Source organism: Gorilla gorilla, chromosome 1 (genome assembly GCF_029281585.2).
Source record: "Gorilla gorilla gorilla isolate KB3781 chromosome 1, NHGRI_mGorGor1-v2.1_pri, whole genome shotgun sequence".
Taxonomy (NCBI): domain Eukaryota; kingdom Metazoa; phylum Chordata; class Mammalia; order Primates; family Hominidae; genus Gorilla; species Gorilla gorilla.
In genome coordinates this window covers 76,978,782-77,107,758 of record NC_073224.2, presented here as the reverse complement: position 1 = coordinate 77,107,758, position 128,977 = coordinate 76,978,782, and the positions used below count along the sequence as shown (strand labels likewise).

The 128,977-nt window shown below is 45.2% G+C and overlaps 1 protein-coding gene across 1 annotated transcript; it reads left to right on the top strand.

The window, feature by feature from the left end:
- Positions 1-42,199: 42,199 nt before the first annotated feature.
- On the top strand, positions 42,200-115,150 carry LOC101142070 (protein FAM163A). The gene is made up of 5 exons (XM_004027986.5): positions 42,200-42,390; positions 106,756-106,847; positions 111,051-111,072; positions 112,017-112,131; positions 112,720-115,150. The coding sequence occupies exons 4-5, from the start codon at positions 112,039-112,041 to the stop codon at positions 113,128-113,130; spliced, it is 504 nt and encodes a 167-aa protein (XP_004028035.1). The 5' UTR covers positions 42,200-42,390; positions 106,756-106,847; positions 111,051-111,072; positions 112,017-112,038; the 3' UTR covers positions 113,131-115,150.
- The last annotated feature ends 13,827 nt before the right edge of the window (positions 115,151-128,977 follow it).

Here is a 128,977-nt window from a genome sequence, read left to right as displayed (position 1 = left end):
GTTGGAATCAAGAAATGATTAGCTTCATCTTTAATCTTTGGTTAAAGATTACCATTTGGTTTGATTTAAATACGTATGTAACAGCATTTTGTTTGATTTAAATACTTATGAAGTTGGAATTTGTGTTTTCAAAAATGTCTCGGTGTTTCTTTGTAAATTAGTGTTGTTGATTCTATAGGAATGAACATTTCATTTAAATATGTAAAGCACTTGAGTAAAATGCAAAATTTATGTAGTTAGAAAACAGATTTGACTCTTGACTAAACCATTTGTCTTCATTTTTGGCATGACATCTTTATTTTCAAAGTACTGGCCTAGTCAGCCTTTCTTATATTTTAGATAATTCCATGAAATTGGAAATTCATTAATGTTGGAGCCACTTCTTAAGTACCTGACAGCTACATTTCAAAGAATTATTTATCTTTTGTATAGCAATGTGTCAAACCCTAAGTCATCATCTAGGTTCTTAAATTCTCTTTTGAATATGTTCCACACACCAAATACCAAACCTAATTCTGTCTTGCAACTATAACTCAGTGCTCATTCAGCTGCCTCCTTGATTTATTGATTCCACATTCAGAGCCTTTGCTGCAGTCCAGCTCTTCTGCCTAGAGCAGAACATTTCCAGATGGTTCTGAAATTCCAAACTTTTCCTTCATCTGTCATTCCACTGGACCATAAGTAGAAGCTGTAAACAAGTTCAATTCATTACTTACTAGAGCAAATGGTTCCCTGACAAAAGCATGCATTACTGCAGTGTTACTCTGACAGAGAATCTCTTCTGATACCATATATATGAAAACACCTTTCAGTTAAATAAGATGGTATGTACCACTTAGGATACTGACTGTTAGACAAAGAATATCCCCATGTATTTCCTCTTCATGATACCCTGTTTGACATGAGTATAATGTCTAAGACTTTTCAAGTTTCTATATGCTAGGGACAAGTGATCTCCAACTTTTATGGAGTCATTAACTTTCTTTTTAGAGACAGGGTCTTGGTCTGTTACCCAGGCTGGAGTGCAGTGGTGCACTCATAGCTCACTGCAGCCTCAAACTCCTGGGCTCAAATAATCCTCCCACCTCAGCCTTAGAGTAGCTGGGACTTCAGGTGCATGCTACCATGCCTGGCTAATTTTCTGTTTTTTTAATTTTTATTAGGAACAGGGTCTTGCTATGTTGCCCAGGCTGGTCTTGAACTTCTGACCTCAAGCAATCCTCCCACCTCGGCCTCCCAAAGTCCTGGGATTACAGGCATGAGCCACTGTGGCTGGCCCAGACTTTCTTGAATAGAAGTTCAGAAAAATCTCCCTCTTGCTCAAGCCCCACCTCTGCCCTGTGTTCCTCACCTAGATATGAGCTAGGAATAGACTCCTCCTGGCTACTCCCAGCCCTCCATCCTGTGATCTGAGAGACAAAAAATAAAAAAATAATAAATAATAAAAATAAAAATGCCCCTTTATCAACTAAGACAGACACTAAGGTTAAAAAAACAAAAGTTACCTACGGGTCAAGGGTTCAGGGCTCAGTTGACATGATACCTTCCTGAATGCCTAGGTGACAAGGAAAACTACACTCTTGCTAAACCCTCTAACAATAGGAGCTATCAGACTCCTCCTGATTTCCAGCCCTACAAACATTCTTTTCTGATAAGCACACTTGCGGACTCTAAGCCAGTTTCAGCCAGCTGATAGAGGCTGTACACAAACTCTGTGTTCTGTAGTTCACCTTTTAATGTAAAGAGCCAAATTCTACCGCATTTTAATGTTAAAAGCCCACTCTAGAGTGAACATGAGGTGTGTGTTACACGTATGTCTATCCACTGGGCATGTGCTCGGCCCCTCCCCTTCATAAATATGTATAGCTTTTCTGCCAGTCCTGCTGAATGTGTATGACTATTATGTGTTACAGCCCAGTGAGCTATCAAACTCAACCTCTCTTCCCCTCTTAGAAGAGGGAGAACCTTCATCCATGCTGGAGACTATCTCTTCCCTGTTTGCAAACTGATACCACCAATAAAGCTCTCCTTTTTACTATTTAGCCATCCTGGTGGTTTTGGATGACATGCCTCACATTCAAGGCCTGTCAAATTCTACCTCCTCATTATCTCATTAGTCCCTGTTTCTCTGTAGACCTGCTGCCACCCTAGGCTAAGCCACTTCCATGTCTTTCCTGGCACGTGGTAGATGCTCGGTAAATTTTACTGAGTGATAGAATGAGTAGATAGGACAGGGAATAGGATATAAATTAAGGCCATTGAAATCTTGATCTTTTTTCTGCAATGCTGTGTTCTGAATATCTATAAAACAGAAGACTTATTGGGAAGAGCCTAATCAAACATGAGCAAACATCCCATTTAAACTTTGCATTTAGAATTGGATGAAAAGCACGTCCTCCAGATAAGAGTTCTGAGTAGAAAGGCAGGAAGTGTTTTGTTAAGGTTACTCTTCTGCAGAAACCATATTTGATCATTTTTCTGGTTGGGTTTGTGAAGGAAACTGTCCCCCCAGAAAAGCAATTTGACATTTTCTGCTTTTCAGCAACAGCCTCTTACTCTCCCCAGAAAACACTGATTTACCAAATTGGCTCCTGTTAATTTATTGTTCCTCATTCTCTGAGGCTTACCTCTGACTTCATGGTTTATTTTCCAGAAAATTTTTCTAACACCACAAACCCCAGTGCAACAGGTAAACACAAGTCAACAGAAATTCATTTAAAGCTGCCCTTTAGAGTTAATATTTATCTTGAACTTTAACTTCATTCTGTGGACCTTCTGGTGGTCTTAAAGTTTGTAGCTAAATCAAGGGACGTGTGTGTGTGTCAGAGAGAGAGAGTGTGTGTGTGCTGGTGTGAGCACTGGCTATGTGTTGTGCCAAATAATGAACTCCAGGGACAAAAGAAAAATGAAAGAAACCAAAGAATTTGCTCTACTTACCAAGAAATGTCTTTGTGTTTTGTGGTGGCTTTTCTTCCATTAATTGTTTTTAAGTATATATTGACTTTGAATATTAAAATCATGAGATTTTTGTTTTGTTTTGAATGTGGCATAGTGTGAGAAAATGTGATTTTAAAAAATAATATTACAACTAAAGAAATGAGCAAGGAAAGTACCACCAACTTTGTTTCTATTAGATAACAAAGATTAAATCATGGATTCACACTGAAGAATAAAATGCATTAAAATAAGCATTGCCAATGCAGCAGGCACAGCAGCAGTTTGCAAGCTTGGCCTTGCACTTTCATCCCCTGGAGGAGCTTTCAAAAACTTCCTCTGCTTGGAACACATCTCCTAAAGACTGATTTAGTGGCTCCTACATGATTGATTCTAATGAGCAACAAGAGCTGAGAACTACCATGAGGGAGGGTAACACCAACTACATACAAGAAACAAACACAAACACATATGTCCTGACCTTTCTTACTAAAACTTTAAAGTGGTGATTCTCAAGGGAAGGAGTTGGAGGAGCACACTGCCTGGATGAAGAGAGAACTTCATCAATCTATTCACACTGCCCCTCCTCCCCGCCCCATTTCTTCAGTCCTTCTGTGAAAGCTGATCATATGAATTGGGCCATTCTTGTCACACCCACATGAAACAGTTGAGAAGCCATGAGGGAAAAGAACTCAGGACCCAAAACGTTGCTCCAAAAATGTAATTCTCTGCACACCTGGCTGCTGAAACTGCGTGCTGTAATCTGAAACCCATTTCATCAAATAGTTGCTAAAATGATTTGCTGCAATTTTATGACTAATTTTATCTACTGCCATCACTCACTAATCAAAACTTGCAGCTCCCTAGAACCTTATTAGTGCCAAAGAACTTTCTCAAAGAGCAGTATGTAGCGTTTCTCTTATTTATTTATTTTTATTTGTTTATTTATTTATTTTTGAGACGGAGTCTAGCTCTGTCACCAGGCTGGAGTGCAGTGGCACAATCTCGGCTCACTGCAACCTCTGCCTCCCGGGTTCAAGCGATTCTCCTGCCTCAGCCTCCCGAGTAGCTGGGATTACAGGCGCCCGCCACCATGCCCAGCTAATTTTTGTATTTTTAGTAGAGACGGGGTTTCACCATGTTGACCAGGATGGTCTCGATCTCTTGATCCGCCCGCCTCGGCCTCCCAAAGTGCTGAGATTACAGGCGTGAGCCACTGCACCTGGCCACATTTCTCTTTTTTATAAAACCCCCAACCTTCTCTTTGTTCTTCAGACATACCAAAGACCGCCCTGTATGCCATGAATTGCAATTCTTTCTTCCCAAATGAAAGTGACAGCCACTGTGACATATCCAAGGGTTTTATCCCTCAGACATGCGAGCATGGGCATAAGAAGCTGAGAACTCCTATGTTAGAAAGTAATTTTATTTTTAATAAGTGAAATAGAGTAGCAATAGGTTACTGTAACTCATCTGAATTTGATTATCCACTATCTAAGTTCTATATTCTTTTATCTCCCATAGTGGTATTTTCCTACCAAATATTGTAAAAAATGTAATGTGGGCCATATCATGAACAATACTTGAATTGTGATGGCTTTTTTCCCCTCTCACAATACTGGCCAAACGGATGGCAACGTGGGGAGAGTCGAAACAACCTTCCCAACAGTGAAGCCGGTGGCAACTCTTCTTTTGTTTGTTCATGCCATGACATTGATTGGGCAAGATAAACTGATATCATTGGAACCTTTGTGAAATCTTAACAAAATTGAATTTGCTGTTGTCTTTGAAATGAGTCTTTAGGAGTGTCAGGGTGTCATAAGGAGTGTTTGGTGTCATAAGGGCATTGGCCGAGGGTTAGTTGGTAATACTGCCCGGATAGCTGAGCTTTCAGCAGCAGCTGCTAAAACGGAGAGCCAGGGGAAAGTAGTGTGTGAAAACCTCATTCGAGTTTTCAACTTGGAGATGATAAGCCCAGGATTTCTCTACCTGAATTATTCCTCAGAGTAGACTTGGTGAGGGGACTACTTCACCAAAGCTGGATTTATAAAAAATTGTTTTGTTCTAAAGTCAAATTAATTATTCTTTAGAGGGTTTTGCTTTTTCCTTGCTGCTAGGTGGCGCTCTAGGACAGGAGTTCTGTTGCCAGGCCAGCTGCTAAAAATCCTTCCCTTGTGTGTTTCATCGCAGGTTTTAGAGTTAAAAATGGAGCTAGGAGCTAACTTCATCCAACCCCTCTTTTTACTTGGAAGAAAAAAAAAACAAGTTAAGTGACCTAGAACATGAATTCATTGGAAATAGGTTCTTAATGTGTGATCTTCCCACAGATTAAAATTTCCCTTTCTAATTTTACCCTCCAGGAAATGGTCACAGAGCACTCCCTTTTTACAGAACTTAAACTTTAATACTGTATAGTTATCTATTCTTTGAAGGTGGTGGGGAAACACCAACAACCCCTAATCTCTTTCAGAAGCTGCAAGTACTGATTCTATCTTGCTCCATTGAAAAAGTTTAAAAAAAAAATCACTTTGCCATCTTTATTTTGGCCTTTCCATGCAGATGTGTTTTCACCTCCTTTATAAATTACTGCTATAGGAAAAAATACAAAATTATTACAATTTAGGCATATTTTTTAGTCTTTAAAATGATTTTTTAAATTCCAGGGCATTAAGTTTTGTGTTTGTCTGCCTTTCTGGGGGAAGGTTCTTGGCTTGCTCAGATTCTCAAAAATGATTAAGAATGCCTGCAGGAGGCCGGGCGCAGTGGCTCATGCCTGTAATCCCAGCATTCTGGGAGGCCGAGGCGGGCAGATCACCTGAGGTTGGGAGTTCAAGACCAGCCTGACCAACCTGGAGAAACCCCATCTCTACTAAAAATACAAAATTAGCCAGGTGTGGAGGTGCATGCCTGTAATCCCAGGTACTTGGGAGGCTGAGGCAGGAGAACCACTTCAACCTGGGAGGCAGAGGTTGCGGTGAGCCGAGATCGCGCCATTGCACTCCAGCATGGGCAACAAGAGTGAAACTCCATCTCAAAAAACAAAAACAAGAATGCCTGCAGGAATTCTGCATCCTGTAATATGACTATTTGCTCACCAGATTCTCGGTGAGATGGAAAACTGATTAACCCTTGTGACTTCACTCTCAAATGAAGACAAGCAAATTCTGTGGTCAGAGCCTGGTTTTTTTTTTGTTTTGTTTTGTTTTGTTTTGTTTTGTTTTGTTTTTGAGACGGAGTCTCGCTCTGTCGCCCAGGCTGGAGTGCAGTGGTGCAATCTCGGCTCACTGCAAGCTCCGCCTCCCGGGTTCACGCCATTCTCCTGCCTCAGCCTCCCGAGTAGCTGGGACTACAGGCGCCCGCCACTGCGCCCGGCTAATTTTTTGTTTTTAGTAGAGATGGGGTTTCACCGTGGTCTCGATCTCCTGACCTCGTGATCCGCCCACCTCGGCCTCCCAAAGTGCTGGGATTACAGGCGTGAGCCACTGCGCCCGGCCCAGAGCCTGGTTTTAACTCACATCAGGAGTCAGCTCTAATAACCATCACTTACAGAGGACTTTACAAATTGCAAAACAGCAGAGGCTGCTGCCAACTAAAGTTTAAATCACATTAACACAAGGATAGTATACAAGACAAGGGAGTAATTTGATAAGTTCTACACCTCTGTTGGCTTCTAGGAAGCAAAACGTTTACAAAGAAGATAGACCAGCATTCACAAGAGAACTGATCAGATAATAAGAGTTTTATGGAGTTCATATGTGCCACAAGCTGTTTATTCTGTGTGCTTTTATATAGATCACATCATGTAATCCTTGCAACACCACCATGGGGTAGGTGGTGTTATTACTCCCATTTTACAGACAAGGAAATCGAGGTGCAGAAATGTATTTTGCCAACATCATGTCAGAAATTAATATTGTATTACAATAATCTTAATATCCAGTTACTAAATGCTCATTATATGCCAAAACTTTTACATATTTAATATTTACAGCATCCTTGTTACTATTCTTTTTTTACAAGAGGAAAAACTTGAGGATCAGAAAATTATTTACCAAGAATCACGCTAGTAAGTGGTAGGACCTTAAATAAGTCAGATTTCGCCAAAGAGTTGCCCATATTATCTTCTTATACTTCTCCGATTACCTATTAAACCAATTCCAGTTCCACCTACACCACTCCACCAAAACTGCTCCTGTCAAGGTCTCCAGCAACTCCATGCTGAATCCACTAGTCAGCCCTCAGTCATCCCATCTGACTTATCAGTAGCATTTGATACACTTGACAATCCTCCTCCCTGACACTTTCTCTCCTCCCAGCACATCTCATTCTCTAGGGTTTCCTCGTACTCATCGGTCAAAGCCTTAGCATCTTTTGTGCCTCCTCCTCTTTTTCCTGACCTCTTAATGCTGCAGGGCACCAGGCCTCATTCTCTTGGGAATTCCCTCAGTCTCCTGGCTTTAACTACCATCTACATCTATAGGAAATCCTGTTGGCTATGCTTCCAAAATGTGTCTGGAATCTGCCAGCTTCTCACCAACCCTACCTCCACCACCAGGTCAGAGTTACTGTACTGAGCCTGGACCACTTCGCAGCCTTGTCTGGCTTCCCTGCTGTCCACAGTGCTCTCTCACTCTGCTCTCCACAAAGCAGCCAGAGGGGCCCTTTCAAGCTCCAAGGCAGCTGGCATCCCTCCTCTGCCCAAGGCCCCCTGAGGGCTCCCAGTCTTACTCAGAGTCCTTACAGTGGTCCACAGTGGTGTTGCCAAAGACAATGCAGGATGCCCAGTTAAATATGGATTTCAGGTAAACAGCTAATAACTTTCTAGTTTAAGTATGGTTTCATGCAATATTTGAGGCATATTTGTATTTTTAAAATTATTATCTGAAATTCAAATTTAGCTGAGATTGCAAATTTTTATCTGCTAAATCTGCCAGGCATATCCACCAGCTCTACATATGCCCCCCCGTTACCTCCTTGACCTCATCTCCCATGATCTCCCCCTTATTCACTGCACTCCCCCACACTGGCCTCCTCACTTTCTTCCAGTGCATAGCTCCTCACTTTGGGCTCTTGCCTTGGCTGTTCTTCCTCCAGCATCTGCATCTTCTCAAAGAGGTAATTTCTAAAATGACTTCTCAGCGCTGTGCTCCCAATGCCCCTAATCCTGCTCCACTTTTTTCCATAGCACCTGACTTATAACACGACTCATTCTTTTTATTGTGAACTGTAGGTCTCCACCAACCAGAATCTAAACTCCACCGGGCAGGTATTTTTGTCCATTTCATGCATTATCATATCCCAAGAGGCTAGAACAATAGCACCTCTGTACACAATAATTGTTTGTTTATTGTGAATGAATGATTTCAAAGGCTTTTGCTCCTTTCCATTGCATTATATATTCCCTCTGTTTCAACTTATGATAAATATCTGAACAAACTGAGAGTGCACAGCCTGGAGAGGAGATTATGGGCAGAGGTGGAGAATGTGCTCACACCTCAGCTGGAGTGGTCCTTTTGTTGTGGGACGGTCTGGTTCAAGGCACAGAACTGTCCACAGCTCTCTGCCCAGGCAATTGCCACATTCTCCACACCCTCAGTATTGCCCTCTATTTAACAACAAAAAAGTGTGTATTTTCTATGTGCCAGGTCCTGTGCTGACCTCCAAGAATACAAGGATAAACAAGATAATGCTACCTAGGAGGACCAGGCAATGAGCTTGAGGTTCTTGCCTGATTGATAAAATGAAAAAGAATTGGGCCTGACTGGCCAGAATCACTGCAAGGGCCACAAGCCCTTATATCCTATCATCTCCCCCCAGGTTATTTCCTACTTTGGTAACCCCCAAGAGAAAACCAAAGTGAATGTTAAGCAGGAGCAGTGAGAAGAACATCTGCTGTAACCTCTCTATGACCCCAATGCAGTAGCTCAGCAGAGATGAATTAAAGCGCAGGAAGCTTGTTGGCGTCAGTCTCCATTGACGCCAACAGGAAGGTGGAGCAGAGAAGCAGATTTGCTGCTGAAAATCATTTCCCCTGGAAAGTCCCAGGAGAAAAAAAAAAAAAATCATTACAGCTGGGATAATGATGTTTACTCAACAGCCTTGTGTAAATTTTTGACCCACCTTATTTCTGCACTATTAGGGTCTGGAATTACTGATTAAAGATATTATTATGTTGGTGCAAAAGTAATTGTGGTTTTTGCTATTACTTTCAATGACAAAAACCTCAATTACTTTTGCACCAGCCTAATACCATCTTAATACGCAATTGCTAGTTGGAAAAGTCTAGGGCAGGTTACAGAGGTGTAGTATTAACATGGCTAAAACACACACAATAGAAAATGGAGAAAGAAGTATCTTGAGGGGAGGATGGTTTGCAATGCCCTTTTCTCTTCTCCCTTTCCCCTTTCATTCCAGGTGGGCCTCCAGCATGTCCCTAGTCACCAAATTACAGAGCTGTCATTTTCTAATTCAATGAAAATTTACTGGGGGCCTGTTTGACACAGGCTGTGTCACCTCCTGTCTCCAGGGTATTAAATTAACTAAAAGAGCTCATCCTTTACTAAAGAGGGTAGCTCCCTAGTGCAACTGTGACCAGGCATAGAGGGGTAAAAAGTCGGCCCTGGCATTAACTAAATGCCCACAGCAAGAGCTTGTTCTTTCTTCTTGTAAAAAATGACCAGATGCTAGAACTCAGGACACCTTGGATGACACCCAACATTCTAGAGGAAAATCATAGATAGACCTGGCAGATCTCGTCAGGCAGAGCTGGCCTGGCAAAACTGGGAAGTGAGCCATACTGATCCTCAACATTCTCCAATTTTCATTTTCAGCTCTTTTCCCTCTGACCATTATTTGGTTCTGCCCCATGAGTGGCCACAAAGTCCCCCTGCCCTGCCCTCCCCTATCACAACCCACCCAAGGACCTTGCTAGGTGACACTGACCCATTCCACATTTTAGAGTCTGAAATTATTCCTCCGTCTTCCCAGCACTTTGGGAGGCTAAGGCAGGCGGATCACGAGGTCGGGAGTTCGAAACCAGCCTAGCCAATATGGTAAAACCGTGTCTCTACTAAAAAACACAAAAATTAGCTGGGTGTGGTGGCGCGTGCCTGTAGTCCCAGCTACTCAGGAGGCTGAGGCAGGAGAACCACTTGAACTCAGGAGGCGGAGGTTGCAGTGAGCTGAGATCACGCCACTGCACTCCAGCCTGGAGTGCAGTGCAGTAAACATTATTATCCCAGCTGTAAGCGAGTGAGACTCCGTCTCAAAAAACAAAACAAATACCCAAAAAATATTGCTATCTAGCAAGGGAATGTGACAAAACCAATTGAAAAGGAATAAACTAGTGACTATAATAGTTCAGATAACTTCCTGGAGTGCTTGCCTTTTGGAGAGGCAAAAAATAAGAAAATGAGGCTCCGAATGACCAGAACCAAATAGAACCTTCTTAGATTCTATTCTATTTCTCAAAGTGATATGAGAATTAACTAAAATCTTGAGATTTTTGCCAAGGAGAAAACATTACATTGACCCTTCTAGTAAATGAGACAACTGCACTTCTTAATCCTCCCTTTTCCAGACAAATACCAGTCAGTAGGTCCCTCATTTCTAACTCCTCATATATGGCAATAGGACATAGCATTTTTAAACTATGAAAAGATGTTAAATTTCATCACTTTAACAATGTATAATTTAATCACATATAAAACGAAAGATGGTTGTTAGAGTTCTTCCAAGATAAGTCTCTAGCTCCTCACAAATTTAAAGGATCCATTTTAAACTTATGAAGAGGCTGTAAGAAGAGACACTAGAACCAAATGTGAACAGACATCTAGACAATTGATTCTGGATGGCTAAAGCTCAACTTCTTCATTTAATTAACAAATACTTGTTGAGGACTTACCGTGTGCCAGGCATCAGGCTCGATGCTGAAGATGAAAGATTGTTCCTGTCTTCAGGGATCTCACAGTTTGGTGGGACAGGGCAGAAGAAACTTAAAATAAGCAACTACGACAGGCTGTGATAAGTGCCATTATGGAGCACGTACAGGAAACATTGGGAGCACAGAACACTTCACTCACTCTAGGTTTGGAGAGAAGGGTATATTGGATGAAGATTTCTCAAAAAAAACCTGTGCTGGATTTTAAAGGTCATATACCTGTCTCTAGTTTTAGTGTATGGAAGGTATTTCCAAAGCACATAAATGGTATTTCAAAAGCACAAAAGAAAAAAAGGAAATGTGGGAGATATTATTCCAGTTGGTTGGGGAAAAAAGTAAAAAATAAGTTAAAGGGGCCAGGCGCAGTGGCTCATGCCTGTAATCCCAACACATTGGGAGGCTGAAGCAGGCAGATCACTTGAGGTCAGGAGTTCAAGACCAGCCTGGCCAACATGGTAAAACCCCATCTCTACTAAAAATACAAAAATTAGCTGGGTGTAGTGGTGCATGCCTGTAATCCCAGCTATGCCAGTGGCTGAGGCATGAGAATCGCTTGAACCTGTGAGGCAGAGGTTGAAGTGAACCAAAATCTTGCCACTGCATTCCAGCCTTGGTGACAGAGTGAGACTCTGTCTTAAAAAATAAAATAAAATAAAATAAGTTAAAGGAAAATTACCTAAAACTTGTAGATAAAAGATGATTATATGACTTTTTATGTCATGCTAACAACATTTTCTAATGAACCTACTTTATTTACACAACTGATCATGACTCAAACATTTTACAAGTCTGTAAAATTTATAAGGTGATTTTTGTTTCTACCAGTGTAAAGAAGACCCATGGATCATCTTCTTTATATTGGTAGAAAAGGTTCTTTACATTGGTTAAGAAAAAGGGGGGGTGGGTGGGTATAATTTTCCCATACGACAATTTGTAACTAGCAAATTTATTGCAGAATTCCTTTTTTCCCCCTCATTATAAAAATCTCAGTTTCTCAAACTCTCTTTGGAACCTACTTGGCCATCCTACTGGTTTCATCATTAAAGAGTTCATTATTAAAGAGTTAAATAAAACTTTGAAATTAGCTCACCATTTTTTTGTATAAGGATTAGGTTTTTAAATTCACATGGAAACTTGAGGGGCTCTGAACAACCAAAAATAACTTGAAAAAGAAAGACAAAGTTGGAAGTCTCATTTCCAAATTTTAAACCCACTACAGAGCTACAGTAATCAAAATAGTGTGGGACTAGTGTAAAGAAATACATATAGACCAATGAATAGAATAGAGATGGCAGAAATAAACGTCCAATTATATGGTGATTGAATCTTCAACAAGGGTGCCAAGACCATCTAATGGGGAAAGGACAGTCTTTTCAACTTATGGTGCTGGGAAAACTGAATATCCACATGCAAAAATATGGAGTTGGTCCCTTGCCTTATACCATATACAAATACACCTCAAAATAGATCAAAGGCCTAAAGATAACACCTAAAATTATAAAACTGTTAGGAAAAAAATGTAGTGGGAAAGCTTCATGACATTCAGTTTGATAATGGTTTTTGGATATGACACCAAATGCACAGGCAACAAATGTAAACAGATAAATTGGACTACCCCCAAATTTGAAACTCTATCAAAGGACACAACCAATAGAATGAAAAGGCAACCTACAGAATGGGAAAAATATTTGGATCTTGCAAAAGATTAGTAACCACACACATACATACACAAACACATAGCCAGCTAGCTATCTGCCACAATTTTTTACCTATTCATCTGTTGATGGACACTTAGGTTGTCTCCATATCTTTGTATTTTTGTCTTTTAGTCTTCATACTTAAGATATAAGTGGCTTATTTACCCCAATTACAGTATTAAAGTATTCTGAATTTATCTGTTTGCTTTCTTTTACCAGGAGTTTAATACCTTCAGGGTTTTTTTTAATCTCAAAAAAAGGTACTTTATTGATGGTGGCTTGTGTTATCATCATTATTATCACCCTTTTCTTATATATATGTATATTTTATTATTATTATACTTTAAGTTCTAGGGTACATGTGCATAATGTGCAGGTTTGTTACATATGTATACATGTGCCATGTTAGTGTGCTGCACCCATTAACCCATCATTTACATTAGGTGTTTTCTCATTTCACATTTGCATCTATTTCTTTCAGGTTGAGGAACTCCCTTTAGCATTTCTTGTAAGGCAGGTCCTATGTAGATTAATTCCCTCAGTTTTTGTTTGTCTGGAAAAGTCTCTCTCCATCCTATTTGAAGGATAGCTTTACTGGGTACAGTATTCTTGGTTGGCAGTATTTTCCCTTCAGCACTTTGAATATAGTATCCCATGTCTCCTGGCTTGCAGAGTTTCTGTGGAGAAATCTGCTGAAAGCTGTATTGGGACTCTATGGAATGTGATATGTTTCCTTTTTCTAAATGTCTTGAGTGTTCTTTTTTTGTCTTTGATTTTTACTAATTTGATTATGATGTGCCTTGAGGAATTCCTGTTTTGAATTTGATTGGTGACCTCTGAGATTCCTATACCTGGATGCTGTTGTCTTTCTCCAGATTTGGAACATTTTCAGCCATTATTTCCCTAAAGATGCCTTCTAGGCCTTTTTCCTCTCTCATCTCCTTTGGGAATTTCTATTATGTGAAGGTTAGTTCTCTTGACAGTGTCCCATAATTCCCCTAGGCCTTCTTCACTCTTTTTTAAAATTCTTTTTGCTCTTCTAATTGGATAATTTCATGTGTTCTGTATTCATGCTTGCTAATTCTTTCCTCTGTTGGATGAAGCCTGCTGTTGAAGCTTTCTAATGAGTTTTTCAGTTTAGCTATTGTATTATTTATTTCCAGTATTTCCATTTGATATTTAAAAATTGTTTCTATTTATCTGTAAAATATCTCATTTTGTTCTTGGATTGTTTTCCAAATTTCATTTAGTTTTCTGTCTTTTCTTGTATTTCTTATGATTCCCTGAACTTTTTAAAGAGGATTATTCTGACTCTCTGTGAGACATTTCACAGATCCACAATTCTTCTGGGTCTATTGCTGGAGCTTTGTTCATTTCTCTTGGTGGTGTCATATTTCCCTGAATTTTCACAGTCTTTGCAGCTTTATATCAACACCTGTGCATTTGAAGAGATAGCCACTTTTTTCAGGTTTTGCAGGTATTCTTAGGTGGTATTAGAGTTTTACTACTTAGTATCAGAACTTAAGCACTGGTCAACATTGCTTCCTGTTCTGGGGAGGACTTAAAGTGAGCACCAGAATGAAAACACTGCAATGGAACTAACTCACTGCTCTTTCATTATTTCTTCATCTGGGGAATACTAACAGCAAACATCAGAACTTAAACATTGCCCTGAAACTATATTGCTACCCTATTATTTCCTAGTCTGGAGAAGGCTTACTTAAATAGGCACTGGAACTTAATCCTGATCTTTTAGTTGTTTCCAAGCCAGAGAAAGGCTCCACATAAGCACTTGGGCTTTGTAAAAAATTCAGCCAGGAATTTGGGCCTTCTCATGAATTGTGCCCCTTGCAGTGCTATGGGGCAAGCCAGTCTCTTGAATGTGGTGTCCCTGCTGTCCAGAGCACAGAATAACCTCTAAGATCCATGGATCAGTCATTGTCATCAATGCCTTCTTCTTTGGCTCCAATTCACCCCGGTGGTTCAACTCTCCTATTACCCCTAGTGGTTCCTGCAGGGTGAGACCACAGTCAACTTCCTGTGAAAATTCCCAGACTGGTGAGGAGATCCATTGTCCACCTCCAATTCCCTCCTCTCACTTCAGAAACTGTAAGTCTAGTGAAATTCTCTGTGAGTGGCCTTATGCCAGCTTGGGGAGTGGCTAGCTCATTCTGAAATGACCATTTCTCTTACCAATTGCAGCTTCTCTCAACTCTGTGGGCCCAGGAGGTTTCTCTACTTCTCCCCTGAGTTCTGGTGAATTCATAGTGGTATTCTTCTTTAGATGGTTTCTCTTTATATTGTTGTGGGGGAAGTTATGCCAGGAGATCTATTCCACCATCTTGCTAACATCACCAACCTGTTTCCACATCTTGGCTCTTGTGAATAATGCTGCAAATATGGGCATGCACATATTTCTACATGATACTGATTTCATCTCCTTTGGATATACATCCAGAAGTGGGATTGCTGGATCATATGGTAGTTCTATTTTTAATTTTTTGAGGAATCTCCATATTGTTTTCTATTTTACATTTGACTGCACCATTTTACATTTCTACAACAGTGTACCAGGGTCCCTTTTTCTCCACATCCTCATCAACATTAACCATTTGTCTTTTGTCTTTCTGATAATTTGATATTTGTCTTTTTGACAAATAATGGCCATCCTAACAAGTATAAGGTGATAATGGTTTTGTTTTGCATTTGCTTGATGATTAGTGATGTTGAGCATCTTTTCACATATTGTTGGCCATTTGTATGTCTTCTTAGGAAAAATGTCTATTGTGGTCTTTTGCTCATTTTTTAATTTTTATTTTTTATTTTTTTGCTATTATGTTAATTCCTATATATTTTGGATATTGCCCCTATCAAATATATGGCTTGCAAATATTTTCTCTCTTTCCAAAAGTTGCCTTTTCATGCCACTGATTGTTTCCTTTAATGTGCAGAAGCTTTTTAGTTTAATGTAGTTGCACTTGTCTATTTTTACTTTTGTGACCTGTGCTTTTGGTGTCACATCCAATAAATCACTGCCAAGATCAGTGTCAAGATTTTTCCCTATGTCTTCTTCTAGGAGTTTTACAGTTTCAAGTCTTACGTTTAAGTCTTTAATCCATTTTGTGTTGACTCTTGTGTATAGTGTAAGATAAGGCTCCAATTTTATTCTTTTGCACTTAGCTATTCAGTTTTCCCAACACCATTTATTGAAAAGGCTATCCTTTTCTCATTGTGTATCCTTGGCACCTTTGTCAAAGATTAGTTGACTGTATATGTATGGCTTTATTTTTGGGCTGTCTATTCTGTTCCACTGATCTATGTGTTTGTTTTTGTGCCAATTCCATACTGTTTTGATTCCTGTAGCTTTGTAATATAATTCAAAATCAGGAACTGTGACGCTTCCAGCTTTGCTCTTCTTTATCTAGATTTCTTTAGCTATTTGGGGTCTTTTGTGGTTCCATATACATTTTAGAATTTATTTTCTATTTTTGTGAAAAATGTCATTGGAATTTTGATGAAGATTATGTTAAATCTGTAGATCACTTTGGGTAGTATGGACATTTTTGCAGTATTAAGTCTTCCAATCCATAACATGGGATATCTTTCCATTTATTTGTGTTTTCAATTCCTTTCATCAATGTTTTACAGTTTTCAGTATACGGATCTTCCACCTCCTGATTAAATTTGTTCCTACCTTATTCTTTTTGATGCTATTATAAACGCGATTGTTTTCATTATTTCTTTTTCAGATAATTCATTATTTTTATGTTGATTTTGTATTTTTTGACTTTAATGAATTTGTTTATTAGTTCTAAAAGTTTTTTGGTGAATAAAAGTTACTAATTTACTGATATTACCCAACCCCCTTCAACCACATTACCCTCTGTTTTTCCATAGTAAGAAAAAGAATGATTTGCAATTATGTTCTAGACTCAGCACTCTCTTCTAGGCAGTGATCTCAACTATTGTTCTGCCACCCATGTACACTAACTGGGATAGTTTTTCTCTGCTTCATCTGGAGGCTTTATGGTGGTGTTAGTTTATGTTTTTCTTTGTGATTTAAAAATTCTCTCAGAAAGCATATACATTTGCAAAGATTAATTTGAGAACACCAGAACCATGTAGCATCATGTGACAATTTAGAAAGTGTGATGCTTGCAGCTTTGCTCTTCTTTATCTAGATTGCTTTAGCTATACCTGACAGGGAATCATCTTCCATCCTGCTGGAAGTAGTGCAACACTGTGATTAGGGCACATTCTACTGAATTTGACCACCACAATATCCAAAATTTTTGATGTGTGTTTAAACTGAGTAATTTTTAATTAGTGTATAAATATTTAAAAGGAGTTCATTTCTTCTTCATTCATTGCACATAAATTGACAGACGAGTGCATAGATTAAACAAGATGGATAGTGGATATGTACCAAGAAAAGAGGACCCACATGTGCAGAGGCATAGAGATGTGGGGACCAGGAACACAATGTTCCAAATAGGTAAATATGATTGGATCATTGGGTGCAAATAAGATGATAGAGAAATAAGGCTACCCAAGCATGCAGAAGCCAAGTGAAAATGGGCCTTGCAGGCCATACAAAGGAGTTGAGATTTTTTAGTTTAATAGGGAGCCATTGAAGGATTTTAAATGCACTTTATAAAGATGTATTTTGACAGCAAATATGAAGTATAGACTTGAAGGAGGCAAGATTGGAAACAGGAAGACTAGTTAAGAGGTTATTGCAATAGTCCATAATCCATGCAGAAGTAATGAAGGCCTAAAGTAAGACATAGGGGATAGAGAGAATCAGAGTATCTCCCCTTGAAAAGGAAAGAGTCCAAAGGTCTCACTCAGAACATGCAACTCTTTTCCATGTCCTGTCTCCACAATATATTTGTATGAAAACAAATAAATAATACTAAAATTCTAAACAGCAATTTTATATGTGTATCTTGGGTCTATTCAGAGAACAGTATCCATTGGCATTTGGCCTCTCCAGCAATATCTTACTTTCCTTTTCTATTTTAGATTGGGGGGTACATGTACAGGTTTGTTACATGAATATGTTACGTGATGCTAAAGTCTGGACTTCAACTGAACCTGTCTCCCAGATAGTGAACATAGTAACCAACAGGTAGTTTTTCAAGCTTTCCCTCTTCCCTCCCCTTTTGGAGTCTCCAGTGTCTATTTTTCCCATCTTTATGTCCATATGTACCCAATGTTTCAGCTATATCTTATTCTGTACATACATTTAAGTGTGCAGAGTTCATGAAAATTTCCCCACATTCCTAGGAAAGCTGTTCATGTGGGATAAATATTGAACTACAGTTATCTCCTTTTGATCTTTTGGAAACAGAAGATTTCCATTTTCACAATTCCAATTAATCACTTACAATGAATTGAAACTCCTTTTCTTAACAGATACATCATTTTCCTTTGCTAAAGTTGGTATTTTCTTAGGCATGCAGTGGAAAGACAAATCAGTTGATCTCTTAAGGAAGCATCAGTCACAACTGGTTATTTAAGATTGAGAAGGAAACAACTGAGCAGCCCAGGACCTAAAGCCATCTGGGAAATTGGCAGAGTAAAGATCTTCAAAAATCCTTTCCTCCATAAAGGCAATAAAAACAGCAGCAAAATTGACAGAATCAACTTTTTCAGAACTCTGAAACTTAGCCAAAGACTTGCCGCAATCCAAAGAATGTTTAGTCAAGAAAAATAGCTGAAACCTGGTAAGAAGAGCAAGCTTTGTAGCATGTTAAGATGCCAATACTTTTCAAATTGATCTACACATTCAATGCAATCCTTATCAAAATCCCAGCTGGCTTTTTGTGGAAATTGACAAGCTGATCCTAAATTTCATATATAAATACAAGGGACACTAAATAGCCAAAACCATCTTGGAAAGAACAAAAAAGGAACAAAGTTAGAGGACTCATACTTTCAGATTTCAAAATTCTCTATAAATCTACTGTAATCAAGATTGTGTGGTACTTGTATAAAGATAGACGTATAAAACAATGGAATAGAATTGATGGTCTAGAAGTAAACCCATACATTTACAATTAATTTTTGACAAGCGTATCAAGATTATTCATGGGGAAAGGGTCATCTTTTCAACAAATGGTTCTGAAACAAATGGATAGACACATGCAAAAGAAGGAAATTGGACCCTATCACACACTATATGTAAAATTAACTAAAAATTGATCAATAACTTAAGAGCTGAAACTATACAACTCTTAGGGAAAAAAGTGAGCATAAATCTTTGTGATTTTGGATTTGACAATTATTTCTTGGTTATGACACCAAAAACACAGGCAACAAAAGAAAAATTAGGACTTCAAAAGAAAAAATACATAAATTGGACTTCACCTAAATTAGTAACTTTCATGCTTCAAAAAGACACCTTCAAGAAAGTGAAAAGACAGCCCACAGAATGGGAGAGAATTTTTGCAAGTCATATATATGATAAGGAACTTGCATATAAAATATATAAAGAATGCTTATAACTCAATAAAAAGGCAAATAGCTCCATTAAAATGGACAAATAATATGAGTAGACATTTCTCCAAAAGAGATAAACAAATGTCCCACAAACACATGAAAAGGTGCTGAACATTATTAGTCATCAGGCAAATACAAAGCAAAACCACAACCTAATACTTTACCCCACACTCACTAGCCTGGCTACAATAGACAGATAATAAGTGTTGGTGAGGATGTGGAGAAACTGGAACCCTCATACACTGCTGGTGAGAATGTAAAATGATATAGTCACTTTGGAAAACAGTCTAACTAAATATGGAATTACCATATGACCCAGAAATTTCACTCCTAGCTATATACCAAGAGAAATGAAAAGTTATCTTCTTACAAAAACTTGTAAATGATTGCTCATAAAAGCATTATTTGTAATAGCCAAAAAGTGGAAACAACCCAAATTACTGACTCATAACAACTGATCGATGGATAAACAAAATAGGGTATATCCATACAATGGAATATTGTTTAGCCATAAAAAGGAATAAAGTACAGATTCATGCTACAACATGGATGAACCTTGCAATTATGGTAAGTGAAAGAAGCCAGACACAAAAGGCTACATATTGGATGATTGCATTCATATGAAATATACAGAATGGGCAAATGCATACAGACAGAAAGTCAATTAGTGATTTTCAGCAGCTGGTGGGAGAGGTGAACAGGGAGAGGCTACTAATTTGTATGGAGTTTCTTTCTGTGGTGATGAAAATGGTATATATCTCTGGTTTAGATGTTTAGGACTTTCTAGTTGTTAGAATATAACATTAGATACCAGAATTAGGAAATCCAGATGCCTTTCATTGTAAGTCATTTGATTCTATACCAAGATTGATCTGCCATATTCTAAGAATAATTGCTGTCTACCTCTCATATTTCATGGAGAATATTTACAAAGTATATTGGTCACTGATGCTTCTTTTCCCAAATTCATGCCAAAATCTCAAATGTGTCAGGCATGTAGGAGGTAGTCGATAAACATTATTTACTTTCCCATCACTATATCAATTTATGTCTGAACCCCTAAGCCTTTAGAAATTACTAGTTTTCCCTAACGGTAGCCATGGAATATGTAAAAAATAAAAAGAATTTAAATAAGGATTAATATTGGGTAATCTGAAAGGAAATGTGAATTCTAGTGAAAATCAGATATCTCCTTAATCACTCAATAGCATTATGTAACTCTCTTGCTCACAACCTCAGTCTTGGCAAGTATTAGGACACGAACTCTCCAGAGTTGTCCCAAGAACAGTAGGTCCCAGAAAAAGAAGAATGACTTGTGACAAGAACCCTGAGGAGTGCCTCAATCTGTTTCCATGATTTATGATCTTCTTACCTCAGTAATGACTCCCACCATTTGGTTCAGACCTACAAGAGGCCATGTCTGACATTTTAGCAGAGAGACAGGCATATACCATCCTAAATCTGTCTTGGGCTCACGAATCACATTGAGCTCACAAATCACCTTTCTTCCCTGCGAAGTTATCAGCTGCTTAATTATAGATAAATTTGCATCTGTGGCCAAGAACCCAGGCCAGGTTTTATAAAACCTGAACTGTCTCCCAGTTTCCAAGGACAATCAACATCAAGGAATCTCACTGCATGACTGTAGGGTTGATGAAAGATCCCATTTTTCACAAGTAAAACATTTTCTTAGATTCATGAATAGCTACTGACAATGTCTAATGAAATAACTGATAATACATCTGGGTTTGGGTGAGATGGGAAGAAAACCAAAGCCAAAGGGGACCTATAAAAATCACTTCCTGGCTGGGTGTGGTGGCTCATGCCTATAATCCTGGCAGTTTGGGAGGCCGAGGTGAGCAGATCAGTTGAAGCCAGGAGTCCAAGACCAGTCTGGGCAATGTGGTGAAACGCTGTCTCTACTAAAAATACAAAAAAAATTAGCTGGGCCTGGTGGCACACACCCGTAGTCCCAGCTACTTGGAAGGCTGAGGCAGGATAATCGCTTGTACTGGGCGGTGGAGGTTGCAGTGAGCCAAAACCCTGCCACTGCACTCCAGCCTGAGTTACAGAGTGAGACTTTTTTGGTATGGCCCTGTAAAGGTAGAGAAGAGGACTGAATGACTCTCAAGATTCTTCAACTTCCCATATTGTAAAATTCAATGTTTGAGGAATTGTGTGTAATTATTATTTTTATAGCTAATATGTACAAGTTGTACAAAACATAAAAGATTCAAAGGGGTCCTATAGAAAAAAGTCTCCATCCATTTTCTTTAATTATCGAATTTTTTTTTTTTTTGACACAGAGTTTCACTCTTGTTGCCCAGGCTGGCATGCAATGGCGTGATCTCAGCTCACCACAACCTCCACCTCACAGGTTCAAGCGATTCTCCTCCCTCAGCCTCCCAAGTAGCTGGGATTACAGGCATGCCCCACCACCACTGGCTAATTTTGTATTTTTAGTAGAGACAGGGTTTCTCCATGTTGGTCAGGCTGGTCTTGAACTCCCAACCTCAGGTGATGTGCCCATCTTGGCCTCCTAAAGTGCTGGGACTGTAGATGTGAGCCACTGGGCCCGGCCTAGTCATCAAATTTCTTATCCCAGGGGGAATGTTGCCAGGCACTGTTCTAGGTCCTGAGGATAAAGCCATGAACAAAATAGAGTCCCTGTCCTCAATAAGCTTACATTCTAGCGTGAAGAGAAACAAAATAGCTTTCGGTATGACAAAAATAAAATAGCCTGAGAAGGAGCAGCTTTGAGGTAGGAGAAAAACCAGATGAGTATGGTTTCATAAAACTTAGAAAAGATGAGGATTTCAAGAATGAGGGAGTTGTCAGCCACATCAAATGCTGTAGAAAGGTCAAGTGAGATAGCAACAAAGTGTTGAATATTGGCCCGCCAAGTAATGGTGATTGGTGACCTTGCCAATTGTTTCAGTGAACTGGTACAATCAAAAGCTCAATTGAAATGGGCTGAGGAGGGGATATAAAAATTACAACTAATCCACTGGAGGAATATTGATTTAAAAATATGTGAGAGAAGCAGCAGAGTCCAGGTAATGGGAAATGTGCATCAAGGGGAGTTTTTCTTAAAATGTATTATATTAAGGCATGTTTATATGCACATGAAATAATGTAAAAGAAAAAGAAATTAATTCAGGAAAGAAAGAAGATCATTTCAAAAATAAAGTCCTTGAGAAAGTAAGAGGGGATAGGAACAGGGCACAAGAGGAGGGCTTGGCCTTAGGTAGAAGCAGGGATACTCCTTCCATTTTAACATCCTTTCAGAGGATCTACACACACACACCCACACACACACACACACACACACATATAGATATGAATGGGTATATATACATTTTTTTAAATTTTTTTTTTTTGAGACAGAGTCTCGCTCTGTCGCCCAGGCTGGAGTGCAGTGGCGCTATCTCATCTCGTTGCAACCTCCACCTCCTGGGTACAAGTGATTCTCCTGCCTCAGCCTCCTGAGTAGCTGAGATTACAGGCATGTGCCACAATGCTCGCTAATTTTTGTATTTTTAGTAGAGACAGGGTTTCACCATGTTGGCCAGGCTGGTCTCGAATACCTGACCTCAGGCGATTCATCCGCCTCAGCCTCCCAAAGTGCTGAGATTACAGGCGTGAGCCACCACATCTGGCATATATATATCTATATAGCTGTCTATATAGATATATATATATAGAGAGATTTTTTTCTGAGACAGAGTCTTACTTTGCCACCAGGCTGGAGCACAGTGGCATCTTCTCAGCTCACTGCAACCTCCGCCTCCTGGGTTCAAGTGATTTCCCTGCTTCAGCCTCCCGAGTAGCTGAGATTACAGGCACCCGCCACCACCCCTGGCTAACTTTTTTGTATTTTAGTAGAGATGGGGTTTCACCATGTTGACCAGCATGGTCTTGATCTCCTGACCTCATGATCTGCCCACCTTGGCTTCCCAAAGTGCTGGGATTACAGGCGTGAGCCACTGCACCTGGCCCTATTTATGTATTTATATATATAGCAAATAACAACATGCTCTATGTAGTGTTTTGCATCTTGTTTAAAAAAAAAACTTAACAGTATGTCTAAGTACACATTTACAGACTTTCTCATTTTGACTGCTGTATAGTGTTGTCTTTTATTGCTACACCATAATTTACTTCTAATCCTCTACTAGTAAACATTGTCTGTTTCCAGTGTTTTTCTATTGCAAACAATGCTTTAATGAACATCTTTGTACAGAGGTGCTAGTGTGTCTGCAGAATAAATTACTAGAAATGGACTTGTTAGCTCAAATAGTATAAACATTTTTAATTTTGAAAGCTATTACCAAATTGTTCCTAATTTATACCAGTTTATAACCCCAAACATATATTAGAGTCCCTGTTTCTGCCTCATCCACTCAGTGTTAATCAGACTTTAATATTTCTCAGTCTGACAGGTGAAAAATTGTGTCTCAGGGCCTTAATTTGCATTTATCTTGTTACAAATGAGGTTTGGCATTATTTTATGTTTAAAATTCATTCGTGTTTCCTTTTCTGTGTACTTTCTGTACATCTGCCTATTTTTCTATTGTTATTGGTCTTTTTCTTTAATATGTATAAGCTCTATACATTAATAATTTAGAGTTTTGTTATATATGTTGTAAATATTTTCCAAATTTGTTGCATGTGTTTGTACTTTTACATGTATCAAATTTTATAAACTTATGCAGCATATGTAGTTTTGTTGTCTATTGTGTAGTTTGTATATTTTCGGAGTCTATTATGTGAGTCCACGTAGTCTATTGACCTCTTCCTATATGGCTTCTGAGTTTGGAGTTATGCTTAAAAGTCCTACTGAACTCTAAAATTATAAGAAAAAGATATTTATTTTTAAGTCTAAATCTTTGATCTATGTGAGATTTATTCTTACTAAGAAATAAGTTAGGAATCCAACCTTTTTTTTTTGTTTTTTTTGAGATGCAGTTTCGCTTTTGTTGCCCAGGCTGGAGAGCAATGGCCCTATCTCAGCTCACTGCAGCCTCCATCTCCCAGGTTCAAGCAATTCTCCTGCTTCAGCCTCCCGGGTAGCTGGAATTACAGGTATGCATCGCCATACCTGGCTAATTTTGTATTTTTAGTACAGACGGGGTTTCACCATGTTGGCCAGGCTGCTCTTGAACTCCTGACCTCAGGTGATCCACCTACCTCAGCCTCCCAAAGTACTGGGATCACAGGCATGAGCCACTGCACCCAGCCCCAACTTAATATTTTTTATGTATCCAGATTCCCAATGCCATTTATATAATGCCGTCTTAATCGCTGACTAAGTTCCTGACCATGCCAAGGGAGAGGTGGTTAAAGAAAAAGAATATGCATTCAAATATTTGTTAAATGAGAACAGAAAAATTCATGAGCAATGGAACATCGGGAATGGGAAATTTATAAAAAATTAGTTGGCAAAGACTTTGCTCCTGACTTGTAGTCTTTCTTTCTGACCCAATTTACACTGTTGTCTTGGATGACTAAACTGTTCATGTTGAAGACCCATCCAGTGACTTAGCTTTGCAGTGTCTTCACCTTGATTCCAGTGATTTTCATCTTCACTCCATCCCCTTGTGCCCCCGGCTACATTCTGGTTTTCATTGCCATCAGGAGCTATTCAATTTCTGAAATATGAAACTCAAGCATCCTGCTTTCTAACAACAACCTCCCATTCTTCTGGCTCTTTAGCTCCCTTATCACCACCACACGTCTTCACCCATCCATACATGGGTCCTTTCACCTTTCTGACTTCTCTCAGCAGCTTTTCCTGCATTTCCCTTCATTTTCTCTCCAGCCATTCTAACCACTCTGGTCAGCTCTGAATTCCTTATTCTTTTTGTCTTTTTCTCTACCCATGGGTCAAAACATAATCCTGGATTGATGTGAATCTGCCTTCACCATTCATACAGGCAAGATACCACATACTACTACTGGGGAAAAATCATACTCTATGCAAACTGTTGCCACTACAAGTTAATGATTCCATTGCTTTCAAGAGTAAGTCCAAGTTCCTCTGCAAAATATACAGGGAAGGCCCTTCACAATCCAGCTCCAAGTCCCATTTGTTCTACTTCTCTTTCCACTCACCCTCACAACCTATCCTCTGAGAACAACCCGCCTTGCTTTTGAATAAGCTGCTCCCTTTGCCTAAAGTGGCTTTCCTCTTCCCCTTCCTCTGGCTAATTCAGCTTAGGGCATCATCTCCAGGAAACTGCTACCAACTCTACCTCATCTGTCTGGATTTTGTGTTCTTTTTGGTTCCATCAGATTCCATGCTACCCTTTTTGAAAACTGATCATGCTTTATTGGAGAAGGCTGTTTAAATGACTGCCTCCCTAGAGAGGAGTGGATCTCAAAGCTCAGAATGCATAAGCATCAGGCAGAAAGCTGATTTTTATTAGGCCTTAGGTTGAATCCAGGAAATCTGAATTTCAGCAAGCACACCAAGTGGTACTGATGCTGGTGGTTCTGGGACTACTCTTTGAGAAACAGCAAATATGAGCTCTTGGATGCCAGGGGAATATTCTCAAACAGGTTTTTCTCTCCTGTGCTAAGCAGAATGCCTGATAAATGTGAATAAATGTTTTCTTCAATAAATAATTATTAAAAGGGTTATCATGTGCCAGGAACACACCCAGAGTCTAGGGTACAGACACAGTATTCACTTTCATGGAGCCTACAGGGGCCACGTTTGTTGACTGAATGAAGGAGATTCAGATATCAAACAGATACTATCACAAACCTTAAAAGTCACTTCTGTCAAACCTTATAAAACCCTATAAAATAAAGAAATGTGATTTTTTTTCCTCTGAAGCTGTAACGAAGTCCTAGTAGCAAGACTGCCCTGGAATACTACTAAGTAATGGTTTTAAGAGTGTGGACTCTGAAAACTTGGGATTAAATCCCACTTAAAAGTCACTTCTGTCAAACCTTATAAAACCCTATAAAATAAAGAAATGTGATTTTTTTTCCTCTGAAGCTGTAACGAAGTCCTAGTAGCAAGACTGCCCTGGAATACTACTAAGTAATGGTTTTAAGAGTGTGGACTCTGAAAACTTGGGATTAAATCTTAGCTCAAAAACTTAGAAATGTGCAATCTCTGAACCTCAGCTTTCTCAGCATAATGTGGGGTTAAAGTAACATGCATTAATTTAACTGGTAATTATTGAACTCCTCCTATGTGCTAACTCACTATTAGGCACTGGAGACATGCAATAAATCTAGACAAACTCCCATGGCTGTGCAGCTTACAGCCTAGTAAGGGAGACAGACAAACAAACAAACAGGTGGCACAGATATTTAAAGTTAATAAGTGCTCTGAAAGAAACATGCGGGTGGAGAGCATAACTGTAGGTAGGGGTGGTAAGGGGACACTTTGGATGGTGTGGTCAAGAAAGGCCACTCTAGGGAAGTGACATTAACTTGAAGTCTGAAGATTAAGAAGAACCCACTCTACAAGGGTGGCATGGAAGAAGAGCTTTCCAGGCAGCGTGAACAGCAGGTGCAAAGGTCCTGAGATTGGATTGTCTGAGGAACAGAAAGGAGGCTTACATGGCCACCATGAAGTGATCAACAGAGATGGTGGCCGGGGACGAGAAGGTGGTGGTAGCAGACAGAAGCTACATCACATCAGGCTTCTAGGTCACAATGGGGAGTTAGGATATTATTCTAGAAGCACCATGAGAACACTGACATAATCTTGAAGTGAGTAACTGTGTGGTGTTTTGGAAGCATAGAGAAGAGAAGCTCCCAAGAAAAATACAGTGAGTGGTGTCAAACACTGACAAAATATTAAGGATGGAGTAAGATGTAGGGATGTGTCTACTATTAATAGATTTGCCAACATAAGAAAGTTGGTGACTTTAAGAATGGAGGCTAAAGATATGAGCTTGATTATAATGGGTGGAATAATCAATGGGAAATGAGATGATGTTAGACAACTCCAGAGATTTTGCTGTGAGTGGGCAGAAAAAGGAGACAGTAGCTGGAATATTGTTGCACAGGTTAAATGAAATAGCCCCTCTGACATGCTAAGCCCAGTGCCTGTCACATAGTAAGCACATCCCTATTCTTAATATTATGTTTCCTATCCTTAGTCCCTTGTATGTCTATTCAAAGTTCATTTTTTCCTAAAAATGTTTTCAAACTGTGATTATCTTATTTGAGTCCTGGGAATGTACATGGTGACTCAGAGGGTCATCCACAGTTATGAATGACTGTATCTTTGGCCACTGCAGACAAAAGTTACTTTTTCAGGAATTGTAAATGGAAGGGTTTTGTGTTTTAAGTGGCCTGTCGGAGTGCATTTGGTGCTGGCAGGATGCGGTGAGATGACAGCTCATTTCAGCCTGAAAGAGTGCTTTGGGGGTGCTGCCAGGCACATAACATCAGGCAGTAAGTGATCTTTCTCCTTTTTCTCTCTGCAGCTTCAGTCGCAGCTTCATTTTGATTATAGCACAGATGTAAGAGCACCCAGTGAATTCGTGGTCTCCAGATGGGTTTTCTGGCATCTCCATATCTCCCTGTGATAATTTGGGAGGGTTGATGTTTGTGGGTTTGTGATTTGTTTGTTTTTGGTCTTTCGTTTGCTCAGTGTCTGCCAAATAGACACATTTCCCCAGTTTTCACTATTTAGGAGCACTTAAACCACCAAAGATTAGCCACAGTGGCAAAATAATAAAGCTATTGGTTTAATCTACAATCAAGGTAAACTAGCGGAAGGCAAAGAGGACTAAATGGTTTTTGTCCTGAAGTCACTGTAGTGCCTTTCCTCAGAGTGCCAGCTCACTCCCCAAGACATCGATACATGTTTGTGTCAAGACCTGGGCATATGTGCAGCATATAAGCCCTGTTAAAGCGTCAGTTAACCCCAGCTTCTCAGTACGTGCATCTGTTTGTAGCTGGTTGATTAGCTATTGGTCTGGAAAGACAACATTTCTCTCATCTTCAAGGACACAGGATCAGAACGGACCCTTTTGTTTTTCTTCCTGCCAGCTGTAAGGGAGCATACTGAGGCTTCTCTTCTTGGACTTCTTGCCTCTCAAAGTCCTCCCTTGTTGTTTCTTTAGAATAGTCTCTCTTTCTAAAGAAACTTGGTGTATAGTGATAATATATCCTATGTATTTGTGACTTCAACAGTCATTGCCTTGCATTGCCATATAGGTGGTTCTATGTATGTGTTTTATTTTGCCAAGTGTAATTGTGAGCCCCTTACACTTATTTGAATTCCCTCCAGTTAGGTAGATAATATAGACACTCTGTAAATATTTTTAAATTAGTTTTAATACATTGTTCTACCATCAAGGATCTTAGAGTTTCACTGGGGAAGCAAGGGATACCCAGGTGAAACAGTTCAATAACAGAGCAAAGCAACAATAATTCAGTGCCAAATGTGGAAATGTAGACCCAAGAGGTACAATGCTAAGGATGTCAGAGGAAAGTCACCTAGCTGGGCCATTCTGAGAAGGCTCCTAGTTGCCTGTAACAGTTGTTACTTGTTCTAAGAGAATAAGTCAGTAGCTGCTTTCAGAGTTGGCCTGGTTTTACAAATGAATCTAGCTATCAGAGTAGCATTACTGCAATTGTCATTTTGTCCTTTGCATACTGATATCTCTGCTTCCCCAAAGGGATTTATTCTACAGACAAGACCAGCTCCTGGCCCCTAGAAATACCACAGCGAAGTTTACTTCTGTCCTCTTTTCCCACTCTCCAAAGCCCTTTCATCATTTGTATTTTTTTTAAACTTCTGTTTCTATGAAAAGATTTATCTTTATGGTTCAGCTCTCTAAAAGAAAGAGCTGATAGCATGAGAATGGGCATAGCGAGGATGCATATGCCTTCCTGCACTGCTTTCTGGGTGCTGCACTTGTGCTTTTAATCCTGCTGCTGTCAAGCTCCATTAGGAGATTTGAGCATCAGCCTCCTGCCTTTGGGATCTGGCCTTCCATCAGTCCTGGCCAAAATCAGGACAGTGTTTGAGATAGGTAATCAAAAAGAAAGACAGGTTAGGTATCACAAAGAGCCCCATCCTAATTCACTATCCTGATGTCACAGTCACCTTACACATCACACAGGGGCATTTATCCTCCCACTTACAAGCACTGAGTGCCATTAGGGGAAGCCATCCGAATGCCACGTGCTGGCATCCATACAGTGATTTAAAACAGCGGAAGATGAAGGCTAAGAAATGATTTCCTCTTTCTGGTAACGTAGAACAGTGCAGAAGGAGGAGAACCCCCGATCCCCATCCAAGGAAGCAAAGTTATTCAGACCAATCCTGGTGATCATGGGGTGACAGATGTTACAGCCTTCACATCTGGCCTCTTTTGTAGCTTTGGTGAGTCAGAAGCAACACTTAGACTCTTGCCTTAGAGGACTGGCAGTAAGTTTCTTGGAAAGTAAAGGCCCCCTAAGTGACACCCCCTTTCTCTGCATTTGATATAAAGTAGAAACTAGTGCCATGGGAAGACTCAGAAGGAGGTGTTTATGTCTCTATAGCTGAAATTAATGCCTTTGTTGTCATCGGTAGAAAATACTAACTGCTCGGCTATGCAAGTTATTGTGCTGGATCTAAAACCAGAATCTATATATTTTTTGTGAGCTCTTAAAGCTCTTTTCTTAAAACTATTTTTATATGCAAAAAAGCACTCTTTTATGTACAAAATAGCTTTTTTCTTAAGGTTCTTTTGGTGAAAAAAGGCACTAATTTGCATTCAGCAAATCTTGAAAACTACATGAGCAACAACAATAAATAGATGGCATACAAAGCTCAAAATCAGTGTTGGTAGGGAAAACAACAGGAAAGAATATGAGTGCCAATTCTATCTGGTGCCCACAGCTAATTGTTAGAGTAAACGCTTTTTCTTTTAGGAAAGCCCAAGGTTTACACAGAGGTTTCTCTGCTGAGCCAGGTACTTACTTTGGAATTTTTATTTATTTTTTATTTAATACTTTGTATTTAATTTGGAATTAAAATGAATTTGCAAAAGAGAAAGTTATATAACAGCACCTACAATTAGTTTTTGGTGATACAAACCTGATACATTTTTTGAAAAGGTTAATTGTGCTTTCTTCGTTAGGTTTAAGCAAAGATTTTTCTAGTATTGCGTATACAGTCAGGGGACAAATATATTTTATATTGGAGGGTTAAAACAAATTGAGACAGGATGACCTGGGAAGAGAGAAGGTATATAGATTTATGAGGTAATATACCATGAAAAGCTACAAATGTGAGTTTGGATGTGGAGTGACAGAGGAAGAAGTGAAGTAGCTATAAATGGCCGGATGACAGCGAACAAACCGTTTCTGATGTGACAGCCTCAGAGAGCAATACTGAATTCAGTACAAGGATTTAGGGTTCTTCTCTAGATAGCGATCATAACAGTACTGAAAGCAACTGGAATGAAATTTCCACAGGAAATATAGCAGTTTGCTCTATAAGGCATGAAATATGAATCAACAAGTAAATTTATGTGATAGATTTTTAATGATAACTTCCAGTATAGGAAGAAAATATTGACTTGTGATGCCCACCTTGAGCTAAATAAACAATGCTCGGGACTGAGGCCGTCCCAGCAAGACTAAGCATTGCCAAACTGCAGGGTTTGGAATAACCCCTCATAACTCCCTTGTGTCTTCATGTAGCCTGTTTATTACTAGAATACCATTTTTCTCCCTTGTGCCCATTTACCTGTTTATAAATACACTAAAGTCATATTTGCAAAAGGCAAATATTACATCATTGTAAAAGGCAAATATTACATCATTGTAGAGGGCAAATATTACATCCTTGAAAGCGAAGTGAGACCACAGTGCCAACAACCAAGTTCTAGGTCTATTCAGATATTTTTGCATAATCTTGAGTCAGCCACCTATATACTCTATCCCCAGGTGTAAAATGGGCTAATAATCCCAGGTCTCATAAACCCACAGAAGGTCCCAACCATGTGAATTAATTGTCAAATATGGTATTGTGCTGAGAAAGATAAATATGGAAGCTTGCCTATTTCCGGTAGCTAAAAACAGACCAAAGGCCAACAAATTCTATTTTGTTAAATCATTCTTCTTTGCACCTAAGGTTTTACAGTAATTGCAGGAATCACTTACAGAGGTTTCAAATCTGAATAACAAATTGCTCCTTTCTCATTTACTAAATTACCCCATAGCTGTTTTGTGACTTTTTGTTCAAGAACAGATTCATCCTTAAATATCTTCTGGTGACCCATGCCAAAACGGAAATTGGATGTGAACTTTGTTTTATATGGAAACGTAGATGCGCGAAGCTTTTTTCAGTGTGGGCACTGTTACTATGTCCCCACAGAACCACACATGTTTTTTGACCCTCAGTTTGCTGTACCAATTACTTTAACTCAGTCATGACAAAGTACACCATGCCCGGCCAGCACATTGTTTTTTAATGAGTAATATTCATACCCTCCCAAGATAAGAGACTGACCACGCTGGATCTTGAGAGCAGCTGTGCTGGTTATAAATGATTGTTTAGGCAGGATGCGGTGGCTCACACCTGCAATTCCAGCACTTTAGGAGGATGAGGCGGGTGAATCACTTGAGCTCAGGAGGGGAGACCAACCTGGGCAACATGGCGAAACCCTGTCTCTACTAAAAATACAAAAATTAGCCAGGTGTGGTGGTGCATGCCTGTAGTCCCAGCTACATAGGAGGCTGAGGCAGGAGAATCGCTTGAACCCGGGAGGTGGAGGTTGCAGTGAGCTGAGATCGCATCACTACACTCCAGCCTGGGCAACAGAGTGAGACTCTGCCTCAAAAAAAAAAAAGATTGTTTACATGATTGTTAGTGTCATGCATCAGCGGTTCTGGAGATGAGGGCAGGTGACAGGAGCCATAAGAGAGGATGTGGACAGAGACCTGCTCAGAAAGGCCACCTACAGAGTGAAATTAAAACGGGATTCTTGGCTGGTAATGTGAATATGAAGCACATACCGAGGAGGCAGGGACCCGGACAACTCTCAATATTTTTTAAAGCTATCATGTATTGCATTCTCACTGTGCTTAGGGCATGGGGCCTAGCATCCTCCACATGTACAACCTTAATACGTAGGGAGTATTTATTTCCCTTTTTGCAACTGAGGTACTAAGGCTTAGAAAGATTAACTTCCCTGAGAAAGGATCCAAACCCAGTTTGTCTGATTATAAGGTTCAAGCTGTTAATCATTTTAATCATTTGCCTATTGACCATATTATCTGTTTTTGCAGTATGATTATTTGAAATGCAAATTAAATAATTCCTGGTTCCCAAGAAATGACTATAAAACACAAAATCTTGTCTCAAGAGAGGATAGATGCTTCACTTGTATTAGGGAGACCAGGAAAGGGAGGAAATTATGAAAAACATGTAAAGGTAAATAAATACAAGATAAAATTGAGACCTTCACAGAGGTAGCATGCTCTGTTCCTTATATAATCGATGATAACTTAACAGAATCCTAATTCCAAGGCCTTGTGAGACAGTGACGCTCCCCTCATCCCCCATAATTTATGGGAGTTCTCAGAACTCAGCACTCAAATTTCTGTCTCTGTGCTCCTGTATCCACACGTGCTACCTCTCTTCTGACCCACTTCAAAACAGGCACAAAGACAACTCTCTCCACCTGGTCCCACACATCCACAAATTCACTCACCAGAATACATGCTGTTAGTAGACAAACTTTGCTGAAGGCTTGGGAGAAGGTCACAGGAAGGGGTGACGTGATGATGCTCAAAGTCTTCTCCCCAAATCCCTGTATCCACTGTCGTCTTCTCTTCCTCCTTTTTCCTCCTATCCCAGGAATAACAGTCTTCCTCTTGCCTCATGGAGAACGATTTTTTGAAAATCAATTTACCCCTAATTTTGGAAAGGTAAATCGGTGTGTTCCTGTTTATTAGCACAACACACCCCAATAGCGTCTGGAGCAGCAAACACATCAATGTTTTTGCAGCAAAATGAATAAATATTGACACCAAGTGAGGTGAATAAAGGCTTAGATAGCCTCGCTTTAGTTTCAGATTGGCCACAAAATCAGATCAACTCAGCTCAAATGTTGCACTCAACAGATCTTTTTTAAACTTTGACTGTCAGAAATTTTTGAAATTCAAGTTGTAAATAAGAGATTGTAGACCTATATAGGAGAACACCACTGAGCCAGGCTTAATAATCTGGCTCCTGACTAGAGAAAGCTGTCATCTTAATCATTGACTAAACAGTACTTGACATCTTTAAGAAGAAAAACTTGAATGCCAGATGGCAGACTTGGCCAAATGGAAGAAATTAAACGAATACTCCTTTCTTTATATCTGTCTTAGTCTGTTCAGGCTGCCATAATAATACCAATCAATAAAAACATAGAAATTTATTTCTCACCGTTCCGTAAGCTGGGAAGTCCTAAATCAAGGTAGCAGCAGGTTCCGTTTCTGGTGGAGGCCCACTTCCTGATTCATGGACGATTCCTTCTTGCTGTGTCCTCACGTGCTGGATGGGACTAATGAGCTCCTCAGGGGTCTCTATTTTAAGGGTGCTAATCCCAATCACCTGCCAAAGGCCCCACCTCCAAATACCATCACCTTGGGGGTTAGAATTTCAACATAGAATTTAGGTAGGGGGTACATAAACATAAATATTCAGTCCATTGCAGTATTTCAGGAAGCTTCCACCAGATGAACCTGTCTTCAAGTAAAAAGAATCCCACCCCCACCAATTATACTGCCAACATAAAATACATTGGAAGAAAGGACTGGCCTCATCAGGTAAGAGAGGAAGAGCTGTTTCAATTGGCCAGGGAGACTAGGTTGACATTTGAGTTTTAGCCCTTTCCTGTTAGTGATATGGCCTCTGTCTGAATGGTCCTTTGAGTTTATATTAAAAGTTAAAACAAAAAAAGTTTATATTAGAACTTACTTTACTAGAATGCACCTGACAAAGCAAGGGGTGGGTAATTACATTTTTCCTTGATGTAGCTCTGTAAATCTTTAGCAAAAAGGCAGTTTTCACTCAAAATAAGTCCCCCCAGATTAAACAATAATAATAACAACAGACAAGCAACTGATCTTGTTTCTGAAAAAGGTAGATTAAATAATTCAGACCCGTACTCCTGAAGGGCAAGCTAAAGATAACTAAAAAGATTGGATAAAATATGTTTAAAATCTTCTTAAAAGCATCAAAGAGCTAATACGTTAATAAGAAGTTACTAGCTCTAAGCCCCAAGAAAAGGCAGAAATCAGAAGAAATGAGCCTTGTATTCAGTGTCACCGGGATTATTTGGCAATCCTGGTTAGAGGTCAAAAGTTGGAGTTCATGGCTCACCAAAGGTATGGATGTTGCTAAACCACCTCCTGCCTTGAGTTGGAACCCTAAAGGAGTTACGTTCTTTTTTTTTTTTTTGAGACGGAGTCTCGCTGTGTCGCCCAGGCTGGAGTGCAGTGGTGTGATCTCCACTCACCGCAAGCTCTGCCTCCCGGGTTCACGCCATTCTCCTGTCTCAGCCTCCTGAGTAGCTGGGACTACAGGCGCCCGCCACCAAGCCCGGCTAATTTTTTGTATTTATAGTAGAGACGGGGTTTCACCGTGTTAGCCAGGATGATCTCCATCTCCTGACCTCGTGATCGGCCCGCCTCGGCCTCCCAAAGTGCTGGGATAACAGGCGTGAGCCACCGCCCCCAGCCGAAAGAGCTACATTCTAAGACAGGATGGATGGGAAGTGGAGCAGCACTCGCACTTGCGTCGGCTGGATTTGGTGACTCGCTGTCAACTGATCTTTAGCGAAAGTACCAAGTCTACACAATGGGAAAAGGAGAGTCTCTTCAATAAATGGGGCCGGGAAAAGTGGATAGCCACATGTAAAATAATGAAATTGAACCCATTATCTTACACCATACACAGAATGTTAACTCAAAATGAATTAAAGGCTGAAGTGTAAGACCTGAAACTATAAAACTCCTAGAAGAAAACGTAGAGAAAAATCTTCTTGATACTGGTTTTGGCAACGATTTCTTGGATGTGACACCAAAAGCAAAGGTCACAAAAGCAAGAACAGACAAGTAGGACTACATTAAACGAAAAAGCTTCTACACAGCAAAGAAAACAATCAGTGGCATGAAAAGGTAACCTTGGAAAGAGAAAATATTTACAAACCATATATTTGATAAGCGTTAATATCTGAACTATATAAGAAATTAACACAACTCAGTGACAAAAAAAACACCCAACTAAAAATGGACAAAAAACCTGAATAAACATTTCTCCAAAGAAGGCATACAAATGGCCAAATGGTATATAAAAAAGTGTTCAACACACTAATCATCAGAGAAATGCAAATCAGAACTATATTGAGATATCATCTCAAACCTGTTAGGGTGGCTGTTCTCAAAAAGTCAAAAGGTGGGCCAGGCATGGTGGCTTACTCCTGTAATCCCAGCACTTTGGAAGGCCAAGGCGGGTGGATCACGAAGTCAGGAGTTCGAGACCAACCTGGCCAAGATGGTGAAACCCCATCTCTACTAAAAATACAAAAAAAAATTAGCCAGGTGCAGTGGCAGCCTGTAATCCCAGCTACTTGGGAGGCTGAGGCAGAAGAATCACTTGAACCCAGGAGGCGGAGGTTGCAGTGAGCAGAGATTGCACCACTGCACTCTAGCCTGGGTGACAAAGCAAGACTCAGTCTCAAAAAAAAAGAAAAAAGAAAAAAGAAAAAAAAGTCAAAAGGTAACAAGTATTGGCATTGCTGTGGAGAAATTGGAACCTTTGTACACTGTTGGTTGGAATGTAAAATGGTATAGCTGCTGCGGTAAATAGTGTGACATTTCCTCAAATTTTAAATTTTTTCCTCAAAAAATTTAAAATTGAAAACCATATGATCCAGTAATCCCACTTCTGATATATATCTAAAAAATCAGTATCTCAAAGAGATACCTGCACTCCCACATTCATTGCAGCATTATCACAATAGCCAAGGTATCAAAACAACCCAAATGTCCACTGACATGTAAGGAGAAAAATGTATTGTATATAAATACAAGGAAATATTATCACCCTTAAAAAAGTAGGAAATCCTGCTATTTGTGACAACATGGATGAACCTGAAGGAGATGATGCTAAGTGAAAATAAGCCTGTTAGAAGAGGAAAAATATTGCATAATTCCACTTACATAAGGTATCTAAAATAGTCACTCACAGAAGCAGAAAATAAATAGTGGTTTCCAAGTAGCTGGGAGAAAGGAGGAAATGAAGAGTTGTTGTTCAATGGCTATACAGTTTCAGTTATACAAGATGAATAAATTCCAGAGATCTGCCATACAACATAATGCCTATAGTTAACAATGCTGGACTGTGCACTTAGAAGTTTGTTCAGAGGGTAGATCTCATGTTAAGTGTTCTTACAACAACAACGAACACCCCATCAAAAAAGACCAAAAAGCGGCTGGGCGCGGCGGCTCACACCTGTAATCCCAGCACTTTGGGAGGCCAAGGCGGGCAGATCACAAAGTCAGGAGATCAAGACCATCGTGGCTAACACGGTGAAACCCCGTCTCTACTAAAAATACAAAAAAATTAGCTGGGCGTGGTGGCAGGCGCCTGTAGTCCCAGCTACTCGGGAGGCTGAGGCAGGAGAATGGCATGAACCTGGGAGGCAGAGCTTGCAGTGAGTGGAGATCGCACCACTGCACTCCAGCCTGGGCAACAGAGTGAGACTCTGTCTCAAAAAAAAAAAAAAGCGAAGAGATGCAAGGAAACTTTTAGAGGTGATGCCTTATGTGTATCACCTTGATTTGTAGTGATGGTTTCGCAGTATGTCCAAACTCATTAGATTGAATACGTTAAATAGGTGCAGTTTACATGGATGAGCTTGGAGGACATTAGGTTAAGTTAAATTAGCCAGGCACAGAGTGAGAAATCTGCATGTTCTTGGCACATGTGGAATCTATAAAAGTTGGTATCATAGAAGTGGAGAGGAAGGGAAGGGGAATGGGGAGAGGGGATGACCAAAGGCTGGTTAGCAGATACAAAAGTACAGCTAAATAGAAGGCATAAATTCTAGTGCTCTGTAGCACTTTAGGGTGAGAATTAATTGTATATTTTCAAATAGCTAGAAGAGTGGATTTTGAATGTTCCCAACACAAAGAAATGATAAATGTGTGAGGTGATGTATTTGCTAATTACCCTGATTTGATCATTGCACATTATATACTTGTATCAAAGTATCACATTGTACTCCATGAATATGTACAATTATTACATGTAAATTTAAAATAATAATAAAAGCAAAAAGATCATAAAAATATGTAGTTTTTTATATCAATTATACCTCAATAAAGCTGTGTTTAAAAAATCTAAAAACCAAGAATTTAGCAATATGTGAAAAGATTTATACACTTTGACCAAGTAGGCTTTATTCCAGGAATGCAAGGCTGGTTCAACTTTCAAAAATCAATGCAATCCACCATATTAAAAGGCTAAAAAAAGAAAAAATCACATGACTATACAAACTAATGTAAAAGCATTTGACAAAATTCAACACCCATTTATGACAAAATTCTCAGAAAAATACAAATAGAAGGCAAATTAGATACCTATAGCTAATCTATAATTAATCATGAAAGACTGAATGATTTCTCCCTAATTTATATCAAAATATCAATGAGAATTTTTGTATTAATAGATATAGAGGAGATTATTCTAATATTTAAACAGAAAGGCAAAGGAACTAGAAGAGCTAAAACAATTTTGAATAGAAAGAATAAAGTGGGCAGAATCAGACTACCCAGTTTCAAGATTTATTATATAGTTTCAGTAATCAAGACTGTATGGTATTGGTGGAGGGATAGACACATAGATCAATGGAATGGAACAGAGAATCCAAAAATAGACCCACACAAATATGCCCAGCTGATTCTTGACAAAGGTGCTAAAGCAATTAAATGGTTAAAAAATGATGCCAGAGCAACTGGACCTTATTAGGCAAGAAGAAGAAGGAGAAGAAGGAGAAGGAGAAGGAGAAGGAGCTGCTCAACCTAGCCCTCACATCTTATACAAAAATTAACTTATGATGGATTACGAACAGAATGTGAAACAGAAAAAAAAAAAATTGGAGAAAACCTTTGGGGTTTAGGGCTAGCCAGAAAGTTCTTAGTCTTGACACCAACAACATGCTCCATAATAGAAAAAATAGTAAAATTAGACGTTATCAAAATTTAAAAATTTCTCTACAAAGTGCATGTAAAGAGGATGAAAAGACTGGGGGAAAATATTTGCAAGCCACAGATCTGAAAAAGGACCAGGATCTAGACCAAGGTTGTCCAATTCATGGCCCACTGGCCACAAGCCTCCCAGGATGGTTTTGAATGCGGCCCAACACAAATTTTTAAACTTTCTTAAAACATTATGAGAATTGTTTTGTGATTTTTTTTTAGCTCATCAGCTGTTGTTAGTGTTTCTTATTTTATATTTTATATGTGGCCCAAGGCAATTCTTCTTCTTCCAATGTGGCCCAGAGAAGCCAAAAGACTGGACACCCCTTATCTAGACTATATAGAGAACTCTGAAAATTCAACAATCAAAAAAACAAAACAATCCAATTAGCAAATGACCAAAAGACGTAAACAGAGATTTCACCAAAGATAGCTTATAGGTGGAAATAAGGATGGCAAGTAAGCACGAGCACCTGAAGACATCTGACATCAGTAGCCACTAGAGGAATGGAATTTAAAATCACAATGACACATCATTATACATGTATAAGAACGGGTGAAAGTTTTAAAATATTGACAACACCAAATCCTGCCAAGGATGTGGAGAAGCTGGATCATTCATATGTTCCTTGTTGGGATGTAAAATGGTACAATTGCTCTAGAAAACAGGCTGGCAGTCTCTTTAACAACTAAGCATGTGACTACCATACGATCTAGCAATAGTTGCCCTGGGCATTTACCTTACAAACTAGAAATAGTTCTCCTGGGCATTTATTCCAGAGATATGAAAATGTATGCTCACTTGTAAACCTGTATACAAATGTTTGTGGCAACTTTATTTGGTTTTTGTTGTTGTTGTTGTTGTTGAGACGTCTTGCTTTGTTCTCCCAAGCTGAAGTGCGGTGGTTCAATCCTAGCTTACTGCAGCCTCCAACTCCTGGGTTCAAGGGATCCTCCCCCTTTAGCCTCTTGTGTAGCTGGGACTTCAGGTGTGTGCAGCCACACCCAGCTAATTTTTCATTTTTTTTATGTAGAGACAGGGTCTCACTATGTTGCCTAGCCAGTCTGGAACTACTGGGCTCAAGCAATCCTCCCACCTCAGCCAACTTAATTTGTAATACCCCTAAAACTGGGGAAAAAACCCTAAATGTCCTTCATTAAGTGAATGGTTAAACAAGCTGGTGGTACATGCATACCATGAAATACTACTAAGAAAAAGGAACAAAATACTGATACAACAACCTGCAACTCAGGTTGCTGAGTGGGAAAAAATTCAAAAGGTTACATATATTGATACGAAAGGATACAAATGATTTCATTCAAATAACATTCTTGAAATCACAAAATGTACCATTTTACATTTTGGAAATGGGAAACAGGTAAGTGGTTTCAAGAGATTAGAGATGGGGAAGGGTGCACAGGGGAAACAGGTGTGGCTACGAAAGGGCAATATGAGGGATCTTGCGGTGGTGGAAGTGTTCTGTATCTTGACTGTGTCAGTGTCAATATCCTAATTATTATATTTTACTATAGTTTTTGCAAGATATTACCAATGAGGGAAACTGGGTGAAGGGTACTTGCAATCTCTCTGTATTATTTCTTACAATTGCCTGCAAATGTACAATTATCTCAAAATGAAAGTTCTGATTTAAAAAGCGACTCTTGATCAAAAGATACCATTAAATGAGTAGAAGATACTTGCAGTCTCTAACTGACCAAGGCATGGTAGCAGCTAGACTTTATAAACAGCTTTTATGAATCAATAAGAAAAAGTCAGCTCAAAAAAATGGGCAAACGTTTGAACAGGCACTCAGAAAACAGAAAATTCAAGTAGCCTATAAACATATGTAGAAGTGCCCAATTTCACTGGTAATTACAGATATGAAACGAAGATCACAGTGAGACACCATTACATCTCCGCCAGACTGGGAAAAAATAAGAAGTCTAATAATATTATATTTTGGCAAGGATGCGGAGCAATGGCAATTACCGTACATCTCTGATGGGAGTCTAAATTTTGTGGCCACTTTGGAAAACAATTTGGCATGATCTAATAAAACTAAATATATGCATACCCTATAGTCCAGTAATTTCACCCCAAGGTATACATCCTAAAGATTGCACTTGCATACCAGGAGATATATACAAAAATGTCATTAGCAATAGCATTTGTAATAGCCCCAATGGGAAAAACCCAAATGTCTAAAGTGCCAGAATGGACAAAGAAATTGTGATATGTCCATACAAGGGAATATTAAGTAGAAATGAAAATGAATGAACTACAACTACATGCCACAAAAGTAGATGACTCTTAAACCAAATGGAAGAAGAGGCCAGACACACACAAAAATATGCATGCAATATTATTCAATTTATAGAAAGTTCAAAACCAAGCAAAACTAAACTGTCGTGGTTAGGGATACATTACAAATTGGTAGAAACTATAAAGATACATAAGGAAGTAATTACCATAAAGTCAGGATAGTTGCTTTAGGGGGAAGGGAAGGACTTGTGGAAGGGAATTGGTGGAGCAGGGGAACCTCTGGGGTGGTAGCAATGACCTGGGTGGTGTTTGGTTTATGATTCATTAGGCTATGAAGGTACGTTGTTTTCACTTTTCTGTGTTACAGTTTATAACAAAATCACACGCCCTCTTCATATTTCATTGTTTTGCCTTTGAGATGACGAAGAATGTAAGCACGAGCCTTAACTGTGCTGAGAAAAGACGGCACATGAAAATCTGAGCTCAAAATGTAAAACCTGTGAGTAGAGTTAGAGTAAAAAGTGGAGTGTGCTGCAACAACAGTAGACTTGCTGGAATGATGAGGTGGTGGCTTGCCTTGGGATTTTTGTTTTTTAATAGTGTATTAGGAATAATAAGGTTGCTCCAGGTGCTAAATTTCTTACTCCCCTTCTTTAGAAGTTGGACCTAGGCTGAGGGTCCACAGTTTTAAAATGTTTTGGAGTTTTCTGTTTTTGTTTTTCAAATTGATTCCCTGATCACCTTTGCCTTGAATCCCCCGAACTAACCTGCCTAAGAAGAGAGGAAAACTGTTGATGTAGTGGGAACGCTCCCTCCTCGAGCATTAACCGGGTTGACCCCACCCCTCTGTCCTCGCTGTCTTCAGTCCAATCAAGATCGGAAAGCAGGATCAAGAGAAAGATGATCAGACCGGAACAGGTAAACGTTCCATATAGAGATGCTTCGGAAGTGCAGAGAAGTGACAGCTTATCCCCTCTCAGGCCGTCATGTTCTCTCAGCAGACCCTCTGAATTACTGATGTCAGAACTTATTGGCTGGGCTACAGCACATAAGCAACTCGTAGAGTTTTAAGACATTAAAAGAAGGTGATTTCAGACAAGAAATCTAGCGCACCATTCAGGTTTCTCCTCGTGTCGAGGCATTGCTTCTCTCCCTTCCTGCCTCTTCCTGCCAGACTTCACCGTCACAGCTCTAATCACACCCTGACTGATCTGATCCCGCCCTGCCACGAGGCCCGGGTACCCCTCAGCTGCGGGGACATCCAGGTGTCCCTGGATTTCCAGGGCACAGTGCGGGCCGGAAATAGGAACACAGAGGAGCCCTTCGGGAGGCTCTCGAGGCAGTCTCTTTCCAGTGGATAGCGACACACCCTGGTCCCTAAGATTCTCATGCTCTCCGAATTTTCCGTCCTGGACCCGATCTGTAGGGCGCAAAGTCCCCTGTACTGAGGCGTTCCCAGGGCGCCCGCCTCCCGAGTTTACATTTCTTAGGCAAAAAGGCAGCGGAGCTAAGCAGGGGTGTTTGGAAGGCGCCCGTTGCGCTGTTTCACTACGTGGCTTCACTTGGCCCGCGTGCATCAGCCTCTCTGGCGGGGGATTCTCCCCGGACTCCGGCCAGCGCCAATCAGGTCGCGCGGTACCTGCCCCCAGCCCTGGCCACCTGGAGGGGCGATGAGGCTCCACGTCCGGAGCAGGGCAGTCCTCGGAGCGCCGGGGAGGCCGCGGAGCCTCACGTGTGCCGCCCCAGCCGCGGGCGCCCGGAAGGACGCGCTGCGACCCCGTGGGAGCCGAACGCGGGAGTCGCTACCGGAGCGGAGCTGCTCAGCCGCGGTAACGGGTCGGGGCCTCATCGTGCAGGGGAGCGAGCGGAGGGGCGGGGCGGGGCGCGGGCGGGCTGAGGAGCCGCGGGGCTCGGGCTCCGCGCGGGGATGTGTCTGGCCACCGCGTACTTTCGAGGGCGCCTCAACACCCGGGTAAGCGCGCCCCGGCTGCCTCCCTCTGCCCACCGCGCCGCCTTCAGCGTAGCAGTTCCCGACTGGGTCTGGGTCTGCGCCCTGGCTCTCCCTCTCCGCGCCAGGGGCCTCTCGCACCGAGGGGCGCGGCGACTCGGGGGCATCTCCGGCCTCGTGGCCAGACCGCGGGTGGCGGTGCTCGCGCCTCGGGGCCGGACTTGCGGGGTCCCTGCCCCCGGGCCGTGCCGAAGGCGCTCTACTCAGCGTGTCTGCAGCGACCCGCTTCTCTGCGCTTTCAGCCGGGCCGGACCTCACGCGGACGCCGCTGCTGCTGCTGCTCCTCGCGCCCGCCGCCACCCGGGGAGCATGAGGCCGGGGCAGGGGACCCGGGTAGGGTGGGGGCCGACCGGCGGGGTCTGCTGGGCCAATGCGCCGCCGTCGGTCTGTGAGTCCGGATTCGTGCCGGCAACTGTGGGCAGCCTTGAGACCGAGGCTCGGTTTGCTGGTGATTTTTCCGAAGTTTTACAAAATAAAGAGGGCGAAGTGCCTTCGCGGCGCGACGTGGGCATGCAGGCGGCAGGGCCTGTGGGAGCCGGCGTCTCGGCCAGCGAGTCTGGGGCCAGGACAGCGGGGGTGGGACGGAGAAGCCGGACGTGCCCATGGGGCCGCGGTGTCCTTGCTCCCGAGGCCCCAGAGCGGGCGACCGCACTCCGATTCCAGAGGGCCCTGCGCGCTCAAGGCGCCGGCCACACGGAAGCCTCCGCCCCGCGGCCCAGAGGAGGGCCTGGCCAAGCAGAGAGCAGAGCGGGCAAGCAGAAGGCAGTGTGGGGACGAGGCCCGCATTGGGCTGCTGGGACCCCGCCACCCGGCCTGGCCTGGGTGGGGCGGGTAGAGGCCGAGAGCCGCGCGCCGGGGCCCTGGGTGGGTGGCATCCTGGTTCTCTGCGGCTCCGAAGGCCGCGAGGGACGGCAGGGGTGCAGATCTGTTCCCTCGGTCAGCGCCCTTTGGCCGACACACACCAGCCGTGTTTTCCTGTCACACTGGGGGTTCCTTTCCTCTGAGTGGAACTGTGGGGCCCTGGAAGTTTGCTAGTCCTGGCAAGTTTGACGTGACGGGGACGCAGTCATCCAACCTGCAGGCGGAGGCCCGCAGGCACTTTCTCCTGTCATTTCGCCCACCTGGGCCCTCCCCCAGGGCGCCCAGGGGGGGCCCCATGCTGAGATTCTGAGGGGGCCGCAGCGTGGCTGGCAGGGCCGACGTCTGCGCAGTTGCGTCTGTGTCCTGCTTGGTCCTCTAGCAGCTGAGCCAGACACATGTTTTATGTCGTGTGGGAGACAAACAATGACTGCGGACTTCAATCCCGCATGTTCGCTTTGCCTAAGATTCGCTGGAGTCTGTGTCCTGAGGGGAAAGGCAGCTTTCCTTCTGCCCTAATGAAATACTTGCATGTAACAGACGTTCAGACCCTGAAAGAGGTGGACCCAGGGGAAGGAACAGTAAAGGTACATGCTCTGAAAACAGATTTTCTTAGCCTTCTCTAGGGAGGTTTCAGCTCCCATGCCTAAGAGCATCTAAACCAGCAGGTACAGACAGGGTCATGCTGGCGTCCAGAGGGGAAGTAATGTGTGGCTCTCGGAGGGTCCTGCTGGGGCATCAGGCAGATCGGCAGCGGCCCTGCCAGGGCTAGAGATCTGCATTCAGTGACCTCATCAGGCATACTGTTCTGGAAAGGCAAGGTGAGATGGGCTCGTGCAGATGAGAGCAGGTCCCCCTGTTTGGCCCAAGAATCTCTGTTTTTTCTCTAGCTTGCCGTCTGTAACTGGAAATGACCCCGGCTTAGTTCAGGGAGTGCTTCAGCCTGAGTGCAAATATCAGCTGGTAACAGGGGAGCCTGGCCCCAGCACAGTCCAGTCCTCACCCAGAGGCCCACGCTGGGATTTTCCTGATCTGCAAACTTTAGAAGGCTGAGGTGGATGAGAGGAGAAGTTGGGAATCTTCTGGGTGGCCACTTAACAAAAAAGTCATTTGACTCTGGTAGGGCCATTCCAGGGTCTGTCCATTGTGAAAAGTGCCCTGGGGTTTAGAATCTGGCCTGGTGATTATTAACATTAATGAAAGTTGCTACCATTTATTAAGTACCTGCTATGTGCCAGACACAAGGTTTTGCAAAATTACTATTATTTCCCCATTTTTCGTGTGATGAAACTGAGTTTGGGGGTAGGGTAAACGATTTGCCAAGATCATAAATCTAGTTAATGGCAGAGCAGAGCTTGAAGCCCAGGTCTCTCTGGTTCCAAAGTCACTACTCCGTCCTCGGGGCCACTTTCTTCCAATTAAGAACAGACACACATGTGGTAGCTGGAAATCCAGAATTGTCGTGAATAAAGACTCTTACTTGTAGATCCAAGAGATATTTATAACCCCATTAGACTCTAGACTTCAGAAAGTGCTGGCCTGGTAAACAGTATGTTCTTCCTTCTCTCTGTCACTCAAGGGTTTAACTCCTACACAAAGGACTAATTTCTTATTAAGTACAAATCTTTCAACTAGCAAACATCAAAGAGATAAACCGTTGATGAGGTTGTAGAAAAACAGGTACTTTCATATATTGCTGGTGGGAGAGTAAATTGGTACAACTTTGGAGGGCATTTTTGGAAACACTTGTCAAAATTATAAATGCCCATGCCATCTGACCTAGTGATTCCATTTTTAGGAATTGAACTTGCTGTTAAACTTGCATATGGGCACAAAGATATATGTATGTTATAGCACTGTTCGAACTGTGAAAGAACAACTTACGTGCTTATCAAAGGGGGACTTGTTAAGTGTCTTATGGTACTTCCAGAGAATCAAATAGCGTCCCATTCATTCATGGAAAAAAGAATTAGTAAGTTTACTATATAACTGATATGGAATGATTTCCAAGATATATGGCTAAGTGGAAAAAACAACATGCCTGGAGTGTTTATAATATGCTGCTGCTCGTGTTATACAAGAGGAAGGAGAGTCTTAGGGTATTTGCTTGTCTGTGTATAACTATAGACACAAAACCTAATCATACCTGTTGCCTCCAGGAAAAGTGGCCTGTAAACCCTTTTGTACCTTTTGAATTCTGAACCATGGGAATACGTTAACTATTTTAAAATTCTCTTTATCCGTCCTGTGCCTGATATGTTCCCTCAAACACTTCTCCAGCTTAACAGTGTGGGGTGACATACCCACCCCCTTTCGGTTGCTTGAGAGGTTCCCTTTGGATTAAAAACCAAAGGGCTGTGAGACTGCACAGTGCCCATAGTATCTGGGCCATCCAGTATTCCTTTGAAATATGCAGAGTTGTACTTGGAAAGCTGGGGAGAGGTGTCTTTGGACAGCAGGCTCTCTGAGCTGGGTAGGCAAGTTATGATCATCCAGCCTTGAAAACAATCTGCAGAAATAGAAACCACCCCTTTCTCTATTGCCCTAATGTTCCCTTGTACAGGATAAAGTGTCAGCGACTGGATAGGATTGGGTAAAGGAGCAAGAGGAACACTGTGACTGGACATCAGAAAGGGCAAAAGGTATGTAGGAGGGCTATTTCTGGTGTTGCATTTGGACCTCAAAAAGGTGAAGAGAGAGATGCTTGAAAAAAAAAAAAAAAGGTTTGACATTATCCTAGAGTCTAGGGCTGTATAGCCCCAGAGAAAGAAGGAAGATTATTGGCGCAGTTGTCACTGCATCAATCAGTGTGTCCTACATGCCCCTTTGAGCATTTCTTATCAGCACAGATGCCCGGCTCAGTTCCCCCTACTTCCAAGCACCCATTTTTGCTGATCCCTCAGCCTGGAAGCCGATGGATACACAAAGGGGATAGGGGAGATATTAGGTACTGCCTTTCTTTTGGGGGTGGGTGATGGGACAGGCTGTTGAATAGCAGAAACAATGGAAGAAGGACTTGCTTCCAGCCACAAAAGATGGGTCCTCCAACACCATTAGGTGGAAAGCCTTCATTGAGAGCTTTCTATGTTTCAGTCACTCTGCTAAGCCTACACTATTTCATTGAATCTCTTTATCTCGGGTATATGTGAGAGCCCAGGCTCTTTGGTATCAAGCAGCATGTCTTTCTGCTCTCCCTTCACTGACTTTTCCATTCTCTACGCAGTAAGCTGCAGCACAGGCGCAACTGCATCACATGGGTGCTTACAGACCTGGTTTTGGGTTATAACAGTATGTGGCTGAGCATTGCATGCTTTGATGGATCAGTTGAAATTTCTGCAGTATGGATAGATTTGTACAAGGCACAGTTCAGAAACAAAGCAGTCAGTGTTCTGGGTTTGGATTTCCATTTCTCTTATTTCTGTTTCTGTGTGTGCATTAGGGCTGGGGCTGAGTAGACTGTGCATGTGATGTTCCTAGGGAAAGGGGGAGGAGGGGGAGGGGGAGGGGGAGGAGGAAGAGGACTAGGAGGAGGGCGGCTTGTCATTGCTTTGGTCCAGACACCAGTGGTGTGGAAGGCTGTGAAGATGAGCTTGTGAGGCCCTGTGTCTGCACCCAAGGAGAAAGGTCAGCAAGGTGGCCACTAAGCCCCAAGTCTGTGCTGGGAGTCTGTCTGTTGTTTGGAAAAAACAGCCTGAGAACTGAGAGCCTCTCTCCTTGCAAACCTCCTCCCTCTCATTAGCCAGGGCTCACCTCTGACTCCGTTTCCACTTCAAAAGGAAACAGCTCTAATTTTCCCCAAATAAATTCTGGAACGCACAAGGCAGCTGCTTTTTCTTGTGCTGCTGTTGCCCACAGTGGTGGGAGCAAGAAGCTGGGTTGGGCTCTCAGGTAGGGCTGCCAGAACCCAGCAAGGAGAGGTAAAGTCAGGGAGCCCTATTAGTTTTTTTAAAAAATCACCTTAGGCCAAAAATAAAGATGTTTACATAGTATACAAGTAGTGGAGGACCAGTTTAACCACATCGAATTCAGAAAATGTCTGTTGTCAAAGCCCTGAGAACACAGAAGAATGAGCAAGGCATGGCCCCCAGGTTCAGGTTGCCCATGGGCAGTGCGGGAGAGGAACATTCACATCACCAGCAGGACTCTGCAGACTAAAGAAGCAAACACTAAGTAGAGGAGCAAGTGACATGCTGTCAGGTGCACAGGGCTAAAGTGAAGCAGAGACTGGCCCAAGGAACTCTGATAAATTATTAAGTCCGTCTTGGAGAAGGTGATTTTTGAACTGGGCCTTGAAGGTAAAGTAGTGATTTTGATACATAAGCTCAGGAGAAAGGGTGGAACTCAGACAACAGGTTGGGCAAAGACACAGGGTTACAGTAGAATACAGAGTGTTTTAAAAAGCCTTAGTAATTCGTCATTTACCTAACTTCTGCCACAGACATAATACGTGTCATTTTTAATTACTTGTAACATGAAACGTTTATATCCCCATAAAATAGTCAACTATGATTTTTCACGTATGTGGTAAAATCAACAGGTATTGACAACAGGCATGTGAAATCAACATTTCTGTTGTATTTGAATATCCAGCTACTGTGTCACTATGACTATTTCAGTGGGAAGGTAGCAGAACACTGGAGTAAGAGTGCTGGTGATGAGGATTCGAGTTCTGCCTCAGCATTTTATTTGTTTGTTTATTCTCTCATTCATCTACTCTTGCATTCCAAAAACATGATCTTTGCGCCTGGACCAAGTGGAGGGCTGATGATGGAGAGAGAGAAAAAAGGAAAAGCATGGTCTCTATACTCTCCAGGGACTCACAGTACATGGAAGAGATCACAGAAGAAGGTGGTAACCATCATAAAAGCAGGGATAAGGGGCTGTGGGAAAACCTACTGTGTGCTCAATAAATAATGGTGGCTATAATGAATAAACAGCATGATAAGCAGTAGCAGACACCAACAAGAAGACAAATCAGAGGACTAAAAAATATTTCTCTGGATTTGGCCAGTGGGTCTCAAAAACTTGTTTATGTCATAAAACCCATGGAAACTGTGGGGCTCTTTGGAGAATACCATGAATTATTCATATATTAAAATAACTAAAAATAGGCCAGGCGCAGTGGCCTACGCCTATAATCCCAGCACTTTGGGAGGCCAAGGCAGGCAGATTGCTTGAGGTCAGGAGTTCGAGACCAGTTTGGCCAACATGGTGAAACTGAAACCCCACCTCTACTAAATATACAAAAAAATTAGCCAGGCATGGTGGCATGTGCCTGTAATCCCAGCTACTTGGGAGGCTGAGGCAGGAGAATCGCTTGAACCTGGGAGGTGGAGGTTGCAGTGAGCCGAGATCATGCCACTGCGCTCCAGCCTGGGCAACAGAGTGAGACTCTGTCAAAAATAAATAAATAAAAATAACTGAAAATATAATTTTGAGTTAAATCAAAGAGCACAGGTGCCAAGTGTTAAGAAAACTTTATGAAACAAAAGCTTTACATTGAGAATATTCTATCAGCTTATTTATTGTCTATGAATTGGGGAAAGACTACCAGGATTCTGTTTTAATGCAGGAAACCCTCAATCCAGCTGGTAGAACACCAGGGCTCCACAGAAGCGCAGTTTTGGCAGTCAGAAGGTTGTTGATGACTTATCAAGGACAATATCAGTAGAGTAGTGAGGCCAGAAGCTAGAGGGGGCTGGGGCTGAAAAGTGAGGATTGCATTGTCAAGATGTCAGCAAGTGTTTTCTGAATGTCACTGGAGATACAATGTTGGAGGCAGGGGGATAGGAGGAGACAGTCAAAACCCTACCCTCATGAAGCTTGAAGTCATTCAGGGGAAACAAATTTGTCACAAAACAAATATAAAGTAACACTGTGATAAAAGCTATAAAGTGGAGGTGCATGGTATTATAAGAGTGTTTATTAGAAGGCCTGGGGCTATTCAGGAAGGAGCTGGAAGTCATCCTGGGGAAGTGATGATTGAGCTAAAACCTGAAGAAAGAGTAGGAGCTAAGGAGGTGAGGTGACTTTGGGAGATGGCAGAGGATATTCCTGGAATGGGCAGAGACCATGGCTAGAAAGAATATGGCATTTTGAGGCCAGTAGAATTAGGGTTCAGAGAATGAGAGGGGAAATCATACAACATGAGCGGAAGAGGTAGGAAAGGGTTAAACATACCTCATCTTATCAGCCACATTAAGGATTTTGAGGTTGATTCTAAAGCAAGGGGTAGTCACTGAAGTACTTGAGCAGTAGGATGACAGATTTTCTATTTCAAAAAGGTCACTTTGGCTGTATAATTGAACAGTTTATTTGAGGTGGTCATGAGAAGATCCAGGGAAACCTGTTAGCAGACTCCTGATGTAGTCCAGGCAAAAAGTGACAGTTGTTTAGACTGGAAAGTTTGTAGTGGTGGTGGAGAGACATAGATGTGAGAAATTCGAGATGGTAAAATGGAGAGGAAGTGATGGTTTGGATGTGAGAGTTGGGAGAGAAGGGTGTGGAGGATGAGTTCCAGACTTCCAGCTTTGTACCAGTGGATGGTGATGCCATTTCCTGAGACAGGAAACAGTGGTAAAGAACCAGGCTTTGGGGCAAACATTGTGAGTGAGTCTCAGCCAGGAGACTTTGAACCATCTGAGTGGATGGGTCAAGAGAACAGGTGGATATACAGGCAGGAGTTCAGAGGAGAGGTCCAGGTAGGAGCTATGCCTCTGTTAGTCATCAACATCTAGGGGTAATTGAAACCATGGCATGGATGAGAGTGCCTAGGGAGAGAGGGTGGGCTTAGAAGAGAAGGCTTGGAATTAAACCTCAAGTAGAAGAGGGTGGTCCTGAAAAGGAGACAGAGAAGGATGAACCAGAGAGATCAGAGAAAAACCAAGAGGGAGAAATGTCATGAAAGCCAAGAGCAGAGCATTTCCTGAAGACGAAAAGAGAAAGCATAGGTGCTGCTGAGGAGTGAATTAAGATGAGGACCTAAAAAGGTCCATTGGCCTTAGGAAAAGAGATCATAGGTGGTTTAAGCAAGAGGTCAGTGACGTGGAGGGCAAAAGCCAGATGTAATTGGTGGAGGAGAAAATGGAAGGTGAGAAATGGAGGCTGCATGTATAAATAAGTCTTTCCAGAGGTTTGCTGTGAAAGTCAGGGAGAAAGAGGGTGATTTTGTTCTGTTTTAACGACAGAATTGAGGACCTGTAAAAGCCAGTGTATTCTCTAGCAAGCAGACTCAAAAAAGAAGGAAAAGAAAAAAAAGCCAGTGTGGAGAACATAGCTACATCATACTCAATGATGAAAAACTGAAAGCTTTTCCTCTAAGATCAAGAACAAGGCCTGGAAGAAATTAAAGAAGACATAAACAAATGGAAAGACATCCTGTGTTCATAGATTGGAAGATTTAGTATTTTTATAATGTCCATACTATCCAAAGTGATTGGCAGATACAATGCAATCCCTATCAAAATCCCAATAGCATTTTTCATAGAAATAAAAAGCCCTAAAATTCATATGGAACTACAAAAGACCCCAAATAGCCAAAATCTTGAAAAAGAAGGAAAAGCTAGAGGCATCATACTGCCTGATTTCAAACTATATTATAAAACTACAGTAATTAAAACAGTATGGTACTGGTATAAAGACACATATAGATTAATGGAACAGAATAGAGAGTTCACAAATAAATCCACATATGATACAGTCAACTGATCTTTGACAAGAGTGCCAAGAATACGCAAAGTGGAAAGGATAGTCTCTTCAACAAATAGTGTTAGCAAAACTGGATATCCCCATACAAAAGAATAAAATTGGGCCCCAATCTTACATCATACACAAAAAATCAATTCAAAATGGATTAAAAACTTGAACATAAGAACTGAAACTGTAAAACTTTCAGAAGGAAACATAGGGGAAAGCTTCATGACATTAGTCTTGGTAATGATTTCATGGATATGAAAATCACAGGCCACAAAAGCAAAAATGGACATGTGGGATTACAACAACCATAAAAGCTTTTGTACAGCCAGAAAAAAAAAATCAATAGAGTGAAAAAGCAGCCTATGGGATGGGAGGAAATATTTGCAAACTGTACATCTGATCAGGGGTTAATTTCCAAAATATATAAGGAAGTCATAAAATTCAATAGCAAAACACAAGCCATTTTTAAAATGGGCTAAAGACTTTGACAGATATTTCTTCAAAGAAGATATACAAATGGACAACAGCATATGAAAAGATGCCCCAAATCACTAATTTTCAGAGAAATGTAAATCAAAACCACAATGAGATATTATCTTACACCTGTTGGGATGGCAATTATCAAAGTATAAAGCAATAAGAGTTGGTGAAGATGTGGAGAAACTGAAACTCTTGTGCACTGTTTGTGGGGGGGATGTAAAATGGTGCAGCCACTGTGGACAGCAATATGGAGGTTTCTCAAAAAATTAAAAATAGAACTACCATATGATCCATCAATCTCACTACTGGGTATTTATCCAAAAGAATTGAAATAAGAATCTTGAAAATATATTAGTACTCCCATATTTCTTGCAGCATTATCCACAATAGCCAAGATATGGAAACAACCATATCCACTCTATGTATACACCACATTTAAAAAAAATCCATGCATAATGGATTTAATGTGGTGTATACATAAAGAGGAACATTATTCAGCCTTTAAAAAGAAGGAATTCCTGCTATTTGCAACACAGATGAACCTTGAAGACATTATACTAAGTAAAATAAGCCAGCCACAGAAAGACAAATACTGTATCATTCCACTTACCTGAGGCATCTAAAATAGTCACCACAGAAACAGAGAGTAGACTGGTGATTGCCCAGGGCTAGGGAGAATGGGGAGTTGGTAATCAATGGGTATAAAATTTCAGTTATGTGAGGGATCTGCTGTACAACATTGTGTTTATGGATAATACTGTATTGTGCACTTCAAAATCTGTTAAGAGGGTAGATCTCATGTTAAGTATTCTTACCATAATTTTTTGAAAAGCCAATGGAAAGGGCACAGTTTAATGGAAATGTTATTATAGATGAAAGGAAGGTTAATTCATAGTGTAAGTTTCCTGAGAAAATGGGTGGACAGCATCAAACTGCAGTGGAGGGACTGGTCTTAGGAGAAAGAGGGACCACTCTCCTGGGGTAACTGGAGAGAAGGATAGGATAAGGGCAGATGTCAATAGGTGTGTATGTGGTGGTGGGAAGGCAAGAATGTTACCATCTGACGAAAAGAAGGAAGTTGAAATGTAAATAGAAGGCGAGGCAGGATGGAGGAAGAAGTTTATTTTAGAGTGCGTGTGATGAGCACTAGGAGAAAGACTCGGTGAAGAGAGAAAGGGTGAGGACAGTAGAGAAAGATGATAATATTGGAGCACTTATTAACTGTGTGATATTGAGCCCATTTTCTTACCTAAAAAATAGGAATAACCATGATACCTACCCCACAAAGTTGTAGATGGTACATAGAAAGTGATTAACAAAGGTATGCTGTTGTTTTAACTTTTATCTTCACTGTCAGTGGCTAGCACAGTGCTGACCACATGATTGATGTTAATATAAAATATTCACCAATTCTCCCAGGCGGGTGATACCTCAGAAGCGGAAGGACATCTCTGTATCTATCACTTGTCTTACCTCCCATCTCTGAAGCACCAGTCTCTTTTTTTTTCTAAGCACTCGGAGGCCTTTCCACAACTCAGTGCTGAAGGATTTGTATGTGGTGCTAAGCCAGGGTAGATTCTGTTAGGGGATTTAATCATACAGGCAGGGCACTAAGCCAGGGAAAAGGGAGAAGAGGTTTAAGTAATTTAAGAGCTCAATCTCTTCTGACCTTGCTTATATACAGAAGACTTTGGAACTCATTCCTCCAATCCTTTCATAATGTCTACAGAAGCCAGCTTTGCACCAGGCCTGCACCCGGGACTGAGACACACAGATGAAGAGGAATGGTTCCAGCCCTCATGATATTAATCTGATAAGATAAATGTTGCAATGGCTGCATCAGAAAGTGCTGGAAGTGCAGGAGAAAGCGCATAACTGCCCAGACCAAGCAGGGAAGGCTCCTCAGAGAAGCTAGTATTTGAGCTGGATGAAAGATGTAAAGATGAAATGAACATCTTTACAGAGAAGCAGGAAAATGACCTTTCCAGGCAGAGGGAGGGCCAAGAGCCTTCAAGAGATGGCAAGGGGAACTGGGAGCTGTCCGTATTCAGTGATGTCAGAACATAAAATGGCAGGTTATGGCGATGAGAGGCTAAACAGTAGCCTGGTGTACTGCCTGCTGGGCTAAGGACCCTGACTTGACCTTGTAGATGTGGAACCACCGTAGGCTTTTTAACAGAGGCATAACACCTTCTGGTTTACATGTTAGAAAGATCACTCTAGGCTGGGCGCCATGGCTCATGCCTGTAATCCCAGTTCTTTGGAAGGCCAAGGCGGGCAGATCACTTGAGCCCAGGAGTTTGAGACCAGCCTGGCCAACATGGTGAAACCCCATCTCTACTAAAAATACAAAAATTAGCTGGGTGTGGTGGCAGACACCTGTAATCCCAGCTGCTTGGGAGGCTGAGGCACGAGAATTGCTTGAACCCAGGAGGCGGAGGTTGCAGTGAGTGGAGATCGTGCCACTGCACTCTAGCCTGGGCTACAGAGCAAGACTCTGTCTCAAAAAAAAAAAAAAAGAAAGGTCACTCTAAAGAATTCTTCCACTCTAGTGGTCAGTGGAAGAATAGTTTGAGTGTAGAAGTGGGGTAGAATGGGGATGGAGGATGGGGTTATAACCAAGATTCACTGTGATTGGGGGCAGAATGATTGGTCAGGAGACTGTGAGGGTGGTCCAGGTGAGGGCTGACCAGAAACCGTTTCAGTGATAAGGGTCCAAGGTGGGGCCATGGTAGTGGATGAGTGAAATGAAAGGAAAAGCCACTGGCATTACGGAGATTTTTAAATGTTGTGGCTAGGATGTTACAGAGGTCATCTTTGTGCATGTTGAAACTTTCCAGGATGATGGCAGAATTTTTGATGAAGGGGAAACAAATGCTAAAGTTCTCAGTGAGTGGAGAAGAGTTGGCAGTGGGATAGGGGTTAGAGTGAAGAATAATCACATGGCACGGGCCTCAAAGGAATGAGGATTTTTGCAAGATAATGGAAATAGAACACTCTAATTCAGGAAAACATAATTGATTCATGAAAGATTTGAACTGTTGCTTCTTATTTCCCAGGTGAAGCAACCACCACAAAACAGGTAGGGCCTATTTCCAAGATGCCAGGCCACTGAGAACTGCTTGAGGACCACATACAACCTTAAAGATGAGTGCCCATGGATTCAAGGTCTCCGAACTTAGCTGAGTCCTCATGGTGACCCCACAATCCATGATAATGTCTTTGGTGGGGTCCCTTTCCCAGGCCCCTCAGAGGACCATTCCCCACCTCTCTGCTGAAGTCTTGCTGACACTGAGGATAGGCTCTCACTGTGGCAAAGGAATTAGGTGAGCAACACCCTTTACCCCAGGTGCTGATAGTTCAACACCAACCTTCTCTTAGCAGATGTGTCTCATTGCTGCCTCATTTTCCTTTTGGGCATCTACTCTAGGCCCAGTACTGTGCTGAGCACATTGGAGGATTCAGCAAAATACTAGATGTGATCCAGGCCATCAAAGATCTCAAAGTCTTACCAGAAAAGCCAGACTGGTCCATCTGGAACAGCAGAAGGCAGTAATGCCTTGTGTAGTTTAAGGGTTAGGGTTGAGTACAGACAGTCAGGAAAGAAGGTAAATGTATCGTAACTATCTAGTCAAGAGGTAATGAGGAGCCAAATGGAGACAATGGTATTTTTGTCTAAATATAGACAATGTCTATAGAGGAAGAGACAAGCTCTAGAAACAAGAGAGAAAATGTGCAGGACCTGGAGATTGATTGGATGTGAGGGGAGAGAAAGAGGACACGTCTAGGACTTGTAACTCACAAGTTATGGGGCTTGAGGACAGGATGGATGGTGGTGCCATTAATTAAACAGTAGAAATACAGGGGGAAAAGTACTCTGGGGGAAAGAGCAGGTAAATGCAAAGATCTGTTTTAGACCATTTGAATTGGAGGTTCCTTTGGGATATCTAAGAATACAATGTCTAGGAGTCAACTGGCAGTGCAGGTCTGAAATTCAAGGAAGGTTGAATCCAGAGATCTAGCTTTGGGAATCATCCATAAGCAGGTGAGTGCCTAAGGCAGGCATGGTGAGGCAGGGACAGAAATGTGTGGAAGCTCATGGTGGGGGAAGTGTGGAGTCAGGAGTCAGGGAGGGAACAGGCAGTAAGGCCTGAACCAGGAGGAGTAGTGTCATGAATGGTTGAAGAGGAGAAAAGTTAGGGATAACAAGTTTCCAGTAGGAGTGTCTAGTCAGCAGAAGAGTGTTTGGGAGGGGCAGTACGGGGGTCACTGAAGACCTTTTTCAGAAGCAGTTTCAGAATAGCGAGTAGGAGTTGGAGGCCAGATTTCTGTGAATTCAGAATAAACAAATTGCAAGGAAGTAGAGACAGCAAGTTTACGCAAACATTAGAGAAATGTTGCTGTGATTGGTACAGAGAACTGCAGCAAAAGCTGGATAATTGCTGTGAAGGTGTGGACACAGCAAGTATAGACTTTTATTCCTAGTAGCTTTGTTGGGAAGGAAAAGAGAGATAGTTGGGACAGTAGCTATGGGTGGGATGTGAGGAGAAGCAATGGGTTGTTTTTTAAGAGTAGAAGAAGCTTGACCATGTCCTTGGACCGAAAGGTAGAGTGGAGACGGGGAGAGGGGAAAGCACAGGCAGAGGGAGTACTAAGTGGAGCGTGGTCTGAAAGGAGAAGGAAGCAGGATTAGATTACAAATGGGAGGCTGGATTGAGCAGCAGGAGGAATCTTTTGGCTTTTAGACATGGAGTGGAGAGAATGAGTTAGGGTAATCCTGGATATTTCAGATGAGGCTGGAGATCGGGGTAGGAAGCTTAAATCACTTACCCCTGATGGCATCAGTGCCCTCCATGATGTAGACAAGGTTGTTTGCTAAGAGTGAAGAGGATTGGCTGGGTGCAGTGGCTCATGCCTGTAACCCCAGCACCTTAGGAGGCCCAGGTGGGTGGATCTCTTGAGCCCAGGAGTTCGAGACCAGCCTGGCCAACATGGTGAAACTCCATCTCTATTAAAAATACAAAAATTAGCCAGGTGTGGTGGCACATGCCTGTAATCCCAGCTACTCAGGAGGCTGAGGCAGGAGAATCACTTGAGCCCAGGAGGTGGAGGTTACAGTGAGCCGAGATTGCGCCACTGCACTCCAGCCTGAGCGACAAAGCGAGACTGTCTCAAAACAAAACAAAACAAAACAAAAAACAGTGAAGAGGATGGGGATCAGGTGGAGGTGTGAAAAGAACAAAGGTTTAGAATAGTCCCAAAGGGAAATGGAAGTATTCTGAACTAAAGGATTCAAGTGTTTGAGCCTAGACAACTGAATAATGATGATTGCTTTGACAGAAATGGGAATTGTTTGGGGGAAGATGCTAAGGATGTTTTTGAAGCTGTTAAGTTCAGGCAGTGGCAGAAAATCCATGGGAACAAGTCCTACACATGTTGAGAATATCTCGAGGGTATATTAAAAGCCAGCATCCTCTCCAGCTTCCAGATTCTGCTAACAGAACTGCGTAGCTGGCTGCTAGGCAGAATCTGGTGGTGACTTCCTCACACAGAGGAGGCGGTAAAACCAATGAGATGTTCAGGAACATGCTGTGGGAGAATCTCTAAGCACAAAGTCATATAGACTTATCAATGTTGATATTATTATTGGATTCCTGATGCCTTGTTAGTTGAAAAGGTCATATGGGGTAAAGTCAGTAGGCTGGACAAGAACTCTTCTGGTACCTTTCTTTTTCTTTCTGTCTCTATTAGCAAAGCCGTGCTCAGAGAACATGCTGAGAAAAACAACAGAAACAAAAAAAGGGTGAACGCCCCACCCCTACTCCATCACCTTTCTCTCTGCCCCAGCTTTATGTCTGCTCATACTTCTAGCATACTTCATACCTTCTCTTAGTTGGCAAATTTGTGTAGAGGTGAAGGGCGCAGAGCTTCTTTGTCCACACAGACACAAAAAGCAGCTCCTTTCTAGACCATTTCCTTCCTCCACTCCCTAGCTGCTTCATTAGTGTTCCTGTCCCTCTGTTCCTCCGTCCAGGACTGACTTTTAGCAGGTATGCACTGGTAGGGCCATGCAGATTGTTAAAATTTTTACATACTTTCTCATCAGATGGTAAATAACTACTTCCTGGAGTTCCTTGAATCCTCCACCCCTAGGGCTGCCTCAGCCCCTTCCTTAGGACCCCCAGACTTCCCCACAGTCTAGCAACCAAAGAGATAATGGCTAGCACAGCATGGCCTCCTCACCCCAGCTCCAGCACTATGGTTGGCATTTCTGATTGATCATGATATGCCCTACTAGTTGTTAAATAGTTTTAATAGCACCCCTGCATCCATCCATCGATTTTTCCATTCAGCTACATATTAAGCACTTACTGTGTCTCAGATGTTGGGCCAGGTGCTGGAGATACACTAGTGAACAAGTGTTCACCTGCCTTTGCAGAATGTATAGTGTAGAGTAGGGTTTCTCAGTCTTGTCACCGTTGACATTTTGGGCCAACAATTCTTTGTCACGAGGAGTTTTCTTGTGGATTGTAGAATGTTCAGGAGCATCCCTGGCCTCTGCCCCTAGAGACTAATAGTTCACTTCCCAGTTTTAACAACCAAAAATGTGTTCAGACATTGCCAATTGTGCCCTTATGGGGGCAAAATCACCTCCCCACCCCCACCACATTGAGAGGATAAACAGTATTATCAAACAAATGATCACAAAAATAAAAATACTGTTGAACAATATAAAGATGCTCTGGAGAAAACAAGCAGGCTACCATGAGCGAGAATGAAGGGAGATTGCCTTTGGGTTCAACTATGAAGCAAGGCCACGTGGATGAAGTGACACTTAAGCCAAGGCCTAAGGGACAAGAAGGAGCCAGTCACATGAGGGACAAGGGACCAAGCATTCCTGGCAAGACACCATCCCAAGACCAGGAAGGGCTTTGGCTGTTTGAAGAACAGAAAGAGGGCTCATAGGCTGCAGATAGGGACCAAAGGGAAGGGAGGTGCAAGGTGGGACTGGGGAGTTAGGCAGGAGCTAGATCCCTTTTTTTTTTTGAGACAGATTCTCACTCTGTCACCCAGGCTGGAGTGCGGTGGCACAATCTTGTCTCACTGCAACCTCCGCCTCCCAGGTTCAAGTGATTCTCCTGCCTCAGCCTCCCGAGTAGCTGGAATTACAGGCACGTGCCACCACACCCAGCTAATTTTTGTATTTTTAGTAGAGATGGTGTTTCACCACGTTGGCCAGGCTGGTCTTGAACTCCTGACCTCAGGTGATCCACCTGCCTTGGCCTCCCAAAGTGCTGACATTACAGGCATGAGCCACCACGCCCCGCCTGATTTTTTAGGTCTTTGTAAAGCATGATATTCTAAGAGTAATCCAAATGTTTGTGCAGTGTTTTCAGTAGGAAAATGATGGGTGCAGATTCATGTATTATAAAGATCATCTGTCTGCTGAGTGGCAGCCAGTTGGAAGATGGTTATGGCCATCCAGGCGAGAGTCTGAGGGTAGCCTGGAGCATGCCAGAGGAGTTGGACGGTTATGGATAGATTTGGAATTTGCCTTGCTTGTTTCTGATGCCTCACATATATTGGTCATGCCCAGGGGTTGGAAGTACTAGTTCTGGGGCCACCTTTACTTTATTCAGTAGCATTTATTGAGTGCCCATTGTATGCCCAATGTGTAAGACTGACCCAGGGAGCCCAAAATCTATCAATATTAGAGACAGACACAAATGATAACCAAGTATAGAGGTGCCGTGATTCTATACGCATGAGGTGTTGAAGTCGTGGAAGGGAAGCTAATCTAACTCAGGGGAAGGGGAGATCCAGGAAAACTGAGAAGGTGACACCTAAACTGATTTTCTTTAATTAGCTAACTAAGTAAAGTTGGGGAGAATGGGCATGCCAGGCCCAGCACAACCCAGTAAAGATCCAGAGGATCCCAACAGCATGGCAGGGCAGAAGCATCAAGTCCAGAGACAGGTGAGAGAGGAGACTGGAGCAGGTGACAAGGGCCAGATCATGTCAGCAAATGCAACCAGAGGCTCCAGGAACAGCTGATGAAGTGGCGAAGGCAGGAGCAGAGGGGAAGTGTGGGGCCTCCAGCACTGTCTGGTCTTCTCCGATACATCCACCCTTGCTACCGGGGGCACTTTCCTAAAGTCTACAACTGCTTAAGACCTCTCAAGGTTCATGTCTTCTTGTATGTCCCACAAGGCCTCCCGCAATCTGGCTGTGGAATGTCCTCTTCCCACCGCACTCCTGGCACACCAAGTGACGTTTACTTTTGCAAACCTGCCACTCTCTTCTACGCCATGTGCCCACACTCATGCTGCTCCCTATCTCCTAAAAGGAGAAAGCACAAGATTGTTCTCACAATTAACATAATTCATATCAACTGAAATGTTTCATAATAGGGGATTTGTTTAGCAAACCAGTAGCCATTTAAATGATGTAGAAACATATTTTACATGAAAAAATAGTCATGATATATTAATTATAAAACAGCACATACATGGTATAATCCTGGTAAGTGTATGTGCATTTTGTGTGTATGAGGGTATCACAAAATGTTAGCTATGCTTATCTCCAAGTGGACAGAGTTATAGCAAATTTTAGTTTTTATCTTTTACGTAATTTAACATTTTTCTAATACGCAAGTATTACTTTTATGATAAGAAGCAAACAACAAACAAAGCTGCTCTAGGGATCTGGTTGGCAATGTTCACAAGAGCGATTGACCTCTGGCTGATGACCGTGACTGCACATTGTAGACACAGCAGTCTTTTTCTCCAGGAGGACTGCAAGCGAGACTAATTCATTAAGTGCTTTCAGTCCCGAAGATGACAGGAGCCAGGAAAGCATAAAGTCTTGTTACTACGACAGCCGGTAGCCTTGATGTCTGTGTCTTTATTTATTAACTGGACTTTATGTATCCATCCTCCCAGAAGCTCCAAGAGCTTCCCAGCTGACTTTGATACAGATCACATTCTCAAAATAGTATAGTCCATCAGTCAGAATAAAGACAGGGCCGGTTCAACGAAGGATTGAAACTCCAAGAACACTGTCCTAAGAGGCAAAATGAATGTGGGAGAGAATGTTGACTGGGGTCGGTGAGGTGTTAGGATAATCGAGTATTGAGCAGCAAACTGGATTTTTGGGTCACTTCCTTTAAGCTAATAATGATTGAATGCCTTTTTTTTTGCATCAGCTATTGAGTATAGCTCTAAACGCATTCTTCCCTTTTACCTCACAGCAGTTCTGGGAGGAATTATTCCCATTTTAGAGCTGTTGAAACGGAGACTCAGAGAGAAGGAATTGCTGGTGAATCACAGAGCTTGTGTTTTAACATCGTTTCTGCACTGAACACCCCCCACTCCTCCACTTCCCTGCTGAAAGGGTGCTGCTTAACGGCCAGGAATTTTAAAGCTTGGAAAATGTCCCATTGATTTTGGCAGGAAGCAGATCCCAAATGCTCTTGTTGAATGGATGGATGGATGAATGAACAAAAGAAAGAATGATTTTAAAAGGTCATATAATCCTATCAAGGCAGGGAGAGATAATCATGTTAGAAACCTATCTCATAGATAGCTGCTACAAATGAATGTGGCAAGAATTCAATGGTTCTTTCTGTTTCCTACCCAAGATTTATAAGTAGATGCCTGTAATGGGAGTAAACATCAGGAGAGTCTTTTTTCCAGGGCTGCAGAGAATTGGGATCATGCTGGGTATGTGGGTCAGTCAGTCCTGTCACGGTTTGGGAGAGGAGAGGTGTTCACCTGGTTGCGCTCCTATGCACAAGGCTAGATGTCTGCTGTTTTCATTTGCAGATTGCTTACAAGGTCCTTCCCTGTCCTAGCAATTTGCCTGCCTCACCCATGGTCTAGGGACACAGAGGAGAAGGAGGCCCAAATGGCACAGCTTCTTGGGGCACATTTGAGGGAAATGCTTTCTTTTTTTATTCAAGATTATATCAAGTGAAGAGCTGGTTTTCACCAACTTCAGGAATGCTCAAGATTGGTTATTGGGTCAGCAAATAGACACTGAGGGAGGCTTTGGTTCACATCTCTTGGCTCCTTAGTCATCCTCCTTGCTGTGCAAGAAAAGGCTTGAATATACCTTCTTCCAGCTCTGCATTCGCCAGCAAGGGGAATGAGGCCATTGTGAACACACACTGTGGGGGCCTAGGAGAGAAATACTTCAGGCGACATGATGATGGTCCTTATCTTCCAGGAGTTCCCAGGGTAGGGGAGGAAAAAATAATTTTCCTTCTGCTTTTCAGAGTTCATAGCTGGGACCCTCTGTAACAAAAGACAAATCGACAGGAGAAAAACAAATAGAAATTTGTCAACATGTATACTTCATCTCTACATGGGAGATACTTAGGGAAAAAATAAGTACATCTCAAAGAGGCAGCTTAGAATTCAGGCTTAAACACCATCTTCAGCTAAAGGCAAAAGAAAGAAGGGTGTCGGGGAGGCCAGTTATGGGGAGATGACCAGGCAAATTATCGGAATAAAGTCTGTTATGCAGATGTAAGCCTGCTCCATTAGTAAGACCTTCTCGTGATTTAGCCATGCTTCTCTTCCTGCTACAGACACCCTTACAAATGTTGATTTCCTTTATAGACGTAAATTTCCCTTACAAAAGGGTAACTTCTACTCTCTTTTCAGAGCTTCTCCTGTATCTGTTGTTTCTCAAAATAATCAGCTCAAAATCATCCTTATGTGAAAGAGGCATATTTTGGCATGGCACGTTCTGGTCTCCTACAACAGCTTCCTTGGACAGAGAATATGCACTGACTGTAGCATTACAGAGCAGTGCCATCGAAATAATTGTAAAAAACTTGTTGTGAGCAAAGGGGCTGAAAAACACCAGACTGGCTACTTTCTTCTGAAAAATGAAGGCAGCTGGGATGCACTCTACTTTTTTCTACTTTCCTGCTCTAAGAATTTGTAATTCTTTAATCACAAGTCTAATAAGTTTAATCAGGAAAGACCTGAAGATTTAGCTGATTTCTGAGAAAGGGCATGGGAGACTTTGGAGGACTATAAGCTCAGCCTGAGAGGAGACACAGGGTTTCTGGTGGTAGGTTATAGCAAGTCCCATTTTACAGATGCAGAAACTGAAGGCCAGAACTCCTCCCCAAAATGGCAGAGAAATCCTAATGCTTGGACTTGTGCAATGGGTACAAGACAACTGCCTTCCCTTGGCTGAGGAGAGTTTCTCTCCTAGAGGACTTAGCTGGGTGTGTGGAGGAGTCTGAATTCCTCCCCTTGAATTCCTCCCACTGCTTCTTTGCCAGTCCCATCCAACTCGGATGGGGAACTGCTTTTAAATATTATTTCTCAAAGACTACACACACACAAAGAGGAGAGAGACAGAGAGAGAGAGTGCATGCTCTTTGCATTTTATTTGGGGAATCATAATGACTCTCAGGTGAAATAGAGAGCTGAACCAATCAAGCACTCTTCCCAGGGCTCAAAAGAAACAAGTGTCACAGAACTGGCTGGCAGCACTGCAGAAAATAGATGATGGGAACACCTGTGTGGGTGTGGGTGACCTTGACAAGGGAAACACTAGCCAGTGTTTTTATCTGCCCACTTTGTCTCAGGACGTTGGTGGTGTTGCATCCACTAGCAACAGGCTCTGGTTTGTTCTCATGACATCTGGGCAGAAGGGGTGGGAACGATGAGGCAGATAAGAATATACCCATTTTGAGGAGCAGAGAAACTGAGCCATGATTGGGGAGTGAAGCTTGTTTAAAGTCTCGTGGATAGACTTTGGGGTTCTTCAAATGGAAACAGGTTGTGCAACCTCTCATTCAGTGCTCCAGCAGCTCAAATTCTGTACTCTCAAAGATTTCCTATTAAATTTAATTTACTTTCCTTCTGTTACCCTTCCATGGTAGATGAGGTATTGATAGGGTAACCAACTTGTCAAGGACTCTCCCCATTTTATGACTAAAAGTTTGAAATCCAGAGAATCCCCTCAGTCCTCGGCAAACCAGGATGGTTGTTCGCCCTACGGGTATGTTACTGCTTCAGAGAAACGGCTGTTGGGGGAGAGCATTTCTGGAGGTGGTCTCACATGTTCGTTAAGAGCATGGGCTCTGGGCACATGCTGGGGTACAAGTCCCAGCTCTGGAACACATCCCTGTCACCTGGGGCAAATCACTTGACCTCTCTGTGCCTCAGTTGCCTCATTTGTAAAATGGGGATAGTGACAATCTGTACCTCAAGAGGTTGCTGTGTGAATTATATAAATCCATACGTGAAATGCTCTTTTACTTAAAATAGTGCCTGTCTTATAAGAAGAGCTCAGTAATTGTTAGCCATGATTACTTTGTCAGCATCTGCCTGTTGATGAATCACAGAGATCACGGGATCTCAGAACTGATGGGCTGCCTCCTTAGATTTCATCTCAGTGCCCCCCAATTTAAATGCACTCCGCACATTGTAGCAACCCCCTTCCTTGTCCACCTCTTCCCTTTCTTCCTCGCCCCATGGCTGCCGCTGGTGGAAGTTGGTTTGCTCTGTGTCAAAGTGGATGTCACCCCACTTCACTTGTTGGCAGGATTGAGGGATGGCAGGAGGGTGGGATGTGATCTCCAAGTGCAGTACTCTCAGACTTGAACATGCACACACAGCACCTGGGCATCTTGTTAAATTTTGTTAAATGTGAATTCTGATTCAGCAGGTCTGAGGTGGGGCCCACAATTTTGCATTTCTAATAAGCTCCCAAAGATACTGCCGGTTTGGGACCACTCCATGGGCCACAAACATGTGGCCAGGCCACATCATGAGTCAGCCTGTGGGAATCTAAGTAAAAGACGGTAATATTCTTGCCCAGCTGAGGACCCTAAAATAGAATTAGTGCTGGGGACAGGGGTGGGAGTTGCTTAGATATGCTTAGAGTGTTTGAGGGGAGCAGCTTAGAGAGCGGTGAAGCCATCGGGGCATGAAAGGTCTATGGGGCTGATGCTGAGATCTGTGGTGAGTATTGTAGGTAAAGTTAATAACAACTGGTTAAGGAATTGAGCTTTGGGAATTTTTTTTTTTTTTTTTTTTTTTTTTGCTGATTTTAAATATCAGAGCTGGTTCGAGACTATTGCTTAGATAGTCTTTCTCTCTCACATCCATGGTTTTGCTCTCTGGAATGGTGGACAAAGGGTATAGTGCCCCCCAGTGCCTGGGAATGACACATGGTCAGTGTGACTACAGGAGGTTCAGAACGGCTGGCCTGAAATGACAGAAGTCCCCAAAGCTGGGCCTCCAGGCTCCCTACCCAAAAACTCCCTCACAGAGAGTGACCTTGCCTAGGGGGGATCTGATACTTTCTCAGCCACCTTGGAAGGGCTCTTACAGCTCCATGATGGATGAATGGACAAAACTGTCCCAAACAATCTGGGTTCCAGAAATAAGCCTTGTTCAGGCTCAGAAAACAATAACCCAAGATGAAGGCCTCAGAAGCACAAGTTTTTCTCTGACTTTCCCCTGCCTTCCTGTCTCTCAGTCCCATTTTGCCCCAAGTCCAGCCATAGGAACTAGAATCTCTCTTCCCAAAGGCAGGTCATAGAAACCAGAACCCCTTTTCCCCAAAGCCAACTATGAAACCTAAAAATATTACCCTAACTTGCCCTCCGCTTTCCCATAAAGAAATTATCTAACCCACCTTGTTTGACTGTAGGTCATGAGACCCCTCATTCCAGAGAGGGCCCTGCTCCACGCCCAGAAGGAAGGACTTCATGCTCAGAGGGGCCAAGAAGAATCCAGACCCACAGGCCTGGCTGGGTTTCCCCACTCAGTCTATTCACATTAGATCAGACCCTTTGTGTCCAATCATATTTCTACACAGCTGCCCACACTTTGTTGAACCTAAGCATAAAAATGAACAATTTCCCCTTGTATCTTTGGGTCTTCATTCTGAAGGCTCCCGGATACACATGTTAAATAAATGTGTATGCCTTTCCTCCAATTAATCTCCCTTTTTTCAGTTGATTTTTCAGTGAAACTTCAGAGAACCAAAGGGAACTTTCTCCTTACACCCCACAGCATAGACAGAACTTTCTCTTTACACCCCATGGCCCCTCACATTTGAGATGCACTTCACTCCTTTTTACTTTTCTTTCTTTTTTTTTTTTTTGGTTTGGAGACGTAGTTTTACTCTTGTCGCCCAGGCTGGAGTGCAATGGCACAATCTTGGCTCACTGCAACCTCTGCCTCCCGGGTTCAAGCGATTCTCCTGCTTCAGCCTCCCGAGTAGCTGGGATTACAGGCACATGCCACCACGCTCGGCTAATTTTTATATTTTTAGTAGAGACAGGGTTTCACCATGTTGGCCAGGCTGGTCTCGAGCTCCTGACCTCAGGTGATCTGCCCATCTCAGCCTCCCAAATTGCTAGGATTACAGACATGAACCACCGCCCCCGGCCTTTACTCCTTTTTCGAAGCTACAAACAGGAGTCCTCCCTGCCATCGTTCTCCCAGTGTCTTCCCTCAGAGATGATATCAGGCACCAAGACAATATGACCGTCTAGTACAGTGAATCTGCCTTCCACTCTCTGGCATGCTCAGATTCCAGAGAAACCTTCCCAGAAGAGGTCACAGAGAAGGGGCTGGACATGTTCGAGTCCAATCCTGCTCACTGTTGCCTGGCTTCCCTTAGGCCAGGCTTGTGCTAATTTGAAAAATGGCCTTATGATAATGAGCGCTAAAAGCACTCTGCAGACCGGGTGCCGTGGGAAGACGTTCAGGGACTCAGCCTTCCCCAGCTCCCTCCCCTCCACTGCCAGCTCTCAGCATTGTGCACTTTTAATCTCCCACACGGCTGCCAGTATACTACACGTTTGTATCTGTCACTTCAGATCCCCCCGCATGGCTGCTCTCAGCCAACTGGGAGCCTTCTGCTTTTTTCCCTGGAATGTTCCCTGAGGACAACTCAGCCCTTGATAAAGGCTTCCACTTTCTTTTGTTTCTCTTGGTGAGAAACCCCCCCCCTTCCCCCACTCCTACCTTACAGAGCCTGTCCAGGCCCTGGCACCCCCTACCTGCAGCCTACTGCTCCAGGTATAGCTTCCCTCCCATCCGTCTCCCCACAGAAGGAGAATCCTGGTGCTCCAATGCCCTCCCAACACAGGTCAATGTAACAGCATCCCAGAATTTTACGATGGCCCTCTAATTCCTATAGCCAGAAGGGACCTCAGAAGTTTTTAATAAAATTTATTGTGGTTAAAAAAAGCACACAACAATTAATTTCCCCTCTTAACCATTTGTAAGTGTTAAGTAGTGTTAAGTATAGTATATAGTTGGGCAACAGATCTCTAGATAATTTTCATCTTGAAAAATTGAAACTCTGTAACCATTAAACACTAATCTCCCCTCTCCCCTTCCCTCAGTCCTTGGCCACCACATTTTCTACTTTCTGTTTGTGTGATTTTGAGTACTTTAGATACGTCATATGAGTGGAATCATATGGTATTTGTTCTTTTGTGAATGGCTCATTTCATTTAGCATAATGTCTGTCCATGCTGTAGCATATGACAAGATTTCCTTCTTAAGGCTGCATAATATTCCATTGTATGGATATACCACATCTCTTTACCCGTTTATCTGTTGATAGACATTTGGGTCACTTCCTCAGAAGTTTTTTTTAACCCTTTATTTTGCAACTCATCACCCACATAAACAAAGACCACACAGTCAATAAGACCAAGACCACACGGCCGATAAGTGTGGCAATAATTGCTCAAGACCACACAGCCAATAAGATGTCTGTTTGTACAGATTTTTATTATTCTCTCCTGGATTCTGGCAACAGCATTTAGGGGCTCTGGTCTAACATGGCGTTAGTGAAAATAGGCTCTCCAAGATTACTAGAGGCTGCAGGGGCAAGTGATGGTGGCTGGGCTAGTCCTGATCACTGTATGCCTGTGAGAACATCCAGCTTTGGCTTTGGTGTGGTCAAGTGTCTTATGTGTATGGACACTGGATTTTTTTTTTTTTTTTTTTTTTGAGACGGAGTCTCACTCTGTCGCCAGGCTGAAGTACAGTGGTATGATCTTGGCTCACTGCAACCTCAACCTCCTGGGTTCAAGTGATTCTCCTGCCTCAGCCTCCCAAGTAGCTGGGATTACAAGTGCACGCCACCATGCCCAGCTAATTTTTGTATTTTTAGTAGAGACGGGGTTTCACCATGTTGGCCAGGATGGTCTCGATCTCCTGACCTCATGATCCGCCCGTCTTGGCCTCCCAAAGTGCTGGGATTACAGGCGTGAGCCACTTCACCCGGCCTGGACACTGGATTTTTAAAGATACTAAGGAATTATTGTTCATTTGTTTCAGTGCATTAATGGTATTGTGTTATATGCTTTTTAAAAAGACTTTTAGAGATGCATACTGAAGTGATTATAAATTAAACATGATGTCTAGGATATGCTTCAAAATCATTGTTGGAAAGTATGGATGAAACTAGGCTGGGGGCTCATTATACCATTCTCTCTACTTTTGAATATGTTTGAAATTTTTTATTTATTTATTTACTTATTTACTTTGAGACAGGATCTCGCTGTCTCACCCAGGTTGGAGTGCAGTGGAGTGATCATGACTCACTGCAGCCTCAAACTCGTGGGCTTAAATGATTCTCCCACCATAGCCTCCTGAGTAGCTGAGACCACAGGTGCATGCCACCTTGCCTGGCTAATTTTTTCCAATTTTTTTTTTTTTGTAGAGATGGGATCTCACTACACTGTCCAGGTTGGTCTTGAACTCCTGGGCTCAAATGGTCCTCCTGCCTTGGCCTCCCAAAGTTCTGGGATTACAGAGGTCTTCCAAAATAAAAATGTTTGAATCTTAAAAAACTCTTTTCATCTTACATTTGGATAGGTCACACCTGCCTCCCACTCTCCAAGAACTCAGCAGATTATTGCTGAAATAGGAGGAGTTTTGACTATTATCAATTGTAAGCTCTGGAAAATAAAGTACCACAGCCATTGGGCAGGCAATGTAAACACAAACAAAAATCCCTGCAGGCTGCGGGAATGGCACCAGCAGATGTGTGTAGCCCCGTGGCAGAGGTGGCAGTGGCATGAGGAGCTGAGCTTTGTCCATGGAGCAGGCCGTGCTCTGGGATCAGGCCTTCCATCCTGAACCTGGACCTAGGGTGCTTCTCCACCAGAGGCAGTTGGGAGTCACCAGCTTTCTTACTTATAAACAGTTTGGCCACATCACAAAGTAAATACATTGTTTTGTTCATTTGTTTTAAGTATTAATTTACTCTTTCATCCCTAATTCTTTTTTTTTTTTTGAGACAGAGTCTTGCTCTGTCACCCGGGCTGGAGTGCAGTGGCGTGATCTCGGCTCACTGCAAGCTCCACCTCCCAGGTTCACACCGTTCTCCTGCCTCATCCTCCCGAGTAGCTGGGACTACAGGCGCCTGCCACCACGCCTGGCTACTTTTTTGTATTTTTAGTAGACACGGGGTTTCACCGTGTTAGCCAGGATTGTCTCAATCTCCTGACCTCGTGATCTGCCTGCCTTGGCCTCTCAAAGTGCTGGGATTACAGGTGTGAGCCACCGCGCCTGGCCTCTTTCATCCCTAATCCTTCCCTTTTTCTATATCCAACCAATGCTGTGATTGAATTTGCCTCCTAAATACCTCATATTTGCTCATTTATGGCCATAGCCACTACCCTAGTTCAAGCTGCTGTCATCTCTTACCTGGGTTATTGCAATACTTCCTAATTGGCCTCCCACTCAGCACTCTTAGCCTGGCTTCCTGAACTTCCCGTCTGTTCTTCTGATCGTGTCACTCATCCCCGTGTACTTAAAACAAGAAAGCCTTCCCATTGCTCTTGGAATGAAGGCTGAACTTTAGCAGTGCCAGAGTCTTGGGGGCACCTGGCCTCTCTTTGCCTGTCCAGTCTCATTTTTCATCTCCAGCCTTCTCTATCCCTGTGCCCCAGCCACCCTGAAATTCTTTCAGTTCCTCAAAAGCACCATGCTCTTTCTCATTTCCAGGCCTTTGAACATGCTGCCCCCTCTGCCTGGAACACTCTCCCTCCTGCCTTGGTCTGGATGACTTGCGCACCCCACAGGCCTCAGCTGAACCTCGCTTCCTCCAAGAAGCATCCCTTGACCTCCTCTCCCCCAGTCAGGTTGGTGTTCCTTCTCTGTGCTCACCTGGAAACGCCCCCATCATAGGACTTAGCCCCCTTATTACAGGGGTTCAGTAAATTTCTTTTTGAGCTGACTGAATATATTTGATTTGCAAGAAAGGAAAAAGTACAGAAATATGTACTGCAACAAGCAGGTCACAGTATCCTCAAGTCCGCAGATATCCCTGTGCCTTCAGTCATCCCACAAATGTTCCCTGGTCTGATTATCACTGAAGGAAGTTTTCCATTTGCTGCAGAATCTATCCTGCTGCCCTCTGGTGACAGGGCCTGCTTTTTCCGGTATGATCTCAAGCACACTCTGCTGTTAGATCTTCTAACCCTGCCACTACCACCCCACCCCATGCGGGACCAGGACAGTGCCTTCTGAACACTCCCCCATTGTCAAGGGAGCTGCCCAGCCGTCCACAGCTTCAGCCCCCAGTGGAGGTTCCAAGGCAGAGCGCCGGCTCCCCCTGTGCATCCCCTCCGCTGGCAGCCCCACCAGCTCTGCACCCACAGAGCGCCACCCAGCACTGGGGTCTGTCCCGCCCACAGATGGTCCAGGCCCATCAGCTTTACCTGTCTGACCTCTGGGCCTCACTGAGGCGCCCTGTGAGAGCTGCTGTCACTTTTGTTCTCTCCTTTGCAGAGTTTCCATCCTACCCTCTTTTTCCTGTTTTGTCTCTGAAGTGCCTCTCTGGCCTGTGCGTCTACCTCACCCTCTCTTTCCTCATTCAGGCCCTTGTGCCAGCACTGCCCCATTTTTTCTTGTATCTTTGGTCTGTCCCCTCATCCTGGGCTCTTTGCTTCCGTCTACACCTGTGCTTGGATATCTGTCTCTTCTAAAGCTCCTTCCTGCCCCATGAGCCTCATAGCTCACATCCTGGCTCTCTGCTCCCTTTCCTCCCCAGAGACGGTTCACCGCCTCCACATCATCACAGCTCCACATCCCCCAGCTCCACTGCTGTTACTGACATCAGTCTTGCCAAATCCCCCCATGCCCATCTAATCACAAATCCTCAGTCATCTGCTTGGCCTCTCTGCTGCCCTGGATGCCGATGGCCATCCTCTGCTCTCAGATGCTCTCCTCAGGCTCCCTGGCACCCCTCAGCCTGCCTGGGCTTCTGATTATCTGCTCTTTGACTCATCTGCTGGCATGTCCCCATCTTCCTAACCTCTCTGCAGGTCAGTTTTTTTGAGATTCTGTTCTCTGGCCACACCATCTATTCAGCTGCTCCAAATGACCCCTCCAGGTGGCAGCTCCCAGGTCACAGTCTCTAGCCTGAACATCTCTCCTGCTCTTATTTTGCATTTCAATTTCACTGAATATCAAGGTCAAAGTCAAGCTGCTGCCCTCTAAATAGCAACTCCTCCGGACTTTCTGTTAACAGTCCTGGCGTTCTCTGATCCCCAGGCTTAAAAACCCATAGCCACCTCTGCCACCTTCCTTTCCTCTGCTCACGCATCTGATCAGCCCAGAGGTCCTGTCCCTGCTGTCCCACAGGCTCTCACATCCATCTCCTTTGAGTTCCTCCAACCCTCACCCTTGGTTTAGGTCTTACTGTGCTGGCATTTTGTTACCTCCCCACTCCTCCAGATCATCTTTTTCAGTCTTTATGTCTCCAGACCATTGTCTACTCTGCTGCCAAGTCCATTTAAAGTTCTTAAAGTAGACCAGCAGCATCAGCATCACTGGGAGACTTGTCAGAAATGCACATTCTCAGGCCCCACTCCAAATCTGCTGATTCAGAAACTCTGTAGGTGGGGCCCAGCAATCTGTTGGTAATTCAATGCATACTAACGTTTGAGAACCACTGCCCTGAAGCATTGCTCTGAGCAAGTTTCTTCTCTGCTTAAAGACCTAAGACACTTTGTTGTAGTTAGGATAGGGTTTAACTGGCTATAACAGCTAACAATAAAAATCTACTTCTCTCTCACTTGAAAGGAGTTTGGCCATGGACAGTGCAGGGCTGATCTAACAGCTCCATGGTGTCATTAGGAACCCAGGGCCCTAGCTTTCTGTCTCAACTCCTAGAACATGGCTTGCTCTATCACTAAGGTTAGTTACCTCTTGGCTCTAGATGGCTGCTAGAACTCCAGCCATCATATCCTAATACAGACCAGGAGAAAAAGCACAAGAGCCAAAAGGAGGACTCTTCCAGCTGAGTCAGCTCCCTCTGTTTAAGCAGGCTTCCCAAGAGACCCAAATAACACTTCCACTTAAATCTAGTTTGTCAGAATTTGGTCACATGGCCATACTAGATACAAGGGAAGCTGAGAAGTAGTTTTTTGTTCTGGGTGGCAATATACTCAGCTAAAAATTGAAGTTCTTTCAAAATTTTACATATAGCACTGTATGATCCAATTTATATACCATTCTTGAAATAACAAAATTATAGAAATGGAAAATAGATTGATAGTTGTCAGGGGGTGGGGAGAGAAGGAAGTGACTATGGCTACCAAAGGGTAGCACCAGGGATCCTTATGATAGAACTGTTTTGTATCTTGACTGTGGTGGTGGTCACGAATCTACACAAGTGATAGAACTGCATAGAGCTAAATATACACATGCACACATATGTGTGCACACATGCATATGTTCATGTAAAACTGGAGAAATCCAAATGTCACTAGACTGTATCAGTGTCAATTTCCTGGTGTGATATTGCACTATAGTTTTGCAAGATGTTACCATTGGGGGAAACTGGGTGAGGAGTATATGGGATCTGTATTATTTCTTACAACTGCATGTAAATCTACAACTGTCTCAAAATAAAATATTGAAGAAGCAAAAATAATGAAGTGGAGGTGTCATAAGCAACTAGTGTCTCTGCTGTAAACCTAACCCATTCCCCGCTGTAAGCAGTCCAAGGTTCTTAGCATAATTAAGGCCTTCATGACCTAGCAGTAAGGTGCTTCCCAAGCAGTCCGTACCTTGCTGGGTTAGTTCTGTCTGCATTAAAGCATCGGCCTCTAGAGAGCAGGCCCCAAAGCTATGGCTGGTATTTATGAAGCACTTGCCTCTTCACCTATATGGCCCTGAAGAGAGCCAATGAAACGGACATCTTTTACCTTCAGAAGCCTCCGTTCTGAGAAAGCACCGGTATTCGCAGGCATATTGCCCACTGAACAGAGAATGAAAATGACTTTGTCTAATTGAAAGGGGCAGTGAGCAAAGAGGGACTTTTGAGACCTGCAGGTTGCTGTAGTGACTGCAGTGAGAGCAGGAAGTACTGAAGCATATTTCCAAGTGGTTTTTAAAGTACTCCATCCTGTCATCTTTGTCCATGTTCTGGAGCTCTCTTCCTTAAGGCATCAGCCAGCACCAGCTGCTTTCTCACCCCTGGGCAGCCTTGCCGAACCTCACTGTGCCCCCATGGGAAGGAATTAAACCACTTGTCAGGAGCTTCTGCTCAGCCAGAACTCTGCCTGAGGCTTTCCCACAACAGCTCTCTGAGACTCTCGGTTGCCCTGAGGAGGGACAGGCACATTGCAGGGCAGGTGCTACCAGCTGAGGTGTGCTGCAGGCAGCCAGGCCTGATGGAGTGTGAGAGGCTTCTGGGGTTACAGGTCCAGCCTTCCCAGTCCTGAGCCCATGGATGCCCAGGGAAGTGGGGGGCTCCAAGGATGAGCTTTAGGGGTTTCATGAATTTTCTAAACTTGTAGGCAGAATTCCCTATGTGCTTTTTTCTCCGGGAAGACTGTCCATAGCCTTCGTCAGGTTCTCAAAGGCATCCACAAGCTCCTAGCAGCTGAGAATGATCCCCAGTGATACAGAGAGTGGGAGACTGGAGGAGGAGTGCTGAGGGAGTTGAAGGTAAGGGCTGAGTACAGCAGGGAAGCAGCTAGAGCAGAAAAGCAGGTGAGAATTCACTGAGCTTTGACCGGTGGGCTGAGCTGATGGAAGCGACACTGATCCTCCTGGTTCCCTGTGGGGTGAGCATCTTTCAGTCCAGGCAGAAGTCACGGCCAGGACAGCCTGTTTCCACCCGCAGACCCTGGATGAACTCGTCTCCATGCTGTCCCCACTGACCTCATTTTTAGTTCTGGCTGAGTGAATCCCTCAAGCTAGGGAGAGTTTCCCTGAGCCCCCAGGCCCGTCTGTTCCACTGAAAAACATTCCCGTAGTGTTACCGGTAGCAGGTCTTGACTGCAAATTGTCCAGGTTCTTGACGTTTTGAACAAAGAATTGGACAAAATGCACAGCAAAGCAAGGAAAGAATGAAGCAACAAAAGAACGAAAGCAACGATTTATTGAAAATGAAAGTACACTCCACATTGTGGGAGTTGGCCCAAGCAGCCAGCAGCAGCTCAAGGGCCTGGGTGCAGAATTTTCTTGGGTCCAAATACCCCCAGAGGCTCCCCATTGGCCACTTGGCTCTCACCTCATGTAAATAAAGTGGTGGCCTACAAACGGTCTGATTGGTTGCCAAAAGCAACCAATCAGAGGCTGAAGTGAAATTACAAAGGTCATACTCCTGTGCCAACATCCAATTGGTTGCAAAAAGCAACCAATCAGAGGCTAAGGTGAAGTTACAAAGTTGCACTTCTATGCAAACGAAGACTTAGTCTACAATCAGTCTGATTGGTTGCAGACAGCCAGTTTCCCATCTGCCACGCAGAAAAGGTGGGGATTTGCAAAGGGAGTAGCCTCTGGTCCTTTTGTTACTTAGGCATGGAAAGTTAGGGTTTTCCTTTCAGTTTAGTTCTAAGAAGTCAGCGTGAAATGGCCTTAGGTTCCTTTCCTCCAGACCCTATTCTCCTGCCTCAATCGCAATATCCCCTGTCGAAGCCCAGCACACTTATAATTGTGGCTAGTGTCTGTAGATTCCTATTCAGGGGAGCCTTGCTTGTTTTGTCTAATTTTAGCCCCAGTTATAGCCTGGCACAGTGCCTGGCATATGATCAACACTCACATTCAGTGTTCAATAAATATCAGTAGGATAGATGGATGAAAAAATAAAAGAATATGTTGTCTTATGAGTGTGGACAGATGCCCAGAGAATACTTTGAGGACCCTCAGGAAAAGAGCTGGGGCCGACCTTTATTCTAGCAGTAAAGAACAGGACAAAGATAAGTGTGAGCTTGTGAAGTAACTCTATTGAGGTGAGGCTGAATTTTACTACCCTCAGAATATTCCCCAGGGTCCTTGGCGGAAAAGATTTATTCCTATTAATTCTTTGCTATAAATTCAACAGCAGACAAGCCTGAATGAATTGATCAGATGGGGTGGGGGTTGGGTGGCATTAGGGAAATTGTTACATATGAGGGTTTGGGAAATAGGTGCATCATAGATTCAAAATAAGAGGCCTACACTTGGTGCTGGTCTAGTCAACGAGTCAGCATTTCTTGGACAGCTTATTCTGTGCCAGGTGCTGAAGAGATAAGAGCAGTGTTAATCGTGGCCAGGAATCACATGAAAGAGAAACCACCTACTGGCCAGGTGCAGTGGCTCACACCTGTAATCCCGGTACTTTGTTGGGTGGCCGAGGTGAGCTGATCATTTGAGGCCGGGAGTTCAAGACCTGACCAACATGGCGAAACCCCGTCTCTACTAAAAATACAAAAATTAGCTGGGTATGGTGGTGCACACCTGTAATACCAGCTACTCAGGAGGCTGAGGCAGGAGAATCGCTTAAACCTGGGAGATGGAGGTTGCAGTGAGCCGAGATCACACCACTGCACTCCAGCCAGGACGAAAGAGCAAGACTCCATTTCAAAAAAAAAAGAGAGAGAGAGAGAGAGAAACCACCTACAACTTTACTGCTGTAGCATTCACTTATGGCCACTTATCCCCTCAGCCCTGCCTGATAAGGAGGTAAGTGTGTGTGTATCGGCCCTGACAAAGCCGCTTCATTTCCATAGGATGCCAGGCCTAGCCTCTGCCTGGTCGACTGTCAAATTGCGAAATGGTCTTTAATTGGCAATGTGGATGATTTTCCCTGTTTAATCTGTTTAATTTAAATCTGTTTAATGTATCGAAGTGAAATTCATATATCATAAAAGCACCATTTCAAAGTGTACAGTTCAATGGCAGTTAGCACATTCACGGTGTTGTACAACCACTACCTCTATTTAGTGTCACATTGCCATCATTCCAAAATCAAACCCTATTATATTTACCTATTAAGCAGTTCTCCCCAAGCTGTACCCTGTCTATGCATTTGACTATTCTGGAAATTTTATGCAAATGGAATTATGCAATATGTGAACTTTTGTGAATGGCTCTTTTCACTTAACCTGTCTTGGAGGTTTGTCCGTGTTGTAGCGTGCATCAGAATGCCATTCCTTTTCATGACTGAATAGCGTTGCATTGTATGAACCTCTCACAATTTTTGATCCATTCCTCCATCCATGAACACTGTTTCCACCTTTTTGCTGTTGTGAATAGTGCTGTTCTGAACATGCAGGTACCTGTATTTGTTTGAGTACCTATCTTCTGGGTATACACCTAAGAATGGAAATCTTCTTAATTTTGCCCAAAAACTTTAAACATGAATTTATGTCAGCAAATGCTTGTCAAAAGCTCAGTGAAGAGAAATATTACTCATGACAGGTTTTTAAACTTCAGTTTTTGATGCAAAACTCTTTTGTCAAACAGCTGACCCCAAATTCTAACATGTAAAAACATAAAAAGGCAGAAATGCTGTGGGTGAGTTAGACAAGGAGGCCAGGAGCTCCGTGAGATCAGCCTTCGTGCGCCACCCCCCACAGACCCGAAGAGCCTCTCAGACCTCCTGGACTCTGGGCAGCGGTTCTGATGTGCTGCTGCAGATGCCCCAAGCTCCAGATCAAGGTCACCTGCCAGAAGACTGAAGGTTTGAACACTGCTGCTTCCTGGTACACTCCTTTCAAAGAGCCGTACCTGGGTGTTAGTCCTCAGACTCCCCTGGGAGATACAGTAAGAAGCTGCTTTTTAAATATGTAATGGTGTAGTAACAACTTTCCCCTATAGCTCTCAGCCTCCCCTTTAAGAGGATCCTCAGGAGAAATTCCTCTCAAGGCTCAGTGGAAAGAAAAACTAAGCTCCTCCACACTGTGATTTGGTTTAACTGACTGTATTTCTCTTTTCACGTTGGTTGCTAAGAAGCTCAGAGTTAAATCTGCAGCTCACATCCTGCAGTTCTGTAGACCAACCTTATGACTGGCTGCATGTTGCTATGCTATCCTCCCTGCGATCTTCATTCCATTTTTATCCTACTGAGTGTACAGATGCTCCTGGACTATGATGGTGTTATGTTCCCATAAGTCCATCATCAGTTGAAAATGCATGTCATACCTTGACAAATCCATTATAAAGTCAAAAAATTATAAGTTGGGAACCACCTGTATTTCTGAGGCACCTAAAATCCTCTTTAGGTTGAGGTAAATGTAACAAATCATTTTCCCATCTTAGTAGTTGTGAATATAGATGTCTTCCTGCCATGAACTCTGAACGTAGAACCCAGGGCTGGCCTAGGTAAGATCACGAGGAGGCCAGAGCAGCCTCCTCACACCCCATATCCCTGACTCCAAGGAAGAGACAGCACCCCAGGTGCTGATCAGGTGAAAATGGGTGAGCGCAAGGCCTTACACAGCTGTGATCAGTTTCAGTTCCACCGACCCCAAGCACCTACTTGTGAACAGCATTTTATGGAATAAAAGGCCAAATGGGGTGATCCCGAGCCACTAGGAATTCCAGAGGGTGAGGGAACATGTGCTTATGTGAGTCTGCAGTTCATGCAAAGGAGTGGAGTAGAGCATCGCATGCCCCAGGAGCAGAGGGAAGGAAGACGTTTTACGGACCATGGGATCTGAAAAAAATGAGAATTGGATCTGGATTTCCTGACAAGCAGTAGTAGGAAGGATAGTAGCATTCCAGGCAAGGGCAATCTCTTGAGCAAAGGCTTATAGGCAGGTGTGGGGAAAGGTACATGGATCAGTATAGCTAGTCACTCAGGCCGCAAACTCAAAGGCCTGCAGGGGTGTGCAGTTAACGTATATGTATAAGGCGTGAGGGGTGGGGGAAGAGTATAAGGAAATAGGTGCCAAGGGGCTTGTAGTGGGGCTGGGTGCAACCCACCTAGTAACAATGTTTCTTCAAACACTGTGGAGCATAGCCAGACAGACAGACACAGGCCTGATAGAGGCTCCGAGCTAGATTCACAGGGTTTGGGAGGGAGGTTCATAAGGAGAGGGAAGGCTGACGCAGGAAGGCAGGGAATATTTAGATGTCATCTCAGAGGCTGGAGGAGCCTTCAAAAGGTTTAGGCAGGACAGAAACCTAGTTATGTTTTAGAAAGTTACTACAAAATTAAATGCTCTCAGTGTACACTCACATCAAAAAATGATGGAAAATATTAACGGTGATTAATTTGGGTGTTAAGAATCTGGGTAGTTTTTCTTTTCCTTACACTTTTATCTTTACCAATATTTATATTATTAGAAAAGGATCAACAAAAGTCATATCAAAATAAAATATTTTATCCTGGCAGTAGTCTGTGGTAGCAGGAGTAGAAGGCATAGGTTGGATTTCAGCCTTTTTGAAGAGGGAGTTGGCTTAGACCAGCGGTCGGGGGATATGAATGAAGCAGGCTGCAGCAGTCAGGATCATGCCTTCCGTTTGTGGTTAAAGCAGGCCTTGGAGAGCCTCCCTGGCCCCTGATACTTTAATGAGAGCTGGTGGGATTTGGGACTGTGGGTGACTCTTGGCCAGCATAGAGACCTGCTCCCTCCTGAAAGCCTTAAAAGTCCCAGTGGGACCCCGTTTATGGGTCTCAGAGAAAGAGCTCAGGCAGTGACAAGATGCTGTTCCCATTGAATGAATAGACAGTTGTTCCAGGGAGCATGGTCTTAGCTTTCTAGACATTTGAGACTAAAAACCAAATGGTAATGTGCATTCCTATTTCCTGTTTATCGGCTCATATGGGCTTTTTACTATCTTACTGTAGATAAACAGATTTATGTTGTTTTCAAGTGGCAGTCTCAGGGCATTCATAAAGATCAGTGGAGCTTTAACTCTGGGAATCCACGGGAATGATAAAGTGGAGGATATGTTGGTTAGAGGCCTGGCTTCACCACTAACTGGAACATCTTGGGCAAATCACCTCAGTAAACCAAGCCACAGTTTATGTATGTGCTAAATAGATTTGAAATACCAGCCCAGTTTATGTGAGAAGGTTGTTTTGAGCTTTATGTTAGACAATATGAAAACACTGTAAAACTATAAATGGTTGTTTTCACAAAGATTGCATGCTCTGAAGAATGCCCTGGCTGTGACCCAAAGTCTGATTCTTGGCTCTGTCCCTGCAGTACAAGACATGGGCACTTGTGGCCAGGCAGGTTCATGTGAATACTATGACACATATTCAAGGGAGAGAGCCCTCTAGATAATGGGCCAAAAGGCACAGGACTATGCAAATGTATATTTATGTTATGGGTAAAGATCTCAAAGATTGACCATAACTGACAGGATAAAATAATCCACAATCACACTTCTATTCAGAAAGGAAATTATTTATTACTTGATTATGCCCTGTTGCAAGCACATTAAGGAATTACTGATCTTGGCTCCCAAGTGTGAAATGGAAAATTTTGAACATAAAACATACTTGTAGAAATACAAGCAGTGTTATTTGCCAGTGACCATCATCAAGACAAGACTTCAACCTTATCAGTTAGCCTAAAGAAGTGAAATTGAAACAAAGCCAAACGCATAAGCTCGGTGATCGTTCTTCCTTGCTGTGACCATTAGTCAATATGCCAGTGGTTCTCGAAGTGTGGTCCCCAGATGAGCAACATCAGCATCACCTGGGAACTTGTTAGAAATGCACATTCTCAAGACTCACCCCAGACCTGCTGAATCAGAAACTTGGGTGGGGCCGGCAATGCACATTTTAACAGGTCCTCCAGGTGATTTTGATACTTGCTAAAGGTTGTGTGATTCCTACACAGGTACCTGCCCCAAGACAGTTTGCATTAACTGTCTTTGTGCTTTCTTATGTTTGCCTAAAATGCCTCATTCTTCATGACGAAATAAGGTTCTTGACATTGGCTAAACTTCTAATGCTACCTAGTTACATCAGCTAGACCAGAGCTGTATTACCAGACTTTCATCACAGAATCAGAGTGTTCTCATCATTTTGGTGTTGACAGGACAGAGGGCATTTGCTGATTATAATATGTGGCAAGAACCAAGGAAACTGCAGTGTTTAAGTGTTTGGAGATCTCAGAAGTAAAAGCATCTAATGTGCTCCATGCAAAGGTCTGGTGGTACTCAGTTATGAAAACCGTAGAGACGGGGGGAGAAATGCAAGCATACACGATGGCTTTAAAATGAGGGGCTTAACCGAGAGTGAAAGTAGATTCGTGGTTGCCCAGGCCTGGATGGGAGAGGAGCATGGGGCGTGACTACCTACTAGGAACAGAGTTTCTTTTTAGGGTGATGAAAATATTCTGGAATCTGATAGTGGTGATGGTTCAACAATATGGTGATTATCCTAAGAACTACTGAATTGTACACTTTCAGATGGTGACAATGTGAATCTTATATGAATTTTACCTCAAAAAATATTTTTAAAACCCACTGGTTTATGTGGAGGCATGATTCCACTTCTCTCCGATCTCCCCTTCTCCCACATCTAGCTGCAGTATAGCATGGGGCACGTATTAGATCCTCACAGAGTTCTCGGTTGGTTGACTGCTCTGACCCCCGAGAAAGGGGCTCGAATGAGCAGGCACCTGGGAATTAGTACATGCTTGGACTATACTCTCTTGGGATGGCTTCCTGGGGCAAGTGTACCTTTACTTGGAGTAAATCCTTGCCTCCAGTGTGAGAGACTCCGCTGGGATTGCAGGGGTGAGGGTGGTAAATGCAGGTTAGTTAAAAATGACGTCTTGGCCAGGTGCGGTGGCTCATGCCTGTAATCCCAGCATTTTGGGAGGCCCAGGCGGGAGGATCACTAGTTCAGGAGTTCAAGACCAGCCTGGCCAACATGGTGAAACGCCATCTCTACTAAAAATACAAAAATTAGCCGGGCATGGTGGCGGGTGACTGTAATCCCAGATACTCAGGAGGCTGAGGCAGGAGAATCGTTTGAACCCGGGAGGCGGAGGTCACAGTGAGCCAAGATCGTGCTGCTGCACTCTAGCCTGGGCAACAGAGCAAGACTCCGTATCAAAAAAAAAAAAAAAAAAAAAAAAGACGTCTTGCTTCGAGCACAAGTTGTTTTCCAGTTCCCTGTGATGAGCACAAACTTGTTTATGCTATCAGGGCCGGCTTGGGAGGCCAGCTGCTGCTCCTTGACGTGGAGAAGGCGCCTCTACCAGGCTGACTCCTTTGCAGCTGGCAGACAGCCCTGGGGAACAGGCGAAATGATCTCACGGGCCGGGTGGAGTGAGCATGCCGGACAAGGACCAGGCCTCTGTGCGCATGGATATAATCAGCTTTGATAGGCAGAGGCTGAGGCTGTTTTTCCAATTAGAGCTGTTAGAGGATTCTGGCAGGGGCAGCAGTGGGCTTAATTTAACAGACCTGGGACTCATTGAATTAGCCAGTGTAGAGGGGATGAGACGGACAGTAATGTAAGGCTGTGGGGGCAGAGACGGGGAAGGGGAGAAGGGGACCAGAAGGGCCGGTCGGCAGGGACACAGTGAGGCCTGGTGATGTGGTCCGGGCAGCACAGGAGCGTCTTCTCATTTGGCGGGAAAGCTTGTGCAAGCAGGACGGGATGGAGACTCCTCTGGTACTGGTAAGGCTGGCCTGGTGGGCTTTGCTCGCAGAATCTGGATTCTCAGAGGCCGTTGGCCAGGGTTCTGGACAGTTTCTTGTGCCCATCATCCTTCCCAGGCACCCTGAAGCTGCTGCCATCTCCTTCCCTTTCTAGAACCCAAAGTTCTAAGCCACCCTGCCAGGCACCTTCTTGGTTTGAGAATAAAGAACATTAGAGCCAGAGCAATCATTAAATGTCTTGAGTCCACGCTTTCATGTTACAGAGGAGGCAACTGTTTCCTAGAGAAGCTGAGAAAACTTGTCTGAGAATATCCAACTCTTAGAGGCAATGTCAGCATTGCAATCCAGACCTCCCACCCCTAGATGGTGCTGTTTCTTCAAACTGTGGTCACAGTTGGCCCCTCTGTCCTCAGCCTGTGTGCATTTCCAGCAACTTGTATCCTAAACCACTTGGATGGTTTGAAAGCCATTTATTCATTCATGTACAAAATTAGCCCAGTGTGGTGGTGCATGCCTGTAATCCCAGCTACTTGGGAGGCTGAGGCATGAGAATTGCTTGAACCCAGAGATAGAGGTTGCAGTGAGCCGAGATCGTGCCATTGCACTCCAGCCTGGGCGACAAGAGTGAAACTCCGTCTTAAAAAAAAAAAAAAAGGAAAAAGCCATTCATTCATTCATTCAAAATGCAGAATGCCAAACTGTACAGACAGCATAGTCTCAACTATCTGAAGAATAAAATATGTGGAAAAGACTGAGTAGAAACATGGGGAAAGACTTAACTGTTGCTGCTTCTGGAAAGGGAGTTGATTACTGTTAATAACTAACGTTTATTGGGTTTAATGACCCATCCTAACAATGACCTTATGTTGATAACATTGTGGTACAACTCCTGTGTTGCTAGGTGGCAGTGAAATTTTGTAAAACCGTTTGGGAAAATAGTTTGACAATGTTTATTTTTTAAATGTGCGTTAAAAAGTATTTTAACTTAAAATAGCTGATCAACACCTTTTTTTTATTTTTCCTACCCCATGACATCCTGATGAAATAATAGAATGAATAGAAAAAGATAATCTTACTTAGTATATAAGGAAAGTGAGGTATGGAAAGGTTTAAAAGTTGACCCATGGCTACATAGATATTAAGTAGCAAATCCAGAATCTGATCCTGTTTGTATTAACCGTCAGCCACTATGTAGGACTGCCACACACTTGGCACTTTTTTATACTTCCCAAATTTTATATAATTGAGCCCAAATATTATATAATTATATATATAAATTATATAATTTATTATATAATATATAATTCCCAAATATTATATAATTATATATATAAATTATATAATTTTATATAAATTTATATAATTTAGTAAAAAAAGAAACTAAAATAAATTGTATTTCCTGATGGGATACACTAGTTGGCTATAAGGAACATTTTCCCGATTATACCTAGCTGGCTCAGAAATTTGTTCAAACACTGGCCAGGGGCACATTTGGAATAGAAGTCCCGAGGGAGAGAGATACAGGTGAGATTCCTGCTGCCTCTGAGGTCATCAAGAGTCTGATCCTTCTGCATAGGTTGGCTGTGGTCTGTTGTGACCAGACCAGGTGGAGGCTTCCTGGAAGGCTAGGGTGCAATTCAGGGTTGGGCGTAATTGATAACAAATCTGCCCTCCACACATTATCATCTTGGGCCTTCCAGAACCTCCTGCCTTCACCAGGAATAACCTGGCCACAGCTGAACTTGCCTATGCCCCGACCTTGGGCCAAACCTGCCTCCTCTTTGAGAGCAGTGGTGGAGGAGGTAAGAGTGTAAGATGCAAAGCCACGCTGTGTAAGTTCACATACCAGCTCTGTAACTTACTTGATGTTGGAGAAAAGTCACTTACTAGACAAGTTAATTTAACCTCTCTGAACCTGTTGTATCCTCTGAAAATAAAGACAATTCTGCATTACAGAATCTGTTGTGAGGGTGAACTAAATTCACGGTTAACGCAGTGCCTGGCACATGGCAGGCATGTCTCCAGTGTAACCTTCAATAGTCCCTTCCTGCTTGGTCCAGCATTGCCCTATATACATACACAACAGACCCAGAGAAAACAGTATAGCATCTTCCCTTGAGGGGCTTATCTTGAGAAAGCACAAAACCTGCGCACATGAAGCACAGAAGGAAAAATAGACTAACATTTGCTGAATTCCTATTATATGCCCCGAAAAGAAAAAGCATACTCATTTCTTTCAGGTAGAAGATAGCCTAGAATTGTGACATGTCGCAGTGTATAAAATCTAGATGCTGGGGGTGTGGAGTATTCCTTCCAGTTCCTTTCCTTGCGATGACTTTATTTCACTGACTTAACAAGTAACTTTAATCCTCCTCATCTCTGTCCCTTCAATTATCTTGGGTAAACTGGACTCTTCTGTTGCCTGGCTACCCGGCAGGTAGTCCCAAATGTCAAAGAAAAGCTGGCCAACCTTAGAATTTGGCCATGGACGTCACTGTGGGAGGACAAATAAATATAGAACATCAAGAGATTATTCATTTAGAGCCCAGCTTCTCCAACATCTCACTGTGATTCACCAGATCAATTAAAGGCGCAGTAATTCAGTGTGTCAGGAAGGCTGTTGTGAAGAGAACACATCCAGCCTCTCCTGGTCCACAACTCCCACCCCCCATTCCTCACCCTGGCAACTGATTAGATTTGCTCCTCCCTTGCCTGGTATATAAGTTACCACTGCTTGTTTCCAGAAAACCAATTAAGAAACCATAAATTGTGATCGACTAGAAAGGTCACTGCACAAGCTATAAATACAGGCATTTCTAAACTGTGAGTGGAAGTCTCTGAAGCACATTTTCTCCTGTACACCCACATCTTCCAACTGAGGTTTTCTTTGATAAAATGAGAGAACATGAAGACGGAGATCAAAAAGGCATTCCCTGGGTTTTCGTTCTGTAGCCTGCTCTCTTGGGTGTAGCTGGGAATTCTGAGCCTCCAGCAGCCCAGCCCACACTCCAGGTTTGGTTTTGATTTGTTGTTTTTGTTTTGGGGGAGTGGGGAGGGGGTCATAAAAATGATCTCTTCACAATGTATAAATGATGTATGAGTTCGAGGCAAAACCTTTAAAACACTGAAAAACACAATGGAGAAATGATCCATAATTCCACCCCTTAAAAAAATGGTTAGCACTTTAGGATATATTATTCCAGGCTTTTTAATAGGCTATATGTACACATTTGTTTTGCTTTCAGAAACATATTTAAAGAGTGTCATTTACTAATACTGTTTTGTAGCCTGCTTGCTCAGCAATATTTGATAATATTATTTTTCCATGGTATTCTATATCTGCCATAGTGTATTTAGCTTCCCCCGTTGTTAAGGAATTTGATTCCTTACAGATTTCCCTTCATATATAATGCTGCAGTGAACATTGAGTTGACATCTCTTCACATAACCATAATTATTTCCTTTGGGGAAATGCTTGAAGTGAAATTGCTGAGCCCTTGATCTTTAAGACTGGTGTATGTTGCCAAATCACCTTCTGGGGAGGTTCTACTAGTGTATACTGGTGGCCATTTCCCCACTCCCTTGCCAAAAAGGGGCTAGTAATTAATACTTTTTAATCTTGACCAAGTTGTTGGATTTAAAAAGATGTTATTTTGTTTTAATCCAAATAGCCACTTAGTACCTACTAACACATCACAAAAGGCTCCCAGAGCCACACAGGCCCTAACCTGGAGTGGATGCTCCTTCCCACCAGCCCTGGCTAGGCTTTTCTGAGCTCCCTCACTCTCAGGATGGAAACAGTGACAGCAGCAGGGTCTCAGGTCTCCCCAGGGTAGATTCAGAGCCAGGCATAAGTTGGATGCCCTATTCAACCCCAGAGAAAGACTCTTAGGGCCAGCCACCAATCTGGGCTGCAGGCCTGAGTGCCATGCACAAAGTAAAACGAACCCAGGTTATGGACCTAGGAGCAGAGCTGGGCTCTTCTACTTCCCCACCAAAGCCTCTGCCCAGCAGCGAAGAGGGTTCCCCAGGGCTCAGCCTTAAGTGGTAATACCAGCCACGTGTGTGTAGCACTTAGCCACCTGCTAAGCCCTCTGACATAATTGTGCCCATTGAATCCTCAAGACAACCCAGTAAGGAAGACACAAGTATTATACCCATTAACAAATGAAAGTATCAAGGTTCAGAGAGATTGAATAACTTTCTCAAAGTCTCAAGGAAAACCAGGATTTAAATTCAGACCTCAGGCCTCAAATCCTGAGCATTTCCAAAGTGACCTGTAACCTGTCTAGCCCCTGGCATGTCTCAGCCCAAGGCCTCTGTCCTCATCCTTAAGTATCTGTGTGTGTTTCAGGACCCAGGAGCCGAGGCCCTTTCCCGAGGGTCTGGCAGTGGAATGAGCTGGCTGACAAAGCAGGGTGCCAGAATTCTCCACTGGCACCTTGCCACCAGCTCTGCCTGCACCCTGGCCGCATCAGGCCTGCTGCCAGGAAAAGGGAGGGAGACCTTCCTAGCCATCAGAGATGTAGAGGATGAATTAAAGTCCATTAGCAAACCGTGACATCCTTTAGCATACAAAGCAGTATTATTAATAATGTTTGAAATGAGATTATTTCGAAAACATTAAGTGGTCATGGAACAAGTGGTATCAGACCCAAAGCAGAGTCTTCCAGTTCCTAAGCAATCTCTTTAGCCCGAGGCTCCTCTTAATTTGTAGTAAATAGAGAGCTATTTAGCTGGGCTATTAGGCCTTTGAGCAAGGAGAGCTCACCCTAAACACATCTATTCCTGAGACCTACTTGATCTAAAATGCACATCAATGATAGCTCAAGGTGCCAGCATGCAATGTGTTCATTCAGCTGGTGTTTATAGAGATCCTACCATGTGCTCCAGGGATACAGAAATGAACAAGGCATAGCCCCTGCCCCGAAGGTTCCCTCGCGCACAGTTTTGTGCAGATAAATGGTTCTGTAATCAAATAACGACATGACCCTGAGAGCATTGCTATAATATTAGAAGATCTACAGCACCTGCTCCACAGGCAGGGGTGAAATCAGGAAACACTTCACAGAGGAGGAGCCTTGCTTGAGGAGTAGCCAGGGCCTGAGCACGAGGTCTAGACACACCGCTCTACAGCTCCCTCAAAGTGCCAGGCTTTCTCCTGTCCGGGAGCAGGGGTGGGACCTGACTCCATGTGTTTTAGGGAACTTCTGTCTGGTAGCAGAATGGAGAAGGGCCTGGATATGGGAGGACTGGAGCTCAGTGAAGAACCCACTGCAGGGCCGAGGTGAGAGGTGGTGGCAGTTGTCCTGGTGGAGATTGGCAGTGCCCAAATCCAGATCACCATGGGAAGCCCCAGGGGCACATTTAACCCCGGAGCCTCCCACCCATAGAGACACCCTGGGTCTGGGTGAAATCTGGGGACCGTTACAAAGCGACCTGGATGTCAACCAGGCTTGGAAACTGCTGGTCCAGGTGCCCTCCAGCTCAGAGATTCTAGGAGACAACAAGTTAATATATGGGCTTTGTAAGCTGTGAAATGCTATGCAAATATGAGTGATGTGTTTTTCAGGATTTTCTCTATAAAGGTAATTTTGTCAACCACCACCTAATCACTTCTCACAATGTGTAATCAGTGGCAGGTTTGACTTCAGTTTCCTTCTGCATCTATTTCCCTGCTCCTCTAGTCTCCAGTCAAGCCAAGAGAGTTCTTCTCCAGCCAAGGGAAATCATTCTGAAACTGAATAATCCTCTCTCTTTCCCACCACCCACTCACCTGTTCATAGCTTTGGTAAATCCGAACGATATTTCTCTTGTTTGAAATAAAACTGTTACTCCCAGACTGCATTTGTTAACCATCTGGAGCCCATTTACTTCCTCCTAGGGAAGATTCCTTGCCCTGAAGCTCACAGGGAAAGCCTGCTCTGAACAAGACCTGCTCTTCCACTGGCCCTGCTGCTTTCTTTTACATGACAAAGCCTGTGAGAACCGGTATAGATCACTAATGGGCTGAGTCCAGATAAACTCAATGTGAAGTGGAGCTTTCGGGTTTGCGGATCCTAGCCCTGCCTCTTACCAGTGGCATGGGTTTGGACAGTAATTTAAATTTCTGAGCCTCAGTTTTACTGTCTCCAAAACGGGGAAAATAATATCTATATCCCAGGGATCTTGCAACATTGAATCATGTGATGCATGTTATATATCTGGTATGGCATTACGCAGGAATATAGAAATGCAGGGTTGCAGCTTTGCGGAGGAAAGAGATCACAAAAAGGGGGCTCAAGAAGTCTGCAAACAAGGCACCCTGGCTGTGACTACCTTCCAGTGCAAGGTCCAGCCCTCCAGCCTGCCTCACTCACCAGGTGGGGTGTTTACCTGGCGCAGAGAATTGCCGCCGTCTATGTCCACTGTGGTGCTGTGCCCAGGGCTGAGCCCTTGCTTGCCCACCAGTGTTCCCTTAAACAGTCTCTTCATTTGGTACATGTCAGCCTCCACTCTCCAGCCCATGCTGACAAGGAGCAGGCCTCCCAGTGGGCATGTCTGCCACCAGACTCTCTTCTATGAGCCCAAAGATCACTCTGGTCAGCCATTAAAAACACAACTTGAAATAAGTAAAATTTGTGGTTATTTAATCTCAAAATCTTCAGTGCATTCCCAGGGGAGCAGAAAGGAGACTAGATTTTTTTTTTTCTTTTTTGAGATGGGGTCTCACTCCGTCACCCAGGCTGGAGTGCAGTGGTGCTATCTCAGCTCACTGCAACCTCCACCTCCCAAGTTCAAATGATTCTCCTGCCTCAGCCTCCCAAGTATCTGGGATTACAGGCACCTGCCACCACACCCAGCTAATTTTTGTATTTTTAGTAGAGATGGGGTTTCACCTTGTTGGCCAGGTTGGTCTTGAACTCCTGACCTCAGGTGATCTGCCCAGCTTGGCCTCCCAAAGTGCTGGGATTACAGGCGTGAGCCACTGCGCCCGGCAGGGATCAGATTCTTATTTTTCCTCCTCTTCTACCACTCTTCCTTCCCCTTCTTTTCCTTATTTTAGAACATCATTGAATCTTGGATCCTATCATCCAACCAGGAGGATGTAGACCTTGAGGTATCTCTTAAAAGAGAAGGGTGAAGAATGTCCTGGGCATGAGCTGCAGTGGTGAAAGACTTAACATTGGTAGGGTGCTATCACATGGAAACTGGTCTGGGAGGAAGGCAAAGTCATTAATTAATCAAGTAATATTACCCAGGATGAGAACACAGGCACTCAAAGGCAGTTAAAGCCTTGTCCAGGGTTACACAACTAAAAAAATGGCACAAACTGAATTTGGAACCCAAGATATTTACCAAAATCCACAAATAAAGCAACCATATTTTGGGTTGTGGGAAATCATGGCAGAAGAGTAGGACTAGGGCTACATTTAGGAGGGCTGAACAGGTGAGGCTGTGTTTTATGTAGTGGGCAATAGCAACCCCCAGAATGTTTTAGAAGAGGGAAAGGACATGACCAAAGAATGGTTTAGGAAAGTGAATACAGCAACATACAGAAAAGATGGAAAGGAGAAGAGATTGGTAGGAAAGGGACTGTTTGAAGTATGACCCTCAACCCAGATGGTAGCAGTAGGTACAGAAAGCAGTGTCAAAGGTAATGCCATGGCTCCAAGCCTAGAGACTGGAGGGATACTATTAACAGGAGTGGGAAGTATTAATAACAGCTGACTTCCTTTTTTTTTTTTTTTTTTTTTTTTTTTGAGCCGCTGTTATGGGCTTGCCACTGCAAAACTAAGAGGTTTTTTGTCAACTTTCTCATTAAGTCTCCTAATGGCCCTAGGATGTATTTATTAGTCTCCCCATATTACAGATTTTGGAGATGGGAAACTGAGGCCCAAAGTGATGACATGATTTGCCCAGTTTACACAGCTTATAAGGAGAGGAGCCAGTATTTCAACCCAGGTCTGGCTGACAGTCTCTAGAATTCACACTTTTAACCCAGCACTGAGCAGCCCCTCCAACCCACCTGCAGATACAGGCTGGATAAAGGACGAGTTGGTTCGGCAAGTGAGGCAGACCTGGCCTCTATAGCTTTGTCTCCCCTAAGAGATCAAACTCACCCTTCCACTGATCTGGATGGATGGCAGTCAGCACTCACTGAGATTAGGATTTTAGGATTAGGTCAGATCACTCCTGACCTCAGGTGATCTGCCTGTCAACTTTGAAGATACAGTTGAATATACTCACTCCACAAAGGGTCCACTGTCAGGGTGGGAGAAGGCAGCTCCAGCTCAGACTCTGGACAGACCTGGGAATATAGTGGCCTTTAGAACATTAGAGAATGAGGACACAGAAGAGACTAAGTAGAAGAAAGTTGTGGGATAAAAGAGGGAAATTCCTCCAAAACCTAGAATATTCTTAAGTAAGGGATGATGGATAGGCAGCCAACCAGGGAGAAAAGAACAGAACACGAAAGGAAACAAACTGGAGCTCCCATCAGTTATTTTGCCTGCATTTCTCCAGCAATAGTCCCTTTTAGGCCCTCTGTACCCAAAGTCTAACAGTCCAGCAAAGCTCCCCTGAAGCCCAGCTCAATCATCCAGCCTAGATGTCTTTGTCCCAGACAGAGGCTGTTAGTCTTAATCTCAGGTGATATATTATCTCAAGATAATATAAACGTCCAAGAGAAAGGAAAGGCCCAAGGAACCTAACGTTATGAGACTTCAGTGTTGGCAGTAACACTGCCCTTAGACCCAGGCACGAGAGGCCCCTATGCTGGCCCTCCTCAGGCCATACCACCTCCTCCATGGAGAGCAAGCCTGTGCCCTCCCTTCTAGACCATATCCTTGCGCTGTCCAAACAACCCAAAGCTGCTTCCCGGGCCCATGCAGGGCTCTTGCCCCTGCTCTCTCTTTCCAAGGGTATGCATACCCTGTGCCTGCAGCATGGCCAGGAGGCAGTTCTTTGGGGACAGGGGATGGAACCTGGACAATTAGGGCTGGGGTGTTCACACTGCATGTACATGAGGCTCCTAAGGGGTACAGTCTATGGTGGAAAGAGAAGGGGAACAGGCTGCAGGCTGGCAACTAAGCCAGCTCTTCCCATGCCGCCACATTTCAGCATGGAGCTGATCTTCCAGGTGTTTGAGGATGGAACATGTTTTCATTTAACAGTTGCTAGCTGGATTTTTAACTTTTAAATATTTAGACGTATCATCTGTGGCCTCCATTTATCTTTTTGCCCTCACCCCTACAAATGTTAGGATAGCAAGATCTTGAGTTGAAGGAACCGTAAAAGTCATTCATTCCAACCACCTGGCCAAGCTTGCCGTCCCACCAAATGCTTAATCACTTCCAATTATGATTGGATGCTGGTCGAACTGCCTCCTGAAGTACTAGCTCATTCGTCTCTGCAGTTTTCTCACTGCTAGCAGCAGTCCTTTATTCCGATGTCTTCCTGTTCCAGAAACAGCATTTGGTAGTAATAAGTTGAAGGCTCACTCTGCCAGGCAATGGAGTATAGAGATGAATGAACTTTGACTCATGGAGACCAGGCTCCAAATCCTGACTCTGCCACTTACTAGATGTGTGACCTTGAGCAAGTTTCTCAATCTCTCTGATCTTCAGTTTCTTCTTCTGTAAAATGGAAATAATAATTCCCCACCTCTGTTGCCTCAGCTAGAGTGCAGTGGCAAGATCATGGATCACTGCAGCCTCAGACTTCTGGGCTGAAGCAATCCTCCTGCCTCAGCCTCCTGAGTAGCTGGGACTACAGACACATGCCACCATATCTGATTGTGTGTGTGTGTGTGTGTGTGTGTGTGTGTGTGGAGATTGGGTCTCTTTATGTTGACCAGGCTGATCTCAAACTCCTGTGCTCAAGAAATCCACCCCCGCTTAGCCTCCCAAAGTGGTGGGATTATAGGCATGAACCACTGCTCCTGGACTTTGGTCTCCATATCTTAAACAGAAGGCCCAGTCTCAGTGACGAGGGATGTAATTAGTGCCAATAAATAGTGACTTGATTATTAATGTTACCTGTTTATGTTCCACTTGTTCTCATGGCAGAAAGGCTGGAGTTTTACATAGGAAGACCTGAGAACTAGTGTCTGCGTCTCCACTTATTAGTTGTGTTACCTTAGACAAATCACCTCTTCTCTGTGTGCCTCCGTTAGTTACCTATCAATAAAATGGAGCTGATGATCTCCATCACCTCACAGAGCTCATACTAAAACACCCCTACCAAAAAGTCATTTCTTCATTCATTCATTCTGTAAACATGCACGAAAGGGCTACTTTGTATTTGGTGCTGAGATAGAAAAGTGTGCCCAGCTCCTGCACTCAAGGGACCCATACTCTAGTGGATGAGACAGATAATAAAATATATAATATAATAAAATACAGTGTGACAGGAGCTGGCATCCTGAAAGAGGGGACAGCTGGTTCTGCCCCAGAAAGGGTGCATAAAGAAAGTACCATCTGAGAGGGATTAGTGGGGAAGAGAATATCATGAAAAAAAAAGGCATGGAATCATGTAGTTTTGTGGAACAGAGATACAAAATAAAATGAATCTTTCCTTCAAGTGACAGGTCTTTAGATATCTGACAAAGATATCATAGCCTATCCCCCCATCCTTTCTCTGACAACTTCTCTTAGGCAGGCTCAACATCCCCAGTTTCTTCAACCATTGCTCACCTGCATGGCTGTGAGTGTTCCCATGCCCTCTCTGGATACGGTCCCTTCTCTGTGTGTCCCAGTGGCAGGCCATACTCATATGTCTACATGTCACATATGTCACCACAACCAGTTCTTTAGCCAGAGCATAATTAAAACCTTATTTGAAAGCAGGTTATTCTTTCCAAAATTCTAAGAGTCTATGAGTTTTACTGCAAATCAGAAGGCTCATCATCTATCTACCTAGTGACATATGGGCTTGTCTCATGGGAAAAGTATGTGCGTGGTGAAAGCATGAAGCACAGAAATGAGGAAAGCGTACGTGCTCATGCAGGGATTCCATGGACCACTGGTTTAGTGCTATTAGGGGACAGTGAAACCCCAGCTCTAGAGGGTGTCTTATTAAAGCTCAAGGGATCCTGGTGAGATAGGTCTGGAACTCATATTTCAGGTGTAATGACATAGCTCGCTTTGGTTCAGAAGTCTTAGAATTGGCTTTGAGAGAACTGGGTGCTTTTGCATGATTGTGAATTAAAAGAAAAAGCAAAATGAACAGAAGACAAGTTCTCCTGAAAGGAAGCAACAGCCCTGCCACAGGATCTGGAGGCCCCGTTGCTGTCCTCAGTGATGCAGTGGGCATTTGGCCAGGTTGCAGAGTGCTACCACATGCTGGGTGGCTGTTGCCGGCCCGGGGCTCTCTGACTTACAGGTAGGTATTCTCCCTCACTGTTGAGTATGGGGCATTATTTGTGTTATTGCTGTCCCCTTAAAGTCTCATCTGTGAGTGAAGAGGGCCTGGTCCTTGAAAGACAGCTGGAGAAGACATCAGCACCAGTCCCTTACAGCTTCATTCACAGTGGCCACAGCCAGCATCTTCCAAGGTAGCAGGAGGACACTCCAGGCCAGGACTTGCACAGGGCAGCGGCTGCCCTTACTCTCACACTCTTGGCCACCCTGTGCTTCTGCTCAGCCTAATGGCAGCACCGTAGCTGCCTGCCTAGCCCATCAATTCAGGGGCCTGTCTTTGCTGCACAGTTTAAGGAGTTAAAGGGGAGAAGACAACTGGTTCTTACCACCAAAAAATTAGAGCATTGGGCAGCAGTTCTCACACTTGAGTGTCCAAAGAAATACTTGAAATGAGTGTGACTGTCCTGGTTTATGCCAGTTGTCCCAGCATAACTATTAATAGTACCCCCATTCACTGAAGTGTCCCAGTTAGGCAATAAATTGAATAATCACCCTACTTAAAATGCACATTACCAGGATGCATCCACAGGTGTCTTGGGATTCCCTGGAATCTGGATTTTAAACTAGCATCCTGGCATCTCTGTGGCACGCGGTGGATAGACACACTTTGAGAAATTCTGATGATAACACGAAACTAGGCAAACCAAAAATCATTATAACAACACTAACTTTAAAAAGACAGTAATCCTCTGCTTTTGTGAGGGCTTATGTGGTGCTTTTTAATGTCTGGCTTTGATTTAACAAATGTGAGTATGCACTATGTTTGGAGTCCTTTGCTAGGTGCTCTGGGAGATACAGAGATAAAGAAGCTGGGTCCCTGCATCAGAGGAGTTTACATCTGGCAAGGCGCTCAGACAGATATTACATGGGAGTGAACCCTGGGTCATGAGGAAATGCTGAAGGGGAGGCATTTATGCAATCGTGTAACAGTGCAAGGGAGGAAGAGCATGAAGATAAAGAAATGGGAATTCAAAGAGGCTGAGTGACTTATCCAAAGTCCCACTGAGCCATGAATCTAATCTCGGCCTCCCAACTCCAAGGCCTGGGCTCCTTCCCACATACTCACCACAGAACTCTAACCACCACCACCTGCCAGCAGCAACCCCAGAGAGAAATACGCACACGACAAACTCTTGGCAAGGTGGTAAGAAGGGGGATGGGAGAGGGCTATCAGAGTGACTAGAATTACTGAAAAGCAAGGATTAATCTAAAGAGGATTCCTAAAGAGGACAAAAAGCAATTTATGACACATCATTATAAAACAGCTGGGTATGGTGGCTCATGCCTATAACCCCAGCTATTCAGGAGGCTGAGGCAAAGTGGAGGTATCTTTCTGATTCTGGTACATACTATCAAATCGCCCTCAAATCACCTCTGCCAGTTTACACTCAGCTGTGGCTTGAATGTGTCCCCCAAAAGTTCATGTGCTGGAAATTTAATTGCCGTTGTAACGGTTTTAAGAGGTAGGGTCTTTAAGAGGCCATTAGGCCATGAGGGCTGTGCCTTTGTAAAGGGATTCATATTGTTATTGTGGGAATGGGCTCCTGATAAAAGGATAAATTGGCCTGCATTTTCACTTGCTCTCCCACACTCCCTTGCTCACTCACCTTCTGCCATCGGATGACCCCCACCAGATGCTGGTGCCATGCTCTTGGACTCCCCCGTCTTCAGAACCATGAGCCAAATAAGCTTCTGTTCTACATAAATGACGTAGTCTCTTATATGCTGTTATAACAGCAGAAACTAGGCTAAGACACAGTCCCAGCAACAGTGCTAGTGCTATGGCCTTGACCACAGGCTGAATCGGGCTCAATAGCAGCTGGTTCCAGAGAGGCCACCAAATAGCAACATTCTGAAGAGTGTTTATCATTCATGATTCCCACCAAATCACTATCTCCTTTTGTCTTTTTCTAACCCCTCTCCCCAAGTTTGGCTTGGTTTTATGGAAATGAGTTCCTGCATTGGCCATTCATAACTGATTTAAATTTTATTATTCTTCCTTTCTTTGCCTATAGATCCTATGACAGGAGTCTTTCTCTATTATTATTATTATTATTATTTTACAACTGTGTCTCCTTAGCCATTCCCTTCCTCTGTTACTTCCTTTCTATTCATCATCTTATTCTGTTGCCCTTGACTTTTCTGCAGTCACAGAACTCCCTGATATCTGACGAAAGCTATGTACCCCTTCTCCAGAGAAACATTCAATAATACACACACACACACACACAAACTTAAGATTTGGGATGTACATCAATGCTAATCTATTTCTTCTCAACTTTACCTAAATTGGCATCTTTCTATCTCTGAGAGTTACTGATGCTTCCAACTGAATTCCTACTTTCTTTGGACAAGTCATTCTCGTTTATAATTACAACCCACAAAAGAAAAAAAAAGTTGCCCTGTGGGCTCCATCTCTTCAAGGTGTCACATTTAAAGAGACTCAAATCTGATGTCACATATTTTGAAAGCGATTAAAATGTTTATTGAAGATTTGGGGAAAATTCCAAATGGAGGAATTTCATTCATAACATATTGTTAAAACTTTAAAAAATCTCTTTCCCCATCTCCACCTCTCCCTCTATCTTGCACAGATGGCAGCTGCCCCCAAAGTCTCCTCCTCCTGCAGGTTCTCCAGGATGCTTCTCATAGGCCTGTCATGCTGGCTCTTTGATATCTCCACCTCTTCTCTCATTGTCTAAGTACATCCAGGTTGGCTGCTCTGACCTTTCTAACATATAAACCCAAACAGCATGGTACCTCCCAACTTACCTTTTACCCCAAGTCTGCACAGCCCACAAGATGAGCTGGTAGACACCATTTAGCAGAAAGCAGAAGAAGGGAAAGGCTGTAGACAATGTATCTTAACCTACTGTGTTTTTCTGTTACATAGAAGACTTGAGAAGTTGCCCTCTTGCTAACCTTCCTAAACTGTTCTCTAGGACAGCAGGCTTACCTGGATCATCCGTTCTGGAGTCTTCCCCCATGGGTTAGCCACCACATGCAGTTCTCACCCCTTTAGCTCACAGGCCTGTGTATGACACGGGGGCTCCTGTGCACTTTCACCTCCACTTCTGGGGAAGAGTGAGAAGCTGCAGTTTAGAATCAGCACATCCTGCCTCACCCCAGCTACAGGGTGCAAAGTGATAATGATTCAGCTCTCAGAGCCATCGCAGGACTGCCCCCTGCAGAGAAGTCAGAGTGTGTTTCTCAGATAGAAATAAGATTTGCCAGGTGCGACGGTTCACACCTGTGGTCCCAGCACTGTGGGAGGCCGAGGCGAGCAGATCACTTGAAGTCAGGAGTTCGAGACCAGCCTGGCCAACATGGTGAAACCTCGTCTCTACTAAAAATACAAAAAATTAGCTGGGCATGGTGGCACATGCTTGTAATCCCAGCTACTTGGGAGGCTGAGGCAGGAGAATCGCTTGAACCTGGGAGGCAGAGGTTGCAGTGAGCCAAGATCATGCCACTGCACTCACTCCAGCCCAGGCAACAAAAGTGAAACTCTGTCTCAAAAAAAAAAAGGAAATAAGACTTGTCAAGACAGGCGGAATAAGTTCAAGACCTCTATTGTGCAGGCTGGGGACTATAGTTCCCAGCAATATATTATATACTTGAAAATTGCCAAGAGAGTACATTTTGAGTGTTCTTACCTTAAAAAAACAAAGTATGTGAGGTCATGCATATAACTAGCTTGATTGAGCCATTCTACATTGTGTACCTATATTAAAATGTCATGTTGTACATCATCTTTATCTATATATATATATAATTTTTATCTGTCAATTTAAAAAATCTAAACAGAGGTTGCTGTTTCCTTAGTTTTGCTCTCTCAGAATACTGATTCTAATAGTCAACAAGGCCAACTTCTAGAAGGTTTACTTGGATCTTCACAAAGACACCCAAAGAATGAGTTGAGAATTACTAAACCCCTATGTGGAATAGGAACCATATGTGTTGATGTGCAGTTGACTTGAGCATGTGTGTGTATAACTATTAAGAATATAAGGCATGGCCGGGCGCAGTGGCTCACACCTGTAATCTCAGCACTTTGGGAGGCCAAGGCGGGTGGATTGTCTGAGCTCAGGAGTTTGAAACCAGCCTCGCTAACATGGCAAAACCCCGTCTCTACTAAAAATACAAAAACTAGCCAGGCATGGTGGCAGGTACCTGTAATCCCAGCTACTCGGGTGGCTGATACACAAGAATCGCTTGAGCCTGGGAAGTGGAGGTTGCAGTGAGCTGAGATCACGCCACTGCACTCCAGCCTGGGCCAGACTCCATCTCAAAAAAAAAAAAAAAAAAAAAAAAAAAGGAATATAAGGCATGTGTTTAGATGTGAATGTCCCATTCCAGCTCTCTAAGTGAGGGTGGAAGTTCCCGTCCGTGTGGCTGAGGGCATTGTTTTATTCTGATCCAGTGGGATCCTTCCTTTGCAGGCTCCACTGTGTCTCACACGGGGCTTGCCCCGTGGGGTTCCCCTGGTGTCTCCTCTTGTTTCAGGAGCTGCCTCTGGACGGCCCCTCCAGTGGCTTCAGTGCAGCCCTGCCACCACGCGCACACTCAGCAGGCCTGCTGCCGCTTTCACCTTATCACCTGCCCCTGGGCTTTTCACAGTCCTCCTTGGGGCGCTTTTGCCCATTTTAGAATATTTGTCTGATGTGATTGAGGATTCTGGATTTACCCTGACAATGCTTTTTAAGGTCTCCTACCCCAGAAGCTGCTTTGTCCCACTCTAGACAAGCCTTAGTCTGGCCCAGTCAGATCCGACTGGTGGGATAAATAGGCCAGGCCCTCTGGGATGGAGGAAAGGAGAGGAGAGCAGCTCAAAAATGTTCCCCAAGCCTCCCTGCACGATGTGGGTGGACACAGCTTCCAAATCTCCCTGTTGCACTTGTGTGTATCCTTCTGTGAGATTCATCTTGGACTTTGTCTAAAGTTTCTTTGGTATAATTTAATCAACCTAGTTCAATCCTGCCCCTCTTGGAAACCCCTTTGCAAGCCTCCCGCTTCCTGCCACCCTGAGTGTGAGGACTCTGGGCTCCATGGCCAGTCTTCACAGCTAGCTCCCTCTGGCCCTCTTGTCAGCCTAATGCAGTGATCCTCCTTATCTCCATCTGCCTCAGAAATCAAGCTGTCTGTCCCTTCAGTGGCCTGTGTTCTTACTGGATTTCTTCCAGTCTGCTGACATCTCACTAAAGAAGTGAAACAAGCCCTATAGATGCTTCTGCCTTGCCTAGCAAGTCTGTTTAGCAGGCACTGAGCTGCAGGCCTGCTGCATAGGGAATCTCAGAACACCCTCTAAACAATCAAGGACAGATAGGGAGAAATCCAAGCCATAAAGTGCAACACAACAGACTTGTGAAATGTGAAGCCCTATCCCATGACACTGGGCTAGGCCATGGTGTCCTCATGCCTCCTGTGAATGGCCAACAATTCAGGCTGCTTTGGTAGGCCAGGAAAGAGCACTGACTGTGGGGTTAGAAGAGCGAGGGTGGCATGGAGATGGGCCGCTCGGCATGTTCCGTGCATAGCAAGAACGACTCTGGTCATGGAAGAAGAGTGGCAGCAGGCTGTCCCGGAAATAGTCATGTGACTGTGGCCAAATCACTTGGCCTTCCTAAACTTGATATTTTCTGTAAAGTAAGAGAAGTCAAAATCTGCCATGCCTAGGAGACAAACAAGATGAGGCATAAGAAAACTCTCTAAACTGTTAATGAACATTGTTAGGAAAGGCAGAAATAGAAACAAAACCAAGTCCAACGTGAACCAAACCCTTAATAGGTTTACTGGCCTCAGCACTGGCCTCTCTGAAGCAGAGCAGACAGACCTGTGATCAGAACTTCAGGAGCTCCAGAGACTAGCATTATCTGCATAAAATTGCCCACACTCATGTAAAATGACACATAACTAAGTCCCAATTGTGTCATAAGGACTATAGGCAAAACTGAGGTTCTCAGGAAGAGAGGCCTGGAAGGATCAGAAAAGGCTGGGAGCTGGGGCAGGTGGAGCTTGAGGTGCTGTGTGACACTCTGCAGCAGAGACACGTGGGCAGTGTGGGGGATGGTGGCAAGGAAGACTTCCAATAAACATGGCATGCTCTATACACTAGTTCCTGCATTCGACAGGTATGTATTGAGCATCTACTATGTTCTAGGGCTAAAGATTCACTGGTGAGTAAGGCAGACATGAAACAGTGTGCTGTGGGGCTTTAGACCAAAGTCACAGCCCCTCCCCAGCCCAAGGGGCCCACAGCCAGGTTCTCAGGCTCTGCCAGTGCAGGGGTTCCAACACACCTGTGCCTACTCTTCTTCCATTATCAGCACAGTTTTTGCTGAAAAAAACATGCAGAGCAGCCTGTTTTGTGTCACCCAAATCAGGGAAGGGGTACACTCAGCCTTGCCCTTGACAGGCATCCAGGATGAGACAGCCCTTGGCTGGGAGGAGCAGGACACCTCTGTTTATCTGCAGCAAATATTTATTTGTAACCCCAAGCACTGAACAAGCCTGATGGATATGCCTACTCTGGGGTGTCTGTGCACTCCAAGCCATGTTAGACCATGGTGGTCTGACAGAGACTGCAGAGTCACCCCCAGGCCTTCCACAGGTGGACTGGACACTGGGGGTCCTGAAACCAGAGGACAGGCCATGTTTTCTCTCTGCGTCCCCTCCTGTGAGCTCCTTGAGGGGACTCTGCCTCTCATCTTGTGTCCCTGGCGCTGGGCTCCATGCCAGGCATTTTCCTTAGTGCTCAGTAAGTAGTAGATGAAGGATAAATGAGGGGAATAACAGAGTTTCCACAAGGATGCTGAGACACAAAGGCCCAGCCAGACAAGGTCCAGTCAAGGTCATGATCAGGAGCCTGAGGTTCATGTTCTGTTCTGAGCAGCCCATCAAGGATGGAATGGAAGAGAAGAGGAATAACAAACTCATTTTCACATGGATTAGCTCAGGCATAACTCAAATATGAGCTGGGGTCACACGTTCTGCAGGATCTACATAGGACTTGCTCAAGCCCCCATTATAGGGCTCAGCGGAAACCCAAACTCTGTTCTGAGGACTGCTGTTCTCATGGTCACCCCTGGCTCCAAACTCCTCCCTCCACTGAATTCTTCTTGCTGTGAGTGTCTTCTGTGTACTATGGATATGCACCCAGATAGGCACATCTGGATGTATATTGGATTGCCACAGAGAAGAAAAATATCACTCACATTGAGGAGACACCAACACAAACACTTGGAATTAAATAAGACACCTCCCAATTCCTGGAAGCCTTTTGCAGTGCCTGACTGCTGGGATTTTTAACTGGCCGGGAGACCCAGTGGAACCCCCGAGGCTCAGCTGGTTTTCAGGGCTCATCTCTCTTCCTCACCCCATTGTCCCTGATCTGCCCACCACCCCATACCCACACAGCTCTCCAAGCACCACTCCCAAACCTCAGCACAGCCAGACTCACCCAGGGATGAGTGACCATGGAGACGTCTCTCCTGTGAGCAGCTCAGAGGGCTAACTGCACGGACCCTGAGGCTCTTGGAACAACATCAGCCCTTTTTAGAAGGCAGTGTGATTTTAAAGATCACCCTCCCCCCATTTTCCCAGGTAATCCTCACCCTGTAGAGAAAGGTGTATTATTTATCTCCGTTTTGCAGATGAGCCTCAAGGAGATCATTAATTGTCCAAAGTCACCCAGGTAATAAGTGCAGAAAATAGGGTTTAAACTCAAGTCTTGGAACTCCTGGCCTAGTGCTTTTTCCACTGTGCACAGCAGAGCACAGCAGGATGGAAGGTCTGTGTGGGGACAGCACTCTGTGCAAAGCAACTTCCACCTTAGACCTGGTCATTCCAGCATCCAGAATGTGCAGATACCAGGCAGGTGGCTGGAGTGGAGCTTAACAAAGATGCGTGATTCCAAGTCTGTGCCCCCAAATGGTCTAAACTGTAAAGGAGAAAGCAAAATATACCCACAGGATACCCGTGTATCAATAAATGCCAATACCAGAGGACAAATAGGCCTTAGGAAGGCCAAACAAAAATGTGCAGCATTTAGTCAATCCTGGAAGGCTCCCTGGGGGAAGTGAAAGCCTCCTTTCTTTTCTCTTTTTGTTTGACTTGGACTTCAGATGCAGAAGACTAAGTTAACTGTATTCTTCAGATCATAGCACATATCATGATCATTGGTCTGTGCAAGATCTGTCACATCTTATTGATGTTTATTCTCACTCTCACTTTCATTTACCTTCTTCCATAGGCAGACATAATGTGTATTCATTTTTTGGTATGTGTTCTTGAACACGTGGCTTGTGGATCTGTATGCTTGTAGTTTAAATGCATGTGAGCAGAATTCTTATGACTCTCATGCTTGGTTGTTTTGTTTTGTTTTGCTGTTTCTCTTAGCACTGTGCTAAGCTTTCTCCTTGTTGCTGTGTGTTGCAGTGCCACATCTGGTCCTCTGCTTTCAGCAGGTGCATATCCTCCATGATAGCATCTACCTGAGTTTACGGGTCCACTCCTCAGTGATGATCACTGAGGTTGCCTCCAAGTCCCCGCCATCATAAACAGCCCAGCATGGTAACAAACATCTTCACATGTGACACCTTATGGCTGTGTTAAGAAATTTCAGGGACATCAAACCAGGAGCAGAATTGCTGTTTCACGGGCCATGTGTGTACTTGCTATGACTAAGTGGTACCAGGTCACTCCCTCAGTGGCTGCCCCAGCTACACCCACCACCAGTGCTCCTGTATACCCACATCTGCACCAATGCTTGGCATTATCCTGCTCCTGAATTTTGCCAATCCAAAGGTAAAAAGTGATAGTTCATTGTGGCTTCAGCTTGTATTTCTTGAATTAATAATGAGTTGGTGCATCTCTTTTTTGTGAGCCTTTAGGGTAAACCACCTGTCCATTGCCTACTGTTACATTGGCGTTCTTGGGGGTCTTTTCTTGATGATTTGCAAGAGTCTTGTATCTCCTAGAGAGACCCCTTCTCAAACAGTGCACATCTCTTTGCTGCTGTAGTTACCCATCTAGGGTAAGAGAACCCATGTAGTCACCAGTTCTTCAAACCCTCATCCTGGGGGTCAGGACTTTGTAATGGGCATATATACAATCAAAGTAAAGGGAACCCCTTCCCCATTTCCTTCTTCCAGCCTTGCCTGAGGATTGCCATCCAGGAAGACAGGTAACAGGGAAAAAACTTCTTCTTCTCTGGGACTGCTAACCTGCTGTGTCAATTTCATGAGTTAATAAATGATTAGAGAAGGCTTAATTGCATCAGAGAAATTGAGATCAGCCGGTGCTTAGGCCCCACTCAATTAACTTGTGCTCCTAAGGGGGCCGAGCAAGGAGCAGGGGGCAGTCGATGGTTAATCACATGTGCTGGTGCCAGCCGCAGCTGGCGTTTCCTGCCAGCATTCATCCAGGCAGTGAGACGAGGTGACCCTGCTTCAGTGAGGCTGAAGTCACTGAGAACAGGGGACCTTCAGATAGAGCAGAGACCCCTGGTATCGTGGGGAGTGAGAGACCCATTTCCCAGCACATTCTATCAGGGTGGCTTTTAGTGCCCAACTCCAGCCTCTACTAGACAAACGGCCTTTAAGGCCCCCATTTTTTTTTCTTTTTTATTTTAAGACAGAGTTTTGCTCTTGTTGCCCAGGCTGGAGTGCAATGGCGCAATCTTGGCTCACTGCAACCTCCACCTCCCGGGTTCAAGCAATTCTCCTGCCTCAGCCTCCTGAGTAGCTGGGATTACAGGCACGTGCTACCACGCCTGGCTAATTTTTGTGTTTTTAATAGAGACAGGATTTCACCATCTTGGCCAGGCTGGTCTCAAACTCCTGACCTCATGATCCACCCGCCTCGGCCTCCCAAAGTGTTAGGATTACAGGCATGAGCCACCGCACCCAGCCAGGCCCCCCATTCTGACCACTTTATTGGCTCCATCCCCACCCAGGCTAATGCCACATGCCTTTGGTTCTTCTTAGGCTTCCCCCTCCTCCTGCCCCCTGGCCTGCTTGCCTCCAGGCCAGGCGGCAGGAGGAGGGGGAAGCCTAAGAAGAACCCAGAGCCACTCTTGTCTTGTCATGGGCACCAGATGATGCCACAGGCTCTGCAAGATCACTCCCCTCTCCTGCTGCCTCCAGATTGAAATCCTCCCAGAGAAGTTTCTTCTTGCATCATTTTCCAAAGGGCCAGATGGTAAGGCTCACATCTGCTAAGAATATAGATTCCTGGGCCCCACCCTGTAGATGCTGCTTCAGTAACTCTGGAGTCTCCATTTTTTAATACGTGGCTCAGGTAATTGTTACCCTCAAGCCAGTTTGAGAAACCCTACTTCAGGGGACACCCTGGCTCCTGATGAAATAAATGCATATCTTCTGGAAGGAGAGACAATATCAAATGGAAGGGCCCTGGCCTGGGACCTCTACAATGCCATCTCTGCCTTGCTGTGTGTGTTAAACAAGTCATTTGTCCTGTTTGAACTTGGTTTCATCATCTGGAAAATAAAGATATTGTAAATCATTCTATCGTAAAGACACATGCACACATGTGTTCACTGCAGCACTGTTTACAATAGCAAAGACATGGAATCAACCTAAATGCTCATCAGTGACAGACTGGATAAAGAAAATGTGGTACATATACACCATGGAATACTATGCAGCCATAAAGAAGAACAAGACCTTGTCTTTTGCGGGAACATGGATGGAGCTGGAGGCCATTATTCTTAGCAAACTCACACAGGCACAGAAAGCCAAAGACCACATGTTCTCACATATAAGTAGGAGCTAAATGATGAGAACCCATGAACACAGAGAGGGAACAATGCATACTGGGGCCTAATTAAGGGTGGAGGGTGAGAGGAGGGAGGGGGCAGAAAAAAATAACTATTGGGCACTAGGCTTAATACCTGGGTGATGAAATAATCTGCACAACAAACCCCCATGACATGAGTTTACCCGTGTGACAAACCTGCACTTGTATCCCCAAACCTAAAATAAAAGTTTTTTAAAAAGACACAGGAGTCCTTACATTTCCATGGATCATTTTTCTGTAAGTAACAAGCACTTTGCGTGATTTATGCTCAAAAAGCAACTTTAATTTTTTTTCTTCAAATGTCCCTTTACTTTAAAATGTATTCAGTGGGAGAAATCTTCCCCTGCCCCTAGAAAAAAGACTTGGCCCAATCCCATTGCTTTTTCATCCAGTCTTCGCTGATAGCCTTATAGTTACTATAAGTTATAGATACAGTCCACTCAGACATTAGAATGCATCATAGGCCGGGCATGCTGGCTCACGCCTGTAATCCTAGTACTTTGGAAGGCTGAGGCAGGTGGATCACCAGAGGTCAGGAGTTTGAGACCAGCCTGGACAACATGGTGAAACCCCATTTCTACTAAAAATACAAAAATTAGCCGGGGGTGGTGGTGGGCGCCTATAATCTGAGCTACTTGAGAGGCTGAGGCATCCTGCCTTGAAGCCAGCATTAATTGCTTTAACCTGGTGGGGCGGAGGTTGCAGTGAGCTGAGATTGTGCCACTTCACTCCAGCCTGGGCAACAGAGCAAAACTCCCAAAACTCCGTCTCAAAAAAAAAAAAAAAAAGGAATGCATAATAATCATCAGTAATGAAACGTTCTTACTCTGACCGCATTGTTTTTCTCCTTTCTTCCAATTTCTCTCTGCTCAAGCTAGAAGCACCTGAGGTGGGCCCCCACACGTCCCTCTGCTGTCTACACCGCCCTGTTCTCTCTTCCCTACCACCCGCCCAGGAGCTGCTGTTTTACCACTGGCTGGGATTGAAATTCGGGGTTCTTACTGGTTAGAGAGCTTGGAGAAACTTAAAACTGGCTCCTGCTTTTGGAAATGTTTTTGTGGGCTCTCCTGGGGTTCCCTGCTGGGCTGGACCCCTCTCTTCCGAGGTTCCCTTCACCCACTCAAGCACTGCATCTCTCTTCCAGGAGTCTTTTGCAACCCCTTGCTCAGCCTCTGGGCATCTGGAGGCCGCCTGCAGCCTCTTCAGTTCAGGTCTTTTCCCTGTTGACACTTACACAATATTGACTCAAGACAGCCAGCCCCAGAGCTCTCCTCCCTTGGGATACATAGCTCAGCAACACCTCTCACCATGGAAATCTCCTCAGCAAACCTTCACCAAGTTATGGTCCTATATGTATTTTATAAAGTGGGTGAAAGCATCCACGGATCCTGAGACAGATGTTTTTACATTCCCATTGTACAGTCTGTGCACAGCCAGGGGCAGAGGGCCCTGCCCCAGACTCGCTTTCACCTTCTGATTTCTATCCTTTGCCCTGTCAGAACTCGTGCAGCAAGAGCCCCACTGTGATAGCCAGTCACATTAAACTCTACATCACAGGTTAATGTGAGTGAGAACATCTTGGAGAAAAGAAAGCCTCAGTGCCCAGAATGTCCAAGGCAGGAGCTGGGAGAGTGTAGGAAGGCCTAGATCTAGGAGAGAGGTGATACGGGGACAGGGCTGTTCTGTCACGCAGTCACTCTGCCTCCTTCTCAGCTTTCCCCAGGGCTCTGCCCCTGAGAGCTGCTGGGCTCAGACAGCCCCAGTCCGTGAGGCATCATGCTAATGTCTGTCCTTTGGCCTCCAGTTTCTGGCCGAGGGTGAGAACCTGGAGGTGGTTAGCCCTGTCCCCTTGGGAAGGTGGCTCTGTGGATGTGGTTAATGGCTGGGTTTCCTCCCCAATACAAACATCCCCCACCCAGGGGGGGCCTTTCCTCCTCTGAGCCAGGGCTGAGCATCACCCCCACAGGGCATCCCTCCTCTCCCTCCTTCTCTCAGTGTAGGGTCCAGACTCTTCTGAATAATGTTGAGTGGTTATTTAAAGATCAACACTGTCCTGGCCGGGCATAGTGGTTCAAGCCTGTAATCCCAGCACTTTGGGAGGCCAAGGCGGGAGGGTCACTTAAGGTCAAGAGTTTGAGACCAGCCTGGCCAACGTGGTGAAACCCCATCTCTACTAAAAACACAAAATAGCCGGGCACGGTGGCACGTGCCTGTAGTACCAGCTACTTGGGAGGCTGAGGCGGGAGAATAGCTTGAACCCGGGAGGCCGAGGTTGCAGTGGCACTCCACCCTGAGTGACAGAGCAAGACTGTGTCTCAAAAAAAAAAAAAAGGGTCAACACTGTCCTGGGTTAGACTGGTTGGTTAAATGAATTAACAAATGAAACAATGTAAAGAGACCCCCAAAATGGTTAAATGAATTAACAAATGAAACAATGTAAAGAGACCCCCAAAAATTAGCCTACTCTGGATTCCTGGATGTCTCGGGAGGGCCCTGCCTCCCCCTCCACCATCAGCGCAGCAGCCTGAACTTGCTCATCTGGCTGTCCAGTTGCCATCTTTGGCCTGATAGAAGTCAGGGTATTGGAGTAGGGGAAGGAAGTGTGCAGCCCGGGCACTGGGAAAAATAGGCCCGGGAAACCGTGGGGAAGGGGCTGGGAAAGAGGTATGTTAAGAGCAGGGTCAGTCATGCAGGCAACAAGGACGCATCCACTGAGCACAGATCCAAATCCTCCAGTGGAGCAGGAGAAAGCCAGCCAAGCACCCTGCCCCACTCACCGTCACCTCCCAGACATGTGTCCAGCATCCTGCCGCTGCCCTGGGCACAGGCTTCCAGCAGCAGCACAGAGGGAAGGAGACAAAGCTTGGATAGGTGTTACCTTACAGGTCTGTCCTCAGGTTCTTAGGCTGGGGCCTCGGAAACCAAGGCAGCTGTGGAGGTTTACCTCAAGAAGCAAACCCCTGGAGAGACTTCCACTCTAGAGGCATGGGGTCACAACTGGGGGCCAGCAGGAGCCTGTCTGTCCTCAGCCTCCCTGTCCAGCTCTCATGAGCCTTCCCTTCTCTTCTCTGGCAGGGACTGATGCCCTTGGCCATGACGCACCCCCAACTGCTGTCTGCTCAGGCGTAGCCCGCGTGACTGAGTCGCCGCTGCTCCAGCTGTTTCACGTAAGTGTAAGGCACAGGCCACTCCCTTTTCCTCTGGGAGAGGGTGTCTGGGCCACCAATGGGGAAGGAGCTTCAGCAAGTCTGGTCACAGAGGGAAGGCCCTTAGGATTCTTCAGTGGACAGCAGGTTTGTCCTCTTTGGCTACCCCCATTCCCTGACTTGGCCACCACTGAGTCATTCTGCCCTAGACCTGCTGAGACCTGGGTGGGAACATAGAGACCTCTTTCTCCTGTCCTCAGGACACCTCAGGAGGCAGCTGGTGTGTTAGAAACTCCACAGCACTGGCCCGTGGGCCCTGACTCAGGCGCTTGTTATCCTATGACTTTAGGCAAATGACTTAATGGTCTCGCTTCTCCTCCAGCATTGCTGGGGCTTTTGTAAGATTCAAGAATGTATTCGTTACCTTTTGCTGCATCACAAACTACCACAAACTCAGCAGCTTAAAACAACACACAGTGATTCTCAGTTTCTGTGGGTCAGGAGTCCAGACGTGGCTGGTTGACCCGCTGCCTCAAGGTCTCAGCTGGGGTTGTCAATTCATCCCAAAGGTCAACTGGAGAAGGATCCACTTCATCTCTCATGTATGTGGCTGTTCAGTTCCTTTTGGGAGGCTGGATTGAGGGCCTCAGTCCCCAGCCAGGAATTGGCCAGAGGCCACCCTAGCTTTCTTCCCCAACATGGCAACTTTCAGTGTCAAAACTATCAGAGAGAATGGCTAGCAAGAGAATAGTCTGAATCTTATATAATCTATTCACAGAAGTGACATCCCATCACCCATGCTGTTTTCAATTGGTTAAAGCAAGTCACAGGCCACACCCATACTCAGGGGAGGGGAGTACACAAGGGCATGACTGCCAGGAGGCAGTGACCACTTGGGCCATCTCAGAGCCTGCCTGCCATAAGAGAGCATAAATGGAGCACTTTGTAAACTGTAGGCTGCTGTTTGGGTGTAAGGAGTTATTGCCAGCATTTGCATCTAGTTGCAAAGAGACAATGAGCCCTCCTGAAATCATAGAGAGCCACTGAATGTGGGAATTTAAATGCTAAACTGTACCATTAGTACAGAAATTAGCCAGCCGTGGTAGCACATGCCTTTGGTCCCAGCTACTTGGGAGGCTGAGGTGGGAGGATAGCTTGGGCCCTGGAGGTTGAGGCTGCAGTGAGCTGAGATTGCAGCACTACACTCCATCCTGGGTGACAGAGCAAGACCCTGTCTCAAAAAAAAATTTTTTTTTTCCATTAGTACTGGGCCTTCAGGGAAACTGGTTGAGAGCTGATTAGTTCATCTCATACCCTGTACATGTCCCTTCCTGGCTTATGATTTTAAGGCCAGACCTAAACAGCCACAACATGTCGAGGCCCCCCAAAACCATGTTTGTGGGGTCTTTTCTAGTTTACAAAGAGCTCTCACACCCATCCGCCTCTTTCCTCACAGTCACACTTGAGAATTCAGAGGAAGAGAGGCGAGCCTTGGTTACGATTCCTCGCAATCCTACTGGCAAGGGAGACATGAGAGGAATGTGAGAGCTGAGTGTTTTGTTCATCTTTGCTTTACAAGTGAGAAAGAAGGTCATTTTCCAATATGGGGTAGCTGCTCAGTGGCATAGGTGATCCTCGAACCTGGGCCTTGAGAACCCCAGCTCTGCCCACACTGCCATGCCCCCGATGTCCAGGCCATTGCTATGCGCAGCCTGCGTGGTCCTGAAAGAGGGGTGGCCCAGCACAGGGGCAGGGAGGAGGGAGGGCACTGTTCTTATACGGCTTCTCCATAATTCCCCGTCTCCTAAAATAGGCTTGGCACATCCTGGAACACTAGTCCAAGCCTGTCTGTGGGGTGGATCACTGCCGCCTCCCCAGCTTCAGGTCACTCCTAGACCTCTCTGTCCATGAGCAGCCCTCAGCGACGAATATGCAGGGAAGTGGTGAGGGGATGAAGTGGTGCTGTAGTGAAAGTGTCTAAGCCTTCCCCACGCTGAGATTCATCTGACCCCGCCTCCAGATGCCCCAAGAAACCCCTGAAGCATGGCCCACCATGCACCTGGGCAAAATCAAAATGGTCTCGAACAGTGACGCTCAAGTCTGCAGATGGGATTGAGCTGAGAGGTACAGCTTGCTGCCCCCTGGTGGTCTGTCAGAGTCATAACTGCCAGGGCTGTGACAAGCTAAACAGTGAGCTTTTATTAAGGACCCGGTATGTGTCAGGCATGGTGTATAAGACTGCAGGGGATAGGAGACCATGTAAGACACAACCCTTGATCCCAGAGGTCTTATAATATAGTGGAGGAGTCAAGATGTTCCCACATGAAAAGTTGACTCTCATCCCACCAAGCGGGATTTGAAGAGCAAACCATGAAGGGCATTGCAATAGGAGCCCAGAACTGAGAGAGCTTCAGGGCTGGGGCAGTCAGGGGAGGCTTCTCAGAACCTTGAAGGATGGGCAGGATTTAAACAGATGGAAAAAGAAAGACCACACACTCCCCTGTCAAAAGCCCCGTCAGGAAACCCCCAGGGTCTCCAAGAGAGTTCATCTGGATTCCTTGACCGGGTTGCAGCCTCTGCAGCTGCATGCCTGCCCTGGCCTGTCCCAGCCTCGCCAGATCCCTCGCAGTTCCTGGAACTGTTTTCTCACACCCCTGAACTGTTCATTCTGCCCTCCCCACCTTGTCTACTGGATAAGCTTTCACTCAGCTTTTAGGATTCAGCTCAATACAACACCTGCAGTGGAGCATCTCCCCTCAGTCAGTAGCTGCCCCACTCTAGGTTCCGCAACTCTGGTCTGCAATTCTGTGGCTGCGAGTCTCACACTGTATCCTAAGGTTTGCCCCTTATCTTTTCATCACTAGGCAATAAGCTGCTTAAGAACTGTAGGACTATGGCTCACACTTGTAATCCCAGCACTTTGGGAGGCCAAGGCAGATGGATCACCCACCTTGGTGGGTGGTCAGGAGTTTGAGACCAGCCTGGCCAACATGGTGAAACCCCGTTTCTACTGAAAATACAAAAATTAGCCCGGTGTGGGGTTGCACGTCTGTAATCCCAGCTACTCGGGAGGCTGAGGCACGAGAATCACTTGAACCCAGCAGGCAGAGGTTGCAGTGAGCCAAGATTGTACCACTGCACTCCAGACTGAGGGACAGAGTGAGACTCTGTCTCCAAAAAAAAGAACAGTGGGACTGCATGATGGGGCAGTGGATCACGTAGGCGGAAGAAAGGGAGGTGAGGAGGGAAAGATAAATAGGGTAAGTGTGCAGGAACGTGGGGGATGGCAATGTCTTTGAAGCTGTCTCTAAAAGTTTATGGGCAGATAAATGTATCCTGCAGGCAATGTGGTGCATGAGAGTCACAGAAAGGCCCAGGGGTATGAAGGAAGGCTTAACAGCTGGTGGCAGGAAGGGTACTCAGAGACAAAACTGGGAAGGTTTGTTAGGAAACCATTGTGCCAGTGCAGCTTGAGAGGTGATGAGTCTTCACTGGTGTCGGGGACAGAAGACTGGGGTAGCCAAAGAAGAATTTGAGGAGTTTAAATTCTGGGCAGCTAGGGGAACGTCCCATGGGCTTGTCAAACTCTAATGTGTAACCTACTCAATTGAGACCTGGTTAAAATGCAAACTCTGACTCATTAGGCCTGTGGGGGGCCTGAGATGCTATCTTTCTAATGGTGCTCCCAGGTGATGCCCACGATGCTGGTCCACAGAGCGGGAGTGGATTTGGAGCCATGCTGCCGGGCAGGTGCAGCCCTCTAAGGGGACAGTGGTGGACAGGTGATATCTTTGGGTAAAGAGATAAAGGTACCCCTTTTACCTGGTGAACACGCCAGGGTGCATAGCTTTGTGAGCACAGTGCAGTTGGGTTCTAGCCCCACTTGCCCTTTGAGTAATAAACAATTTGCAAAGCCCTTCGGGACAGCTCTGGTGGAGCCACCAACAAAGACAGACAGGTCGGAGGCGAGGAGTCCATTTGGAGAGCAGGGTGGTGACTTTAACCTGTCATAACTGAGTTTGAGATGACCACTGGGACATCCACTGAAATGTCTATCTACTAGCAGCTGGAGACCCGGACTTGGGCTCTGTGGGCTCACTGATGATATGCCACACAGTGAAGAAAGCAAAATGAGGGTTGGCTGGGAATCATCTAACCCTTCTGGCCTTTTTCAGTGAGTAACTCTCTTATTCCAACATCTCTGTCCTTTCTGTTGTCTTGCAGGTCGCCGTTCCCTTTACTGAATGTAAGTGATCGTAGTCATTTTTCCACCTCCAAGATGCCAAGTTCCCATTCCCCACCCTCCTGCCCCTTGGTCCCAATGCACCTGGGAGGCTCAGAAATCCCCATTCACTGACCTAAAAGGAGAATCTGTCTGAAGCCACGACAGCCTCATGCCCAGAGCTTGCCTCTGTCCTGTTCATTCAGCCTCAGAAGCCAGGACCAGTCTCCCCAGCTTGGCCACAGCCTTCCAGGGCCCAGAATGCCACACACCACTCCCTCTGGGCTCGCCTTGCCTTTGTTTTCCAGGAGGGTTTGAAGGAGAAGAGAGATACCCCTAAAAGAAGTGCTGGTTTGAGCCAGAGAAGAGCCACCTGGTGTTTTCGAGATTTGGCCCTTTCCCCGCCAGCCCGGGCCAAAGGCTCAGGGACCACTGGGGTGTGTGCCAAGAGGGCGGGGATCAAGAGCACAGCCTTTGGGATGAACGGGCTGGGTGGAATCGCAGCCAAATTATTCGCAGCCCTGTTCAGCATGCGTGCGGTAGGGATAGCTAATAACTGCCCCGAAGGGTTATCGCGAGGATGTGGTAAGATGCATGGGGGTGCTTAGCATGATGCCACACAGGGAGGAGCCCCGCAATCAGCGGCAGCTGTTCCTCTGTGTCTGCAGCCACGCAGAAGCGGGAGCTAAGAAGGGTGTGAGGGGAGAGGAAAGGCGAGAAGAGCACCAAAGGGGAAAGATCGTGAGAACTTTTTGAAACTGGGTACCCAACTTCCCCCACTTAGGCTGGCCCAGTCTGGAGCCACAGTCGTCCTCAGCCTTCAGGAAACCCCTGGGGCCTGGCCCTCCCGGCACCTGCTGCTCTCAGGCCCCCTGCCCCAGCCTCGGGGCAATTCCAGGAAGACTCCCCCCGGCACAGCCCAGGGCTGCAGCCACAGCTGGTCCTCAGCCCTCCGCACATCTTTGCAGAGTTTGATGGGGCGCCGGGCGGATGACAGCGGGAACGGTTGTGATCACTGGCGGAATCCTAGCTACGGTGATCCTCCTCTGCATCATTGCCGTCCTGTGCTACTGCAGGCTCCAGGTCAGTCCCCGGGACCCGTAGCCAGAGGCTGCCAGGCCACCAGCAAACCTCTTTTTCATTATGGGGGCAGAAACTGGAGGCCGACTTCAGGGCTCACAGAGCCCAAAGCCATGGAATGTGGCAGGCGTAAGTCAAGGAGGCTGGGAGTTGGGGCTGGTCGGAAGGGAGCTAAGTGCCCCCCAGCCTGCCCACTCAGAGCACACAGAAAGTGTGCTGGGAAGATACGGGGTCATTGGGTTGTGTCTCCTGCACCTCTGAGATTTCAGGAGCGTGGGAAGAGCACCATTCTGGGGAGGCTCTGAAAGCTGCCGCCAGCAGCTCCAGCCCTGTCCTCAATATGATGTGTGTGTCCCTGCCCCGCTCAACTACAGCCTGGAGTTACTGCAAGGAGTGGTGGGAGGGGAAAAGGAAAGCAGTACTGGCCTTGCAAAGCTGGGATTAGAAACTTGTGGAGCAGGCACCTGGGGTTCAGTGCCAGGCACTAGGTTCTCCATGGAGCAGGGGACAGGAGCACCTGTGCACACTCAAAAATGTTTGGGGCGGGGGAAGCATTCACCCTCTCAGGCATCCCTCTGCCCTTCCGCACAGTATTACTGCTGCAAGAAGAGCGGAACCGAGGATGCAGACGAGGAGGAGGAGCGGGAGCACGACCTTCCCACGCATCCCAGAGGCCCCACCTGCAATGCCTGCAGCTCCCAAGCCCTGGACAGCAGAGGCAGCCTGGCGCCTCTCACCAGCGAGCCCTGCAGCCAGCCCTGTGGGGTGGCCGCGAGCCACTGCACTACCTGCTCCCCATACAGCTCCCCCTTTTACATACGGACGGCTGACATGGTGCCCAATGGGGGTGGAGGCGAGAGGCTCTCCTTTGCTCCCACATACTACAAAGAGGGGGGACCCCCATCCCTCAAATTGGCAGCACCCCAGAGTTACCCGGTGACCTGGCCAGGCTCTGGGCGTGAGGCCTTCACCAATCCAAGGGCTATTAGTACAGACGTGTAAATCCTTCCACCCCGACCCGCACACACACCCACACTGCTGCCCTGGCGGGGGCCATGGGGGTGATGAATGACCCTCCAACAGCCCCGCATGGGCTGTCTCTGTTTCTTTGGCTTTTCTCGCTCCGCAGTGGAGGGTTTACTAGGATTTAAGCTTTTGAGTGCATTGAGAACCAAGACAGGGCCTGGCTCCAACTCTGTGGGCCAGAGGTGGGGGACTGCTAGGTCGAGTCTGCAGCTTCGCCAGTTTCTTGGTTGGGACACTCCTCTGGCAGCCCCAGCACCACCACAACCCCTTGCAGTGTGCCCCAGTCCCCTGGATTCGCTGGACTGCAAAAAGGAGCACCAGGGAAAGCTCAGCAAAGGCTCAGGAGGCCTCCAGGTTCCTCGGGAGATGAAGCATCCGTGCCTAGGAAAAGGGGACAGAGGGCAAGGAGAGAAGTGAGAGCTACAATTCCAGCATTGGAGAAGCGAGGGGCGGGGCGTCAACGGCACTGCTTCAGGACGCGCTTGCTGAAACGAATCCAACAGCTAGTTCACAGCCCAGCTTTGTACGTTGGTTACCATAGCTACTGCTGTCGCTGTAGCTGCTCCCGTAGGGACGTTGATTCCTGAACGTATCACATCTCACCTGCCCCCTTCCTCGTGGAACGTGTCAAGTTGACTTTAAAGCCTAAGGTGGCTTGTGGGGACTGCACCAGAAAGTGTCTAACCTTGTGTTCCCCGAAATCCTTTCTCTGACTTAGGAACCAGCGCCCCCTGCTGGAGAAGTTTTTTCATTTTTGTTAGCCGACTTCTGGTAGCTTAGCAAAGAGACCAGCTGACTGTCTCTCGGCCCAGCCCACCACGCCGAGTAGCTTGCGTGGATGCAGTCCTGTGAGGGTGTGCATAACCGTTCCCAGGTGTACGCGCGCGCGCACACGCACACACACACACACACACACACACACACACACACACACACACACACACCAGTAACCACGGGTAGGCACCAGGGGCTTTGTACATTCAGGAGCTGCAGAGAGAGAAAAGGTCTCCCATGTGCCATAGAGAAGGAAAGGTCTGATCCCCAAACAGCTTGAACGAAAGGTGGTTAACGTGACCAATCCCCATGGCAGACAGCGGGCTGGTGAACAGGAAGAGCACAGAATCTCTGTGGGGCGATGCTGCAGCGGCTGAAAACACGTCAAGTCCCCCAGAGCCCGGCATTCTACGTGAGCATCCACCCGTGACGCCGTGGAGCAGGATCTTCATTCATCTCACCAGAGCAACAGCCCAGTCCTGATGATGGGAGGGACGTGACTTAGCCTTGGGATTCCACGCTCGCGGCCCTCCCTTGGCCGCCCTACTCCCCAGTTTCCTAGCGATGAGCCGTTTATTGTGTCTCACACCAGCCTCATTTCCAACTCCGACTTCCTACTTAGAATGTGGCAGTGGCTTTGTGAGTGAGAATCCTGATGAGTTTTCCAGTGGCCTCTGCAGAAGCTGGCCCCCTTCTAAGGGCATAGCTAACCCCCTTCCCACTCCTGAGTCACTGAATTCGAGGATGGTGGGGCAGGGAAAGGGCTGGCCCCCCTGCTGAAATCTTGATTCTGCATTTGAGGAAGGTCAGGGTGCCGCTGGGGGAGCAGGGAGCAGGGAGGGAGGAAGAGGGGAATGCACATCTTTTTGCGCCACTATTAAGGCACCTGTCACCTTACATCTCAATCTGGAATCAAAGTGCCCTGGGTTGAGAAGCAGACCTGGGCTCTGGTCACACTTTGGTCACTCATTAGCTCTAGGACCAGTCACTAATCTCTGAGACTACATTTTCTCCAGGGAAACGAGGCTTGCCCAGATAGACTAACAACCCTTTAGTGCTCCAAGAAGTGAGAATTTCCGAAAAAGATCTGCCGGCCCAGACCACTCCCTCTTGCCCTAATCCTGGCAGGGTCTGGATGTATTTACCCAACTCTGATCTTGCGTGCAGGGATGCTTGCTGATGGATGAAAGACCACAATAAAACAAGATTAGCAGCAAAACAATTTTAATTGTCAGTGAAAAGCAAACATGTTTGTCAGACTCTCCTGTGGAGTCACTTCAAATGGTAACTCTTCTCTTGTACCAGGAAGCAGCTGTAGGTGGGGTAATGGGATCTGTCTCCTGGTGCAGAGGGGTAGCTTATGGCGGCAGCAGCTTCAACAAGCCCGTCCCACGGCCAGCCCTAACTGGTCCAAGTGCAAGCTCCTGATGAGCTGCTGGGCCTGGCAGCGTTCCCCACTTCCTAGTGCCTTGCTCCCCTGAAATTCCACAGCCAATCAACCACAGCAGCCACGTCCTCCTTGCCAGAAATAACATCATTCATACGTCCTGCCTTTGTAAAAATCAAGACCCAGTTAACCATCACCCGCTTCTTGCCCCTGATCGATGGGGTCCCTGAGTGCAAGCGTCCTGTGCAATCCCCTCCCTCCTACCGCTTTCCTAGCTAAGCCCTGCTAGCCCCACAAATCAGAATCTGGGTTTGGGGCGCTGGAGAGATGGTGGGCCCCAGCTCTTCCCCACACAGCCCACGCTGCTCAGGGCACGGTCTCCAACCAGGCTCGAGATTGCCTGCCTGCCCACTGCAGCCGCAGGGCCCCACCCTGTGGAAAAGGAAGCTTCCCCCACTCAACTGCACTGTCCTTTTCTGCTGTCTAGTCTGTGCTAAGGGACACTGTTTGTACACTTTTCAAACGGTGCCCTAAATTGGAAGAGAAGGAGGGGCCAGGAACACAGCCCTCTCCGCCGTCTTTCTCCACCTCTACTTCACCACTCCTGCTCTAGACTTCTTGTCTTGCATCTTTGATAACTTGAAGTCATAACCGAGTGGATGTCGGAATAAATGAGAGATTTGAAGTAGAAATCCCACAGGGTCCTTCGTTCTTCACCGGGGGAAGCGAAGGGGGCTGTTTGTGTGGATTTAAGGGTGAAGCCTCCTCTTCAACACCCAGAGCGTCTGTGTTCCACACTCTCCCTGCTCCCACGGTAGCAAACCTCCACCTTGTTGCCTGGCATGCCCCCATTGCCTCAGTCAGAGTTCAGTCGGCGGAGATTTGCTGTTTGTTGGGAAAGTGGCTGAAGGGCCCTGCTGAAGATAGTGAGTTTCCCTGTGGGGCAACCCAGGCCTCGGCCCCTGCTACCTGCCCTTCCCCTCTTCCCAACCCTGCACACACACCTTCCAGGCTGGTGGTCTTCCTGCCTGTGTAGCTCAGGGTAAAATCACTTCTCTGAAGCCTGAGGAGATCATGTCACATGGCCAGCCCTTTGTTACAGGGGCAGCAAGGGAAGAGAGGGGAATTGGGACCAGATCCCCAGTGCAGCCCAGCAGAGACTACAGAAGTGGAGAGGGATGGAGGGGGACTGGAGAACTGGGAACTAGCTTTGTGTGTAGGAGGGAGAATTCGGGGATGAAGTGAGAACATCTTTGTGTGTGTGTGTGTGTGTGTGTGTGTGTGTGTGCCTGCGCTTGTGCACATGGGTGTGTACGAGAGAGCTGCTCTCTCTCCACCTCAGGGCCTCAGGGCGAGCCCTGACTGCAGCTTGGGGGTGCAGCAGGCAGCCTGCCCCAGCAGTCCAGCACCCAGGCCTCCAGCCCTGCAGCAGCCTTCCCTAGCACCAGTGGGAGCACAGCTTCCTTCAGCCTCGGCCCAGGGAGCAGTTGGCCACAGCTCTGTCACCACAGCTGTCCTATGGAATCAGAAACCGGACCCTGAGGCACACTCATCATTGCACCCATCCCAACCTCCAGCCATCTCCTTTGCCACCGCAGGGCAGCCAGCCCGGACTCGGCCTCCAGCCTCTCACCCGGCACATCTGCTTGGCCTCAGGCTTGCTGGCAAGTCACGGCCCTGACCCAGCTCTTCTCCCTGGTGGCCCTCAACCGCCTTCAGCCTCAGCTTCAGCTGGGGAGGAGGGTGGAAGAGCAGCTTGATTGAGTCAGACTGAGGAATGCAGGAGAGGTGCTGGCCGTCCTTGTCACTGTTCTTTGGAAAATGCCTCCATCAGTGCCTGAAGTTCAAGGAGTGTGGGCTGTTTTCTTTCTGAGTTCTGAGCAAATCGAGCTGGGGGACTCCGGTGCATGCTGCGCTATCCTGGGAGTCTCGGCCTTAGGTGGTTTGGTGATCTTCCCCTGGAAATAATCAGTGGCTCCTGAGCAGCACTTGTAAACTTGAATGTAGAAAGCTGGGTGAGAAGTTTTCATCCTTTGCACTGTTCAGGCCCAAAAAAGTTGGAGGCAGAGGCTGTCGTCAAAGTGGCACATTGCCCTCATACCCGGGGGCTTTCCAACCAACAGCTCTGGCACCCCAGATTCCAGCAGCCCCATAATGGCATCATTCAGCCCACATCCCCAAAACCTGTCCATGTCACTCTGCCCCGGGGGCTTCTGCGGGGACTTCAAGGAGAAGCTTCTTTCACCATAAAAACATCTCACCCAGTTTTCTACGCTCAAGTTTACAAGTGCTGTTCAGGGGCTATTGATTATTTACAGGAGAAGATCGCCAAACTACCTAAGACTGAGACTCCCGGGATAGGGCAGCATACCCTGGAGTCCCCCAGCTCGATTTGCTCGGAACTCGGAAAGAAAACGGCCCACACTCCTTGAACCTCAGGCACTGACGGAGGCATTTTCTAAAGAACAGTGACAAGGACAGCCAGCACCTCCCCCGCAGTCTGACTCAAGCTACTCCTCCACCCTCCTCCCCAGCTGGCCCCTCTCTCCACCAGTTCCCCCTCCCAACGGCCATCCTTCCTTCATCACCAGCCTGTCAGCTCGCTGGGTGGAGAACCAAGTAGTGCACAACCTCTCAGAACACACCGCTAGCCCCTTCACAGCATGCCTCGGAGGGAGTGGCACATGGCTCCGTCCTCCAGCCCAGCACACAGCACCCCTCATGCAGCTGGCTCATGCTGAGGATGGCAGGAGGAGGTGAAGGAGGAGCTCCCAGGTCACAAAGCCAGTATCTCTTTTCTCCTGTGACCTAACACCCCAGCAGACACAGCAGTCTAGTGGCGGCGGTTAGAAGGTGGGATTTCGAAGCAGACTTCAGCTGGAATCCTGACTCTTACCACTTACTGTGTGACTTTAGGCAACTTTGGGGACCTCGCTGCTTCTCAGTTTTCTCACTTGTAAAATTGGGATCATAATGCCCACTGTATTCCATGAAAATTAAGTGAGCTGGCTGGGTGCGGTGGCTCACACCTGTAATCCCAGCACTTTGGGAGGCAGAGGTGGGCAGATCGCCTGAGCTCAGAAGTTCGAGACCACCCTGGGCAACATGGTGAAATCCTGTCTCTACTAAAACACAAAAAATTAGCCAGACGAGGTGACAGGCATCTGTAGTCCCAGCTACTTGGGAGGCTGAGGCACCAAGAATCACTTCAGTCCCGGAGGCGGAGGTTGCAGTGAACCAAGATTGCACTACTGCACTCCAGCTTTGGCTACATAGTGAGACACCATCTCAAAAAAAAATTAAGTGAGCTGACACCTCACTTAATTTTAATAGATACAGTGGGCATTATGGTCCCAATGTGACACCTCACATTAATGATAATGGCACATGTGGTAGCCACTATCATTAGCAGTATAGCCAAGTCCAAACTCTATCACTCACAACATGACAGCCAATAAGTTGAGAGAAGGTGTTGGGGTAAGGAAGATGACTTTATTTCTGGGAGCTTCCAACTGAGAAGATGGAGGACCAATGTCCTAAAGAACTTTTTTTTTTTTGAGTCGGAGTCTCACTCTGTTGTCCAGGCTGAAGTGCAATGGCACAATCTTCAGCTCACTGCAACCTCCACCTCCTGGGTTCAAGCAATTCTTCTGCCTAGGCCTCCCGAGTAGCTGGGATTACAGGTGCCCACCACCACTCCCAGCTAATTTTTGTATTTTTAGTAGAGATGGGGTTTCACCACAGGCTGGTCTCTTGGCCAGGCTGGTCTCGAACTCCTGACCTCGTGATCCTCCTGCCTAAGCCTCCCAAAGTGATGGGATTACAGGCATGAGCCACTGTGCCCAGCCAGAACCAACTTAGATTGATAGATTTTTTTAGGCTCCTTTCATATTAGAGGAAGTGGGACCACGCAGGTGGTGAAGGTCTGGAGGGGACTGGAGGCCACAGACATCTGGCTGTCGTCAGGGGCCCAAGGAGGTTGCAAAACTTCTTTGTTCATGGTCAACTGCTTGTCAGATCCACCTTGTTGCTCTAAGTCTTTCAGACAGCACTGTTACTTGTGTGCACACTTCCTCATCTTCTCAGGAGTCTGTTTCAAAAGAGAGGTGGTCATTAGTACTAGCGTTAAACTGTAATCAAAATGCTTTTCGTGGTTAACTTGGCCTGTGTGTAGGGATGAGCAAAGGCAGTTGGCTTATGAGGTTAGAAGCAAGATGGAGTCAGCGATGTTAGATTTCTCTGGCTGTTACAGTAGGATGTACAGACAGAACCGAATCTGGAGGCAGCAGGGCCCCCCCACAGGAGCTACTTAGGCAACAGGAAGGAAGGTTCCCTCTGGGCTCTCCCATTCTCCCCACTGCACCAATGTCCACACCTGCACTCAGTCCCTCCTCCCTCGTACTACTTGGTTCTCCACCCAGTGAGCTGCCGGGCGATGAAGGACGGATGGCCGTTGGGAGGTGGAGAGAGGGGCCAGCTGGGGCCAGCTGGGGCCAGCCTGTGCCCCCACTGCCAGGTCCACCTCTCTCTCTGTGTGGAACCTCCCACCTCTCTCTCTGTGTGGAACCTCCCACCTCTGCCAGTAACTCTGCCTGTGACTCATTGAGGGACCCATGCTCCCAGCAACCTATGACTGCATTTTGGCCTCATATTTGCCCCAATAAACTGAACGAATGAAGGAGAGCATTCATATTTCAACTAAGAGCACAGGTCTCTGCTTGGAGACAGAGACTCACTCTGTCACCCAGGCTGGGGGGTGCACTGGCGCAATCCCAGCTCACTGCAACCTCCGCCTCTGGAGTTCAAGTGATTCTCCTGCCTCAGCCTCCCGAGTAGCTGGGATTACACCTGCCATGTAATCCTACCTGCCACCATGCCTGGCTAATTTTTGTATTTTTAGTAGAGACAGGGTTTCACCACACTGGCCAGGCTGGTCCCAAACTCCTGACCTCAGGTGATCCACCCGCCTTGGCCTCCCGAAGTGCTGGGTTTACAGGTGTGAGCCACCACACCTGGCTGTGCTTCTTGTTTCACTAGCTTTCGAGTTCAAGTCTTGGGTTTGAAAGCTGGTTCCAAAAGGACTCAGAAGACCCCCAGCTCTTCCTCTTGAGCCCGAATTCTTCGGCCCATCCATCCCTGGCTCCACTGGGCTTCTCCCAGAACCTGCCACACATTCTGGCTTTCCTACTACCAGAAGTGGGCAGGGACTCCAGATATCAATGAGCAGGTGAGAGGGGAAGGAAGGGCAGGAGAGAGGAAGCCCAGATGTGCAGGAGGGAGGGAAGGGAACGGGCTCAGGCAGAACACCATCTGCATCTTCACAGTTAGGAAACCAAAGGAGAACCACCTGGAGGACTGGACCTGCCACACGCCTGTCGCTCCTGCCAGTGCCGGCTCTAAGGGACCCGCCTTCCCTCTGCTCTGAATCCTCCTCCCTCGTGTCCTGCCGGGCTCCACGGAGAAGCAAGAGGGATGATGGCACAGCTGCACACCCAAACCTGTGGGTCACAGGGGGCTCCATTCCCCTAACCATCAGATAATCGCTTACATCCCATGGATATAAACTTTCAAGAAATAAAATTAAGGTTATCTTTCTCTATTCAGCTTACAAATGGTTCAGCTGACTCTGTAGCCCTGCTGCACCCCTCTTCATTTGACAGACACAGATGCTGCTTTACTTACAATGGGGCTACGTCCCAATAAGCCCATCCTAAGCTGAAAATATCATAAGTCAAAAACTGATATAGCTAACCTACCAAACATCACAGCTTAGCCTACCTTAAACATGCTTAGAACACTGACGTTAGCCTACAGTTGGGAAAATCATCTAACACAAAGCCTATTTTATGACAAACTCATGACTATCTCATGTAATTTATTGAAAACGTACTGAAAGTGAGAAACACAATGGTTGTATGGGTGCTCCAAATGTGGTTTCTACTGAACATGTACTGTTTTTGCACCATCATAAAGTCAAAAACTTGTAAGTGAAACCATTGTAAGCTGGGAACCATCTGTGCTGGTTTTGTCACACTACTTACTGTGTGATTTAGGCAAGTTTTCTATGTAATTCTAAGTTGTTTGGGGGAATGTCATATGAACAGACTTATCTCCACTTCAACATGAGCTGAGGCAGCTTTCCTGGTTCTAGGCAACTGAAATAAGGGAAATAAAACTCTGGGGACCGAATTCTGCCAGTTCTATAAAACAGTATCAAACCTCCACTGACAGCCTTGGAGGAGGATGACCGGCAAGATTTGGACAGCCACCAAGCACCACCAAGCTCCCCCAACCACCTGCATGCACCTGCCTTCATCTCTTCTGGGCCCTTCCATGGGTGCCAGTGGAGCAGGGCTTCTTCAAAGCAGCTCTCAGCACCTTTGCCTTTGCCCCTTGACCCTTTTCTTAGGGGGAGTGAAGGGTACTTTTTAGAAGTACCATTTCTGCTAGAAGAAATAAAAGCTGTAAGTATGCTCCTTAATACTTTAGTCATGAGAGTTTTTATTCTAGATCCAACTGAACAACTTGAGCTTGAACAGAGGCCTGACACCCTCACAAAATCTCCTGAACTCTTCCCTCAAGCACAGGGGCCCAACCAAAGGGACAGGCCTTCTCCAGGTAAGCAGCGTATGCTGTTAGCCACCAAACAGTCAGCTAAGGAGGCCATGGCTCAGACCCCAGGGAGGGGTATCTCTAACTCTTCCCAGGCAGGAATCTTTTTTTGTTGGTTATTTATTTATTTATTTATTTATTTATTGAGATGGAATGTCACTCTGTTGCCCAGGCTGGAGTGCAATGGCATGATCTCGGCTCACTGCAGCCTCCGCCTCCCCGGTTAGAGTGATTCTCCTGCCTCAGCCTTCCAAGTAGCTGGGATTACAGGCACCTCCCCCACCACACCTAGCTAACTTTATATTTTAGTAGAGCTGGGGTTTCACCATGTTGGTCAGGCTTTTTGTGATTAGCTTGGCCTGCATGTAGGGATGAGCAAAGGCAGTTGGCTTATGAGGTTAGAAGCAAGATGGAGTCAGTGATGTTAGATTTCTCTGGCTGTTACAGTAGGATGTACAGACAGAACCAAATCTGGAGGCAGCAGGACCCCCCACAGGGGCTACTTAGGCATCAGGAAGGAAGGTTCCCTCTGGGCTCTCCCCTTCTCGCCACTGCACCGATGCCCACACCTGCACTCAGCCCCTCCCCTCAAACTCCTGACCTCAGGTGATCCACCTGCCTTGGCCTCCCAAATTGCTGGGATTACAGGCATGAACCACACTGTGCCTGGCCCCAAGCAGGAATTCTCAGGCAGGCAGAGCCCTGGAGAGAGGGATGGGAGGAAGATGAGAGGAAGGACGGAGGCCATCTTTTTAAAATTTATTTTTATTTATTTTATTGAGACAGGGTCTCACTCTGTCCTCCAGACTGGCGTGCAGTGGTGTGATCATAGCTCAGTGTAACCTTGAACTCCTGGACTCAAGCAATCCTCTCACCTCAGCCTCCCTAGTAGCTGGGATTACAGATGCGTGCCACCATGCTCAGCTAATTTTTTGTAGAGACATGATCTCACTATGTTGCCCAGGCTGGTCTCAAACTCCTACCCTCGAGTGATCCTCCCTCCTTGGCCTCCCAAAGCCACCATGCTCAGCCAGGAGGTCATCTTCATGTTCCTAGTCCCTGAAAGGCAAGATCTTCTAAAGCAGCTCCATTCAGGCTATAAAAAGCTCAACCTCCTCCAAATATGTGAAATTATTGTCCAACAAACATGTTCCAATACATTCTGCATAAAGACACCCGGGATTATTCATAAGGATAACATTTCTGCTTCTAAACTCATTTGTTGGGCAGCCCTGAACTCTTCCTGAAGCTTAGGAAATGGACATCCAGCCAGGGCCGTGCCCTAAGCAAGGCAGAAGCCACCCCTGCAGAAAATCCCCCTCCACAATCCCAGATGCCTCGCTCCCAGGATATCATTTGCCAAGGGTGGCTAGTCCCTGCAGGGAGCCTCTCCTAGGCCTCCAGGGAACTGCTTGGCCTCCCACTTCCTCTCTATCTTGTCAACAACTCCCCCCTCTCCCCACACCAACAGAGGGAACCCAGCCACAGCTGATAGATGAGGCAGCCCTGAACTCTCAGGGGAGAGGACAGTTCCGGTCTCCACAGGGGTGGATGGCCAGAGGCTGGGTGGCCAGATTGCACTGGGCATGTGAGGTTGCCTTCCCATCCAGGTGTAGACAGAAGACGACGTGGCTCCTCTGGCCCTGGCCACAGGCACCTGAGTGTGTCTGGGACTCAGGTGCAGGCCTTGGGTACAAGCCAGGTCTGCATCCACTCCCACCCATCCCTGCAGGGACCGCCCTCCTGGGCTTTGCCTTGACCCAGCGTTTTTCCATCCATTGGGAATTAGATCCTTATTCCTAAAACTAGCAAGGAACCACTCACTCCCCCAACAGGATGTTTGTTCTGGGTCTGATGAGACATTTTGAAATTCAAGTCCTCTGAACTCTTTCCCCAAACTAAAGGGCTCCAGAATGATTAGAAGACTCCAAACCCCAGGCCCCTGGATATTCAGGTTCCCACCAGCTCCCCCACCCTTCTCTTAACTCTGCCTCCCTCCCACCCTGCCTGGCCCCTCATGTCCCCATCAGAGGAGGAGCCATGAGCTGGTGAGAATGAATAGGAGGAACCTAAAAGAGAAAAATTAAGAGTTGAGAATTTTACAAAAGATGCAAGTTATAATATAAAATGGAAGTAAAGAAAAACTGGAAGGACACACACACAAAAACTAATAAAAATAGTTTCCTATTGGGAGGGAGCAAGGAATAGAAGACACAGAGGCAGAAATGAGGCTTTTCAATTCATGCCTTCTTGTTATTTTGATTTTTGTCAGTCTGCATTTCAAAAAGAAATTTTTCCGAGTACAATTATACAAAACCCCACCTGAGAATTGAGTGCATTCTGGGTATTCTCCCGCAGGGACAAGACAACGGAGGTATCTGCTCTGATCATTGAGCCCTGAAGGATGCCTTGTTAGTGGAGAGCGGCCTCCAGCACATCCTGCGTGTCTTAGGACAGGACATGCCATGCCTTCCTGCTCTGGAACAGGGACTTGGCTCCCTTTGAGCCTCTCTGGGGGCTTTCAACAGGCAAAGGGCCTGCTATGCTCCAACTGCGAGCAATTTTCTCCCCACAAGGTCAAGGGCAGAAGGCTAGAGTGAAAAACAGTGGCAGCTGGCACAGGTTCGTTCATACAGTATGAATTTTTTTTGTTTTTGTTTTTTATTTTTTTGAGATGGAGTCTCACTCTGTCGCCCAGGCTAGAGTGCAGTAGTGCGATCTCGGCTCACTGCAACCTCCACCTCCCAGGTTCAAGCCATTCTCCTGCCTAAGCCTCCTGAGGAGCTGGGATTACAGGTACGTGCCATCGTGCCTGGCCAATTTTTGTATTTTTAGTAGAGACAGGGTTTCACCATGTTGGCCAGGCTGGTCTAGAACTCCTGACTTCATGATCCGCCCGCTTTGGCCTCCCAAAGTGCTAGGATTACAGGCATGAGCCACCGCGCCTGGCCCACGAATTTTTTAAAAATATTTTTGTTTGCCGGGAGCGGTAGTAGTTCGAGACCAGCCTGGCCAATATGGTTAAACCCCTTCTCTACTAAAAATACAAAAATTAGCTGGGTGTGGTGGCATGCACCTGTAATCCCAGCTACCCTGGAGGCTGAGGCAGAAGAGTCACTTGAACCCGAGAGGCAGAGGTTGCAGTGAGCCAAGATTGTGCCACTGCACTCCAGCCTAGGCGACAGAGCAAGACTCCATCTCAAAATAAATAAATTAATTAATTAACATTCACAGTGTTGTGCAACCATCACCATTATGTTTCCAAAGATTTTTCTTTTTCTTCTTCGTTTATTTGAGAGAGGATAGAGGGTCTGGCTTTGTTACCCAGACTAGAGTGCAGTGGTGCAATCTCAGCTCATTGTAACCTCTGCCTCCCAGGCTCAAGCGATCCTCCCACCTCAGCCTCCCAAGTAGCTGGGACTATAGGCACACACCACCATGCCCAGCTAATTTTTGTATTTTTTGTACAGATGGGGTTTCACCATGTTGCCCAGGGTGGTTTCGAACTTCTGAGCTCAAACAATCCCTCCGCCTTGGCCTCCTAAAGTCCTGGGATTACAGGCATGAGCCACCGAGCCCGGCCTCCAAAGATTTTTCATCACTCCAAGCAGAAACTCTGGAACCATTCATGTTTGAATTATTTTTAACAGATATGTTCAATTTTTGTATGTCAGCAAGGCCTGGAGGTAGGTTCATCTTGTCGGGAGGATGGGGCTCAGTAAATCTGTAGGTAGGCAGGATGATGAGGGGTCATCATTTCTCTTCCCCCAAGTTGAAATCTCCTAAGCAAACACTGACTTCAAGGAACTCCAAATATAAAGGGATTGGAATGCAGCTTCACAGCCTGTCCTGGGGGACATGTTGGGGCGGTTCACGCAGGCAGCAGATTTTAAGATGAAAAGAAAGGGGATCTAGACAGTGGAGAGACGTGAGCGAAGCAGGGCTAGAGGAGACCAAAGTGGAGAGAAGGCAGTGAGACATCTGGGAGGGGGAAGGCGCAGGGCAAAGGAAACAGTGGTGGGGTGGGCGGCTCAGCCTTATGCGGCCTGGCCTGGCCTCCTTCCTCCCAGGCTGTGAGCACACTGAGGTCCTGGGCTGTGCCAGCTGAGGAGATGGATGGCAGAAGCCTCGGGGCAGACCACTCACAGGTACCCAGGCAGAAGCTGTTCACTGGGGTAGACCCCACAGCCTTCTCTCCAGGCCTTGCTGCACTGGGCCATCTCCTCATGGTCCCAGCATGTCCCAGCAAATGGAGCACTGACCACAGGAGTAGGGGTGAGGGAACAAACCAGGCACACACTCCTGGCATCGCCAGACCTTGGCCCTGAACCCCACCCAAACGGATCCATTTAAATGATCCTGAGGTCTAGGAACCCGCTGGGATTCGACAGAAATGTGAGCCCATCGGGTATTCAAAAAGGGTCTGTGCCAGTCCCCCAAATAGTTTAAAAACAACAACACTAGAAATTTTCTCTATCCACCTGGAATGAATTTTCGGTTACAATTCTGACCCCATGCACCTTTCTCCACCCACCCAAATCCTACCTGTCCTTCAAACCTTGTCCAGGATTCTATGATTTATTCCCCTGAGGCCCCTGGAAGCAATCACTCCCTTTTCTGGATAAGCAAAACATCCTCTCTCCACCTCCCCGCGTGTTGCTGGATTGCTGGTATCTGGCATGCCCTATATTTTCCCTTGCAGACAGGTTGTTCCTTGAGGCTGGATTCCCCACTGCACTGGCCCCAGCACCCAACACAGGCCTTGCACACGCTTTGCAGCCAGCCAAAGCCAGCTGAAGGAACCAGATGCACTCCTGTCTTTCATAGGCTGGAGAGTTTTTTTTTTCTCTTCAATGTCTTTCATTGTGGTAAAATACACATATAAAGCTTATCACCTTCACCGTTAAGTGGGCAGCAGTTCAGTGGTATCAAGCACATTCATAATGTGTGACCGTCACCACCATCCACTGCCGTGACTCTTCATCTTGCAAAACTGAAACTCTATACCCATAAAACAAAAGCTCCCCATTCCCTCAACCCCCAGCCCCAGGCAACCACCATTCTAACTTTCTGCCTTTATGATTTTGCCTACTCTAAGTGCCTCACATAAGTGGAATCATACAGTATTTGTCTTTTTGTGAATAGCTTATTTCACTCAGCATAACGTTCTCAAGGCTCATCTCATGTGGCAGGTCGGAATTTCCTTCCTTTTAAGGCTGAATAATATGTCATTGTATGTATGCTATACTTTACTTATCCATTCATCTGTGGATGGATAAATGGGTTGCCTCCACATTTTAGTTACTGTGAATAACACTGCTATGAACATGGGTGTAGAAATACATCGAGAGCCAGGCGCAGTGGCTCATGCCTGTAATCTCAGCACTTTGGGAGCCTGAGGTGGGCAGATCACCTGAAGTCAGGAGTTCGAGACCAGCCTGGCCAACATGGTGAAACCCAGTCTCTACCAAAAATACAAAAATTAGCCGGGCGTGGTGGTGGGCACCTGTAATCCGAGCTACTTGTGAGGCTGAGGCAGGAGAATCGCTTGAACCCAGGAGGCGGAAATTGCAGTGAGAGGAGATTGCGCCATTGCACTCCAGCCTGGGAGACAAGAGGGAAACTCCATCTCAAAAAAAAAAAAAAAAAGAAAAGAAATACATTGTTGTTGAGACCGTGCTTTCCATTCTTTTGGGAATTCTACTTCTGTCCCCAGAAGTAGAGTTGCTGGGTCATGTGGCAATACTATTTGTAATTTTTTGAGGAACCACCATCCCCATCCCGTTTGCCACAGCAGCTGCAACATTTTGCGATCCCACCAACAGTGTCCCAGAGTTCAATTCCTCCACATCCCGTTAGGTTACAAGGTTTAAGAGGATGAAATACTGGGGCTTCATTTACACCCAAGCACATGATGATGGCAGAGGTTTAGTAAGATTGTAGTTTGAACTCCTGGGGAAAATGATTCCACAGTCCATTTGCAACAAACGGGGTAATTTGAGGACTTGGAGCTGGGGCGTCTGCTCGGACCTGTACCTCAGAGCACTCGGAGACCTGCCAGGGCTTTCCTCATCAGCTTCATGATCTGGAGCACGAAGTATTGAACAACCAAAGCCACACTCCTTTGGTAGCATCTGAGTTTTCAGTTTCTTTATCCCTGCTTCTCTGAGCTTCTTCCCTTTTGGGAATTACACAGTAATCGGGACCAACCTAACAAAACTAGCTGGTCATTTATAGATTCTTCCAGACTGGAACTCCGCAAAGCCAACTTACCCAATATGGTGCCACCACCCTTCTTGCTTCCATGTCCAGCTGTGAAAGGTAGGATTCTAGAGCCATTGGCAGCAGTCTGGAGGTCAGGGCTGGGACTTTTTCAGGTGCAGGTTTTTCAGGAGCTGCTGACTGACCTGGGTATCCAGGTCCAGAGAGGTATCCACAGACACTGCTGTCTCCCAAAGGCAGTGGCATGAAACCAACAGCACTGCAGCAACCTAAAGCACCCTGAGTGGCCAGGCAGGGCTGCAAGCACATGAGGCCATCGTTCTCTCCTGGAGTGGACACACTGAGGACAGTCAGCCTCTTGGTACATCAGTAGCAACTGTAGCTCTGCCCCTTGTGCAGGAGCATGGGGAACAAACACGCATCTGTCCAGCCTGAGACCAGTGTCTAGAACCATTCCCAGCCCAGCCAGTGGAGACTCCAGGGCCAATCCCTCTTCTTCCAGCTGCACATCAGGCCCTGCTCCTGGGCTGTGCCTGCCCAGCGGCTCTGCTCACCCTGCCTCCTCTGCTACTGACTCCACAAAGCCCCTCAGGCCCAGCTGGAAACCTGGAAGTGGTTTCCACTTCCTGGAAACCTGCTGCTGACATATCTGATAGTACTTGGACTGGCGGGGACACGGGGTGCAGTTTGGATTCTGGGATAGAGCACAACGGACCTCTGCATCATGTGGGTGGGAGGTGCAAGGGAGCGCCAGAGTGAGGGCTTCCGTCAGCCCCCGCCATGGCCCTTCCCAGGCTGCCAGTCCTGCAGTTATGGGTGCCGTAGACA

Coding starts and splice junctions, on each gene's coding strand:
- LOC101142070 (XM_004027986.5), top strand. CDS start 112,039: ATGACAGCGGGAACGGTTGTGATCACTGGCGGAATCCTAGCTACGGTG. Junction 112,132..112,719: donor TGTGCTACTGCAGGCTCCAG/GTCAGTCCCCGG, acceptor CCTTCCGCACAG/TATTACTGCTGCAAGAAGAG.